At 38.7% G+C, this 144,179-nt stretch overlaps 1 protein-coding gene across 10 annotated transcripts; it reads right to left on the bottom strand.

Moving 5' to 3' along the window:
- Positions 1 to 565: 565 nt before the first annotated feature.
- On the bottom strand, positions 566 to 88,439 carry ikzf1 (IKAROS family zinc finger 1 (Ikaros)). Of its 10 annotated transcripts, none has more exons than XM_059972465.1 (9): positions 88,224 to 88,439; positions 87,492 to 87,526; positions 85,999 to 86,061; positions 74,199 to 74,318; positions 26,854 to 27,114; positions 26,090 to 26,257; positions 17,080 to 17,205; positions 9,303 to 9,434; positions 566 to 4,068 (listed from the first exon to the last, which is right to left on the bottom strand). In XM_059972465.1, exons 2-9 carry the CDS (start codon positions 87,514 to 87,516, stop codon positions 3,344 to 3,346), a joined length of 1,620 nt encoding a protein of 539 aa, XP_059828448.1. In that variant the 5' UTR covers positions 87,517 to 87,526; positions 88,224 to 88,439; the 3' UTR covers positions 566 to 3,343. The 10 variants fall into 10 exon arrangements, with proteins under 10 accessions (XP_059828448.1, XP_059828451.1, XP_059828452.1 ...); XM_059972468.1 differs by having other exon boundaries at positions 26,932 to 27,114; positions 85,999 to 86,064; XM_059972469.1 differs by having other exon boundaries at positions 566 to 3,939; positions 85,999 to 86,064.
- Positions 88,440 to 144,179: the final 55,740 nt, after the last annotated feature.

Raw genomic sequence — 144,179 nt, forward strand, 5'->3', positions numbered from 1 at the left:
TTTTCCAGCTTTTTTTTAAACTTCAGATTTCCAACATCTGCAATGGCTTGGAAACTCTAGATAAAAGAGGCAGACTTCCTTCCTTCTGTTACGCTGTTCTGGTGGGACAGTTGCCATGGTATCATTTTTCAGCTGAATAGCCAGAACATTATGTGGGCACCAATGATGTCAGTATAGATCAATCTACAAACCTAAAGGAAAATGCCACTTGTTCCCTTTCGATATACGTTTTCAATGCAGCTTAACATGGAAAGCTAAATGGGCAGTGGGACATTGGTGAATTAGTCAGCCAGAGAATTATAACTGAATTAAAATCATCTTTTAAATTTATACTTAAGATGAAATGGAATCTTCTCTTGTCAGCTACCAGTGGCTTTCTAAAATCATGGCAATAAGTTGCAATAGGGTGCTGTGAATCTACTTTGTCGAGTGAATGACATTGATAATTTCTCAACATTATGAATCTATCCACAGAAGTCAAAATATAAATATGAATACTGTATAATTAGGAATAGAATTTTTCATAGGTTGCCTTAATATTTAACAACGCATGATAGACACTTCAAAGATTTTATAATTTTTAATTATCTTCCTTTAGACAAGCAAGGTCTACTTTTTCATAGATAAAAATGACCACTATAATACAATCTCTAAACAAACTTGAAAAATGAAACATTACATTTCTGTCAACCTTATCTCTTAAAAGTGATTAACAAACTGCATAAGCATGAAGTTATCATACTGTACTTTAAAATGTAAATGCTTGATGTGTACTTTGTACCAAAGTAACCTGGGCTTTGAAAAAAAAGGTATTTGCCTTCTTTCAAAGAACACATGCACATTATGAATCAAACTATTTTTTTGTATTTTTTTGATAGCTTCATGGTAGAATTATTGAATACAATAAAAATCCAACAAATCTAGGACTCTTATAACAACATGTAAAACTTCAAATATTAGAAATTTTCTGCATTACATTTGAAAGAACAATTTTTGAAGAGGAACACAGAAACAGAAGTACCTTGATTCTAAGCTGCCATTCAATTAGAGTATGGCTGATTTGTAATGGGCAGTACAAACATTTTAGGATTGATTTAAACAGCAAACCTTGATATTTACATTTTTGATGATGTCAAAATGGTACATAATGTAAGAACTTTTATGCCATAATTATACATGTAGCATTTTTCTCATCAATCGAATGTACCTCAGAGATATACAGACTTCAGAACTCCGAGGAGTGGATTATGAGTTGTAAACACATAATATTGGGGAATAGAATCAGCTTAGTATATGTTTTCATAATTTAACAATGAATGAATTGCATTTTAATATTATGGATGTAAAATGGAAAAGACATAATGCATCTGATGGCTAGTTTTGTCCCCCTAGCAATGGATTAGAGGTAGAAAGAAGTAAATAGAGAAAATGGAAAATATTTTGTGCAGAGGATGAAACTACTACATTTCTCTGTATCGGAAAACCTTCTCATCCCAGTAATCAATCAGGTGAACCAACCATCTGCAGTAGTAAAGGAGAGGTTGTGTATTACTTAATCTTCTACAGCAACCTTTGCAATTAATGCAAAATAGTACTTGCCTCTCCAATGTGTTCTTGATTTTGTCCGTTAACCTCTGTGGCTTACGGATCCCTGAGTAGTCTCCCAATGTTTAAAAGTCATTTTTGTTTATCCTACCATAAGAAATAATGTAACATTTTCCAACATTATGCTCCATCTATTGTCTTCATGCCTGCAAACTTATTCTATCTACAGTATATCCCTTTTCAGATTATGTGTATCTTGCTCACAGGTCAATCTATCAGTGAAATTGATACCATAACCAAACTTGAGAGCATTGTACTCCGTCCTTTCTAAGTGATTAATATAGACTGCAGGTAGATTGTGGCACTCCAGTAATTACTGCAGTGATTCCATTCTGACAACTTGGAAAAAGTCCCATTTTCCCCACTGTCTGCTTCAAGTCCATTCATGTATTTCTTTCAAGCTACAAGTGATCTTTGATCACATGGATTATTATTGGTCAATAACCTTGTATAGCCTCCAGACATCTAGCTATACTATGTTTAATAGCTGCATAATTCTATCAATAATAGGAGACTTTAGAGAAAACAAATAGTTAATTTATGTTTTCTCTGAACTGAGCAAAGTAGATTCAGAAGTAATGTGATAAAAGATTCAGAACTTTTGGGAGTTTTGTGAAGACAAATTGAAACAACCATTTCCAATAGCTAGTTGATTTGGTAACAAGTAATTCAACAGCAAAATCATTACCCAAAGAACAATAAAGAGGTCAGGAGAAATTGAGACATACCGAATATTTATGTAGTTATTAAGATAAAAACATTTCCTAGAATAAAATCATGGCGGGATTTGATAAAAGAGGATAAATCTTCAAAATGGGAATGTTAAATGGGTATGGGGTCTGGACATATTTTCAGTGTACAGTGTCAACCCTACCAGATGAGTTTGAAGTTTGAGATATTCTAACTTGACTTACATTGTATTTCTAACTTTCTATTAAGAAACAACTATCCAATCAATACTCATTTAGAAATGCCAGGAGATTAATCCACACATTTGTAATAAATAAATCATACATTATTGGCATTGAAATATAGATTTACATTAATAAACACATACATTTATAACAGCAATGAAAAGTGACAATTTTTGTAGAAGAAATTATTTTTTATAATGTAGCCAATGTCATTAAGTATGTATTCTGTGTACACAATGGAACTCAAGATGCTACTTAGATATCACTGAGTTTTAACGTGTATCATGTTATTTTAAGTTTAAACTGCTAAGTATGTACATAAAGATATGTATCAAGAAACAAAGTTATTTGTGTGCCTAACTCTACAATTTACAACACTAAATTACTCACACACTATTGATCAATCCATTAAAAAATGTTAAACTGAAGAGCTTGAAATTGTTTAAAAATTCAGGGACTGTACCTTAGAAACTAATAAAAATGCAAGCTTTTAAGTATCCATGTATTTGAGGATTCCACTTAACTGTTCACATATACAATTCAATTGATGATAGACATTAAGTAATAATTTAAGTGCCATATTATGATAAATACAATTTCAAGAATTGTCTTTCAGATGTATTACTTGGGAGTAGTATGAAACTGTTCAGTGTATAAAACTCTGCACTTTACAATAAACAGTTGGGATCAGAGAAGCAAATGAAGTTCAATAAAAATAACATTTCACCAAGAATTTCTGCTCCTTTCTTTTTCCTCCTATTATTTATGCAAATTGAAATTGCACAAAATGAAATAAAGTCAAAACGGGAGTCTGAAACAGTTCACTAGTTCATGTGAAAACAATGTTCTCCTCTTGTTATATGCGATGCAAATTCATATCTATCCTGACTTCTGTACCCACACATGTTGCATTCAAAAGGGTCACGAAATCCATGGCACCCCATGTGTATGGTAAACATCACATGGTCCAGGAAAAGAACTCTGCAGTGCTCACATTTGTAAACTTTCATATGTTCTCCATCACCACTAATCACTTTGAAGATTTCTTGATTAGGTTCCATATTTGCTCTCATAATGTCATAGGATCTCTGGTCTTCTTTTATCAATGGCAAACCATTTCTTGCCTGTGGAGCTACATGATTAGTTAGGTAGATAAGGTTGTTCCTTTCTTCATTATTGCTCTCAGTATCCGTTGAGTCTGGACAACTGTTGCTCGGAGATGGCTCTCTTTCTGATGATTGCGACTTAGCTTGCGAAATAAATATTAGATTTTCAACGGCACCATTTTGGCTCGTGGCACTGTTAGCATGACTGAGAGTTTCTGAATGTGATTTTTGCATAGGGTACATGTTGCTTATTACCGGTATCACTTCAGAGCTTCCAGCAGGAGTCTGGACAAGTGGACGCAAGGATTCAGCCCCTAGATAATTGATAGCATTGTTAATTGCTTGATCCAAAACATGATTCTGCATCATCTCATTCTCCTTTTCATAATTTGAATTAGCGTCATACTGAAGCTCTGAAATACCAAGCTGCAGCGTCTTTTCACCTGTGTAATTAGCATATGAACAACCAATATGGTATTACTTTACAAAGATTAGATAAGTAAGACTTCCTGCTATACAACTAATGGATCCCACAGCTGTAAAACTTGCATAAGCCATAAAGAAACCTGCTCAGTCTGAAAAGGAAAAAAACATCAGCATGAACTCTTGATCTGAAAATTACATTAATTATGTGTTCTAGGGAACTACGATACAGATGTTTATACTAAGTAAAATACATATTTTTTAAGGTTGGTGCTAAAGGCAAACGAGTTAAAATCCACTTATGAGCATTCTTCATAGCTTAGTAAATATGAATACTGAAAAACCAAATTGCTATTGATATATCCATGGAATAAATACAGCAATGATGGAGGATAAACTGAAATACAGCGCAATAGGAGGAAGAATAGAGCTTAAGGATAGAGCGGTGTTTAAGGTAGATGCTGTGAAGGGACAAAGCAAACTAAAGTTACGTGTTAGGAGTAGAAATGGTGAGATCTGCCATAAGCAGATAAGAATGGCTAAGGAATTTAAACCACAAAAAAGGACAGAAATTTGAACAGAATGTATTTATTTTGTACGCTTAGAAACTTGACCCAACTACATTCTTTTTAAATCCATGAAATAAGCATAAAAAGTTATTTTCTACTGACTCTGAAGTTTTTCCCCACACATTTTATTTTGAGGACCCACCCACTGAGAAATTGGACAAGCCACTTCTGATTGCAATTCACTATCAGCTTGCGGGTAACATTCCCTATCAGCATGTCATCACTGCGCGTGGCTATCATTACTGAATTTCAAACTGAAAATGGATCAAAAGGCCACAATCATGACTTCTGTTTCTCACTCACAGTGATATCAGCAGGAAAACACACAGGAAGTCAGGAATAAGATGTGAATACAAGGACCCCCACAGGGATGGTCCCATTGCTTACAGTGGCCTGGGATCACTTGGAGCTCAAGGCCGAATCTATATTTAATAATATAGAAGTATCTCAATGAGGAGACCTAAATGCCACTTTTCCTCCTCCTCCTGTTCTTAAACATTTTCCAAATTCACCTCACTTATGTCTCACCCTCATAAAAAGTGCCCTTTAAATGACTTGAGTTAGTTCCTTGTTGGGAGCAGGGAAAAGCTGTACAGTAATGAATTCTGAAAGCCAGGATATCCCAATTTCTCAACATTTTCAGTAATCCCAACAACCTAATTGGACTTTACTATTAAACATAGCATTAATTTAGCACAGCAAAAAGCAAATTGTTATGCCCTGGTGTTTATTTGTCTGTATTTCTGTATAATTTTGGATGCATTTAATAATTTTTTTTTGTGTGCCATACTCTGCCATGCCTCAGCGACCACTTTTTTTTTCAAGTGGTTGATTTGAGGAAAGATTCTGGAGTGGTTCCCCCCACATCCCTCTCACTCACAGTTGTTGTTTTTTTTTACAAGGCCGAGCTGCGAGCTCGACACTCAACCCGGCACGGATGGAAAGAGGTTCTGGGCTCAAACTTGGGAACCTTCGCTCCGGAGTCTGGCGCTGCTGTCACTGTGCCACCAGCCACAATTTAATAAATAGGTAATTGATATTTCAGTCTGTTCAATGCTTTTTTTAAATAGCTAAAATAGGAATTATATGTGTATTAACTTGTTCATTTCTGCTATTGCATTGGGTAATTTTAATTTTATTTTAAATTCAGAAAACTTTGCTATTGATCAGACATATCTTCTGTTTAATGCCTCCCAATGTTGGCTCTTTATTAACAGAATCTCCAAATAACATATCCTATTCTCTTGCCTACAGTGCCCTCCCCTTCTGATATCCTTCCAGTTCAGCTGATCCTATTGGTGTTGACCCAGTGGATTTTGCTAGTGGAGCAGCTATCACCACTCTTTTCTGTACATCTCTCGAATATATTTGCTTAGTTGAGAATTTAAAAAAAAACTGATCTGCTTGCCAATTACAAGATTACTGCAAATGTGTGCATTGCTGGAAATGTGAACTGTAGGTGATGAAAACTTCCTCCTAAATGGCTATACATTCCAACCACTGCACCGCTCCGAGTACCTTGGAGGTGATTTGGCTCATGTCATCCATTTACAACATTGCACTTTATTCTGGTACTCTCTCTTTCTTCAGATTCTCGTTATTTTCCACTACCATGCCTCTCACTTTAAACCTTTGTTCTCTCTACTGCCATTCAGGACGAGTGTTTATTATCTTCCTCCCTCAGCTGGGTGATCTTAATGTGTTCACTTTTCTTGGAGCTCTGTACCCACAAATCCTCCATGTCAACTACCCAACTTGTATACTTGGACTCCTAACCTCTCCCGTGGCCTATTTTTCCCATATTGTCAAAGTCACAGAGAGAGCTGTTTATAATTACTTAGTTGTCCTCCACTCACTCCTCCAAAACCTCCACCAACCTTCCAATCCTACTTTTGTATCAACCACTGCAAAAATCTGTCATTTTGCTTGAAGCTGTTTTGTTGATTTGATCTCATCTGTACGAACCATATGCAGACAAGCTTTTCATTGTATCTCAGTACATGTGACAATAATAAAGCAATCCCAATTGTTTTGATCTCACCTGTATAATCATTCACCCCCTCTACATTACTGCAGCTACTGATCTGGTTCCTACATTAAAGTCATTACTCTTTCTTATCCTATCCACTATCCTCATACAGACATTATGTCATGGCCCAAGGAATATGAAGATATAAAGTTTAACAGACAGGGCAGTTAACTGCTTTAGATATCCACCAGCAGTCATGAATGGAGAAAGGCCATGTCTTTGCCTATTAACCAGGGTCACAGATTGCAGAATTAACACACTGCTTCTTTTGCTTATTATAAATTGTCTTCTCAACTAATATTTCCTTGTTTCATCCAATCTCACTTCCAATAAGAAGTACTCTTTTCAGCTAAGGATAGGACTATACTGACCTTTTTCCTCTTACACTTTAAACAGACTCAATAAAAAAATCTCCCAGCTTTGGTCCCAAACTCATACTTTTCTCTAGTTTCTGTTCCTGTATGCTCTCATGCCTTTTGCAAAGTCATCACAACTGGTCTAGGAGACACTTCCTACTCCCTCCACCCTATTCCTACTAAATATTGACCATCCAAGTTCCCTTCAAGATACTGGTATTGATTCTCTCACCTCTTCGATGCCACTTTCAAATCTATTGTCATTGACATTCTCCCCAAACAACTGAAAAAATGCTAGTTTCCACAATGACACTGACAGCAATCAACACCTACATTATCAACACGTACAAACAAACTGGATGAACTCAGCAGGTCTGGTAGCATCCATTGAAACGAGCAGTCAACGTTTCAAGCTGAGACCCTTCGTCAGGACAGAAGAAGGAGGGGGCAGGGGCCCCATAAAGAAGGTGGGGGGAGGGTGAAAAACCAATCAGAGGAAAGATCAAGGGGTGGGGGAGGGGAAGCAGGGGGGGGTGATAGACAGGAGAGGTGAAGAAGGAATCTAAGGGGAAAGCAGTATGGGTAGTAGAAGAAGGCAAAATCATGAGAGAGGTGATAGGAAGCTAGAAGAGGAGGCAGAGTGAAAGTGGGATGGGGGAAGGGAGAGGGAGGGAATTACCAGAAGTTGGAGAATTCGATATTCTTAGTCTCCTGCCCCTTGGTATGAACATCAAATTTTCAACTTCTGGTAATTCCCTCCCTCTCCCTTCCCCCATACCACTTTCACTCTGTCTCCTCTTCTAGCTACCTATCACCTCTCTCATGATTCTGCCTTCTTCTACTACCCATACTGCTTTCCCCTTGGATTCCTTCTTCACCTCTCCTGTCTATCCCCCCCTGCTTCCCCTCCCCCACCCCTTGATCTTTCCTCTGATTGGTTTTTCACCCTCCCCCCACCTTCTTTATGGGGCCCCTGCCCCCTCCTGCTTCAGTCCTGACGAAGGGTCTCGGCCTGAAATGTTGACTGCTCGTTTCAACGGATGCTACCCGACCTGCTGGTTTCATCCAGCTTGCTTGTACATGTTGATTTGACCACAGCATCTGCAGTGTACTTTGTGAACACCTATGTTATATCTCCATAGTCCGTCTGAACAAGACTTATAGCAACTGTGAATCACTTATCAAATCCCTATTCATCATACTTCTGGGCAAGTCAATTTACATGAAGTTCCATAAAACTAGAATAACACTAAAAAGCTTCTTTAAATTAATTTAGCATTTTTTTGTAAAATTAGCTATTGAAAATTGAATTGACCATTCTTGTTTAATTCTACAGAGAAAACTAACTAAATTCCAAAAAGTAATATAGTTTGATAAATACATTGAATTGTTATACATAAATAAATTACTATTTTTCCTTATCTGCTATAGGTGATCATTCCTTCAGTTGCAAACTACTAAGTTGACTATACCTTTGACAGTCATTCAGTATGTCATTATGACCAATCCATTCTGATTGCAAAAAGTCTTGTGGTCCCATTTCACTCAAGCAACACATGAACCAAAGTAAATAAATGTTTTAAAATTAGCAAATCATGTCATATATATTGAAGAACTGAATATTACCAGAATTAACTTGGCTCCATCAGTCCAGCTGACTAACCCTAAAATCTAGATAATTAATATTTGCAGGATTTGCATGTGTTTTGAATTAATTTTTTCTCAGCAAGGGATGTCAATTTTTGTCTCCCTTGTAAAATTATTTCAATCACATAAATTCCTTTATGGTCTCCCATTAATACTAGTGATATTTCACCTTACTCTGAATACTTCAATATTATCCAAATTTTGTTATTAAATATCAAATTCACATAGCTTTCCTACTTAAGCCACTACCCTTACAAACTTAGCACCTATAAGTAGACAGAAATTAACTTCCATATCATTACCTGAATGATTTTCTTGATTCATGTTAAAAAGATAACTTGATAGAGAAAAATATAAAAGTTTAAAGAATTTTTGAGATATGATTATTTAAAAATAAGTTGGAACTTATTAATTAAGGATTTAAAATTGTAGCTATGTGTCAATATTGAACTGCATCAAATTAAAAGTGACTTTTAGGCCTTGAATGAATGGCTAAATAAGAGAAAGCCATTTCAAATTCAGCCAGGTCAGATTATAAAATAGTACTTACATGTTCTGTCAATAACTATCAGTAAACCAGTGCACACTGGTGTACAGCTTGTATGTGAGAAATAGTATATAACAAATATTGCACTTTTTTCTCTCATGCTTACCAACAAACTTCTGTGGCATTGAACTTTTACGTTTTGCAACATTACTTGCAAGTTTGTCCAGTACCATAGCTCTTTCTGATCCAACCTTGCTTACTCCTTCAGCTAGCTCATGTGATTTGCTTTCTTCTTTCACTACAAAACAAAGAAAATGAAAATCCAATTTTAAACGGAGGCAAAAAGGCCACCATGCCACCAGACCTTTTAATGAGTTACATTTAATATTAGCTGCCTTTCTAATTGGTTATTGGCTCTTTCAGCTTTTTAAATCTCATAACTCCGAAGTGAAGTTCCTCCAGCATTTTGTGTGTTGCTGCATGATGACCAATCCAAACTACAATCATTTAGCTAGTTTACTTTCATGGTATTTTACAGAAAAATTAAAGGGAATCAGTAGATAGTTTTTTAATAGTTTAAAACAACTTAAGCACAGTAATACCAAACAAAGTGCACAAGACAATTTTATGTTTCCTGCATGTTTTTCAGTGATGTTTTTGTAAGATTTGCAGCAGAACAGCCTGCCTTTGCTTTATTATGAAGGCATTTCCTACCGAATTTGGAAAAACAAGTGAAAAAAAAATGAAGAACTCCTTTATGGAATATTGTGCAACTCAGTAAAGAACAGGATGAGTTTGCTGACAGTGCCTCAGATATTGCACAAATTTAGCTTCCTCAATATAGAGCCTGAAATACGAGGAGCAAAATAGCAGAAAGGACTTTGAAGAAATAAGGAACTGCAAGTACATTAGTATTCGAACGCTTATGGAACATTGAACATAAAGCAGTATCACAGAAGAACAGGCTCATTATCTCACATTGTCTGCACTGACCGTGATGCCAATATACTGTGCATTAATGCCAGTTGTTCGAACATGGTCTACACCCCTCCATTCATTGTTTGTTCACGTGTATGTCCAAATGTTCCTTATACTGATATTGTATATGTTTCTACCATTCTCCCAGCAGCATATTGTAAGCACCCACAAACCTCTGTGTAAGGAATACCTTTCATTGAACAGCAAAGCACTGGAACAGCCCCCTTTGGCCTACTTGCCTCATAAATCTCCTTTAAACCTTGCCCCTCTCACTTTAAAGCTCTGCCATCTTATTTTTTAAATTTCCATCCTGAAAATATTCTGACCATTTACCCTAACCATGCCTCTCAGCATTTTATACACTTCTATAAACATTGTCACCAAAGTCTCCTGTACCCTAGCAAAGTAATCCAAGTTTGTTCAGCTTGATTTTATAGCTAATACTCTCTGATCCAGGTAACATCTGCTGAATCTTTTCTACACCTCTAAAAAGACTTTGCATTGTTTCTGTAGTGTGATGACCAGAATTTCACCCCAAACCTGGTCTAACTGAAGTAGTATGCTGCTGCAGCATGTCTTCCTCATTCTTATACACAATACCCTGACTGAAGAATGGCTTTTTTACCACCCTGTTCCCTTTCGGGGAGCTATGGACATGGAACTCAAGATCTCTCTGTATCTGATGCTCTCAATGGTCCTGCCATCTACTGTATTAGCTTACGATTACATTAGTCCTAGAGTTACGCAGCTTGGAATGGCCCTTTAGCTCAATTCATCCTTGCCAATCAAGGGGCCTATCTGAGCTAGGCCCATTTGCTGTATTTGGCCCATTTCCCTTTAAAACATTCATATCCATGCATCTGTCCAAATGTCTTTTAAACATTGTAACTCCCTCACTTCTAACACCTCTTCTGGCAGATCGTTCCATATACCTACTGCCCTCCTGGTGTAATGCTTTCCCCTCAGGTCTCTTTTAAATATTCAACTTGTACTCTCGAGTTTTAGAATTACTTACCTCGGGAAAAGAGTGCGATAATCAACCTTGTCTATGCCTCTCATGTTTTTATGTACCTTTATAAAGTCTCTATAACCTTTGACCCCTTTGTCGCAGAGAAAACAATTCCAGCTGACACAATCCCTTCTGAGAACTTAAGCCTTCCATAATCAGAATCAGATTTATTATCACTGAAAACATCCTTTTGGAATTCTTCTACACCCTCGCTAACTTAATCGCAGCCTTCCTATAGCCCGGCAGCCAGAATCTCACAGAACATTCCAAATGCGGCCTCACTAATATCTTGTATAGATGTAATATGGCGTTCCAACTTGGAGTACTGGAGAACATTCAGGCAGATATTCATGACAGGTACAAAATTTCATAACACAGTATCTTTTACTTTTAAGTCGGGCTCTCAGCCAGGAAATTTAAGGTTTAATATATGTCCACTGGTGATTATTTGTCACTAAGATCTGCTGATCAATTTCAGGTGCAATCCATTGGCAGAAGGACTTTTTATTTCTTACTAAATGCAATCGTGAACAATAGCCAGTTCAGAAATGCTGATCAAGTCAACTAGTTCCCAAAGAGAAATCTGATAGGCCAATCAGATGGTGCACTGCTGCTCAGCGATAGAACATGAAAAAATCATATGTACAATTAAGAAACATGAAAAAAATAGTGGAAATACTGGAGTCACGAATATCATGATGAAGTCTTCTAGAGAGAGAAATTTATACACATGCTGTCCTCCATAATTCAGAGAGATTGAAGGATAAGGTTACAGGGTGACAAAACGTGACAGGAACATTTGGAGCTAAAAACTAATCCCTACTGGGAGAAAACAGCACCTGATCTTTCTGCACTTTTCATCTCATGTTCTCGATATTTATTGCTTATTTATTATTATTATTTTTTTCTCTTTTTGCATTCGCACAGTCTGTTGTTTTGTTTTGCACTTTGTTTTGGTTTGCCCTGTTGAAATTCCTTTCATTGATTCTATTGTGATTCTTGTTTTACTGTGATTGCCTCAAGAAAATGAGTCACACGGTTATATATGGTCACATATATGTATTTTAATTATAAATTTACTTTGTACTTTGAACCCTATTAAAATCAAAAGGGATTCTTGGTCTGTAGATTAATAGGCAAAAGGAAAGGCATGTATTTTAAGCTATTTTAGACCATAACAGGCAGGAGCAGAACCATTTCATAATGGCTGGTCTATTTTCCCTCTCAATCCCATTCTCCTGCCTCCTCCCGGTAACCTTTCACACACTGACTAATCAAGAACCTATCGACCTCCACCTTAAATACACTCAATGACATAGCCTCCATAGTCAACTGCAGCAATGCAGTTCACAGAATAACCACCCTCTGGCTAAAGAAATACCTCCTTATCTTCATTCTAAGCAGACATTTCTCATTTCTGAGGCTGTGCCCTCTGATCCTAGACTACCCCAGTACAGGAAACATCCTCGTCACATCCACTTTATCTATGCCTTTCAAAGTGCAATATGTTTCAATGCGATCCCCATCAGTTTTCCAAATTTTAGCGAATACAGGCCAGGAGCCATCAAACACTCCTCATACAATAACCGTTTCATTCCTGGAATCATTCTCGTGAAGCTCCTCTGAACCCTCTCCAACGCCAGCACATCCTTTCTTAGAAAGAGAGCCCAAAACTGCTCACAATAGTCCAAATGAGGCGTCACCAGTGCCTCAAAAAGCCTCAGCATTACATCCGTAGTTTCACATTCTAGTCCTTTTGAAGTGAACGCTAACATTGTATTTGCCTTCCTCACTGCAAATTAACCTTTAGGAAATACTGCACAAGGATTCCTAAGTCCCTTTGCACTCAGATTTTTGAATTTTCTGCCTGTTTAGAAAATAGTCTGCACTTTTTACCTTCTACCAAAGTGCATGACCATACATATCCCAACACTGTATTCCATCTGCCACTTCTTTGCCAATTCTCCTAATCTGCCCAAGTCCTTCTGCAGACTCTCTGCTTCTCAACACTACCAGTTCCTCCACCTATCTTTGTATCAACTGAAAATTTGGCTACAAAGCCATCAATTCTATCAATCAAATCATTAATATATAACATAAAATGAAGTGGTTCCAACACCGACAACTGTCAATCACTGGCAGCCAACCAAAAAAGGCTGCCTTTATTCCCTCTCTTTGCCTCCTGCCAATCAGCCACTGCTTTATCCATGTTAGAATCTATCCTGTAATATCATGGTGTCCAATCTTGTTAAGCAGCCTCATTTGCAGCACCTTGTCAAAGGCCCTCAAAAATCCAAATACAACATCCACCAATTCTCATTGTTCTACCCTGCTTCTTGTTATTTGCTCAAAGCATTCCTACAAGTTCGTCAGGCAAGGTTTTCTCTTAAGAAAACTTCAGCCTATTTTATCATGCGTCCCTACGTATTTAGGCCTCAGCCTTAACAATCAACTTCAACATCTTCCCAGCACTGAGGACAGGCTAACTGGCCTATAATTTCCTTTTTACTGCCTCCCTCCCTTCTTGCAATTTGCAATTTTCCAGTCCTCTGGAACCATGCCAGTATCCATTGACTCTTGAAAGATCATTACCAATGCCTCTACAATCTCCCCAACCATTTCTTTCAGAACCCTGGGCTGCAGCCCAGGTGTCCAGATGACTTATTCCCCCTTTAGACCTTTCAGCTTCCCAAACACCTTTTCCCCGGTAATAACAATTGCACTCACTTCTGCCCCCTGACACTGTCAAACATCCAGCATAATGCTACTCTCTTCCACAGTGAAGGCGGATGTAAAATACTTATTTAGGTAATCCATCATTTCCTTGTCCCCATTGATAACTCTCCAACATTGTTTTCTAGCAGTCTGATATCTACTCTTGCCTCTCTTTTATGCTTTATATATATATATGAAAAATATATAAAGAAAGTATATATATTTTGGTATCTGGTATCGTCTTTGATGCTGAAAAAGGATCTAATGCTTTCCCAGCATATATGATGAATAAACTCTTCTCGGGCTTCCAGATGAGTACAGGTATTGATTATGATTAATGTAATGATGACAAACTCTGCCACCTTCTTAAGGATGATGCCTGGCATGTCTAGTCTGATGGTATTTATACCCCTGTATTCTATCCCTCCTGATTGGTTAGTCCTCATCCAGTCAGGTTTCCATTCTCCCACCTTGCTTAGAATCCAGTTCTTACTTACAGTGAGACCTTTGTCTTTGTTAAAATTCTTTAAACCCTAGCTTTATTTCAATGGTTCCTTTACCAGGTGGTCCCAAAAGCCATTGGGGCGGCACAGTAGTTTCGTGCCATTGAAATCAATAGCTACAGAAGGTCTCGCTCTAAGTAAGAACTGAAATTCGATTGTAAACAAGGTGGGAGAATAGAAACCTGATTGGATGAGGATTAACCAATGAGGGAAATGGAATACAGGTGTATAGATACCTTCGGACTCGACATGCCCAGGCATCATCCCTAAGGAGATGGCAGAGTATGTCATCGAAACATTGGTTATTATCAATACCTGTACCTGGCTTGAAGCCTGAGAAGAGTTTATTCCTCTTTGATATTACTGGCTAGCTTACCTTCATATTTCATCTTTTCCTCCCATGACATTTTTGTTGCTTTCTGTTGGTTTTTAAAAGCTTTCCATTAAATTTTGCACTGTCATATGCTCTTTCTTTTGCTTTTAGGTTGTTTTTGCCATCCCTTATCAACCGTAGTTGTGTCATCCTGCTTTATAAATATATCTTCTTCTTTGGGATGTATCTGTTCTACACTTTCTGATTTTCACCCAGAAACCCCAGACTTTGCTGTTCTTCCCTCAACTCAGCTGGTATTCCCTTCCAGTCAACTTTGTCCAGCTCCTCTCTCATGCCTCCATAATTCCCTTTACTCCACCGTAAAGTTGATACATCTGATGTTAGCTTCTCCCTCTCAAATTGCAGGGTGAAGTTTATCATAATAATGGTTACTATGTCCTAAGGTCTCCCTTACCCTGAGCTCACTAATCAAATCCAGTTCAGTACAAACCTGAACAGCTTTTTCCCTAGTGGGCTCAAAGAAAAACTGTTCTAAAAAGCCTTCTTGTGGAGTTCTACAAATTCTCTCTCATGGGATCCAGCTCCAACCAGATTTTTCCCAATCTATCTGCATATCGAAATCCCCCATGACTATTGTAACATTACCCTTTTGACATGTTTTTTTTTTAATCTTCCATTGTAATTTGTAGCCCACATCCTGACTACTGTTTAGGGGCCTATATATAACTCCCATCAGGGTCTTTTTACCCCTGCAGTGTCTTAAGTCTACCCACAAGGATACTACATCTTCCTACATTTTACTTTAGTTTAATATCGCTAATTAAAGGTAATTGTAAAATACGGTTTATTCATTTATTTATTAATTAAAAAAAAAATTAAATACTTCAGGAAGGCAACAAGATTGAAAATCTTTGTGCGGATTTTGGAGGTATTCTGGGGCAGGATCTCTGTACTACACTGCCTGAGGCCTACTTGCCACTGCCACCTCTGAGCCCAATTCGCGGGTGCACAGTGCTTGTAAGATTGGCTTTCCACATCTGATTTGGATGTGTTTTGTCAAGCAGGCTGCTCATTCTGGTCTAGTCATCATATTTTCCTTTGCACCGATACGGTTTGACTGAGTGTATCCTACATTCTGTTTTGGAATAATGATATGTAATGGTACAAGTTCTGATACTGATCTCAGATACAGAGTCTTGGGAAAATGATTGTTTGTGGAACACATGTCAACCCACACTTCAGCATTAATGAATAGGGAAATGAAAGCACTAAGATATCTCTTTTATTTGTAACAGGTAAGTACAATTCTACGAATCACGAACAGTAATAGCAATCCTGATCCAGGTTTCTTGTGGAGTACACAGGAAGTGAACAAAACCCATCTACTCCAGCTTCCCTCTCTCATTATCTATGTTGCAATGTTCATTATTGCCTTTGAGTCTCATTTTATCTGAATGCCACACACCTGACTTTATATGCAGTAAAATGACCCAGCACTACGCCAACATCTTAACCTGGAAAATGGATTACACACTAACTGGTGCAGTAATTTGTATTTAGTACTAGTGCCCAATCAGCAGACACCAGAAAAATCTTAAGAGTTAATGAAAATTATTTTTAAAAACAAACGATCAAGCTTTTCTTTCAATCTGATGGATTGAAATGAGCCTTGTCTGATTCTAAAGACAATTGCTTTCAGCTTTCCCATTGTAATCATCATGAGAAGAATATCAGGTCATTGATGTGCACACTACATAGCAGCCATACAAAAGCTGCAATGGAGATAATGGAAAACACAAGGAAGGGATGACATATCTTATGCGTCCTCCCCTCACGGGGGACCAGTTTGGCGAACAGGCTCAGGCCACGAGGAAGAAGGAGAGAAAGAGGAGTTTGGTTGGAGCACAGGTTGCAACCAGATAAGGCACGTGTAGAGATGTGTTGATTGGGTGATTGGTGAACACAATTAGGTTTGTTGCAACTAAGGGTTGAGATTAAGGTCTTCACCGTGTTAATTGGTAGGCTTGGGGTCTCTGCTGATCGGAGGTTAGGAAGGAGGATGGTGGTTGGAAGAGGGGCATTATAGAATTTTATTCAGTCCAATGTTTTTTTCTTAAATCAGTGAGAACAGAACGCTGGAATAATTCACTGGGTCAATTTGAATCTGGAGACAGAATGTAAAACTCAAGGTTTTGGGTCAAGACCTTGCACCAGGCTGATGAATGAATCACCTGCAGTCTCTTGTCTTACTTATTAGAAAGCTATGCTGAAGAACAAGCTACACAATTTAGTTTCTGCACTTAGTACTTTTCTTATTTATTATTCATCTTTTAGGGATAATTATTGTGTTACATGACATGTTAGCTAAAGCATTAGATTTCATGAAAAGGACTTTTTGTTTTACCTGAATAGATACCACTGTGCAGTCCCATGGTCTGCAAGTAATTATGACAACGTTCTTTATGTTCCTCAAGTGAGCTGCGTTGCTTGTAGCTTCGCCCACAATAGCTACATTTGTGAGGTTTTCCAACTAAACACAAAGAGAAAGAGCCTTGAAAGGATTATGCAGAAAAGACTTCACTTTTTCTTCAAATCAGTTGTCTGTAAGCTAATTACTAAGTTATCAGGTATTAACCTGGGCTCAAACTATATCTTATATAACAATAATTGCAAAGTATTAATGTAAAACATGTTTATTAAATCTCAAGGTCTTCCTGATTAAATTATTCATTTGATTAAGCCTAGCCTCCTGAGCTATTAAACAGTTTTCATATTCAGAAAGTATTTATGAAATTGACCAGGTTGCTTAATTGATCCATGTGGATTAAGGTTAACGTCACAGTGTCATAGAGTCAGCTACAATGGAAACCAATTCAACCAACACACAAAAAATCCTTGTGATTATATTACTACACTGCAAAGTCTCTTCCAGGTCTGCTTACCCTGAGGAAGTTTAAATCTTCCCTTTGACAGAAATTCAGTGAAACCCCCTCTCACTGCTCCCCCTCTGTGATCTCTGCTGCCCCCCAACTCTTCGACCATATGCTCACCCAGACTCGCTACCACAGCCATGTACCCTTCCTGTTCTTTATTTCCCCCCCCCCCCCCCAGGTTCACAAATCACCTTGTGTTTCTTCCTCCCCACCATTCAATCTCTCATTCCCAGTCCTGATGAAGGGTCTTGGCCCGAAATGTCAACTGTACTCTTTTCCATAGATGCTGCCTGTCCTGCTGAGTTCCTCTAGCATTTTGTGTGTGTTGCTTAGATTTCCAGCATCTGCAGAATTTCTCTTGCTTGTGAATTTGTTGGCCCATCATATCTACAGTTACTATCAAGCACCCATTTACACTCATCTCACTTATCAGAACTGGCTCTATTGATTTATATGCCTTTCATGAGATTCTAGTTCTTGGAGATGGCTTACAAACCACTCAGAACAAACTTTATCCTGTTAAACTTTTCTCCTAAGGAGGATGGTGGTTGGAAGAGGGGCATTATGGAATTTCAAAGAAGCAAGCAGACAAATAAAAACAGATATTCTAAAGTTATTGCCAAAATAATGAAAACATTGTAGTGAGGTTTTGGAATCAGTTGTTTCGAAAATCAATTTAGATTTTGTTGTATCATTTATGTATGTTGGATAAATGATAACATCCTGCAAAATGTGAATAGTGAAGGGAATCTGAGTTCCGTTAGTTCTGGAAGGGTCAGTGATTAAAAAAAGCAAAACAGCTTTTCTTACGGAGTGTGGAGAAAGACTCTGATCATTAGAGAGCTTTGCTACATTGAATGTGCTAAATAGCCTGTCACATAAGTGGCTAGACCATGTCAACAGCTATCCAGGGTTTCTATAGGGAACCACTAGCTTGCTACAGAGCACTTGTCAGTATGTCCAGCTTTTCTTACAGAATCTGAATTCTACTGAGATTTAAGTTTGCTTTGGCTGCAGCCTTCAGAATTAGAATCAGGTTTATTATCACTGGCATGTGTTATGAAATTTGTTAACTTAGCAGCAGCAGTTCAATGCAATACATGATAACATAGAAAGAAAAAAGAAGCAAGTAAATCAATTATAATAAGTATATATAAGTATATTGAATACATTAAAAAGTGCAAAAACAGATATATGAGGGTAGTGTTCATGAGTTCAATGTTCATTTAGAAGTCAGATGGAAGAGAGGAAGAAGCTGTTCCCGAATCGCTGAGTGTGTGCCTTCAGGCTTCTGTACCTCCTTCCTTATGGTAACAATGAGAAGAGGGCATGCCCCAGGTGATGGGAGTCCTTAATAATGACTCTATTGGAATTGGATTGTCGAACCTTATTATGACGCAATTGCAGTCAGTTTTTAAAATCATTTTTGTGTTAATTAATATAAATACAATGTAAATAGAACATTTCTTAAAATAGATTTATTAATAAAACCTCACTTCCAATAGCTTTAATATTTTTACTGATTTAAATACATGTTTGCTGTTTCTAAATGTCTGGTTATCCAGGTGTTCAGAAACGCTTTAAATGGCCTTTTGACAGCTCAGTGTGACGGTGGCCTACTTTCTGCTCACAGTCCTCTGGTTGCAATTGCACAGCTTCGAGGTTGTTGGGAACTGCATGGCTGTAAAAGGTGTGACTTCAGGGAACACATGACAAACTTGTTTATAGCAATCCACCTGATAAACTTGCCAAATGACAATTCTTCCACATTTTTACAGAAAATAAGCAGAGCAATGTAGTATCTAGCGATGCTTCGAAAGGGCCAAATTCTGAACAATATGACAAGATCTGTGAAATCTTTGAAAAAATGTCACTTTATATACAAATAAAAATCTAGCCTTCATCTTCAATTGATATCCATAATGTTGGTTAGTAAATTACTTTAATGATACCCAGTATCATCACTGCAACATTATCAGATGTTACCTATAGCACTGGCTGGTCTACTACAAGTGATACTGATCATTTGTAGTACTTTCACTACAGAATGCTAAATAGTGATCACAAGATTGCAAGATTATTTTCAGTAAAATGAAGAGTTAAATGGATTGTGACACACATTGCAAGGCAGAGGAAAATGATTAATTTGTGCAAGATGACACACTGTTTTCAGTAAAGAAACAGTATTCTGCATCCTCAGAGTCAATGGACACTTCTCAGAGGAAAGTTTTTGTTAAAAAGGCAAATGTGGCATCAGATGTGCACAAGGACAACTGTAAATGAGATGAATGAAGACACAAGAAGGTGGAATCTGGTGCAACATCCAATCTTCTGGAGGAACTCAGTGGACTGAGCAGCATCATGTTAGTGACATGTCACTACAAGCAAGAGTAGGAGCAGACCAACTGTCTCCTCAAGTCTGTTCCATGCTACAATAAAGGCACAAGTGATTCAATCTTGGCCTTAGCATTACCTTCCTGCTATTTTACCATGGGTCTTTGCAATTCATATATCTGTCAATATCCAGCTTGAATATATTCAATGACTCTATCTCCACAGGATTTGGGGGTAGATGATCCAAAGATATGTGACCCTCAGAGATAAAATTCCTTCTCATCTGTATCCTAATTCGACAACCTCTTATGGAACTATGACCACCTGATTCTAGATACCTCCACTAGAAGAAACCTTCTCAGTATCTACACACTCAAGCCCCTTTAGTGTTTTATTTTAAATTGTCGCTATCATTCTTATAAACTACAGATAGTACATGTCAAACTCCTTTATCTTTCCTCATATAACAACACCTTCATTCCCATATTTCCTCATGATATAGAAGGGATCCATTTTGACCCTGTCAGTCATTCTGGCTCAAAGGGCACTCTCATTCTCTCATTAATTTTCCCTGCTCTCCCCACATTCCTGTTAATTTCTTCCAGATTCTACCACGTAACTGCACACACCAAGGGCAACACAGTGGCCAATGAAAGTAGTAACTTGCATCTATGTAGGATATAGGAAAAACACTGAAATACCAAAGGGATCCACACAGCCACAGAGTAAATGTGAAAACTCTACACAGACTCCACCAAAGAACAGAATTAAACCCAGGCCATTGAAACCCTGAACTGCAGATCTCCTAACTACACCACTGTACTGCATGAATGTCTGAATATCTGATAGGTGTTATTTGCTAGTCTATTGCTGTATCTGCTTTCTATGTTGTGAGGCTGAAGCATTGACTGATGTTTGAGTTGCATTGAAAGATGCATTCAGATACAATAGCTTTGTCACTGTGCCACCCAGTGAAACACCTTTCACCCCAGCAATCAAACTGCTACAGCTTGTATCCAGCAGAGTACTCAATGTGCGGTCTTGTCAGTACACTGCAAATTTGCATCACAAGTTTCTGACATTAATCTTCTAGACCTCTGGCAACATTCCAGCAGCATTCCTCATTACTTGCTATACCTGTTGATAACATGCACATGGGTGTGCCCTATCGGGATCCCTTTCGTAACAATGCATAGTTTCATTCCAATTTATATTTTCATTTACCATTCCAAAGTGGATGACCCATATCTTCCAACTTTCTTTTTAATAAGTTTCCTGTACTCTAGCCTACTACAAATTTTTGCAACATGTGTGCCTTTTTCTTTCAACTTGGTAGCATCTTTAACTTCATGATTTATCCAGAAATGGCGCATCTCCTTGTTAAGCTTTCCTTTCACATTGGTTTACACCTCTGCTTGGATTTATGAAATATCTCTTTTATTTTAATTCCCCGATCTGTTCCCATAGCATTGTAATTGCCCTTATTAAGTTCCGGCAAGTTCCTTTTTGCCCATCGCAAGGTAAGTGAAAGGCAAGCTCTGAGGTTCTACTCAGGAGCTAGGAGAAGAAAATCAGCAAATTACCAGAGCAATGAGATATTGAGTAAATGCATTTGTACAAGGTGTCTATTCTAGAACTGTACTCAGGATGGAACATAGCTCATATAACCCCACTATTAATGAAAGAAGGGCCACAGAAACAGCTTGACATCAACGTTAGGGAAAATACTAAAATCTATTAATAAGGATGCTGTTTGAATGCAAAAACAAGATTTGGCATTGAATTATGAAAGGGGAACCCTGTTTGATAGAATTTTTTGAGGTTATAACTACGTAATTAATAAAGGCCAACCAGCTGATGTGGTGCATTTGAATGTTCCGTAGGCCTTCAATAAAGTGCCACATAAGAGAAAAAAATTGCAATCTATGGCACTGGGGATTATATATGTTCAGACAGGTTAATACAGCTTTTTAAACAATCAGAGATCAATGTGTTCAGAAACACCTGTTCTTGTACACAGAATATGTTGATCTTTGTCACAAGAAGATTTGAGTATAAGAATAGAGATATTTTGCTCCAATTATATGTAGCCTGGAATACTGCATGTAGTTAGGATTCCCCTTTTTAAGGAAGCATGTACTTGTGATAGATGAATGGATTGTTGTTTGCGGGGGGGGGGGGGGGGAATTAAAACAGCCCTTAATGACTCCTTAAACAAGAGAACAGAATGGTCTCAAAATGTACAAACTTCCTATTAGATTTGATAGGCTAGATACTGAGCTTGATAAGTGACTAGAAGCATGCACCAAAAGCCAGTTAAGACAGAGTGAAGAAGAAATGCCTTCTCTCTTTGGAGATTACTTCCCCAGAGCAGTGTCCAGGCTGACTCACTGAGTAGGTAGAGCTCAACAGATTTGAAGGCATTAATGGAATTGGGGCAGCCCAGGAAAAAGACCCAGTTGTTTTACTGAACGGCAATCTAAGCACAGAAGGATCTTCCGATTTCAGCATCTGTTGTTTTATGTAAATAGAAGAAAAACTCCAAAGAGTTAAAGTAATGAAAAGTAATTTTCACGTTGGTAATGGGGCCACTCACTGCTCAGCACAGATTTGACAGGTGACAGAGAACAGAGGTCTTGTAAATCACTAAAGCATTTGAAGGAGTAGATGAAATAAAGTTGTTTCCATATGTCAGCTGAGCCACGAAGAAAGACAAGAGAAATACTTTATCTAAAAGAGCAGTAAGAATATAGAAATCATTGTTATACCAATAGCTGATGTAAAGAATGTAGCTAAGGGGAATCCAGATTCATGTTGGATGATGTAGGAGAAGAATATACTGAGAGGACTTCAAGAAATAGCACTTGAGGAAGCTTGTGAAGAGTACAGGCACAGTGTGTAACTAGTACGGCTGTTGCCTCCGAGCTCTGGAAGAAACAGTTCCGTCCTGACATTTGGCATCGTCTGTGCAAAGATTACACATTCTCCCTGTGACCGGGTGTGTTCTCTGGTTCCTTCCACAATGTGCAGTTTGGGAGGTCATTTGACCTCTGTAAGTATGCACCAGTCTGAAGATGACTGGTGGAAATTAGAGAAGGATTAATGAGAATGTTGGAAGAATAACATGATTGAGGATAGAATCAGTGGGAAAAACGAGTGCTAAGTGCTCAGTATGTACAGAGATTCAAATGGTCTGTATTATAATTTGAACATAAACTATTCTTGTTATTTTTCTCCATGCCTTGCTATCAGTTTAGCATTTTTGTCTTTTTTAATGAGGCTGAGTTGCTAGCTCAACACTCAACCCAGCATGGATGGAAAGCGTGCAAGGAGCTGGCTGGATCTGAACCTGGGACCACTCGCCTCAAAGTCCAGCGCTGACAGCACTGGCTGGCATAAATTATTCTGGTGGACTCAAATTATGAGTTGAGTAGAGTTGAGTTGTGTCCAGCCACAGTAGTGATGAATATCATGTCATTAAATATATCTAAGGTAAAGGAAATAGAAGAGAGTGGATAACCCAACCTGTGAAATTGTAAAGAATGCCCCTTTACCCATTTATTCATGTCTTCTTAAGCAAATAAGTTGAACTTATTTAGCAATTGTCCATTAATAATGCCAAATTGAAGATTCAAGAATGGCTGCATACTAGATACAGTTTTTGAACAATACATTAATTGAAGTTAAAACTGAAATTGGAATTTAAATTCATTCTACCATGGTCAGAGGTGAGCTTTGAGGGAGTGGGAACTGCAAAGGTTGTGAGCGAATTCTAGTGCATGAGATTAAAGCCTAGATGAAAATGTGGCTTTCAGGACAGGAAGCTTCAGAATAGAAACCTTTTGGGAACTGGCTGAGGGCTTGCAGTACTGTAGGACTGTAGTGATTACAGAGATATCACAGGGAAAAAAAAGCACTGGAACATAATGGGAGAATTTCTAAGTTGAGTCCAGGATCTAATGTACAACATTTATCTTCTGATCTCAAACTCCAGTATCACACAAAATCAAAAATTGCTTTGTTTTTCAAAATCTTCTGCTAGATTTGATCTGTGGATTGGGAGACCACTTGGAGGAATTCTAATCTACAATATAAATGGAGCCTGCTACTCCTCTCTTAATAGTTGCACTACACAAGCCTATAAATCTTGCTGAGAGTCCTGTTCTTTAAAGCAATCCATTCTCAGCTCAGTCTATTTAATTGTTTTTTGAACTACCACAGAGAATCCACTGGATCACCCTGTGTGCATATGTTCTTATGGTATGTTATTTACCAGTACTCTGTTATAAACATAATGTTTGCATTTTAGGAATGCCAGATTCATTGGCATCTTAAACAAATTATAAAAGGCATCTTTAGGGTCAACATTTATGTAACGTCCTGTCCTCTATATAGTTACCTTTAATTGAACTGTCTTTTTCTTTAAGAAATCCTATCTTTTTAGATGGCACTGAGCTGCAACCTCTATTGATTAACAGCTCAGATTTAGTTGTTTTTAAATTGTTTAATTTAATTTTTAAAATTTTTTAGGTCCGTGGTTCTTTTGGGGATGAGAGAGAAGTTCGAAGGCAGGCTGGGGTTCAGGGATAAGGGAATTAGAGGTCAGCTGAAGTCTAAGTTCCTACTTTATGATTGAAGACCAGAGAATTAGATGTGGGATATCTGCGTTTAGATGCCAGTGTTTTGTCAGTGGATTCTGGAGTCAGAATTATGTGTGGGAAAGCGAAACGAGTTCTGATATTCCCCTGGGTTCACCAATCAGTGAGACCAGAGATCATTGCTTAATGTTTGGGGTCCCATCATTGGCAATTCTGGAGTTTAAGGCCTAGTGTTCAATGATTGGCATGCTCTGAGGTTGACACTGAGGATTGATGCCCGAAGTCCAGAAGTCAATGTCTGTTGGCTGGAGTCGGGTCAGCAAATCTCTGTGAGTTTGCTGGAGAGGCCGAAGCCCGCTGTCAGCAAGCCTGAGTCCATGTTGGAGGCTGGAGGCTTGAAGTCCGGCCTGGGTTTAAACGTTTGTGTGTGTGCGTGGGTGGGTGGGAGGTAAGGCACTTGTGTTTGCACTTGTTTTGTTGCCTGCTGTGGTCTGTGTTGTTCTGCTGAGCATTGTGGGTATGCTATGCTGATGCCAGAATGTGTGGTGACCCTTGTGGGCTGTCCCCAGCACACCCCCATGTGTGTTGGTTTTTAATGCAAACAACACGTTCCACTGTATGTTTTGATGTACTGTACACATGACAAATAAACCTGAATCCTTTATCTATTGTGCTCTAATGTAGATACCCTTCTCACACAATTTTTGAAGAAAAAATTGAAGAAAAATCAATAATTTTTCTTCTGTGAGCTAAACACAATTCAGAACTAGAACTTACTTCTGCATAACTCACCTCAATTATGCATTGACTTTTAAAGCTATTTCACATGAAGCCTACCCATGATCCTGACTCCCCATGTGTGTTTACACAGGAACCTGAATAATACCTTAGTTATGCCTTAATACCTTAGCATATATCCTTAGTTCAGTTCATCCAAAGCTCTGCAGCTTTTCCTGGCTTGTGTCAATTCCTACTGATCCACCAATCTCATGTTCACTGACCTCTCCTGTCTCTCAATTCAGCAACATTTCAAACGACTCAAATGTTACATAGGCACCATGCCTGATGCTTAAAGACATATAAAGTAAAATTAAGTTTATACCTCCTATTGTTAAATAGCACCTAATGTAATAGTTTTGCTAATGGCTTCATTAAAAAGTGGTGTGTGGAACAAATTTTATAGAAGTTATCTGATCTCTGTTGGGTCATCTGTACATAAATTTTAACTGGTCTCAGTACAGTGAATCAGGAAATTCAGGGGAAATAAAAGAAAATTAACTGTAGATCAGAATCAATTCAAAGGCTGCAAGAAGTTTGGAAATTACTGTCTCTCAAATTTCACATTGGCTGTTAATTTGTCCTCCGCACATCATTTTAATGAAAGGTAATGTCACATTTAAAAGAATGCAGAGGGGGTACATTATGGACATAGTAAATACTTCTCCATATTATCAGCAACACTAGATTCTAGGTTTCATTTTCTTACTGTGCCCCTTTTTGACCATTAGGCAAAGAACTTAATGCACACAATATTGACAATTATACCCACCAGAATGAGTCCGCAGATGACCCGAAAGTGCATCTCGACGACGGCAAGCATAGTTACAAAGATGGCACTTGAACGGTTTCTCACCAGAGTGCAACTTAATGTGACGAAGTAGGTTGCCTTTTTGAGTAAAAGACGCACCACACTGACTGCACTGGAAGGGGCGTTCCCCTGCAAGGCAGAGCATATTTATTAGCAAAAAAATATATCGTTAAGTGTGGAATTTCAGAAAAAAAGATGTATCTTTGCTGCTGTTCTTTAATTTCTGCCAGCTGCACATTTGATATAACATGAGGCATTCAGACTAAACTTGCCAGTTTCTCAACGCTTCAGTGGCTGGGTCAATTTGATCTGAAAAATCTATTTTTTTTTATATAAATCAAAATGGCACATCACAATGAAGATTCAAACTCATTTAAATGGAGTGTCTGCATCATTGTGTGTTAAGAGTTGCTCTTCCTGATCAGCAGTTTCCAAATAAACAGATTTGATTTCTGAATGTTGTGGCATGTTTTTTTTAATTTGTCTTTTCCAATGGTTCTTTAAAAAAAAAGAAATGCCAATGAGCAAGCAAAAAAAGGAAACTTATTAAAAATACATTTCAGGCTCTGACTTTAATTTGTGCATCACATTCTTATTTTTAATGTGAAGCATTGTACTATTTCGGTTATGATAACTTTGGAAATGACATGCAAAAATGCGGCATAGTAAAACCCAAATGAAAGTGATGAAGGTAAAAAACAGAAAAAAGCGGTGCCTGTTTTTACCAGTGTGGCTACGTTTGTGCACCATGAGGACATTTGGGCCAATGCAAATTATTCCACAGATATCACACTTCAGCTTGCCATTTGGAAGTCGAATGCCACCAACTCCAGAAAATGCTTTGTTGCCTTGGCCATTGTGTGGTCCATTCAATTTAGTCCCAGATGTATCTATCATACGCAGGTCTTCAGCACTCTCTTCACCATTTGTGTCACAGGCTCTTCCATTCTCTTCATCACTTGGAGTTTCTACTTTAATAGAATTTGCTGGAAGAAATAAAAGGCAAAATATAAATAATGTAGACTTCTTGGCCGGTGAAATAGAGACAAATGATAATTTGAACACAGGAGAGGAAGACAAGAAAATATATCACTTTTTAATGCGCTATTCTTTAGAAAAGTTTAGAAAAAGACGATTAACGATAAGTGGCTAAATCATTAAAGTTAAATTGATTTATTAATGATAAAATATAACTAATATAGAGATTAATTGTCTGCTGCATGCTACCAGTCAGTGTGGGTCTGTGCAAAGAGAATAAAAGTGGAGCTGATGGGCATGTGTGAGACAGAATAAGTCACACAAGTATGGGGAAATAAAAAGCCAGAATACAACTAACTGTATTACTCTCCTGGGAGTCAGCATGGACCTGATGGATCAAGCAGCCACTTCCCATATCATCATTAGCTTAAGCTATCAGAGATTCATCTGTGTACTACAAGTCTAGAATGACCAACTTCAAATAGACTTGAACACATTTGTAAAACTTCATCAAATAATAAAAAGAATTTCTGGCACAGGTGCAGTTTTTACACAGTATTCCCCCAAAGAACAAGCAGAAAATTTGTTGACATGTTTTATCTCTTAAAATTATTTTGTGCATCAAATAGGAAACAATACCAGAGTCAGGAGCAACTTCAGCAATCTTATTTAGCTTGGTTGCTAATTAAGAGCTCTAAGGATATGCAATCCCTTTCACTAAAAAGGCAATGTCAAATAACTCCAAATGTTTCCTGGAAGATAGGAATAGCTACAAATGATTTCTTCCATAAATTGAAACAATGGCACCTTTAAATCATAGTGATTCTAATTTTGTAGTCTTCTGTTCCGAGCATAGCTGCAGTTTCATATCCAACATGAAATGAGCTGTATTTAGCTAGCTTATCAGCAATAACTCTTAGCATACGTTTCAAAAAGAGTACTCAGGTCTCCGTCTTTCTTTAGGTTGATGCCATTGTTAATAATAAAATGAATTAATAATTAAAATGTTATTATCAAAAATAATTGAAAATACACCAATTATTATTACATTTTGAAACTGAATTACATCAAGTTCAGGGCTCTGATGAAAAAAATAATTCTTGAGAATAGGGAGAAAAAAGGGGTCTTTTCCGGGCAGCTGCATTCAGCATATTTAAAGATTTTTTTTCCATAATTCATTCATTCCAGTGTATCTCTAACCTATGATACACTATAGAACACTTCATACATCTTACAATTTGAAATTAGTTAATACACCTTTCAAATGATGGTTCTGAGAGCCACATTTGTAGCTACCAGAAAAATACATACTTTGGAAGATGGAACAACAAATATATAATGCCAGAGCTTATTAAATCCTATCATTCTTATAGTTTTGCATAGTAGCCTTTCCAGGTACTGCCATCAATATTACAATCAAACTGACAGACTTCAATTTGCATATCAAATCAAATAAATTAAAAACTCAATTGCAATATATTCCAGCTAAAATATTAACCCTTTTCTGTTACATACTGACTGATCCATTGCGCATTTAAATGGAGTTTAATTTTGGATATGGTTCAGAAAGGATGCTCTGTGTTACTATCAATCTACAGCGAAATACAGTCGATTTGAGTTTCATTGTGTTTCCAATTTCAATTGTAACTAACAATTAATTAGTTTCAATATTCAATTTAATCTATCTGAATAATTTAAAAATACTTCACTGTAAAAATAAGCTAAGTTATAATAATCATTGAAAAATAATGTAGAATGGAATCTAAATAAACTGTTTTCATCATAAAACATAATAACAATTCTCCCTTCCTGTATCAACACCTAAAATGAAACCTCTTATAACAAACTGGGAATACAAATTCTCATTTTTTCTTAATTTTTTGTTGAAGGAATGTAAAGGTAGGTTCTGAAAATCAAAACTCATGGATCATTTTAATAATCATTTACATAAAAGTCTTCATAATTATATTTCATAGCAATTCAGTTTAACTTGATTTATAATTTTAAGAATGTTATTTTCAATTAAGAGCAACTGAAGCCATAATTCAATTCCACTGATAGGTATGCTTTCACATCTTCTCATTTGTTGCTTATGAAGAAAGAGACTCAAATTGTGCAGTGATATTAAACAAGCCATTTCTGTAAAGTGGCCACAATAATAATATAATTAAAACGCCAAGACTTCTAAAAAAAAAGTCAGATACATGCTGTCAACCAACTATCTGTACTGCTCCTCAGAAATGTAAAAGATAACATACATCATGGTAGGGATTTCACTGAACACATTTAAAATCCAAAGAGATAATTCAGTATCAATAATCCCAAAAGGAAAATCCCATTGATTTTCTTGTCACTCTATTACCCCAGTGTCCACTACTTTGCTCCAGTTGTTTCCCAATAATGTATTCCCAATCAGCTGACCATATGACTGTATATTTTGAGGATTTAGCTTTAACAAAAGTCTATTTCACTTAACGTCTATTTCCAGAAATAAAATCAGAACTACTTGTTAAACTCTTCCAATTTAATGCCTTGTTGTAGAACAGAATATGAATTTCCAGTCTAAATAAAGAGTTTAAAAGTTCAATACTGTACTAGGTTGAGTGATTTGTGATGATCATTTCGTCATTTTGTAATTGATGTATAAACTGGAATATCTGAGTACAAGTAAACAAATCAGTTCAGAACTCACTTTTCCAACTACAGTAATAACTGCTTCCCTTCCTCCACCACTGCATTGTAGGAGGTGCCACACCTCCCCTTTTATTCACTCTTCTCAACTGTCCAAAGTACCAAACACTCTGGCAGATGAAGAGGTAATTTACTTGTACTTACTTTGTATATGCTCACAACATATAACAAGGCCATTCAGCCCTGCTTTAGACGTCTGTTAAAGCTTTCAAATATTCTGAATACCTCTGAATTTTTTTTTTTGCTTTCAGAAATATTCAAAACCAATTGAAATTAAATAAAATCTCCAAAAATTTAAAATGAATTGAGCACTTTTAAACTGTTCTTATCCAGGTCCCTCATTGTCAAACAGAGACTTTTCCTGCACTAGGTCTAACTGGGCACATTTTCGGTGGGCAGATCTCTCAAACTATTGTGAAATTCCAGCACGTTTGTTCTATGCTGATGGACTCTAGGAGAATTTCAACAGCAAAGTACTGTCAATAAATTGACAGCAGAGAATGGCCAGCAGTTAGTGACTTTGACGTGTGTGTAGGAATCCTGAACTTGCAGTACCTATGCTGGATAATGCCAGTAATTTAATATATAAATGTTGATGAACTCTGACTTTGGGATTTATACAATAAGGGCATGAGATGTACTTTACAGACAGCTCTTGTATTATTTCTAATATAGGCAGAAATGGGAAAAACATACCACATAAAAGTTCAGGAAATATACTCAGTGGCCATATTATTAGGTATACCTCTGCACTTGCTTGTTTATGCAAATAACTAATCACCCAATCATGTGACAGAAACTCAATGCATAAAAACATGGCAGATTGGTCAAGTGCTTCAGCTGTTGTTCAGACCAAATATCAGAATGGGGAAGAAATGTCATCCAAGTGGCTTTAATCGTGGAATCATTATTGGTGCCAGATAGGGTGGCAGTGAGCAGCAGTTCCCTAGGCAAAAACACCTTGTTAATTAGAGAGATCAAAGAAGAATGGCTAGACTGGTTCAAACTGACAGGAAGGCAACAGTGACTCAAATAACCATGTGTTACAACAGTGGTGTGCAGAAGAGCAATTCTTTAGGCACAGCAAGTTGAACACTGAGATGGTTCTGCTACAGCAGTCAAAAACCATGAACATACACTCAATGGCCACTTTAAAGTGGCCACTGTGTCTTACAGACTTAATTACTAGGGGATAAGTGTGCAGAAAATTGAAATTTAAATAATCTGAAATTTAAAATATAAGTATATTAGCCATGCGCTTAACAAGTGTTACAATTCTAATCTTTAAACTTATCTTTAAGTTAATTGATAGAGTAAGATATTCAGTCTAACAACAATTGTGTCGGATTATGCAAGTTCAGCAACCAGGACAGGTACATTGCTGGCAGAAGCAAGAAGGATTAGAAGAGGGGAATGATAGAAGCTTCCTTAATTAAAGAGCGCAATTAAAGCAAAGGGTTAAGATTATGCTAAGAGTTGCGGGAACACATGCCAATCCTCATCAAGGGATCATCTGTGGAAAGGGTAAGCAGTTTTACTCTTGGTGCAATTACAAAGTAGGCTACATTTTATTAGGAGTTTGAGAGCATGTGGTATGTCGCCAAAGACCCTGGCAAATTTCTACAGATATACTACTGAGAGAATTCTAACTAGACATCACTGTCTAGTTTGAAATGGTGACTGCAGAGGATCAGAAAAAAAGCCAATTCCATGATGGGCACTAGCCGCCGCAGCATCAAGAACATCTTCACAAGGCAATCCCTCAAAAAGGTGGCATCCATCACCCAGGTCATGACTTCTTCTCAATGCTACCACCAAGATGCCTGAAGATACACACTTAACGTATCGGGAACAGCCATCAGATTTCTGAATAGACAATAAATCCATGTACACTACCTCACTATTTTTTCTTTGTTTTGCTCTATTTTTGCACTATTTATTTAATTTTTATACATTTCATTTTCTAATTTAGTTTTTTAGTATTATGTATCACAATTAACTGCTGCTGCAAAAGTTAAGAAATTCCTGACATACTGTATGCCGGTGCTATTAAACCTGATTCTGATTCACTGATGGGTTTTTGGTAGGAAAAAGGAAAGCAATGAATTTCAGTTTTAAAGTTTGCAATCAAAATAGAGATGCCTGTGAACTTTCTAAGGGTGGGAGGTGGTGAGACCAACTATAAAGTACAGGAAGTTGTGACACCCTCCCTCGGCAGCTTCATTTAAGAGGTCAGATGCAAAGAACTGTGGTGGGATTGAATTCTACTACTTTTCCTTTTCCTATTCTATACACCCTCTTCACTTACAGCTCAGTTCAGATGAAAGATCAAAGTCTTTTGGGTAACTTTACATAGTATGAAAGGTTACAAAAATTTTGTACTTTATTTTCCATGCATGTAATGCATGCAAAATACAAGAATCAAAATGTCACAAGTGGAAGACCTTTAAGAAGGTCTTAAAGAGCATTAAGGTGGATGAGTCCTCGGGCTTGACCTAATGCATTCTTGGACCTTGTGGGAAGCTGAAGAAGAAATTGCGTAAGCCCACACAGAGATATTCAGCCACAGGTGAGGTTTTGGATTAGCATATGTGGTAGCTTTGTTGAAAAATGGTAGCAAATCATGTCTGGAATACACAGGTCAAACATGATGATGAGTAAGTTGCTGAAGGGGACTCTGAGGGACAGAATCTAACAACATTTGGAGAGATGGTCTAATCTGGGACGTTGTGAGTGGGAAGTCCTGTCTAACAAATCCCTTTGAGTATTTTGAGAAGGGAACAAGAGGGTAGATAAGGGTAGGGCAATGAGTGTTGTTCACATGGAATTTAGCAAGGCCTTTGACAAGGTCCTCCATGGCAAGCTAGTGTGGAAGGTTACATCACATGGTTTCCAGGGAAAGACAGCGGATAGCTGGGACCTCACATCCAACACATCATTCTCCACAACTTCCACCATTTCCATCTCCAAGGAATCCTACTACCAAACACATCTTTACCTCTCTCCCTCTCTCACTGCGTTCCACAGGGAACACTCCCTTCCGTGATTCCCTTGTTCATTCGTCCTTCCTCACTAATCTTCCTTCCAATACTTAACCCTGGAAGTGGCCAAGGTGCTACATTTGCCCATCTACCTCCTCCCTCACCTCCATTCAGGCCCCAAACAATCCTTCCAGGTGAGGCAACATTTCTCCAGCAAATCTATTGGGGTCATTAATTGTGCTTGGTGCTCCCAATGTGGCATCCCCTAAACTGGCGAGGCCCTTCATAAATTGGGGAACCACATCATCGAGCAACTCTGCTCCATCTGCTGAAAGTGAAACTTCCTGGTGGCCAAACATATTAGTTCCCATTCCCACACATCGGTCCATAGCCTCTTCTTGTGCCACAACGAGGCCACCCTCAGGGTAGAGGAGCAGCACAGTGTATTTCTTCTGTGTAGCCTCTAACTGGATGGTAGGAATATAAATTTCTCCTTCTGGTTAAAAAACTCTCTTACTAGCCCCTTTTCTATTCCCCACTCTGGCCTCTTGCCTCTTCTCACCTGTCTGTCACCTCCCCCGGTGCCCCTCCCTCACCTTCCCCTATGGTTCATTCTTCCCTCCTATCAGATTCCTGTTTCACCTGTCCTACCTACCTATTGTTTTATAACTAACCTCCTTCCCCTCCCCTACTTTCTTTTAAAAAATCAGATATCATCCCTCTTCCTTTTCAGTCCTGAGGAAGGGTCTCGGCCTGAAACAAGACAACATATCTCAATGCCTGTTTGCTTATTTCCATGGATGCTGCCTGACCAGCTGAGTTCTCCAGCATTTTGTTGTTTGTAATTTATATAGAATGTGAATTTGCAGATGTTACTAAAATAGGTAGTGCTGTAGATAGGTTGTAAAAGATTACAGGAGGTATAGAAGATCATGAGGGGTATAGACAGGGTGAAAGCACATAGCCTTTCCCCAGGGAGGGGGTGCTAAAAACAAAAGGGTTTATGCTCAGAGACGAGAGATTTCAAAGTGACATCGGGGGCAGCTTCTTCACACAAAGGATGGTTCCATATTGGAATGAGCTGCTGGAAATAGTGGCTGAGGCAGGCACTTTAACAACATTTAAAAGCCACCCAGGTCAGTACGTGGATGGGAAAGCTTAGAGGGCTACGGGTCAAGCACAGGAAGATGGGTCCAGCTCACCGGGCAGCAAGGTCAGCATGGATGAGATGGGCCAAAGGGCCTACTTCCACGCTGGGAGGCTGTCAGTAAACGTGCAAACTATCTGGAGGTGTTATGGACATCGTTATGAAGTATTACTGTGTTTACAAGAAATAAAAAGGAATGCATTTTAAAAATAAAGCCAGACAAGGCTGGAAAGCCCCCAGCTGAGGCAATGTCTGTGGAGTGTAAAATAAATATTCTTTCAGGCCAATGGCTGAATTCTGATGAAGGATATTCAACCTGAAATATTAACTCTGAGATGCTGCCTGACCCAGTCAGTATTTCCAGTACAGTACTCTGGTATTTGCATTTCAGATCTCAGCATCTGCACTTCTATTTATCGGTGAAAGGCTATGATCTGTGTGTCTTCAGGAGAAAAGGAATTAGCCTTTAGGTTTCTGTCAGAGTGAGGAAGCTGTGATGACCGGGTGTTTGTGGAAATTAGGGTACGTTAACAACTGTGCGCAAGTAATGATTATCAATAGAATCAATAACTTGAGCAGATTCACAAGTTGCAACATTGAGGTACAGTTCAGAATTTCAAAGTATTTACAGCCTCCTGTCAGAATGAAAAAGTAACAGCCTCCTTATAGTGGCCTATAAAATAAAAGGATGTTAAGTTCCCCATATTATTCCCAACAAGCAGGCAAATGGTTAGGTTTTGTGTATCTCCACTATGTTCTAATGAGGCCTGCAAGGGCCATATTATGTAATTAAATGTAGTCTTTAATAATTATAAAAATAGCAGACCAAAAGCCTTTTGAGGCATAATCTTTTCTGCTTTAATTCAACAAAAATCCCCTGGCAACATTCAAGTTTGAAATCAGTAGAATAAGTAGACAACCCATACAGAAAATTATTTAAAGTAAAAAGAAATGAAACATCAGTCAGCAGGGAAGTGTTCTGGAAAGGTTACTGATCTTGCTTCAATGTGTTGCATGGCACATCTCTTAACAATGTAGTTGTAGCAGGCACACCTAAATGGCAGAACTAAACTTAAAATAATGAATACTTATGTAATGAAGAGCAATTCAGAAGAATACAGGAAAATCACTGAACAATGCTTAAGTCTAATTATCTGGATGTCACTGGCAAGGCCAGCATTTATTGCCCATCTTTAATAATGCTTGGGAACATGGTGGTGAATCACAACAGTCATTCTGCTGGAAATATCCCACAAAACCATTGGTCAAGGAGTTTCAAGATTTAGAACTTGGGTGGATGGAGGACAGGCAGTATGTTCCATAGTCAGCATAGCAAGCAACTTGAATGGGAACCTGTGGGCGATGTTTCTGTGCTGCTGCTGCCATTGTCTGGGGTCGCAGAAGTTTCAGGTTTGGATCTTGCAGCCATTGTGCAACAGTGGAGAAGAGAACTAGTGTTTAGAATGTTTCGAGTTCCAACTTCAAAGTATGTCTATTATCAAAGTGAGCATACTTTATACAACCTTGAGATTTGTCTCCTTACCGGCAGCCACAAAACAAAGAAACTGAATAGAACACATTAAAAATAAGACCCTCAAACACGCAGCGTGTAGAAAGAGAGAGGGTAAAAAACAAATTGTGCAAACAATGAAAGCAAGCAAACAGCTCTCAGAACTGAATTTCACAAATCCAGGCATCAGTGCAGCCGATCCAGAAGTCCACTAGTTTCAGGCCACAGCCTCAGTCCAGCACAGTTGAGTAAACTCCGTGGTGCAGTGAGCCAAACCATTCCCTGCCTCCAACCCCAACTCCTTGACCACTTCATCTGGCCCGAAGCTTAAACTGTCCCCACCTTGGTTGTTCCTCACTCTCTGCCACTTTGATACGCCGTTGGGCTTGCACTCTACTGATTCAATTTGGCCAGTACCTGATCTTTCCAATTCGGCTTGGCTCTTAAGTTGATCAAAGCACGGATCTTTCCTCAACTTGGCCTCGCCTCAGCTCTGCTGAATCGAATTGCCTCCAAGTCCACTCCAGCAACTTTGGCCAGGACATGCGGCAACTGCCTTGTGTCTCCGAGACCCCAGCCCACACCATAAAAATGCCAGGTTGTATAGATGGTTCAGCTCAGCCCTGAAAAGGAAGCCACAGGCTACTGTCTGTAACAATTGTTTACTAGAAAATGTGCGAATAGCAAAGCACTTAGTTGCTTTCTTTGTTTCATTGGCCACCAACAAATGGTCGCTGAACTTCAGCAGCGCCATCTTAAACTGGAAGGTATGGTGCCAAGCAAAAGGGCTAATTTGTTTTGGAAGATGCTGAATTTCTTGAGAGTTGGAGCAGAAGTTGTGATTTCTCCCTTGTACGTGCTCAAAGTCAGATACGCAGTTTCTGACCTGTTCCTCTATGTATGGTACGTACCATATGTGGCTGAGGAAGTTGAGTGTTGCCCAGGATATTGATGGTGGAAGACCATAGAATATCAATAACAGGTGATCATATTTCCTCTTGTCATTGCTTGGCACCTTCATACACAAATATTGCTTGCTGTTTCTCAGCCCATGGTCTAGGTCACAATGCAGAACAGGTACAGCAAGCAGTTTGCTATCTGTTTGTTCTGACATAACGACATATTTCAAAGCTTGTGATATTCTTATAATTAAGGACTCAAGGTCAAAAATAGGTCAGTTTGCAAGCTGCAGAAGGGATAAATTACTTTGATATCAGTGTCTTTTCAGAGTTTCTTCAGCCTTTGAGAGTAACCCATCAGAAACATTGTAAATTATTTTGGGAGGTTAAGTTGCACTCAATGACTTATACAGACTTACACCACCAACTCAAAACACACAGCCATACAACTCACATACAAATCCACCCACTCATACTCGCCCACATGTTCACACCCACCCCCACATGAGCACACACCCGCTCTCACATATATAAGGTGCATGAGAATACGGTTTAGAAATGAACGTCACTGCTGTCTGCATTCCAAAATTAGCTTTTATGGCACAGACCATGGGGGTTTTCATACAGTGCACAAGGAACAGAGCACAGCTAAATGCAAGAGGATATTTTAAAATTTGCCACTTGTTAGCATAGAGTTTTGAGTAATAAGTAACAAGAAATAAAATCTAAATCAGTGCTTCCAATTTATGACCATGCAATTTCTCTTCATTAATTTTGATTAAAGCTCATGCAATGATTCCCCATGATCCATTCTCCCATTGTGAGGAGTGTAGAGTTTAAGAACTGTCTTTTTAATAATAATATCTGTGACATGCTAATGGAAAAAAAAGTTCCTTGAAATTATCAGTAACTAAAAGCTTTGTGAGATTTGCAATAACTAATTCAACACATCTGTCAAGTATTAGTGAATTAGCAATTTTTTCCCTCATATTCGTAAAGTATCAATTACAAACACCATCCCAGGCTATATCTAGATATTTGCCCCTCTTTTTCCCTGAACGGAAATAGTAATTGGTTCACTTTGGAATATCAATTCAGTGAAAGGTATAAGATCCGAAAGTCCTCCCAACTTGAATTTTTATAGTTGTTAAAAATTATGGCATAGTTTTTATATGACCTAATGTTTGAATGCCATTTTCCCAGTAAAACCATTCCTTGTCTGCAGCAAACGTGCAAAAGAAAGAAAAGTTGCAAGCAGCCACTCTTGATTCTGAAGTGTAATAGTATGCCATTTTTGTCAAATTACAAACAAACATTACTATAAATGAAGATAGAAAATAAATATAAACATGAATGTTGCCAGACTGAACAGCAGAAAACCTTCTGCTCCCTACTTACAGCATCATTTGTTTAAAAAATACCGGGTCTTTGGAGAAGTTAAGGGAGCTAAATTAAATTATGGCTGAAGCTTTTTCCACAAAGCCTGTATTTGTGAGCCACAACAGCCACATTTGCATGAATGCATGAAGTTATTTTAAAATCAATCATTCATTTAAAAAATGACTTCCTCTGGCATTGTTTTAATTCATTTTCAGGATGTGGGTTTTGCTGACAAGGCTGGTATTTATTATCCACCCGCAAGTGGTGTGATCAACTAGGTGGCCTGCTATGACACGTCTAAGGGCAAACGAGAGTCAACCTTGGTGAGCAATGGTCATTTATATGCCACGGCTAGTAAAGATACTAAACATCCTTCATGCTTCCTGAATCAGTTGGAGTATTACAATAAACTAACAATATTCTAGGAATATCTACAATAGCAAAACTTATTAAGTCTTGCCAAAGCAACATCCTTCTCAGTCAATGGCAACTTAGAACATATCAACTGGCCAGGTTGGTGGCAGCAGATCTCTTTCAGCCAGAGATCTTAAAATGATCTTGGACTAGCTCGTCATTCAGAAGCATGGAGGACACTTGGCCACTGCTCTGTATATGATCAATTAGATTAGTACAAACCTGGAATTTGTTACCTATTGTGTAAAAATGTTGATCCACTGGAACAATCATACGTAGACAATACTCATAATTTTTGCAAGTCGCTAATACGAGTGCGCATAATTTTAAGGTAATTGAAGAAATGTATAGGGATGTCAGAGGTAAGCTCTTTTACACAGAGAGTGCTGGGTGTGTGGAACACTCTGTGGTGATAGAGGTAGATACTTCAGGGACATTTCAGAAACTCTTAGCTAGGCACATGGATAATTGAAAAATGAAGGGCTATGGAGAAGGGGAAGATTAGATTGAACTTAGACTAGGTTAAACGGTTGGCACAACATCATGGGCTGAAGGGCCTGTGACGTGCTGTAATATTTTATGGCTCTACTGTGAAAGACAAATTAATTCTAAAATAGCTTTCAGGGATTACAGTTCAATTGAATGCACCACATATCCACGTGACAAAAATAATTCAAAGAGTCTATGTACTCTGGTGCTTGAAGAAGTTTAACTTGTCAAGTTTTAGGAAATATCAGAAGGTACAGTTAGCAAGGTATGTTTCCCAGAAAAAGAGGCATTCCAATTGAGACCAAGTGGTAGCATCTGAGTATGAAAAATATTAATGTATTGCCTTCATGGATATTTCAACATAATGGACAATTGCAACATTCTGCAGCAGACATTGCCTGTGCATGTTTAACTATGTATATGCCATTTGCAAGAAACCCAACTGATTTGCTCTCCAGAAGCTAGTGAGGTGAACTAATGATTGAATTGTATACACTGTATAAAGAGGCTTTGGCTACAAATTTCTGATCAACAAAGGCCACTTAGAAAATTCAGCCTGCTACATTACTAACTGTGCAATTTCACACATTTTTATCTGGTTTAATATCTGTTTAAAATAGTGAATGTAAGAATTAGTTAAATGCTGAAAAATCATAGAACATAGCACAGCCCAGCAGAGGAAGAGGTCCTTCAACTTATAATATCTATGCCAAGCATGGATGCCCAGTCAAACTAAATCTCTCCTGCCTTCATATGATTCACATCTCTCCATTCCCTGCATATTCAAGAGTCTGTCTAGCAGCCTCTTAAATGCCACTGTTGTATCAGCTTTCACCACAGCTCCTGGCAGTCCATTTCAGGCACCCATTGATCTGCGTGCAAAACATTTGCCCCACACTCTTTCCTTAAGATTTTCCCCTTCACTTTAAATGCACCTCCTCTCGTATCTGACATTCACCTACTGACTGGCCATGCTATCGATTTCTCTCATAGTCCTATAAGCTTCTATCAGGTCTCGCCTCATCCTCTAATTCTCCAGAGAAAACAACCAAAGTTTGTCCATCCTCTCCTATAGCTTATACCTTCTAATTCAGGTATTATCTTGGTAAACTGCAGTCTTTCCAAAGCTATCCTTCCTAAAATGTGGAGGCCAGAAACTACACAATACTCCAAGGGTGGCCTAACTAAAATTTTGTCTAGCTGCAACATAACATAATGTCTTTATTCTCATACTCAATGCCACAACCAATGCAGGTAAGCAGGCCGTACACCTTCTTTATCATCTTATCAGATTGTGTGGCCAAGTACAGCTTTGAGAAATGAAAGTTTTGGCTTTGTATTTAATAATTATCAAAAGGAAATTGTGTGGTATGATTTGTCCAGTGCTCACACTGATGCAGTGCTTATATGAAACTCTCACACTATTTATGGATAAGAGCATGTAATTGTGTTTTAAACTCATACAGAGGTGAAATAGTGGGAGATATGCTCCATTATTTCTTGTAATAGCACTTGCTCTGAAATATTTTGGGGCACATTTTCTTAGTGTGTTGAGTGGCTGATGGATGTGGGTCATTCATGCCTCTAAAAACTGTTGGGATATGCTGTCCAATACTGGTTATCACCTTGGAGAGATCAGACAACCTAACTATGAAGGACTTTAGATCTTAACTTACAGAAAGAAGGCTGGGAATATCTGGAAAGAATGAAATCATCATTTCATCCAGAAAAGGGTAGGACTTTAATGTTGACATAGGTTCTCAACATTACTTTAAGACACGGTGCTACTGTTGAAATTGACTTTGTATGTGAATGGCTTTAACCATTTCCAGACTATCTCCCTACACATGGGCATCACTCAGACAACATTACATTTGTTTAGTTTGCAATGCCTGTACAGGTCAGAGTTTGTTTTCAATTCATTTTCACTGATGTGTTAAAATTTTCACTGCTACATTCAAATGCAATTTATAAAAATAAGATACATATTCAATAAGTAAAACTTCACTAAAAAGTCATTATCTAAACAGAATCTATAAACTGTAGTCACAGTTTTAAAATTGTTGTGAACATTAACAACATTTGAATCCTAAAATATGTCTTCTCATTTGTCTTCATAATTTGTATCAGAAATTCATAATGTTTTTGAGAAACATTTGGTGATATATTCAAAAATCATTTTTCAGCCGCTGAAATTTTCCATGGTAGTAATTGTAACTCCCTCTGAACACATCAAACTTGTGCTAAGGTATTTCACAATTTCCTTATTTCACACAAAAGCAACTTCATTACCCTACTTTTAGGGAAGAACATTATTGGACTGGATCTGTAAGCTGTTACAGATATGTAATTAACCCATACTTCTTCCACTAAATGCAGTCAGTATATCAAAACTGCCTCCTTATCAAACTCCATTGACTAATCGCCTCCCATGTGAATCCACCTTCAAGTTTGTTAAGCACCAGTTAAATCAAGACCAATCTGTTAAAGGCCAGGCTTGCTGCAGACACATGGGTGCATAGTATCTATGGCAGGCATTGACAAGAATTCCACAAATAAGTATGTTCTGGGAAGCAGTCCATAATTGTGCCACATGGGAGAAAGCAAGCCCCACAGGTTATCAATAGTATAGAGGAGGACACAGTCAATAGACCGGGGGGGGGGGGGGGGTGGAGATGAAACCATTTTTGAAAGGGAGCAGGATTTTCTTCAGCTATACAAAGAATGCAGTGTGAGGAGATGATGGTGATTTTCAGTGCCAAGAGTCAACCTTCAAGGATCTGGATGCAATGTTACTAAAGGCTTTATAATTTAGTCCAGGTCAGAGAATGTATGTTCAAATGCAACACAGTGGTTTTTGGTTAATTGGAGCAGCCACTTATTTGGGGCAACACTTAAAGAACAAAATCTAACTATGAAAACAGCCAGGGTTCCCTTCATTTATTTGGGACCATGATCCTGCTCCAAGGTGACAACCATTGGACACCGTGTCTCAACAGCTCTTAAAGGCATGTACTACTGCTAAATTGGGACAGGAGATTGCTGCTGAACAGCTTTGAGAGATGCATGCACTTGGGTGGCTGTTAAGACATTATACCATGCTTAGAGTTAACAGTTTTTAATTAGCGTCAGTTGCATCTACTTGTGCTCAAAAAGCAGCGATTTTTGTCACTGATAAGCAGTATGACAATTCACAACTGTGTTGCTCAATGCAGTTTCAAGTATTCAGGCTTGGAGATGCAAGAAATGGTTGGAAGTGAAAATGAAATGATCTCACTTCTTTGCCCACAAAGAATTTGAAGGTGTGATGATCATCTGAATGTTACAATGAAAATTAAGATTTGGAAGGATGCAATCACTGAACGCATTGTATGATGCCAATCTATTATCTGCACCAGGTGCCTGTGCTGAATTTGTTCATTTACAGTCACAGGAATGCAATATGGGCAAATTCTTCTGTCAGTAAGTAATAGGGACTAATACACAGTTTTATAGTACTGTAGTAGTATTGGTAGTGTTGTCATTTGTTCAATACCATTACTAACTTGCCAGCAATCTCAATAAATTGTGCTTCTTTGCATCTTCACCCATGTACCACACATCTGTGCCTTATAGTTTCCTCACACTGTCAGCTATTCATGAACAAAAACTGAATGACGCAAGCATATTATCAAATATTCGGTGAACAGCCATTTTGTATTTGCAGCAGAACTGAAGGGATTAGTAATACCATAGATGATGCTGCCATAATGAGCCACTGGACAGAAGAAGACAGTAAGATACTCAAACCTCAACCTCCTTCTCACTGCTGGTCCTCATTCCAATTTATTTTCAACAATAGAAAGGTTATGTAAAGTTGCCCTCACTGACTTATGCTCTCCTTCCTCCTTTCAGACAGGCCAATACTGACTTCAGGCCAAGAAGGCCGTGCAGGGAGAAAGATGAACGTTTCCACCACCTGGTATAACATTTACCAGTTCACCTACTAGTTTCACCATATAGTTTCACTAGTTTATTTACTAGCTCACAAACCGAAACAGAACAAAATTTGAATGTTAAATTATAATTACTTTTGCTGCAGAGACTTCAGGTGAGTACTCTGGTTGGACTGCCTACAGATTCTGTAGGCAGGGGTGCCCAATCTGGGGTCCACAGACCACTTGCTTAATGCTATTGGTCCATGGTATAAAAAAGGTTGGGAACCACTGCTACAGAAGGCGGCTGAAGGATATTGACTGACAGGTGTGCCAGCAAGCCTGAACTCAATGTATGGAGCAAGGAGAACAGAGCTTTGTGTAGAGTTTGGAGTCCATGCTTTTCTCTGAGGATCTCATGGGAGACTGTGCATATCAGCAACCCCGCAAACTCATTTCCATTTCAGCACAAACAGACGGCCACCAGTGTTGGGGTGCTGCCAGGAAGTTCATACATCATTCGCACAAGCTGTATTCTCTGCCATCCTAGTTTACATCAGTGCTGCTGTGGCATTTGAAGGGTGTTGGATGGCATTGATTCTGCCCTTCATGACATTATGAGGATTTCTGGATGCTTTTCTGGGGAAAGGCAATTGTTGTGTGCTGGGATCTTGCTGTTGCCTGTCAGCCAGCTAATTAACTGTCAGGCTACTTGTTGTCCATGTTGGCCCAGAGATACCTGAGGTTATCCTCCTAAGTTACTGCAGTCTCTTCAAATGATAATCAGCGGACATGGACCGACCGTACTGCAGCCCTTGGGGTGGTCCTACAGGGGACACCAGAATAGGAGCGAAATAAACTTTCAGTGTGCTGGAGATACATTCTGAAAGAGTGCACAGAAGCATTTAGTTTACTTATCTGTACAATCTGACATCATTAATGGATAAGTTCTGTTTGAAAAACTTCCTTCTGCTTGTTTTTTATTTTGCCCGTCAGCCAAGTGAAAACTGGGATGAGCAATGTTGTAGACTGTGGAGATATTGATGAAGAGGACTTGGTACATCTGCCATAACTCATCCATGCAGAAATAGGCTACCAAGATCGCACTAACCCTTCTTCACATGCTTTTGGAACCGCTGCTGTATGGTTGGATATTAGAAGTAGAAGCAACATGAGAGAGTTGTGCAACAATATATAGCTTATGGTCTATTTACCGAGTGCAACATGGTTCCTACAGAACAGTCCAAGAAGCACTGGCATCCTTTTTGCTCAGTAACAACCTCTTGGTTTAGTGTGATGGCTCAAGTACAGTAAACGCTGCTGGATCACTGAATATTTACCTTTGTTTCATCATTTACTGGCAGGATAACGAGAGGATGGAATCCTCCAATACACTACTGAGATGAAGTGTGATTCCTGCAAAACACCACACATGCAAGTCAATAGCTCCCTACATTATGAAGAAGCTAGTTCCTCATGCTGCCTGCTTGTAGAACTATATTCAGCCTTTATTGTTAAACTGAAGTTCTGGTTTCAACAAGTAAGTAAGTTCAATTAAATTTTTTTTAACTGAAGCAGAGATACTTCCACACTCTATCCTACCTGGGTTCATGTAAGAGAACTGTTTCTTAGATCACAGTTAATATGGTCACTTGCCAAATGCTTTTACTCTTCCCATTCCTTCTTCCCCTTCTAGCAACTTCATGTCCACTTAAACTGGACATACAGTGCTGATAGCATGTGGGAGTAGACAGGAATGGTTTCCTGTTGCTGCTCTGTTCACCTCTATGACTAACTGATCAACGCACAGACACAGATATCATAATCCACCAGTTTTCCAACCTTATGTGCAGATCTTTGCATTGACCTAGCTTAACAACATTCATTATCAAAGATCCTCACCACCCAGGCCATGCTCTTTTCTCGGTGCTGCCATCATGCAGAAGGTGTAAGTGCCTCAGGACTCACACCACCAAGTTCAAGAACAATTACTATTTCTTATCATCAGGCTCTTGAACAAAAGGTGATAACGACACTCATTCTGTTGGTGTTCCCACAACCAATGGTCTCATTTTAAGCATTCTGTATTTTGTTATTTTATGCTCATTATTTATTTATATTTGCATTTGCACAGTTTGTTGTCTTCTAAGCTCTTGCTCTTTGATCCTGTTTACAGTTACTGTTCTATAGATTTGCTGAGTATGCACACGAGAAAAGAATCTCTGGGTTATATGTAGAGACATGTATGTACTCAGTAATAAATTTTACTTTGAACTTTGTTAGTCTTCTCAACAATATCAGGACTAGCACAAAGATACCAACAACTGTTTGCTGGGATTATTTGCTGCTTTGGGACCATGTTGCTATGAGTCCAAACAAAGGCAGCTACAGTGGCTGAATTTTACAGCCACAATTTCTAAGTGCGTTTTAAACTAAAATAATCAAAGTGTTATATCTGTCCTAATTGGAAGTGTACTCTAGAATTCATCTTCAATAAGTTTGCCAGAATTCATAGTCATTTTACATATTAAGCAATTTGTATTACATCCTGTGAAACTTCCAAAGTTTAAGAAATCGACTTACATCCTGTGGAATACTCAAAAATTTCACAATCGTGTTGGAAATAATATATTACTGACAGTGTGAAAGAACAGTTGCTTCTTTGCATTCTTTTTTAAAAGCAGGTCTCGAATTCAAAGTTTTGGGAAAAATATTCATTGGGATTGCTGTTGTAGCCAGCGCCAAAAGCAAAAGCATATCTTACACAGTTAATCAAAGGAAATGAAGAAAAAAAGTAGCAAATAATGCAAGGACAGGTCTTCAAAATAAATCATGAGAGTAATGTTGAACTAATTTAGATCTAATGTAGCTTAGTTCACACCAAGAATGACAAATATCTGTAAATATCTTTTTGTTTAGGTAGTTCATATAGTGACTTTGGGATCATTTAAAAATGCTTACAAATTTACTTCTGGGTGGGCCAAGATGTGCTAACAAGCAAAATCCATATCATACACAACTGAACACCAGAGTAATTCAGCGGCGCAGTACCCAGTTCTAGGAACTAATCACAAATATTTAAATTTTAGTCAGAGTAAATCCATCATTTCCAGTTGAAAGACAGCTAAGCATAAATCTGGATCATTTCCAGGCATGTTCCGAATAATGTTATGAGTCATATGCCACATGTTCCCAACTACAACAACATAAAAATGAAGTCCAAAACTCCACACTTCAACCAGTGTGGAAAGCTATCAGAAGAATGAGGAAGCATGAGTATCAATTTGTTGCTTTTAAAGGAACAGTCCTCTGAGAGTGGGGGCTCAGAGTATGCAGCATCTAAATGAATGCATTTAAATTCACTTCAGACATTCTGATGCCTTCCTAAGTCAACAGAGTATAGAAAAACTAACAGGGAACATGCTCTCTAGGGCTTAACTGCACAGAAAATGGTTTCGGGGTCTGTCAGTAGTGACACCATGGACATTTTTGGACAGGGTATGCCATGGTAGGAAGCATGGATATATCCATCTCAGAGCACCGTATACTACCTGGACAGCTGTAGACAAGTGTCATTCAGAGTCTTCTCCAACCAGAAGTCCTGGATGAACCATGACATCCACAATCTGCTGAGGGCCAGATCAGAAGCATTCAAGTCTGGTGACCAAGAAAATTACAAGAGGTCCGCGTATGATCTCTGGAAAGCCATCTCATGGGCAAAGTGGCACTTCCAGACTAAACTCGAATAAATGAAGGATGCTCAATAGCTGTGGCAGGTTTCAGAAGCTAACACTATTTACAAAATGAAATCAAGTGAAATAGGTGACAAGAAGGCTTCGCCTCCTTATAATCTCAACATCTTCTAAGCTCACTTTGAACATGGAAACATGGAGGAACCATCATTAACTCCCACAACCTCCAATGATTTCAGACTCTGAGGTTAACGTAAGACATCCTTCGGGGAGTGAACCCACAGAAAGCATCTGACTCAGGTGGGGTACCTCGCTGAGTGCTAAAGACCTGTGCTGATCAACCGGCTGGAATGTTCTCTGAGATCTGTAAACTCTTGTTTCTTCAGTCCAAGATACCCACCTATTTCAAGCAGGCTTCAATTATACCAGGGCCTAAGAAGAATGTGGTAACCTGCCTCAATGACGTTCATCGAGTAGCACTGACATCCATGGTGATGAAGTGTTCTGAGATGCTGGTGATGAAATGTCAACTCCTGCCTGAAATGCAAATTGGATCCACTCTAATTTGCCTAGTAGCAGAAGAGGTCCACAGCAGATGCCATTTCATTGACCGTTCACTCAATCCTGGAACACCTGGCTAGTGAAGATTCAAACATCAGGATGCTCTTTTTTGACTAAAGCTTGGCCTTCAATACTATCATCCCCACAAAACTAATCAATAAGCTTCAATACCTTGGCCTCAACACCTCCTTGCACAAATGGATCCCCAGTTTCCTCAAGTTCAGACCCCAGCCAGTTCGGATTGGCAACAACGTCTCCTCCACGATCTCCGTCAGCAAAGATGAACCACAGGGATGTGTACTTAAACCTCTGCTCTACTTGCTTTACACTTATGACTGTGTGGCCAAGCACAGCTCCAATACCATATTTAAGTTTGCTGGTGACACCACTGTCATAGGCTGCATTAGAGGTGGTGTCGAATCAACACATTGGAGGGAGATTAAAAAACTGGCTGAGTGATGCCACAACACCAACCTCTCACTCAATGTCAGCAAAACCAAGGAGCTGATTATTGAGTTCAGGAGGTGGAAACCAGAGGACCATGAATCAGTCAGGGGATCAAAGATAGAGAGGGTAAGCAACTTTAAATTCCTCAATGTTATCATTTCCGAGGACATGTCCTGGTCTAAGCACATAAGTGTAATTACAAATAAAGCATAGCAACACCTCTATTTCCTTATAAGTTTATGAAGTTTCGGTATGACATTTAAAAATTTGACAAACTTCTATAACTGTAGACATGTAGTGGAGAGTATATTGACTGGATGTATCACAACCTGGTATGAAAACACCAATGCCCTTGAACAGAAAACCCTATAAAAAGTGGTGGATACAGCCCACTCCACCACAGACGGGTAAAGTATACAACTGTTGTCGCATGAAAGCAGCATCCATCATCAGGGAGCCCACCACTCAAGTCATGCTCTCTTTTCAATACTGCCTTCAAGAAAGTAGTCCAGGAGCCTCAGGACTCACACCACCAGGTTCAGGAACATTTATACCCCTCAACTACCAGACTCTTGAACTAGATGGGATAACTTCACCTGCCCCATCACTGAACTGTTCCCACAAACTATGGACCCACTTTCAAGGACTCCTTACATACTTTCTCTCTTTCTTTCATTTTGTATTTGCACACGGTTATCTACCCTGCTGGTAAGGGCTTTCATTGATTCTAATACGGTTATTGGATTTATTGAGTATGCCCACAAGAAAATGAATTGCAGAGTTGTATATGGTGACATATATGTACTTTGATAATAAATACTTTGAACGTAGAACTTGTGAACTTTCACCTGTCTAATGGCAGAGGAAGAACTTGGACATCTGAGACCATGAGGTAGAGCCTGCACAGCAAGACACAGAGGATTTGGAGGAGGAAGGTGGCTACCGGGAGGGATCCTGGCACAGCATTCTCAGTCTCATTTCTCAGCTGACTGGAGTACAGAAGAATTATCAGAATGTGTTTAATGGACTTGCTGAAAGGGAAATACTCCTTGTGTGGTATTTGTGAAATCATAGTCCCCAAATCCAATGAAATAACCCCTCCATATTCCAAATATTATCAAGAACAAAATCCGCCAATAATTAGATAGAATCAAAGAGGTGTAGGGTGGGGAAGTCGAGCTGACAGATAAAAATCCTACACATCTTGCTCCGCAGGTCTAACTGCACTCATTACTACACTTGAATGTAACGTAGCTCCAGTTACATAAATACACCTTCCCAAAATGATCTCCATTCTGCAGGTATAAACAGTGACGTACAGTTTATGAAAAGGTAATTTTTCTCTCTACATTGCTCAAGTGTGTGGGGTGTCTCACTACGGGTACTAGCATATCAAGGAACACCTCCAGCCAGACGTTTCAAGGCTCTTCCTCTGGTAAGCCCAGTCAGTCTTCCAGCTCCTGTAGTTAGAGGACCTGTATCCTAGTTTACACCTTGCTGATCAAGTCACGCAAGGCCTTGTGAATGAATGAACTTGAGAATTCCTTCCCTCTTCCCTGCAGCTTCTTTCAGTCTTCACCATGGCAGCCAAAATGTTGTTGCTACTGTGTGTCAGCGATGTGGGCGTTGCTCTGAGGACTGAAGCTGACTGCTGTAGAGCTGAGTGTCAAGATTAGCGTTGAGTTGGGTGGCGCGGGTTCCATTTTGGGTCTTGTTTCAGGTCGTAATGATGTTTCACATTGCACTTTGGCTAAATTTGTGATTTTTCATGCTTCAGTTCTAAATGCAATCACATTTTGCAGAATCCAAAATTGTGCAATCCAATTTTTAAGCAAATATACATTATCACAAGCATTTATGCAGAGCTATATTTGAAGTAGTTCCATGTGAAAAGCGACTCAAAAAAAAAACCCTCAGCATCTTTATACTAAGGTGTTTTGCTTGCTTTATCAGTGAAATTACATTTTTATAAAAAACTATTTTGAGAACTGACTAGACAGGTGAAAATCTTTTTATTTCCAGATCGGTGACTTCTCTCAAAATCTGAATTTGAAGCTAAAATAATTTAAAACTGCTGTAATTTAACATAAATACACAATGCATGCATTGTTGGTTATTTTATAACCAACAAAAAAAATAAAAGTTGTCAATTACAAACAACATTTTTTGGAAACCATTTAAGCTTAGAGATAGAATGTAATATTTTATTTTCACAGTAATGTAAAATCATCTCTTGCACTTCCAAATATACTGCTGTGTTATTACAGAAGTTAAATGCATCTGATGTTGTCTCCACAATATAGGCCAGATACAGCCCGCCCAAACTGAACCATAAAAATACTGCAAAATTGTAGAATCAAACCTTGTGATAATACATTGTTCATCCCTGCACCAGACTGAATAAATACTGAAAACTAAAACATTTTCCTGTTGTTAACATATCAGAGTTTAAAGCTAAAAAACTGAGGTTAGCAACCTACTGCCACGAGCTCTTTATTGTGCACTTAAAAATTCCACTCCCTGTTCATTGCATGCCTGAGCTCTGTTGCAGTCACCGTTAGATTCTGCAAGATAATTCAGCTCTCCAGAGAGATGAGGTTGATTTGAACAGAAGATATGTTTTTCTCTGATAAAAGCAACTTCCTCTTGTTGCAGATTAGATCAGTAAGCGCACTATGTGAGCAGAAGCCACATAGCAAAGAGCTTCTTCTCTCAAGCAGACTGAGTTTATCAGTTCTTGTGGCCTTAATCATTCTGTCATAAATAACACAAGCTTGTACCTTTTCTGCTCACCACTGACATTTAACAGCTGACACCTGCACTGCCATTGGTAACGCTTCAGTAACCAATGTATACTCATTAAAACAACATTAATTCTGTAAATAGTACTGCTCAGAAAAAAACATTGTCAGACTTGGCATGTCACATAACAGCAATCAAAAAAATTAGATTTCTGCATGGTATTCATATTGAGAAAATACTGATCTCATTTAAGTGTTCAGAATCTTATCCAACGTTGAACAGAACTACAGCTTGTTTGCAGAAATACAAAAATGGTCAAGGTAGCAACGTTGTGGCCTATTTCAAGAGCTCTTTGTAAGTTCTTCCATTTTCTTCCTTTCTCTAATTCATACATACACAAATCACTATTGATATTTATATTTTTAAGAAACAAAATTGCATTTCAATAATCACCTAAATACTGATACCTTAAAATGGATCCTGGAAGGGTGAGTAATGCAGTTGTGTTCAGCAACATACAAAGCCAATGGTGCTTTATCAAATGGTTAGACCTTGAACACGGAAGGCCTTTAACAAGCATGAGCATTGCAGGGCATTAAAAAGAGATTAGGTGAGTCTGAAATGGCTGAATCTAGAGGAGTATGCCTGAGGTCGAGACTAGAGATTGGAAGATTGGAAACTCAATTGTTGGGTGGGTAGGGGGTAAAGAGGGTAGAATCGTACGTTGCTGGAAAAAAATTGTTATTATGATACAAAACTGGTAATCAAAAGAGTCGTTCATGTTATCAAGATTGAGGGAGTTGTGGGTCAGGATTGGATAGATAGTTGAATGGTGAAGTTGAGCAGGTTATTAGGGTGATACAATATTGGCGAAGGCTTGCTAATTGTGGATGTACAATTGGAGATGATAGTTTGGAAATGAGGATTGGTCAGTTGTTATGGAGGTAGGAAGGGAAGGGAGTTCAGATTGCTAGCTCTGTCTGTTCAGTGAGTTCTTATTTAAATCAAATTAATGGAAGTTGCAGAGTGGCTTTAACACTTCTGGATAGGTACTCTGTGGCATATACAGACAATGATGATGCAAAGTAGAGTTGTGGAACTGATGAACTTAAGTTCAGGTGTGCATTGTATGTCCCAGGACTCTGAATGCCTGGTTCACTTGTGTATTAGTGCATCAGATACACAGAGGATCCAGACTGAATATCACAAGCAACAGAAAACTCACATATTGTTCCCAACATTTAATTGTGCTTTATTTTTGATTAACATTGTGCACAATATATGATGTCATGCAAACCAATTTTTAGGCAATGGCATAAAACATTTTACAAAAGCTTTTCTCAGTTAATAGGTTTCCTAGATAAATTCCTTAAAGATTCCCGTATTTGTTTTTAGAAAAAACGATATTCAGAGAGTGCTGAAGCCAACGACTGTTGCTTAACTGAAACTTAAAACTTCAAGTTTTACTTACCATTGCCAAAAAATAGTATATATACTGCAGCATAAATTATGTGTCAAGCTGAATGTGTCATTTTCTTCCTGAACATTTTATTACTGAGTTCCCTTTTGTTGATCCTATTTTTATTTTTAAAATCAAATATCCATTACATCTTGAAGCATCCCATATTAGGCGAAAAATGGATAAAATATAATAAGCAGGGAAACAAAAGTGATACAGATTCAACAAATTAATTATAATTCAATTGAACTATGTTGACTTTGGTACTTGATAGGGCACGGCATATCAAAGACATTACCTGAACTCTAATCTGCGTTAATTACAATAAAAAAGATTTGAATATTTTTGCTCAAAGTAATACAGTATTCAAAATGCAATTGCAATGGTTGTTAAGAAAAGGTTCAGTATTAAACATCACTCAGCTTCAATTTGCGAATCTTACTTTTGCAAAATTTTTTACTTATTTTCGCACATATCAGTGAAGGGAATTACTTAACAATCAGATTCGTTTGCACAGATTTCCATATCACACAGTGTCAAGATGTTAAATCTCACTGGGGAAAGGAATTATAAAATTTTACTAGTTTTTCACCTGATAGATCATCTGATGCCTACCCTTGGAGACAATAGAAAAATAACCAAGTTTATTTAATATGATAAAAAGGAATATTGGCCACATTATTAAAATAGAAATAGAATTTCTATGTCAAATCCCAAGGGAAATACTATTTCATTATAATTCTGAAAAAATCTTTTGCTTTTAAGCAGGAAACAATAATACCCTGTTTAAGAACTTAAATCATGATGAACTATTGAATAAAGTAAGACTACTATCAATTCACACCAAAATAATAAAATGTATAGCTACGATTTTATTGCCTTTGACTACATTTTCTTTAAGAAGCTAATTTATCCAAGATAAATTTCTTCCATCAACGAAATTTCAAAAATACGCCTGCCTTGAATATCATTCTACATGAGTTTAATAAATATTTAACATTTTTATAAGTTCAGTGTCACTGCCTGACAATAATTTATATGAAGTTCAGTGAATTAGTATTAACAAATTCTGATGGAACATCATCCTACTTGTCAATTACTTTGAGAATGAGTATTTCCACAATGGCCAGAAACACATGATATTTAATCTATGTTGTAATTAAAATTACAATATAAAATTACATGTGTTATATTTATTTTATTCATCAATTTGAAGTCTACACTCAGGTTGCCCCTGATTTGTCTTTACACACGTATAAAAAAATTCTGTTTCTTTGGATTAATGCTAGTAATAATCCTTCTACAATTATCTGTGTCATTTATTTTGCATCCCTATCAATCTGGCTACATCCTTTTCGAGTGGCCAAAGCTGCACAAAGGTTTGCAAATGGGCGGCCACATCAATGATGTATGAGTAGTTAAAAATTATTTTTCCTGATTTGGAACAAAGTATGTCTGATATTCTTCCTGTGGCCTCACATTGACATACACTCTCAAAGAACAATTGACAATAAAATCAAATATTTTTATTTTTCCCAATATATCCACCACAAACAGATCCTTACTGTATTGGATCGTTATCCTCTTTTTACGCAAAACTCCTTTTATTGTGTCTTGGACAATCTACAAAATGTTTTCCACTTTCACTGTATTGGGCACTTTGTGAGACAACTCAATCACATCAACACCCTGTCAGCCTCACTCACTTCCATATAGCTTATGAGCAATAGAAAGAAAACACATCTAAAGAAGGCCACTGTGGAGTGAATTCCACCAGTCATAGGCCTTGTAATTGGCAAATAAGCATCTACTGAAATTCCTACTTTGACTTCCTTGGATAACTAACCAGATTCAGAAAATGAGTTTTCTATTACTCCTATTTAGGAAAATAACTAAAGCTAGTATCATAATAATAATGTAGTGCTTATGTACTTTATATTCCCAACTAAAACTCTAATCCAAAACTCTAAACAGAAAAGTACTAGACAGACTAGATACGACGACGTTATTCCAGGTGGCTGCAGAATTTAGAGCAGGAGGAATGTTATTTATCAGAAGAAGTTGTGGGTGAACCTATGTGAACTTCTACCACAGCAGGCAATTAAAGCAAATGCCGAAGGAACCCGAGTGATACGGGAAGAAAGTGAGCACAGGCTACTAAAGTAGAAAATCAACTATGATCATATTGAATTGTGAAGAAGGCCTAAGGATCTATGTTATTATGTTAGCCACACTGACTATTCTAGTGAGAATTTTTGTTTTATAAAGTAGTATTCAGTGGAGTTGAAGATGCCTTAATGATCAGGAAATTGTATTCATGAATTGCACACTCAGCTATTTTCATAATAACAAATGTAACTTCTTGAGAAATGCTTTCTGTTTGGAACACAGGCCTCAGGCCTGTAATTCAGTGTATCTGTTTTTAAATGAGTATGAATGGAGACAGTCTGTTAAGCACTACAATGTTAATAAGAACTTTTAAATGTGTTTAAAATATTGTATGACAATAACGGTTTATGACAGCTGCATTTTGTAACTTTCATTTATCTTCACACTGGAGGACACCCAAGGAGATAAGACCAAAGAAACTCAATAAGAGGGCAAATCGTTAAAAAATGTTCTGATATTTGAAAATACAATTTGAGCAAAGGGCTGAGAGAGCTAGGGCTTTCCTCATTGGAGCGAAGGAAGATGGGAGTTGGCTTGATAGATTTGTACATAATGATAAGAGGTATAGGTAGAGCCAGGGACTTTTTTCCAGGGCAGCAGTAGCTAATACAAGAGGGCATAATTTAAAAGCGATTGGAGGGAAGTAAAGGGGAAATTTCAGAGGTAGTTTTTAACACAGAGTGTAAGTGCATAGAAAATACTGCCACGGGTGCTGACAGAGGCAGACACATTTGGAGATTTAACAGACTCTTAGGGGAAAGTAAAATGGAGGGCTATGTGGGAGGGAAAGGTTAGATTAATCTTGGAGTAGGTTAAAATAGCAACACCACATTAGGGTTGAAAGGCTTGTATTGTTCTATGTTCTATTTTTTATATGATAGTTATTAGTCTATTATCAGGGTGAAAAACCTGTTAGATTTTTGATTGAACAACAGGCAATTTTATAGTTGGAGACATTACTGAAATAATCCATGAGTCTGAGAACTTTATCACTATTTTTAGAATGCATTTAAAAAGATAAACTTTGATGTTATGAATTTCCAGTGGTTTGTCAAATTACCTACTGAAATCTCTGTTTCTCTTTCCACAAATGAAGTTGCAGTAAAAATTTTGGAGAATCCACATGGAAATGAAGGCCTATTGTATTTTAAATGTTTTGTATTTCAATAACTACCACAACTCTATAGACAATACACTTCCATTATAATTTTTCAGTTTTTTCCTTCTATCAAAATCTGTTCCATAGTAATCTCAATGTTAATTGTGTCTATTGTGTAATAAACATTATAATATTCAAGACTCATTAGGTAATTAACTCTGTGATGCCACAAACTTTACTGGTAATAGCAGGTGAGCTGTCTCAATGACTATCACCTGGTAACCTCATATCTACTATGATGAAGTACTTTAGAGATTGATCATGGCTATAATGAACTCCTGCCTGAGTAAAGACCTGGAGCTGCTGTAATTCACCTACAGCAAGAACAAGTCTACAGCGGATACAATCTGACTGTGTCTCTCCTTGGCTTTGAAACATCTAACCAACTGTAAAACATACATCAGGATGTCGTTTATTAATTACAGTTTGGATGCATGCTTCCAGTGCTCAACTCTTCCTATATTCACAAACATTTGTCGATGTGGCCTCTGTTGTTGGCAGAGTCTCAGATGGCAATGAGGTGTATAGGAATGAGATAGATTGACAGATTGAATAGTGTCACAACAACACCCTTGTACTCAACAAGGAATTGGCTGTGGACTTCAGGAAGAAGAGGTCAGAAGAACATGCACCAGCCTGTGGTGTGGTGTGGTGTGCACCTTAACATTCCTGGGCTACAACTTCTCAGAGGAACTATCCTGTGCCCAACAAGTTGATGTGATCACAAACTTCAATAGGAGATTGAACATGACTTTGTATGTCACCAAAGGGTCTAGCAAATTTCACCAGATGCACGATGGAGAGGATTCTGACTGGCTGCACCACTGCCTGGTGTGGAGGCTCCAATGCTCAGGATTGAAGGCTCAGCCAGTTCCATCATGGGTATCACTCTCTCTTCCACTGAGAACATTTTAAGAGATGATCTATCAAGAAAGTGACATTCATCATCAAGGAGCCTCACCATCCAAGACTTGCCCTCTTCTCATGACTACCATCAATGAATCAGTACAGTAATATGAAGACCCACAGCTTCTTCCCCTCTAACATCACATCTCTGAACATTCATGAACCCATGAACACATCCCTCTTTTTCACTTTTTATTTAGTTTTGTAATTTACAGTAAATTTTAAGTCTCATACTGTACTGCTGCTACAAAGCAAAAAAAAACACTACATATGTCAATGATAGTAAACCTGACTCTGATTCCTTTATGCTGCCAATCATTTGTCAAGTGATTCAACTTATTTCACATGATTCAGAGTAGAATTCTGTTTATATTATTTTGAAAAATAATTACAACCATAGGTATTTTGTCTGAGGATTATATCATGTCTGGGTTTCAAGGCCTTTGTGGTGCTCTTTGTTCTGCAGTACAAATCTATTAAACACATAGAAGGCAAATCAAGTGACGATTAACAGCACTAAAATGATGGATCAGACTGAGATACGTACAGTATATATACAATGTACCCCTTCAAAGGAAAGAAGTTACTGGGCCATTTGTAAGCACCTTTTTGTCTGTAACAAAAGAGAACTATGAAAATCAGCAAGACAAGGCATGACTTTAAAAGATGCTTCCAGAGTTACTGAAACAAGTGAAAAACATCTGTTAAGTCAATGCCCACAGCCACTGTCTGAGGCAACTGCCACAGGGTGGGTGGGTGGGTGGGTGTGTGTGTGTGTGTGTGTGTGTGTGTGTGTGTGTGTGTGTGTGTGTGTGTGTGTGTGTGTGTGTGAGTGAGTGAGTGAGAGAGAGAGAGAGAGAGAGAGAGAGAGAGAGAGAGAGAGAGAGAGAGACACACACAAACACAGCTTCCCTAATAATCATAGGCATGGAGCAATCTGACCAATGAGTTCTTAATTGGAACAATGCATCGAGCTACAGAAACAGCAATGCTCAGAAAGAAGAGTGATTTGTACAGGTGTACGGCAATCAACACCTTACTCTCCAAAGTTCTCTCTCTCACTCAATAACCTTTGGTGTGGAAGGTTTGACACCACAAATATCAGACTTCCTGCTTCATGAGCTAACAGATGGGCACTGAGCACTCATTCAGTGCCTGAAGCTGGTCAGTATTGGTAAAGGTAAAAAAAAACATGCAGATCACCACCAACATAGTGAGGCAGACCTTTCAGTGTCCCTCTGTTCTTCTTTCGTGTACCATGTACTTTCTTTCGTGGCTGCAGGCAGATTCTTTGTACAACAGCCTGGTGGAGGACTGGTGGAGATGCACTGAGCGTCTGGAGCTGCAATTGGATTCATACTGGAGCATCCCCGATGCTGAGAAAGTCGTGAATAGCACATTCAGTGAGTTGGCCATACCGCAGGTAATGGCTACACAGGCAGAAAGGGAAGGGGTGGCCGCTACACAGCTAAGCAGTAGGCAGTTAGTGTAGGAGTCCCCAGAGGTCATCTCCCTCCTAAACAGATATACTGTTTTGGATACTGTTGGGGGAGATAACTGATCAGAGCAAGGCAGCAGCAGCCAAGTTCATTGCACCATGAGTGGCTCTGCGGCACAGGAGGGAAGGAAAAGGAGTGGGAGAGCTATAATGATAGGGGATTCGATTGTAAGGGGAATACACAGGCGTTTCTGCGGCTGCAAACGAGACTCCAGGATGGTATGTTGCCTCCCTGGTGCAAGGGTCAAGGATGTCTCTGAGTGGCTGCAGGACATTTTGGAATGGGAGGGTGAACAGCCAGTGGTCGTGGTGCACATAGGTACCAACGATATAGGTAAAAAATGGGATGAGGTCCTACAAGGTGAATTTAGGGAGTCAGGGGATAAACTAAAAAGTAGGACCACAAAGGTAATAATCTCTGGATTACTACCAGTGCCACGTGCTAGTCAGAGTAGAAATAGGAGGATATTTCAGATGAATATGTGGCATGAAAAATGGTGCAAGGGGGAGGGATTCAAATTTCTGGGGCATTGGAATCAGTTCTGGGGGAGGTGGGACCAGTATAAGCAGGACAGTCTGCACCTGGGCTGAACTGGAATCAATATCCTAGGGGGAGCATTTGCTACTGCTGTTCATGAGGATTTAAACTAATGTGGCAGGGGGATGGGAACAAGTGCAGAGAGACAGAGGGGTGTAAAATGAGGGGAGAAGCAAAAAATAGTAAGGTGAAAAGTAAAAGTGGCAGGCAGGCAAATCCAGGGCAAAAAGCAAAAAGGGCCACTTTTCAACATAAGGGCTAAGAGTGTTGTAAAAACAAGGCTGAAGGCTTTGTGTGTCAATCCAAGGAGCATTCGTAACAAGGTGGATGAATTGAATGTGCAGATAGTTATTAACGAATATGATATAGTCGGGATCACAGAGACATAGCTCCAGGGTGACCAAGGATGGGAGCTCAACATCCAGGGATATTCAATATTCAGGAGGGCTACACAGGAAAGAAGAGGAGGTGGGGTAGCATTGCTGGTTAGAGCGGAGATTAACGCAATAGAAAGGAAGGACATTAGCCTGGAGGATGTGGAATTGATATGGGTAGAGCTGCATAACACTAAGGGGCAGAAAACGCTGGTGTGAGTTGTGTACAGGCCACCTAACAGTAGTAGTGAGGTTGGGGATGGCATTAAACAGGAAATTAGAAATGCGTGCAATAAAGGAACAGTAGTTATAATGGGTGACTTCAATCTACATATAGATTGGGTGAACCAAATTGGTAAGGGTGCTGAGGAAGAGGATTTCTTGGAATATATGCGGGATGGTTTTACTGAACCAACATGTCGAGGAACCAACTAGAGAGCAGGCCATTCTAGGTTGGGTATTGAGCAATGAGGACGGGTTAGTTAGCAATCTTGTCATGCGAGGCCCCTTGGGTAAGAGTGACCTTAATATGGTGGAATTCTTCATTAAGATGGAGAGTGACATAGTTAATTCAGAAACAAAGGTTCTGAACTTAAAGAAGGGTAACTTTGAAGGTATGAGACATGAATTAGCTAAGATAGACTGGCAAATGATACTTAAAGGTTGATGGTGGATATGCAATGGCAAGCATTTAAAGATCGCATGGATGAACTACAACAATTGTTCATCCCAGTTTGGCAAAAGAATAAACCAGGGAAGGTAGTGCACCTGTGGCTGACAAGGGAAATTAGGGATGGTATCAAGTCATTCCAATGAGAAGGAAGGATTCAGTTCATTCCAATGAGAAGGAAGGATTCAAAGAGGGGGAAGGGGCCACAGTGGTTGACAAAGGAAGTCAGAGATTGTATAGCATTAAAGAAAAAGAAGTATGACAGGGCTAAGATGAGTGGGAATACAGATGATTGGGAAAGTTTTAAGGAACAGCAGATCTTAACTAAAAAAGCAATACGGAGAGAAAAAATCAGGTATGAGCTCAGTCTAGCCAGGAATATAAAAGGGGATAGCAAAAGCTTTTTTAGCTATGTGAAGAGAAAGAAGATAGTTAAGAACAATGTTGGCCCCTTGAAGAATGAATTGGGAGAAATTGTTATGGGAAACAGGGAAATGGCAACAGAATTTAATGCATACTTTAGATCTGTCTTCACCAGGGAGGACACAAGCAATCTCCCAGATGTATGGATGGCCAGGGTCATAAGATATCAGAGGAATTGAGACAGATTGACATTAGGAAAGAAACTGTGATGAGTAGACTGGTAGGACTGAAGGCTAATAAATCTCCGGGTCCAGATGGTCTGCATCCGAGGGTTCTAAAAGAGGTAGCTCAGGAAATTGCGGATGCATTGGTAATCATTTTCCAATGTTCCTTAGATTCAGGATCAGTTCCTGAAGATTGGAGAGTGGCTAATGTTGTCCCACTTTTCAAGAAGGGAGGGAAGGAGAAAACGGAGAACTATCGCCCTGTTAGCCTAACGTCAGTCATGGGGAAGATGCTCGAGTCCATTATTAAGGACGAAATAGTGGCACATCTAGATGGCAGAAATAGGATTAGGCCAAGCCAGCATGGATTTACCAAGGGCAAATCATGCTTGACTAATCTGTTGGAGTTTTTTGAGGGTGTAACAAGGATGTTAGACGAGGGTAAGCCAGTAGATGTTGTGTACCTAGATTTTCAGAAGGCATTCGATAAGGTGCCACATAGGAGATTGGTGAGTAAAATCAGAGATCATGGCATTGGGGGCAGGGTTTCATCATGGATAGAAAACTGGTTGGCAGATAGAAAGCAAAGGGTAGCAGTGAATGGGTGTTTCTCAGACTGGCTGGAGGTGACTAGTGGGGTACCACAGGGCTCTGTATTGGGACCACAGCTCTTTACGATTTATGTCAATGATTTAGATGAGGGCATTGAAAACTATATCAGCAAGTTTGCTGACGATACTAAACTGGGTGGCAGTGTGACATGCGAAGAGGATGTTAGGAGAATACAGGAAGACTTGGAGTGGGCAGATACTTGGCAGATGTCATTCAATGTGAATAAATGTGAAGTTATCCACTTTGGAAGCAGGAACAAGAGGGCAGAGTATTGTCTGAACGGTGTAGAATTAGGTAAGGGAGATGCAAAGAGACCTAGGAGTCCTAGTTCACCAGTCAATGAAGGTGAATGAGCAAGTGCAACAGGCAGTGAAGAGGGCAAATGGAATGTTGGCCTTTGTTACAAGGGGAATTGAATACAAGACCAAGGATGTCCTTTTGCATTTGTACAGGGCCCTGGTGAGACCACACCTGGAATATTGTGTACAGTTTTGGTCTCCAGGTTTAAGGAAGGACATTCTGGCAATTGAGGAAGTGCAGCGTAGATTCACTAGGTTGATTCCTGGGATGGCAGGGCTGTCTTATGCAGAGAGATTGGAGAGATTGTGCTTGTACACGCTGGAATTGAGGAGATTGCGAGGGGATCTGATTGAAACGTTTAAGATAATTAAAGGATTTGATAGGATTGAGGCAGGAAATATGTTCCAGATGTTGGGAGAGTCCAGTACCAGAGGGCATGGATTGAGAATAAGAGGTCAGTTATTTAAAACAGAGTTGAGGAAGAGCTTCTTCTCCCAGAGAGTTGTGGAGGTGTGGAATGCACTGCCTCGGAAGACGCTGGAGGCCAATTCTCTGGATGCTTTCAAGAAGGAGCTGGATAGATATCTGATGGATAGGGGAATCAAGGGATATGGGGACAAGGCAGGGACTGGGTATTGATAGTGAATGATCAGCCATGATCTCAGAATGGCGGTGCAGCCTCGAGGGGCCGAATGGTCTACTTCTGCACCTATTGTCTATTGTCTATTATCTATAAGTCCAAAGAAGGAACATATAAATTAGCCAGAAAAAGCAGCACACCTGAGAACTGGGAGAAATTCAGAGTCCAGCAGAGGAGGACAAAGGGCTTAATTAGGAAAGGGTAAAAATATTATGAGAGAAAGCTGGCAGGGAACATAAAAACTGACTGTAAAAGCTTTTATAGATATGTGAAAAGAAAAAGATTGGTCAAGACAAATGTTGGTCCCTTACAGTCAGAAACAGGTGAATTGATCATAGGGAAGAAGGACATGGCAGACCAATTGAATTTTGAACTTTGGTTCTGTCTTCACTAAGGAGGGCATAAATAATCTTCCAGAAATAATAGGGGACTGAGGGTCTAGTGAGATGGAGGAACTGAGGGAAATACATGTTAGTAGGGAAATGGTGTTCGATAAATTGAAGAGATTAAAGGCAGATAAAACCCCAGGGCCAGATGGCCTGCGTCCCAGAGTGCTTAAGGAAGTAGCCCAAGAAATAGTGGATGCATTAGTGATAATTTTTCAAAACTCCTTAGATTCTGGATTAGTTCCTGAGGATTGGAGGGTGGCTAATGTAACCCCACTTTTTAAAAAAGGAGGGAGAGAAAATTATAGACTGGTTAGTCTAACTTCGGTGGTGGGGAATATGCTAGAATCGGTTATCAAAGATGTGATAACAGCACATTCGGAAAACGGTGAAATCATTGGACAAAGTCAGCATGGATTTGTGAAAGGAAAATCATGTCTGACGAACCTTATAGAATTTTTTGAAGATGTACCTAGTAGAGTGGATGGGGAGAACCAATGGATGTGGTATATTTAGATTTTCAAAAGGCTTTTGACAAGGTCCCACACAGGAGATTAGTGTGCAAACTTAAAGCACACGGTATTGGGGGTATGGTATTGATGTGGATAGAGAATTGGTTAGCAGACAGGAAGCAAAGAGTGGGAGTAAACGGGATCTTTTCAGAATGGCAGGCAGTGACTAGTGGGGTACTGCACTAGTACGATATACTATTAATGATTTAGATGAGGGAATTAAATACAGCATCTCGAAGTTTGCGGATGACACAAAGCTGGGCGGCGGTGTTAGCTGTGAGGAGGATGCTAAGAGGATGCAGGGTGACTTGGATAGGTTAGGTGAGTGGGCAAATTCATGGCAGATGCAATTTAATGCGGTTAAATGTGAGGTTATCCACTTTGGTTGCAAGAACAGGAAAACAGATTATTATATAAATGGTGGCCAATTAGGAAAAGGGGAGGTGCAACGAAACCTGGGTGTCATTGTATACCAGTCATTGAAGGTGGGCATGCAGGTACAGCAGGCGGTGAAAAAGGCAAATGGTATGTTAGCATTCATAGCAAAAGGATTTGTGTACAGGAGCAGGAAGGTTCTACTGCAGTTGTACAAGGCCTTGGTGAGACCGCACCTAGAGTATTGTGTGCAGTTTTGGTCCCCTAATCTGAGGAAAGACATTCTTGCCATAGAGGGAGTACAAAGAACGTTCACCAGATTGATTCCTGGAATGGCAGGACTTTCATATGAAGAAAGACTGGATCGACTAGGCTTATACTCACTGGAATTTAGACGATTGAGGGGAAATCTTATTGAAACATATAAAATTCTAAAGGGATTGGACAGGCTAGATGCAGGAAGATTGTTTCCGATGTTGGGGAAGTCCAAAACGAGGAGTCACAGTTTAAGGATAAAGGGGAAGCCTTTTAGGACTGAGATGAGGAAAAACTTCTTCACACAGAGAGTGGTGAATCTGTGGAATTCTCTGCCACAGGAAACAGTTGAGGCCAGTTCATTGGCTATATTTAAGAGGAAGTTAGATATAGCCCTTGTGGCTAAAGGGATCGGGGGTATGGAGAGAAAGCAGGTACAGGGTTCTGAGTTGGATGATCAGCCATGATCATACTGATCGGCAGTGCAGGCTCGAAGGACCGAATGGCCTACTCCTGCACCTATTTTCTATGTTTCTATGACACTTTTGAGCCACTACAGGCCTTTTGACCCACACTGGTGTGCCAACATTTTAACCTACTCTGAGAATATTAATTGATTGGCTGCATTCACAGAATCCCAACACGGGCAGGGATAGGTGCTATGCACATGAAGAGTTGATTGATCAAATAATTTGTTTTGTGATGAAGAATTTGCTTTGTTTGCACCTCACTTGAAAATGGTTCTGTTGTAAGTGCACTACAAGAAGTGTACATGTGTACAACTTCACTTATTATTTGTTAGTATGCAGCAAGAATAAACCAATCAAAGCTTTAGGATGTTAAGGGTCAAGGTCAGCTATAATAGTCTTGATTATGCATCACAAGTGTTCATGGCTGAAGCACCATTTGAGCAATCTGGTCATAATCGTGGTTGATACCTTGGTGTTGAACTGTCTTTTGAATGGTTTGCTAAACTGAGTCTTGCTGTTCCTCTCAGGTGTGTGTACAAATAGAGAAAACAGAGAGGTAAAAATAGCACAAAATGTACTCCAGTCAAATCTTTTAAGTGTTTCATATCATTTTATATGGGAAAGAAAATCAGGCTCAGTAAAAAAATACATTAGCAAATGAATAAGTAGACCTTATGTTATTAGTGAAAACTATTTTCACCTCAGAATGATCCCACCTGCACAAAAGTAGCTAAATGCTTTGTCAAAAATTGATGACTTAACCAATACCCAAAGTAGATCATCTGACCATTCACTTAATTGCTAAAACATGTACTCATATCTATGATAGTTTACCCAAAACTTATTCACCATGAGATATTACCACTAATTCTTACCACTGAGAAAATCCACACCCTTTGAAACAATGAAATATCTGCTAGGATCAGCCATGCAAGGTGAAATACTTTAATTTTGTTCTATTGTCAATTTAATCTCAAAACTTCTAATATTCACAGGTGCTCTGGGTTTCGAAAATGAATCTATGTGATAGTCTTTAATATGAGGCTTTTAATTGTCCATATAGACATCAATTCTTACTGTTATCCAATCTGATAATTTAGTTGTAGCCTTCCTATTCTACAATGGCATCCATTTATTAGCCAATAATTTTCTGAATGGTAAGTAATATTGTTTTGGATTATTGGCTCCAAAACATGCTCCATCTCTAGTTATTTTTAACAGGCTTTACATTAATCTGATTCTGATTCCAATCCTAACTAAAGAAAAGAAATGATATTGATGTGATGTAGAATGTGTGGAGAAAGAAAGAGAATTAATGTTTCAGGTTGATAATCTTTCTTCAAAATATTCTGATTAAAGTCCTGAAACTGAATCATAAACTTTATTGTCTCTCTCCCTTTTTGAAGCCATTATGCCAAATATTCTGTATTATTGAGTGTAATTGCAGAAGTAAGTACATGGGTCTTTAAGCATTTTCTTAATATATTGGATTTAATATATTGAAGCCATTTAAAGTATCTTAATTTATCAGTGACTCTAAACTGCATCTTGCCATCTTTACTACATATCATTGATGAAGACATCAGAAGACTGCTGGGTTAGATGAGATGACTCAAACAGAACTTGCCGGATTTATCTTCTGTTTATTTCAATGGAAGTAAAACCAGGCAATATCCAGGCCAAATTTTCCTTATATTTAATGCCCAAAGAGTAAAGACAACCATACATTTTTCCATTATTAAAATATTGGTATTGTTAAAATGTAGATATAGAAGTAAAATGTCAATCAGTAAGATTTCAATTAGAATTATCAAAATTTTCTTTAGCACTTTTCAACTTTTCAAACCTATCCAATGCTTTATCATGAAATTGCATGTTTAATAACTTTCACTTTACAGTGATTCTAGGTTTTGTTTATAAGTATACTATACTACTATACTACTACAGTCAGTATTCCACAACAAACCATAGAAACATAGATACAAATAATTAAAAGGCAGTCTACTTCTCCATTAGTAACACAGATCACTGGGAGATTCAACATGCATATCAATAATCACAGCTTTCTATAGATGCGCAGTAGAGAGCATCGGAACATGCTGCATCTCTGCATGGTACAGAAACTGTACTGCAGCAGACAGGAAGACTCAACAATGGGTAGCCAAACCACTCAATGCATCACCAGAATCAGCCAACCCACCATCAAGGACATATATAGAAAGGTGCCAGAAAAAGGCAGCAATATCATGAAGGATCCCACCCACCCTGCTCCTGGACTGCTTGTCCCACTCACATCAGAACCACATAACATCCACACCAGGACAACCAGATTCAAAATTAGTTACTTTCCCCAAGCAGTAAGGCTGATTAACACCTCCACCCACTAACCAACCCAACCACACACTTGCCAGAGTTGCCTTATGTACACACACTCCTGTACCTAGCATCATGTATGTACACTTTATCTATATAAGCTATGTTATGTATCTATATTTATTTTATTATTATTATTGTGTTCTTTATCCTATTGGCTGTTTTTGTTAGTGCTGCATTAAATCTGGAATAACAATCATTCATTCCATTCCCCTATACACTTGTGTGCTGGAAGTGACATCAAACAATCTTTAATAGAAACTAACCCCTGAGTACACAAGAATTCCAGACAACAAAGGTTTTAATGTACTTTAAATACATCCATATATCAGTACGCCAGATTAATGCTTATAGGAATTTGGGTGTGGATACATATGCCCATAAGTTGATGGATGGGAAATAAAATGGCTCATTGACTTCAGTTCTTGATTTTATGATACATCTTCCTATTACGCACAAATACAAAAATGCATATTTTTACGAGAACAAAAGGGAACTAAAACAATTTCTTTTCAAATCCCAATATCAATATGATGTTGATGCAGGCTGTTGTAGGACAGGTTTAAAAATGTTTGATTTCTATTCAGGGCAGGGCTCCATTATAGAACTTGTTTGGCCTGTTTAGTTATTTGCTATTTTTATATGCTTCAGTTAACCTGGCACCTGAAAGGCTTGTAAGCCATGTTCCCAGCTACTGAATCTGGCTGTGAGACATCAAGTTGGTGACTTGATCCCAAGATTTTCTAAGCTATCATTTTAGCTTGAATTCACAAAGCCTACACTTGTTGTTGTCGTCAAAACTTAACAGTTTTGTAACAGTTCATATCTGATGAATTTTTTCAAAATGCATAAAAGGCTTTCCTTTTAGGCATGGAAATTCATTCAACTAGTTTTCTATAACATAATGGTATGAACAGTAAAAACATACTCCTGCTATGTTCCTTTCCCACTCTGAGCCATCCACCCAAGGTCTTTGTCCCATTATTCACCTTCTCCACCTCTCTCTCTTTTGTTATTAAGACTTTTTATTCCCCACCTACTTCCATCTGCCCAACAAAGTTCAGTGTTCAAAATACATTTATTATCAGAGTACATATATGTCACATATATTACCTGAGATTAATTTTCTTGTGGGCATTCACAGAAAATAGAGACACATAGAATTAAAGCCAACGTCTAATCCAATTCACTACCTCACCTTGAATGTCAAGTGACTGACCCTCTTGACCAACCTCCCAAGTGGGATCTTGTCAAAGGTCCTGCTAAAATCTGCTGCCTTGCCTTCATCAACTTTCCTGGAAACTTCTTTGAAAAAAATCTATAAAATTGGTTAGAGCTAACTTAACATGCACAAAGCCATGTTGACAATCCCAAATCAGCCCATATCTATCCAAATACTCATATATCTCATCCCTTAGAATACCTTCCAATAGGTTACTCACTACTAATGTCAGGTTTATCGGCCTATAATCTCCTGGCTTAGTTTTAGAGCCTTTCTTAAACAACATAATAATATTAGCTTCCTCTAACATCCCACCACGGCTAAGGATGTTTTAAATATCTCTGCTAGGGCCCCTACAATTTCTACCACAGGGTCCAAGGGAACAACTTGCCAGGCCCCAGGCCCAAATTCACCCTGATTAGCCTCAAGACAACAAACAACACCTCTCTTGTGATCTGTATACAGTCTGTGACCTCACTATTGCTTTGCCTCACTTCTATAAACTCTGTGTCTATCTCCTGAGTGAATACAGATGCAAAAATCCATTTAAAATATCCATGTTGTATACATGGACTTTGATAAAGCCAAAGCCAAAGACAAGGTCTCTGTTGGGAGACAGATCTGGAATACTAAGGCACAGTGAATCCATAAAGACTTGCTAGATTAGGTTCAAAATTAGCACTGTCATAGTAGGCAAATTGGGCTAGTGGTGAAGGGGTGTTATTTTGACTGGATGTCTGTGGCCAGTGGTGTTAAACGAAGATCAATGCTGGGGCCTTTGTTGTTTGTTGTGCATGTACATGATTTGGATGAAAATGTAGGTGACTTGATGAATACATTTGCAAATACTCAAAAAATTGACAGCATTGTGGATAATGAAATATGTTAACAACAGGATCTAAACTAGTTGGAAATGTTGGCAGAGGAGTTGCAGATTAAGATTTATCTGGACAAGTTTGCATTTTGGATGGTCAAATGTAAACAAAAGTATACAGTAGGTGGCAGGACCCTTTGAAGTTCTGATGTACAGTGTGATCTGAGGCAACACGTCGCTGAAAATTGCAACACAAGTAGATAGGCAAATGTGCCTTTGGCAGTCACAGTGTTGAATATAAAAGTCAGGAAATCATGTTGCAGCTGTGTAAATCATTTGTCAAGCCATATTTGGAGTATTTTGTGCAGTTTCAGTCGCCACATTACAGGAAGGATGTGGAGGCTTTGGAAAGGGTGCAGAAGAGATTTGGCAGGATGTTGCTTGATATTAGCTACAAGGAGAGGTTGGACAGAATTGGATTGTTTACTCCAGAGTACTGGTGGTGGATGGTGACTTGACAGCAGTATTTAAAATTATAAGAGACAGGGTAGACAGAGTGTTTTTCCCAGGATATAACTGTCAAATACTGGAGGCATAGGTTTATGCTGTGTGCAGGAAAATTTAAAGGAGATTTATGTGTTAATTCTTTTTACACAGAGTTGTAGGCACCAGGAACACCTGCCAGAGAGGTGGTAAAGCACATGGAAGTGCAATGTTTAAGAAGCATTTAGACGGCCATTGCAAAGGCAGGGAATTGAGGGATATGGTCCATATGTAGGCAGATAAGTGGCTTCACGTTAACATGTGGTTTCATGTTAACATAGAGATGGTGAGTCCAAGGGTCTATTCTGATGCTCTTCTAGGTTCCATTTCACACAGGCTGGAATGCAAAGAATTTGGACCAACACATTACAGTCAGATTGCTTTAGGAATCCTACTTTTGGTTTTGGATCCAGCAAGTAGCAAAGGTATGTTGGTTTTAGAAGGAATTCAGAACACAGTAAGATGGTGCCTGAGTTTAACTGGGTTACAGATACCATGAAAGCCATTTGCCTCATCATACTTGATTTGCACCGTAAGAAGAATTACTCAATTGGAGTAAATCCTATTCTTTTCTCACAGTCCTCCAAATTCTTCAAAGGATTAAAGCACTTTGCAATATAATCAGACGGCAGTGTTTAAAATGATAAAGGTATGTGATAAGGTAATTTCGAAGAGGCAGAAAGATAAAGAACCAATTCCACAGAATAATATCTTCTGGTCTTAGGATCATATGATTTTTCAGGCATTCATAATGGGCACCTAAAAATATCTCCGCTAATATGGTGTGTGTGGGAGCACTGGCCTGGGATTGGGTTGTCTTTCACCATCTTTAGAATCCATTATACAAATGTGTCTTTTCAGAATGAAGCAAACAATTGCCAGCAGGCTTTTCTACCATAGTAAACATCAAGACTAATCATGTCTCCCTTCCCCACATTCTCTGCATGAGGAATTACCACTTCTCAGAAAACCTGCCCAACTTCTCCTCTGACTGTCCTGAATGTAACCCCAGCTCAAATCAGTAGGCTCACCACAAAACAGATTCAAATCTATTTTGTCACACCTGGCCTCTATGTTTGAAATCACCACAGCCCAGTTATCACACATGAATATTCCTGGTCTATGTAGTCCTCTGTCATTATTTCAACCATCACTAGCAGGGAAAACAACAGATCAGCAATGGTTGTAGTTTCTAGGAGTAATTTAGAAGATATGGAATCAGTTCATCCCAAAGCTAAAGAAATATTCTAAAGGGAAGATGAGGCAACTGTGGCTGAAAAGGGAAGTCAATGACAATATAAAAACAAAAGAGAGGTCATACGATGTAGTAAAATTAATGGAAAGCTTTTAAAAACCAACAGAAGGCAACTAAAAACAGCAATCAGGAGAGGAAAAATGAAATATGAATGCAAGCTAGATAATATAGTGCCTTGAAAAAGTATTGAGCCCCATAACTATTTACACATTTTACTTTATTATTTTCTAAATCTAAAATATGAAGAAGTAGGATTTTTGAACTAATCTACAAAACATTGTGCATCATGTCAAATCAAAAGAAAAAATCTAAATCTGCCAACAATTTACTAAATATTAAAAAACAAAATTGTGTGGCTGAAGAAGTATTCACCCCCTTTCCAATTGCTCTGCTAACATCCCATTGGTACCTTACCTTACCAACTCACCCTATTTATTGAATTAGGAAATTGGAGGATCCCATGTGTTCAGTGAATTCATAAGAATAAATACCTTCTCTGTAAGATCCAACCATATGGTAGATATTGAGCAAACCAAAATGAAGACAAACAAGCATTCAAGACAAGTCAGAGGAATGATAACAGAGAAGCACAAATCTGGGGAAGGGTACAAGACCATCTCAAAGGCACTGAACATATCTTGGACCATAGCACATTCCATCATGAATAAGTGGTAACAGTATGAAACCACAGCCACATTGCCTAGGTCAAGCTGCCCATCTAAACTTAGTCATTGTAGAAGAATGACACTTGTAAGAGAGCCTATGTCAACAGTCACTCTGAGTGAGCTGCAGAGGTCAGTGGCATCAAATAGAGATGAAATCCATGACTTCATAATCTCTCAGGCTTCACACAAAAAGGGTACTTATGGAAGAGTGGCAAAGAAAAACATCTGACTGAAAAAAAAACATATTCTTGCGCTTAAGAACTTTGCAAGGCATCACTTAGAAGATACTGTAAAGATGTGGAAGAAGTTCGGATGAGACTGGAGTAGAACTTTCTGGCCTTAATGCTAAGTGGTAAATGTGGCGTAACTCTAAAAATGTGCATCAGCCGGATAACCCCATCCCAACTGTAAAGTACGGCATTGGTAGCATCATGCTATGGGAATACTTTTGGGGAGCAGAGACTGGTAATTTGATTAGGATTGCTGGAAAGATGAATGAGGTTAAATGCAGAGAGATCATGGATAAAACCAGCTAGCCTCCGCCACAAAACTTAAACTGGGAAGGAAGTTTGTCTTTCAGCAGGACAATGACCCAAAGCTCATACCCAGAGCAACCACACAGTGGCTCAAATGAAGAAAAGTGATGTTCTTGAGAGGCCTAGTCAGTCCTGACCTTAACCCAATCAAACATGTCTGGCAAGACAACAATATTGCTGGCCACCACTGCTCCCCAACTAACCTGGCAAACCTGGAGCAACTTTGCAAATCTTGCTTTATCATGTTGTGCAAACCTAACAGAGACTTACCCAAATGACTACTGGCTGTAATAGCTGTGGGAAGTGGTTCAGCAAGTGTACTGAGCAAAGGGGAATCTGCTGATATTTCAGTTTTTGAATTTTTAGTTTTTCATGCTTCACAAATTTCCCTGTTTTTTGGGCTTTACTGTGAAAAAAAGATGCACGTGATTCACAAATAAAATTTCTCAGTTAAATTGATCAAGGTCTCTGGTTATAATGGTCATTTATGTGAACAAATTGCTGGGGGCTGAAAACTTTTACAAGGCAATGTAAAAGAATTTTGTCAGCTATATAAAGAAGAAAAGAGAATGAGAGTGGATATTGAACCACTGGAGAGGCAGCAATGAAGGGGCAAAGAAATGGCTGACAAACTAAGTAAATATTTTGCATCAATCTTCAACTGTGGAAGACACCAGCAGTATGCAAAGAATTCTAATATAGTCAGGGGGCAGAAATTACTTTAGTTGCTATGACTAAGGAAGTGCTTGGAAGCTGAAAGGTCTGAAGGTAGATAAGTCAACTGGACCTGATGGATTACACTGCAAGGTTCTGAAAGTGACAGCTGAAGAGGTTGTGGAGGCATTAGTAATGATCTTTCAAGAATCATTAGATTCTGAAACAGTTCCAGATGACTGGAAATTTGCAAATGTCACTCCATTCTTTAAAAAGAGAGGGAGACAAAAATCAGGAAACTATAGACTAATGAGCCTGACTTCAGTGGTTGGAAATATGTTTGAGTCCATTATTGAGGATGAGGTTTTGGGTGCTTGGAGGCACATGATAAAATATGCAGAAGTCTGCATGGTTTCCTTAAGGGGAAATATTGCCTGACAAATTTGTTGAAATTCTTTGAAGAAATGACAGGCAGGACAGACAAAGGAGAGTCAGGTGATGTTTTTACTCTGACTTCCAGAAGTTCTTTGGCAAGGTGCCATACACAAGGCTGCTAAACAAAATTGGAGCCCATGGTATTACAGGAAATATAATAACATTGTCAGAAGATTGTTGACTGGCAAAAAGCAAAGAGTGGGGTCAAAGGGAGCCTTTTCTGGTTGACTGCTGGCAACTATTGGTGTTCCTCAGGGGTTGGTGTGGCGTTCGCTACTTTTCACATTATGTTTAATGAATTGGATGACAGAATTGATGGCTTTGTGGCCAAGTTTGCAGACTATACAAAGATAGGTGGAGGGGCAGTTAGTATTGAGGAAGCAGGGAGTCTGCAGTAGGACACAGACAGATGAAGAAATGGCAGAAGGAATACAGTGCAGAGAAGTACAGAATGCACTTTGGTAGAAAGAGTAAAGGCATTGACTATTTTCTAAATGGAGAGAGAATTGAGAAGTTAGAGGAACAAATGGTATTGGGAAACCTAGTGCAGGATTCCACGAAGGCTAACTTGCATGTTGACTCAGTCATAAGGAAGGCAATGTAGTCCCAGCAGTCACTTTGAGAGGAATAGAATATAAAAGCAAGGATGTAATGTTGAAGCTTTTCAAGGTATTAGTCAGACTTCATTTAGAATATTGTGAGAAGTTTTGGGCACCTCATCTAAGAAAGGCTGTGCTGGCATTGGAGAGGGTCCAGAGGAGGTTCACAAGAATGACTGCAGGAATGAAAGAAGTGTTTGATGTCTCTGGGTCTGAACTTACTGGAGTTTTGATATTGATTGGAGTGGATAGGGTGGATGTGCAGAGAAAGTTTCCAATAATGGGAGAGTCTAAGACCAGAGGGCACTGCCTCAGAAAAGAAGAATGTCCTTTTAGAACAGAGATGAGGAGGAATGTCTTTAATCAGAGGGTGGTGAACCTGGAATTCATTGCCCTGGATGGCTGTAAAGCCAAATCACTGGGCACATTTAAATTTAGACCAGGTGGAAAAATGGCAGTTGGAATTTAATGCAAACAAGTGTGAGGTGTTGCACTTTGGGAGGACAAGCCAGGGTAGGTCTTTGGTAGAGCACTGAGGAGTGCTGTAGAACAAAGGAATCTATGAATACAGATCGATACTTCCTTGAAGGTGGCATCACAGGTAGATAGGATTGTAAACAGAGCTTTTGACACATTGGCCTTCATAAATCAGAATATTGAGTACAGGAGATGTGATGTTATGTTGAAGTTGTATGAGACATACAACTTAGTTAAGGTCAAATTTGGAGTACTATATGAAGTTCTCATCATGTACCTAGAGGAAAGATATCACTAAGATTGAAAGAGTCCAGAGAAAATGTACAATATTGTTGCCAGGACTTGAGAACCTGAGTTATAGAGCAAGGTTGAATACGTTAGGATTTTATTCCCCGGAATGTAGAAGAATGAGGGGAGATTTGAAAGAAGTATACAAAATTACAAGGGGTATAGATAGGGTAAAAGCAAGCAGGTTGTTTTTCTACTGAGGTTGGGTGAGACCAGAACTAGTGGTCATAGGTTACGGATGAAAGGGTGATGCGAGTGTGGAACAAGCTGCCAGCAAAACTAGTGGATGCAGGGTTGGCTGCAATATTTAGGAGAATTTGGATGAGTACATGGATGGGAGGAATATGGAGCACTATGCAAGAAGGTGCAAATTGATGGGACTAGGCACAATAACATTTTGGCATGGACTAGATGGGCCAGAAGGCCTGTTTCTATGCTACAACACTCTATGACACTGTGATTCTACAATACCAAGACCAGGGTAGAATTGTTTGGAGCCCTTCTGCACATCAAAAAATTACATGCTATTCTGTATGGCATATTTTATTGTGCACTTATACTCATCAAAGCTCTCTTAACTTGGTAGTTTGCTTACTGAAACCAAATTCCTTTTCCAGCTGTTAACGCTGAATACAACTTATCATGATACAAAGTTTGAAGCACAAAGTTTACTGCCTCCAAAATGTGACATTTTGTTAGCAGAGTACCTTGAGCTACTACTGCTATATAATACGTTGAATGATACTGATTAGGGATGAATTTCTAGACAACACATTCTAATAGCATCTTATCTCTGTCTTTATTAGAACAGTATATTTATGAGGAAGTCAGATAAATGCATGCGAGAGAAAAGGTTAAAAGTAGTTAAAGATGGTAAAAATTGGTAAAAATTTTCCATTAACTCTGGGAGAGGGATCAGTTTGTCTGAATGACCTGCACAGTTCCAGAGTGATGAATCTTTTTGAGAGCGTGCGCCCAAATTGAAGATAATCTTCTAAAAAATTCCTCTTGTGTGCCATAGTCATTTTGAACAGAGATTATCACTGATTAATGAATTAGTAACAATAATTGTGGACCTTTTTACGGAAAAAAGGCTGAGTCATTTGCTTATTTTCATATATTCATTATTTTACTGTTAATGAAAGTATAACAGAGACAGACTGAAATCAATGAAGTCACTTAGAAATCTTTTAAAAAGAAAACTGAAGAAACATCATTTCCAAATAGTATTGTTATTGTATCTCATACATAAGAAATGTGAATAGGCAGTAAAAAAAATGCTGCCTCATTTGGTAGTAAAGATCATTATTTATCTTTATATTGTGGGCGAGATTTAAAGAATTGAGGGGTAGCACTGCTTAATGCATCATAACAAAATTTTGTGTGTGTAATTTTAGACACACGTACCACACGTTCACCATCCCTAGTAACCACACCAAAATTTTTACACTTACCAATGACTTTGTCACCCTGTGGGTTGCTTTTGCCCCCAGCACTGGTTGATAGATCTTCAGGGACAGGCATCTGCTCAAGTTGTTCAGTTTGGTCATTTATGGGAAGAGCTTCTTTATTCCCTAAACAAAAATGAATTGATTACAATAACTAAGCAATACAAAGAAAATAGAAATCTTAAATAAGTTGCACTCATCGAGTATCAGTGGAAGGGAAACAGGGATAACCCTTCAGATGAGAGATCTTCATTAGAATAATGTCAAATGATTGGGAGGAAAATTTGCTTGAGAATAATGGCAATTGTTCTTAAATTATCTTTTTCCATCCATCATAAGAATATAAAGTGAACAGAAGTATGAAAAGACAGTAGAGCTAGCAAATAATGTGCTAGCATTAATGCCTCAAGCCTTACTCCCATCCACTCTCCTATTCATTTCTTCCCATATCCAAAACTATATTCATGTTAGTCTTAAATAAATGCCAATAACAGGGCATTTGTAACCCTCTGACGAAGAAAATTCCAAAGATTCACCATGCCTGAGTAAAAGAACATTTTGCAAATCGCAGACTAAAATGGCTAATCTGTTATCCAGAGGCTCAACCTCTTAATTCTCAAATATCTAATTGGAGAAAGCCATCTGTCCTGTCAATCCTTTCAGAAGGATTCAATGGGATTGCCTCTCAAGAGAATACAAATCAATATTTCTCAGTCCTTCCCTAGATAATAATCTCCACATCCATAAATCAATCAACTGAATCTACATGTCAGTTAATTGAGTGACCCTTTAAACTAGAGCTACAAGGTGTGTCCTTTTCCATCAGGTAGTTGCAAGGGACAAAGTGATATGACAGCATGCATCAACTTATCTACTATAGGAATGGTGACTTCCGTTTCATCTGAAAATGAGCTCAAAGTGCATGTGCTGCATGATGAATAGTGGTTCTCCATGCATCCTGAGAAACATCTGACATGCTTTGGTATAAGACAGTGCTGGCAGTTTGCTGTTCCATTTCCCCAAACTGTGCAACTCAGCGATGAACACATATTCACAATATCATTCTATTTTCAAACACTTGTACACTTAAAACCAGGCATTATGTTGTCCAATTTCTACATAAAATTTCAAAAATCCATGCTTGGTCACCTAAAAGCTCCATACAGTAACATTTATATTTTTTATACATCAGACTCCCTTGTACTGAAGCCAGCATATATTTTGTTGTACTGTACCTGTAAGTTAAGTTGCTATGTTTCATGAAAGAACAGATCAAAATCCCTCTGTGAGCTGACACTTACTGGTATCATATTAACGATATTTCCTTAGAAATCCCAATGCATCCCATCTTTTTGATAACACGTTATCGGGTCAGGTTGGATATGGCAATTCAGCCTATGATGGTGATGCTGGAATATTTGTGGAACTTACCTTGACTCCAGGTAACATACCACTCAAAGTCTAAGGTATGGAGTTCAGTGGCAAAGTGGAACAGGGAAAAACTGCAGGTATCAATTAAGTCAGGAGTTGGTGGTGTGTGTGGGAGGGTGGGGTTGTTCAGAATGGAACTCAAGGTGGCGAGAGGAGAGATGCAGGATTGTACACAATGCATGTAGGGAAGGAAATCAGTACAGTGCAGTAAATGAGCAGGGAGGGCGCTCTGTGTGGCCAGGGGAGAGGTATCAGGGTACTTCTTCATGTGGACAGTGGAGAAGGAACAGGATGACTCAACATACTGGCAGGACAGTGCACTGGGCCAGTTCTTCATAGTGTAGGGGATGGGGAGTATGATGAACTGCATATGGATAGAGGATGGGATTATGAAATCACACTCCATGGGTAGTCATGAAGGTTCAGTACAGTACACTACCACAATACATGGGACTGGGATCAATTAGATGTGTAGAGAAGAGGTATTAGAGTGCTGAATGTGGAAAGAGAGGGAAAGCAAGCTGTTTCTCCTTGCGGCAGGGGAGTGGGGTTGGTTTGGCATTGTCCATGGGTGGAAAGGGAATTGGGATGGTATTGGATGTGGGTAGGGCATGACTGACTAAAACATTTGGTTATATAGGGGCTGGGAAACCAGATGCACCTCCGGTCAGTGTGAACCGTAGATGTGAGGGAGGGTGGTTAGGTTCAGGAAGGTCTGTTCAGTGAGTGGGTAGAAAGATCCAAACATGTTGTCACTATTTGACTTACATTACCTACAGTCTTTATAAGTTATTGCCTTGGGATTAAAAAGCTGTCTTCCCTCCAGAGGACTCAAAGGAGCACTGGATGAGGAGCAACACCACTGCCTACATTATGGTACTGAAACTGCATTAGTACCATAGGGTGACACAGTAGGAATACCCAAGCAAATTTCATGATTGGCACGATTCGACTGTGAAATAGTCACAATTGTAATTTAAAGAACAGGGCCAACAAGTACCTATATGTAATAATCCCATTTTCCAACATTTAGCCCATAGCCTTTGAAATGCTGTTTCAAGTGCTCATCCAAATACAAATACTGTGAGATTACCTGTCTCCCCCAACACCTGAAACTCTACAAAACATTTCAACCACCTTTTCGATGCAAATGGACGTCTTCAAATGTGCCTAGATCTCTAATTCTTCCTTAAACCTATGCCCTGAAAATCTGAGTCTCTAATGAGTTCAGTCAGTATTCTAAGTCTGTGGATTCAAAAAGGAAGGGAAGGGAAACATCTTTTTCATATCTTTAATGTTTTACAATTATTTAAAACTGCTTGAGTATCTAAATATAAGAATTGTTAACATGACAGCATTGACTAAAAGCAAAAGCCCTCAGTTACAGGGATAACTTGGATAGATTAATTCCTTGGAGCAAAGGAAATGAAGGGAGATCTTCAGAGGTATACAAAATTATGAGAGGTCATAGATAAGGTGAGTACACGCAGACTTCTGTCCTCTAGGTTTCGATCAGACTAGGACTAGAAGTCATAGGTTTAGGTTGAAAGGTGAAATGTTTAAGCAGAACCTGAGGGGAAACTACTCCACTCAAGGGTGTTCTGAGTATGGAACGTGATGCCAGAAAAAGTGGTAGATGCAGGTTTGATTGTAACATTTAAGAGAAGTTTGGATAGGTGCACGGATGAGAGGGGTGTTTGGAGGGCTGTGGTCTGAGTTCAGGCAGATGGGGTTCAGCAGAAAACCGGGACAGCACAGATTAGATGGGCCATAGGGCCTGCTTCCATGCTGTGGGTCATCTTCCCTGTAGCTAGTCGGCATGCAGACTGGAGCATCCTGAAGATCAGATCTTCATATCCAGAAAGCTAAATACAGGCACATGGGGGTCTTAAAGGGTGGGAAAGATGATCACTAGTAAGAAATAGATCTGAAGATGGATATTTAGATCACAGTGTACTTCCCTCAAGATGAGGTAAGTGGGCTGACTCAGAGAGGCAAACATACCAGAAATGCCCAGCCCGGTGTAATTAGCTAAGGGTCCACCACAAGGCCTTATGGCCACTCAGTATGTAAAAGCCTACCAGGATGCAAAAAACTTATTTATTTTTACCTGATATTTTCTTTTTTTCCCAATATTGGCATAACATAAATGTTTCAACCCCATGAGTTGCAAACACATTACATATATTACGTACAAAATTATTTTCTGAGCTCAAATGAATCCAAATGCTTTCAATGTTTGGTGTTCTACTAGGTGTAATTACTAAAGAAAACAGCGATTTATTTTTCTTATCTCACATACTTTAAGAATTAATTTAAATTACAGCCTTGAGGAAAATGTACTGGCCATCAAAGTGTTTGGAATCATTAACAGGTTACTTACTTGACAGAATGCAAAGGTTTCATGCAATCATTCAAGTCAAACCTAGAATTATTCTATTATTTAAATCATACTTGGATTTTAATTATGGTATAAAAAGGGAGGTAAATTTAGCAGTGTGTACAAAGTGTTAAAGGGTAAGAAATCCCATAAGAGTTAATGAGTCAGTATCCTGCAGCATGGAATCTGGTCCTTCAGGCCACTGAGTCTCGGCTTGTTATTACAAAGTTAGAATTCATGAAGGTCAGTACATGGAAAGCAGATGAATATTGTCAGTATTGACCTGCCCCATTACTACCTCCGCACTTCTAATCTCCCCTTATTCCAGAGGCTACAGTAACCTGCATATTTAATTGAGCATGAGGTTTAACTTTTGCAACTGTTCCATGAAACAGAATTTGCCGGGAACAGCAAGCTGATCTCAAGTGGTGGTATCTGAGACCCCACCCTTACTATATCGATATCTCATGTGTCAAAGGTCCTTTCAGTTGTTGTTATCTGTCTCTGTTAATTAGGATATACAGAACAGTGGGGGTAGATTAAACTAAATTTAAAAATTATAATTTTATTTAAAAGTATCAATAATAATAAATATATATTAATTTGACTTAATGAATGAAACCATTAATATTAATTAAAATAAAGGAAGAAGGAAGTCACTTAACCTGTCCAGGTTGGTAACCCCTCTTAAAAGAGATGGGTCACGTCAGATTGCCAACCATCATGATGGTCAGGGGCCAGATACAAATTATCCTCAGCTTAATGTGACTTAACTCTACTCCTGGCCTCAGGGCGGGAGATCAGATGGATGAGTTTAAGATCTCATTTTTGGCATGTTCCATTTGTCTGCATTGCAGTGGGCAGATGAGGAAGACAAGGATACATTGACCAATGGAGGATGGTAAAATCTGGCCCATGCAGTCATTGGCAGCAGTAGATTATAAAAAGGTCAAAACCATTCTGCATGAAGCAGATTTGAACTTACAGCATGAATATAAATCCATGACTTCCAAGAGCATCTAGTATTTTATTTACCTTCTCTCCCCCTTTACTTAAAATTTATGTTACATACAGTCCGTGACATCTTTATTAGGTACCCCATGCACCTTCCCATAAGAGGAAACATCCTCTCCAGATCAAACATCTCAGGACCCACTGGAATCATTTATGTTTCAGGGGGAAAAGAAAGCCAGTTAAGGGGAGATATAAGAGTCCAGACCAAATACACTCACAATAAAAGAATAAGGGGAACTCAGAAATTAAGATCTCAGTGGATGTTACAGAACATACAGTATAAGGTAAATAAAATAGAGCTTATTACAACACTGAGAGATTGACACTACAGAATAACTAGAGGGCAGAGGGATCAAACAGAAGAAGAGTCTGGAATACAAAGACAGCACAACAAATCATAAGCAGATAAATTCAAAAAAATGCCAAGGAAAAGAGTAAAATAAAGATTAGGTCTTTTTAGAGACCAAAGCAGTGAGTGTGGGAGGAGGAAGATAATAAATGTTCTAATTGAAAACACTGTCCCTGGCTTTAAGGTTAGTAGGGATGAGAAGGACATTGAAGTTAATAGAGGAATGTAAATAATAGAAATCACAATTATAAACACATATATATGTCCTGATGAAAGGTTTCATCCCAAAACATCAACTGTTTATTCCTCTCCTTAGATGCCACTTGACCAATTTAGTGACTGTTGAATGATAACCAGAGAGGGATAACCAGAGAGGGTTCTGGAGCTTATAAATGTTGATTAATTCCCATCCCAATATAAAATATATACACCCATGATCTCTAGTTGTAGACCCACCCAACCTCAGTGGAAAAAGCCTGCTTGCATTTACCCTATCTATACCCCTCATCATTTTGTATATCTCCTTCAAATCTCCCCTCAATTTTCTTCATTCCAAGGAATAAAGTCCTAACTTATTCAATCTTTCCTTACGACTCAGTTTCTCCAGAGCTGGTAATGTCCTTGTAAGTTTTCTCTGTATTCTTTAAAACTTATTTACATCTTTCCTATAGGTAGGTGACCAAAACTGCACACAATACTCCAAATTAGGCATCATCAACATCTAATACAACTTCATATAATTTTCCCATCTCCTGTACTCAATGCTTTGATTTATAAAGGTCAATGCACCAAAAGCTTTCTTTCCAACACTATCTCTATCTGCAATTCCACTTTCAATGAATTATGGACGTGCATTCCCAGATCCTTTTGTTCCACAGCACTCCTCAGTGCCCACTGTTCACTGTGTAAGACCTACCCTGATTGGTTCCACCAAAGTGCAATACCTCACACTTGTCTGCATTAAATTCCATCTGCCATTTTTCAGCCCATTTTTCCAGCTGGTCCAGATCGAGCTGCAAGCTCTGATAGTTTTCCTCATTGTCCACAACACCCCCAATTTTGATGTCATCTTCAAATTTGCTTATCCAGTTAACAGATCATTGACACAGATGACAAATGACAATCCATGCCTACGGCATTCCACTACTCACAGGCCTCCAGTCAGAGAGGCAACCATCTATAACTACGCTCTGGTTTCTCCCATAAGGCCAATGTCTAATCCAATTTACTACTTCATCCTGAATATCGAATGACTGAACCTTCTTGACCATCTTCCCTTAAGGAACCTTGTCAAATATCTTTCTAAAGTGCATGTAGACAACATCCACTCTCTTGCCTTCATTAATATTCCTGTTAACTTCCTTGAAACACTCAAAAAATTGGTTAGACATGACCTACCTGACAGAAAGCCATGCTGACTATCCCCAATCAGTCCACATCTATCCAATTACTCATATATATCTGGTCCCTTAGAATGCCTTCCAACAACTATACCCATTGCTGAAATCACGCTTAATGGACTATGATTTCCTGGTTTATTTTTAGAGCTTTCCTTTAACGACAGAACAACATTAGCTATCCTCCAGTCCTCCGGTACCTCACCTGTCGCTAACGATGATCTAATTATCTTTGCTAAGGCCCCAGCAATTTCTGCACTTGTCTCCCACAGGGTCCAAGGGAACAGCTTGTCAGGCCCTGGGGATTTATCAACCCTAATTTGCTTCAAGAGAGCAAACCCTCCATAATCTGTATAGGGTCCATGAAGTCGATGCTAATTTGCCTCACTTCCATACATCTGTCACCTGAGTCAATATAGATGAAAGAAATTAACTTGAAGTCTCCCCCACCTCTTTTGGCTTCATGCATAGATTACCATTCTGGTCTTCCAGGGGACCAGTTTTGTCCCTTGCAATCCTTTTGAAACTAATGGCATTATGATCCCAGGATGCAAAGCATTCCTCTACACAAACTTCTGGCACCTGCACTGTCTCATTCCCTAATAGCAGATCCAGTATCACATGCCCTCTCATTGGGACATCTACATACTGACTAAGGAAACTTTCCTGAACACATTTGACAAACTCTATCCCATCTACTCCTTTTATAGTATGAGAGTCCTAGTCAATACATGGAAGGTTAAAAATCACGTTCTATAGCAAAAGCCTGCAATCCCACAAATTCTTTGAAATCCTGTGGATTGTTGGATGGTCTGTAATATAGCCATGTTAATGTGGCTATATATAATATTAATCCCTCATTTTCACCCATAACACCTCCCTAACTGAGTTCTCCAGTTTGTCCTGATTGAGCACTGCCATGACATTTTCCCCAACTAGTAATGCCACCCCTTCTCCTTTAATTCCTCCCACTCGATCGCGTCTAAACCAACGGACCTCTGGTACATTCAGCTGCCAGTCCTGCTCCTCCTGCAACCAAGTCTCACTAATAGCTACGATATCATAATTCAATGTGGTGATCCATGCCCTGAGGTCATCTTGCTAATCAGAGAGGTTAGAGGAGAATGGCCATACTGGGTCAAGCTGACAGGAAGGTGATAGTAACTCAAATAACCACACATTACAGCCATAACATGCAGAAGAGCATCTCTGAACACACAACATGCCGAACCTTGAAGTTGTTGGGCTACAACTGCAGAAGACCAGAAACATGCACTCACTCAGGTGAGATTCCTGTACCTGAGTAGCCACTGACAGTATATAATATGTACATTATTTCACACTACATCACAGGAAAATACACTGGAAAGAGAAATGTAACTGAGTATCTTGACAAAAATCCCACATTTTGAAGCTTGTTCCATATGTTTTACTTTTCTTTAAGTTTATGAAAAAAATTACCTTTAGAGAAACATCAAATTAGCTGCTGTTGTATCCAGATTGATATTAGTGACAAATTATCCTTGGTCGTATTGGTTGCATTTATAACTTTTTTCAACAATATATCTGAAAATTGATTTTTTCATGAAATATAGACATTGCTTAAGAATAGAGACAGCTGTGTGCTGCCTCCTTAATTACCTATGAAAAACTGGTGATGCTTTGAATTCGTAAGTCCTGTAGTCTTTGTGGTGAAGTTACACCATGGTGTAAGAAGGTAAAGAGCCCCATGACTATGACCCAAGTCAATGAAGAATAGTAGAATGTTATAAATATATTACTTTGAAGTGGAGTTGCGGTTATGCGTGTATTGCCTTTATTCTCAATGGCTGAGGTTACATGCTTCAAAGGCTTTGTCAAGGATGCTTTGGGAAATGCCTGTTGGATCTTATAGAGGCAGCACAATCCATTATTGTCTGCTGGTGGTGAAATGAGTGAATGGCTAACATGGATGTTAGCATTTAAATATGCTGTTTTACTGCACTGAGTCTTGATGGAACAGACTTGTCAAGGATATTCCACCATACAATATTATAGATAGGGTAAGGCTTTGGAAAGTCTGAAGTTGCAACACTTACTGCAGAGTATCCACCTTGCATAGTCACACTGTTCAATTGGCTGATCCAATTAATTAATTGCTTAACAGTGATTCACAATTTGCTAATGCTGGCAATTTGCCAATGGTAATATTTTTGAATTATAGATCTACTGTTAGAAGACGGGATTAAGTTCAGTGACATTTTTTGACCTGCATAGGTTCAGTGAATCTAATAGTGCCACTCTATGCCATAAGTTTTGCACTTTGTAACTTATTTCTATGTTTGTAATCACTTTGAAAATATGTCTCTGAAGACATTCTAACTTTCCTTACAGCAATCTTTCAGTAAGGCAGCAGCACCTTCAAGGCAATGCAGCTAAAATAAATGATTCAGTGTGTGTGTTCTAGATTTTGCTGTGAAAATACTGATGAGTTGATCTGCACTCATTTTTATTTACATGCAATTCAGTCAGCAAGTTTTGTCTAGTACAGATGCCTAGTAGGTGCATTTACTTTAGCTGCACTACAATTGAAATGTTGCTAGTCTTACCTAAAAATGGTCACATGGTAAAATAGAATGCCCTCTGAAGCAGATTTTCAGACTGACTGCAATCATTGAATTAATTTAAAAAAATGATACAGAATAAGACTATTTGATTAATTGAGCATGTCTGGGCCAAAAAAGAATCATCTCATCTTCTAGCACTAGGTCCCAAAATTCAAAGATATTACCATTGGCAAAGTCAAATGCAGACATTTTATTGCATTGATAACTGAAGAAGTAGCAACTTGCAGTCCAATTCCAGATGTATTAGGCAGCATTAAGTTCTTTTACTAAGTTTACCACCAAATTGTGGCTTGTTCATTTCTGTAAGGCACTCTTTTAAGGATGTTATGTTCTAATTGTGTCTCAGGAATTAAAATGTAACCTTTACAAATATGAACTCCATTTTCTTCAGCTTCCAAGTTTGGTTTTGTTTAATTAAAATAGTACTCTTGCTTCACTTCTGTCCTCTTTTTCAATTTATTCTTTCTTTTCTTTATTTTACTTCCTGTACTAATTTGACACTGAATTTATGATTCTAATTAACACTTCCTAGTTCAGAACCTGCCTTTGCTTATTTTTCATCAGTTTCGTTGATTATAGAGGGTACAGGTTTTTTACAAAATGCAAAATTCAAAGAAAACCATCTTCTACAGATGAATACAAACCTAACAAAATACCATGATATTTATTTGGTGCTCAAGGTGAAACCTTGCCCAATATCTTTTCTGGTAGCTGTTTGAATTGTTTGAATTGAACTGCTGCTGCTAAGTTAACAAATTCCACGTCACACGCCGGTGGTAATAAACCTGATTCTGATTATTGTGTTACAGCACATAACATTATATAAAAGATAATTATTAACAAATAAATTGTCTTTGCACGTCCTGAGATCTTGAAAAATACTACTTAAGTGAAATCCTTTCTTTTCTTTACTATAATTTTTTTAGGCCATTAGAGAATAAAGGAGTTAGAGGTAGAAAGCAAGAATGTATTTATACTGAAAAAATATATGCTAACTCTTTTTGAAAAATACTTAAGTTATTAGTGTTTTCAGTATACAAAGTCAATGGCCCAAATTTAATGGACTGGTTTAAAAGTGGATACTGCAGGTCCTAGAAGTCAGATATAAAACAGAAAATCCTGATGTACTCAACAGGTCAAGTGGTATCTGAGAGATAAATTGAATTCACATTATAAGTTTGGTTAGTAACTCTTCTGATGCTTCTCCACAAGTGCTGCCTCCCTTCCTATCTTTCCTGTTATATTAAATATTTTGGTGCAAATGTTCTGTTTGTTAAAATATTTGACTGTAAATTCAAAGTTTGTCATTTGATTTTTATTTTGCAATTTCTTGCAGACCTCAACATCAGGATGTAAACAAATCAGAAAAGCATCACAGTTCACTCCAATGAAAAGATTGTAACATTGGAAGTATATTTAAGAATTCATCGGCAAGCTAAAGTGCTTTGAACAGATGCAAGTCCTGAAAAAGACCTTAACCAGGGAATGAGTAGTTGTTTCAAAGCACTTGGAGAGAAAGCTGACCAGCTGATATTAAGAATGGGACAAACAGATAAGCAGCTGTTGGGAGGGACCTGGACTTGGGGGAATAACTGCCACATGTGAAATAAATCCAGAATTACAATTAGTTAATACGCACATTATATATTTCTATTAAGTAACACGGTTTTTCTCTAAAGATAATCAAGTAACTCATAAAATGAGGTATTCAGCAATTTTATTTAATTTTAACAGTTTATCTTCATACAACAAATTAAATATTAACCACTCAGGAAATAGACAGTAGAGAACTGTGCAGGAGAAACACCGTCTTATCATTGTGAATATGAGAATTTGGTTCTCAAAAACCTCAGTGGCTAACGTGGAACAATATTGAAGATAGTGTGGTGTGGTTGTGGGGGTGGATGTGTGACACTAGTCATTGTACTTTATGTTTTATATGTGTACCACATGTGTGGGAAAATTATGCCAAGGGTGCTGAGAAACAAGTCTTCATCTGAAGGAATTAAACAGGTAATGCTTCAAAGCAAATGACTGAATAAAATTTATTAATTCAATATACTTAAAGTCAAGGAAGAAAAGATGTTTTAAACAACATAATAATCAAATGAAATATGAAAATTAAAGGAAATTTAAACTAAACATGAAAATTGTTCAAAATGCGTTTTTGTATTAAGAAATAAATACTAAATCTTGATTACAATATTAAAATAACATGTTCATACAAAGTAGAAATTTTGTTTTCTTTCACATTGTGCAATCGATCCTACAAGTTGTTCCTCAATCCATTGTGAACACTTCTCTGTTACCGAAACAAATCTTTTTGTTAACAGTTGACCTTATTCATGGAAAAATATTGTTAAAAGGGATTTGCTCATGTTCTGCAAGCCAAGCATCAGCCTAAAAAAGTGTTATCTAAAACGTTGCCTGCGGGTGTGTACTCTCCGCCCTTTCTGCAGCGGTTCATGAGAGTTCAACTGTCATATGTGGAATAATGCAAAACTTGAGAATTTAACTTCATATAATATCACACAAAATACTAAAAATGAAAAAAATCAGGAGCAAATATGTCTTAATCAATGAAATAAACTGTACTTGAGTTTGGAGCAAATACATAAGTGCCATTTACCTGTCTCAACAGACAGTTGGGAAACGTCCTGTGCCTCTTCAGTTTCCATATTTTGCTGGCACTCTGCTGTGAGGAAAGGAATGATGTGGCGTGTTACTGGATAGATGATAATGAAACTTTTTACTATTCAAACTCGCTAAGTAATATGGAAAAAATATGCCCTTCTTTCTGCAGTTCCAAATACTCTTAAAAAAACCTGCACATTACTTTCTGACAAGGAGATCCTGATCTTACACAGATTACAAAGATTTATAGAAATTTCATTACAGGCAGAGGTTGACAAAATTTGTTATTTATTGTTAATTTCCCACTCCATAATAACCCAAAAATGCAAACTGACTGCAACAAAATTAAGCAGAAAATTAAATGGCCCTAGGTCATTGTATGTGAAGAGAAGCACAGAATTCATTCTCTGGTTGATCTATAGTTATGTTCTCTCTAATTTACTGAGCATGCATCGATGAACCTTGAGTCAGCTTTGTGACACTTGTACAATCAGCAATCAAAAATGAAGCAATTTACAGAAGAATGTCTCATTTACCCAAGCAGGACTGCATATTTGAGCAGCACCAGCTATGCCTTGATTAATAATGAATACACCTCATACAGCAGCAGATGGGCGGAAAAGCAGCCTTAGACTCTGTCCTTTCTTCGGGAAGTCTCGGTGACCAATTTTGTTAGTTAGCTCCTACACAGGGAGAAGTGAATCTCCCTAAAATAGCGAAACAAGCCTAGGAGAGAAAGGGAACCCATGCCTTCCTGTTTTACTGACAGATGGCTCCACAGATTTGGAACAAATGGTGGGAAGCTGTAACCCTTCTGCAATAGCACTTTATGTTCTAAACACTGGTTTGAAGCAACTGCAAGCACCAGAGAATAGGTGCTTGAGGTTCAGTCGGGTAGAAATAATTTACAGATTTTTGTAGGTTTGCAATTTCTCTTGATTGATATCCAGACATGTTTGTTGGAAATGTGGTCAGCCTTCACACTCAGGAATTACAAAACTAAACCTTGCAAAACCAGTATTGCAATATATTATCAAGATTATCAAATAACAATTTTAAAGCCATCATCTACAAACTTGTCAGACATGACCAAATCCTAAAATATCCAATGTTCATTTTAATGTCCTCCACCCCGCCCACACAAATAAAGATTTATGCAAATATCTGAATACTAATTTGGCATATAGCAAGCATTCAAAATAAACGAGTTCCTCCTACTACAGATCCCAACTCTATATAATTATGAATTCACAAATTTACAGAATAATATTAATTTTCAAACTCTAGGTGGGAATGAATCTATGTGAGCATCCTCCTTGCATACGGAAACATTTGCCCAAATTATCTGAAAATCTGGATAAATTACAGGTGGCCGCAAATAGCTATAAGTCGGAATTTATTGAAATTAACGATCGATTAAAGTTCTCTATACCGCATCTGAAAAACAGAAGTTGTTTTAAACAACTTCCTCAAGATAGTTCAACTAACCTTCCTCATTCTCTAGACCGTGCATGTTAGCGATTCTAATGGGGGGAAAAAGTCTTCAATTAATCTCCAGAATTACGTTTATTCGAAACTTTCAGTAGTGTAATATCCTGGGAAGAGAGAAGTGCACCGCTGTAGTTTGCAAATTCCTCAAGCAACGCTGGAAAATGAAGTGGCCTGTGTGTCAGCTTCTGAACAGAGTTAATAAACGACAACGTCGCATAACCGTTTCTCACTGCAAAATTATTTCAATAGATTACCGAGACACATAGTTTCATATTCAAATTCCGACAATACGCTATAAAGGAAACTATTCCTTCGAAACAGTTTTTAATATTGGCTATAATGTGCTCAGGGATTCTGCAACGCTACAAAGTTATATGAATAACACCCCACCAAAACAAAACTTCTAGATACACAGATAAATAGGTAGGTAGATAAATAGATAGATGGATAGATTGATAGACGGTCAAAGATCCATATTCAAATTTTTGATGATAAGCTCCCGAAATCGTTTCGGCCATATACTAGTCGAGACAGCAATGTCAGAAAGGCGTTGCAACCAAGCTAACAGGTGTCTCCAACAAACTATGACAAAATAATGTTAGACTTTCCGCATTATGTTTTGCAAATGACAATCCCAGATCATTGTAGTCCCGAGTATGTATGTGCCATTTTTACGCCGTGCGAAGTTTCGGGTAAAGTTAGACGAGTTGTATGGCTGTTCTTTCCTACCTGGATCCCTGGTCGCTGGCGGCAGACGCAGCCCGGCAGTTCCTGCTCCATGTGCAGGCTGCACTTGGAGTCCCCGCAGCTGTACATCGCTCCCCGCTCGACTTCCTCCTTCCAATGCGCCGGCCACGCGCACACACCCTCGTGCTGGGATTGGTGGAAGAGCCCAGGGCTCGCTGGCGGCAGATGCCCTTTTTGTCAAGTGCTGGGAGAAGGCATCAGGCGCTCCTCCTTACATCGCGGTATGTGTTACACAGCTTCGGAACTGCGGCCGTGTCAGCACGGCGGGCTTGTTGCACGTTGTGAGGGGCAATGGGGAAGTGTGGACCACACACGCCCGGTTGTTATTCCCAGAAAGAGGAACACCGAAGAAGTCGAAGGTTAAACTGTCAGCCATGTCACCTTATGGTTGTACATTCAATTTCGAATTACTTGAGACATCTCCATCTTTATTCAAAGTGACCACTTTTTCTCACTCTCGTGAACTAAAACATAAAGCACGCAAGATCAGTTTTAGTAGCCATGAATTTTGCAGCAAATTCCCTTGACTTTACCTCCTCGCAAATGTACCAATGCAGGGTGCCCAGCCAGAACTTCCACCATTCCTTTGCATCCACATACGCTGTTTGATCCGCTGAGTTCCTCTAGTAGTTTTTTTTAAAAAAAGAACAGTTCGTTTTCTTATAAAATCAGCGATCCTTCATATTTCACTGTATTGAATTACACTGTCAGGATTTTCAAACGTCAGGATTTGATTAATTTTAGCAGGTGATACTGCGATTAATATTCACTGTCCTGGGCCAGGAGGTTTGATTTTTTTGTCAAGCTTAGTTTTCTAAACACAGCAGCTAATAATTCTAAAGATCAAAATGTTGTTTTTGATAAGTTAAACTTCAAACCAACATTTTTTCTTTAGCTTCTTGTTATAAACGGGAACCAATCTTCAGTTTTAATGTCAATTGCAAGCAGTGTACAGTTTGAAGTTAGACAGCTTTGTGAATAGACGCACTGCATAGAACACAGGATACTAGCTCATATCACCTGGGCTTATTGCTGAAGAGCTTTAGTATAAGTCAATGGGTTGTTTGCTTTGGTTTGCTTCAAAATACAACACTGGCTAAGTTGCTTCTTTCAAAGATGTTTGCAGACTAGATAGATATTATCATTTAGCATGCCAAATAGCTGATCTGTTAATAGTTGGAAGGTATGTGTACTCAGGAGTCAGCTTCATGGGTACCTGCAATTTCTGTCTCCAGAAGCTTTTAACCAGTTTTTGTTAAAAGATATCTGGAAAAATATCACACGTGATGGCACCCAGTAGCAAAAAATAGTATAAATGCAGACGACAGTTCAGACTTATTAGGAATGGCCATGGAACATGAAGAAGCATGATAGAAACATGTGGTGAACTGGAACCCATTCCTCTGACAGATGACTAGTTTATCTGTGGTTCATGGCTATGTCCTTTTAGCTTATAGGAAATGTATCTGTGTTTTGGAAATACTTTGCATTCTAGAAATAGTTTATAATTTGGAAGCATTTTATAAGATAAGAATCTTATGTGAGTTTTAAATGTATTTTAACAATATTTTGAACATGAATCATTGAAAATAAGTGAACTATGTTTAAACTACTTTGTTGGCTGAAAGCACCTCTTTCTTGGTTGGAAGAGGGGATGTGCCTCTCAAATAGTGGGTGTTGGCAGCTAAGCTCACCATGGTGGATAAACAGGGAAGTGAACTAGTCTTTGAAGGTTTGGTAGTTACAGTATAACCTTCCTTTAGTGGAGGTACCCATGGCTATTTATGTTGGACAGGGCTTGAGTTTAGAACTTTGTGGTTAGCAAACCCAATATCATCATAATACTTTGAAGATGAGTATGGTGCACTACACCATGATAAGCAAATAATGAGACCTACTTCACCATACAGAAGTAGATGACTAGTCATTGTTGTTGTCATTATCACTTACCCAGTGATGGTCAATATTGCAGCTCAGTTTACTGACTAATGGTATTCTTTCTAATGAAAAAGGAGTATCCTTTACAATTGATCCCAAGGGCTCTGGCAGTTGATACCGAAATTCCTGATGCCCTTTTATAAATTTCCCTTCCTGGCCTAGTTGTTGATCTTAAAGAGAAGCAGAATCCAGTATGCTTGGAGTTGGGTTGGCTTCAAGAGTTTTGATCTAAGTGCCTTTTGGTTCTCCACTTTTAGCCTGAACTGTGAACTTGTCTAAACTCCCAGCTCACCCCTAACTCCCTCCCCCCAACAGCCTTCATGGTGTTTGCCATTTGCTCACATATCCTTCTACAGAGGCAAGGCCTAGCACCACACTCCAGTTTGCTTTCTGTCCAAACCCATTGATGTTTCTCAGCCGTTTCCAGCCATTAATCACTTGGTGCAGATGTAGCATTTTATATGGTAACATTATCAGATAAGACCGTTCAGCACAGTATGACACCTGCTTGCGTGTGGCAATAATTTTCACTTAACACGATAAGACCTGCAGGTGGTGAAGGTCACTGTGATGGAGAGGGGTGGTTAGGATGGAGAGTGGGCCAAAATTTCAGTGATATTGGGTCCAAAAATATCAGCCTATTATACATAACCGTAAGGGATTTGGGGCATCTGATTGGGTTGTGAGAATTCTCAGGTTTCATTTTAATAGATAGTAGGTGGTACAGGGAGAGAGTACTGCTTTCAATAGCCAATCTGCTAATATACAATTAGATCTGAATGTACACATATTCATAACTTAACTTTTAAAGCATTTTCTTGAACAGATTATTGTGAGACATAATCTGCAACAGGACGGGAAAAATAATTGTAAATATTTTGTTGCATCGTCTATTACCGAGCAATCTTAAAAATGGAATGTCATATATGTTTTAAAGAAATGAGATAGAAAGGAATGATGAAGCATAACTGATGACAAGTATTTGCTGAGATGAAGGAATTGTATGCCCAGCGTCAGGAAATAATTGTTGGGAAATATGGATTATGAAAGTAAGCTAGATGTTTGAAGAAGTAATAGAATTATGAAATAAGTTACCCGAAAAAAATCAACAGAGCAAAAAAAAAACATAAATTGCATCAAGACTCACTAACTATGTTGCTCTGTTGCAATAAAATAATAGTAATGTATGATGGGTACATGAGATTGTTGCTTTCATAAAAACACATCTTCTTAAAATTTATGTATATTGTTGTGGGCAAACTGGGTTACTAATGATTATTTTTTACATTCAGCTTTTCTGTTTAAGATGACCTTCTAATTTATCTCTTAAGAGTTCTTGAGAGATGCCCTCTGTTCTGGTTAACAAACCATTTTTATTCCATCTGTGTGATACCTTCTTAACTTCAGGACAACAATAGTAGTTGTGTATCTGCTGAGAACTACAATTACAAATGAGTCCATTTCCAGAAACAGTAATGGCACAGATGTGGCAATTACTTGTGCCTTCACCAAATTGTTGTGCACTTGACAGAAAATAGTAACTTTGATTATAAGGAAATACTGAGCTGTCTGCAAAATTTTGGCAGAGAAACTACTCAAGAGAAAGGATTGGCCCAGAAGTGTCAACTATACCAACATTTGAAGAAGTGGCTTAAAATCAGGCAATTTAATATGTCATTATTCAAGCCAAGGTACTTTGATACAGCTACAAAACTTGTAAATGGTAAATAAAATGGTAAATGAAATGGTAAAATGAAAATGGTAAATATAGTAATTACTTGTGCAAAAATTGTGAGACAAATCCATTCTGCCACTTCAGTTGATTTTCTAGTCATCAGCAGTAGATTCTGATAGTGTAAAATAGGAGCTGGATGAGGGCCGATAAGTGGGAGTTATTTAAAAGCAATATAGTAATAGTTTAATGTGAACATGCCTCTGTAAGAGTAAGAAGCAAGGATAATAGGTTTAGCAAACATTGGTTATTGATGGGTATTAAAGGCTTAATCAGGTAATTGGGAGGCTTATGTCCCAGACAGCCATATCTACACCAGGTGTGTCGAGCTGAAGCTCTTGAGGGACTGAGTTAGGGAACTGGAGATGCAGCTTAATGACCTTCGTCTAGTCAGGGAGAGCGAGGACATGATAGAGAGGAGTTACAGGCAGGTGGTCACACCGGGGCCATGGGAGACAGACAAGTGGGTAACAGTCATTAACAGGAAGGGGAAGAGTCAGGTACTAGAGAGTACCCCTGTGACTGTACCCCTTGACAATAAGTACTCCTGTTTGAGTACTGTTGGTGGGGATGACCTACCTGGGGGAAGCAGCAGTGGTCATGTCTCTGGCACAGAGTCTGGCCCTGTGGCTCTGAAGGGTAGGGAAGGGAAGAGGAAGGTAGTAGTGGTAGGGGACTCTATAGTTAGAGGGTCAGATAGGCGATTCTGTGGATGCAGGAAAGAAACTCGGATGGTAGTCTACCTCCCAGGTGCCAGGGTCTGGGATGTTTCAGATCACGTCCAAGATATCCTGCAGCGGGAAGGAGAACAGCCAGAGGTCATGGTACTTATTGGTACCTACGACATAGGTAGGAAAAGGGAGGAGGTCTGAAAACAGACCACAGAGAGTTAGGAAGGAAGTTGAGAAGCAGGACCACAATGGTAGTAATCTCGGGATTACTGCCTGTGCCACACAACAGTGAGAATAACAATAGAATGAGGTGGAGGATAAATGCGTGGCTGAGGGATTGGAGCAGGGGGCAGGGATTCAGATTTCTGGATCATTGGGACCTCTTTTGGGGCAGGTGTGACCTGTACAAAAAGGACGAGTTGCACTTGAATCCCAGGGGAACAAATATCCTGGCGGGGAGGTTTGCTAAGGGTACTGGGGAGAGTTTGAACTAGAATTGCTGGGAGGTGGGAACTGAACTGAAAAGACTGGGGAAGAGGAGGTTGACTCACAAATAAAGAAAGCTTGTAGACTGCAAGAGGGAGGATAGACAGCTGACAGAGAAGGGACCAAAGGCTTGAGATGTGTCTATTTTAATGCAAGGAGTGTTGTGAACAAAGCGGATGAGCTTAGAACATGGATCAGTACTTGGAGATGTGATGCGGTGGCCATTACAGAAATTTGGAAGGCTCAGGGACAGGATTGGTTACTTCAAGTGCTGTATTTTAGATGTTTCATAAAGGACAGGGAGGGAGGCAGAAAGAGGTGGGGGCATGGCACTGTTGAACAGAGATAGTGTCACGGCTGCAGAAAAGGTGGACGTCATGGAGGGATTGTCTACGGAGTCTCTGTGGGTGGAGATTAGGAACAGGAAGGGTCAATAACTTCAATGGGTATTTTTTATAGGCCACCTAGTAGTAACAGGGATATCGAGAAGTAGATAGGGAAACAGATCGTGGAAAGGAGTAATGGTCGTGATGGGAGATTTTAATTTCCCAATTATCGATTGGCATCTCCCTAGAGTGATGGGTTTAGAGGGGGTGGAGTTTGTTAGGTGTGTTCAAGAAGGTTTATTGACACAGTATGTAGATAAGCCTACAAGAGGAGAGGCTGTACTTGATTTGGTATTGGAAAATGAACCTGGTCAGGTGTCAGATGTCTCAGTGGGAAAGCATCTTGGAGATAGTTAACATAATTCTATCTCCTTTACAATAGCATTGGAGAGATATAGGAACAGACAAGTTAGAAAAGTGTTTAATTGGAGTAAGGGGAATTATAAGACTATCAGGCAGGAAATTGGAGGCTTAAATTGGAAACAGATGTTCTCAGGGAAAAGTACAGAAGAAATGTGGCAAATATTCAGGGGATATTTGTTTAGAGTTTTGCATAGGTATGTTCCAATGAGACAGGGAAGTTATGGTAGGGTACAGGAACTGTGGTGTACAAAGGCTACTTGTGGTGTATAAAACTGTGGTGTATAAATCTAGTCAAGAAGAAAAGGAAAGCTTACAAAAGGTTCAGAGAGCTAGGTAATGTTAGAGATCTAGAAGATTATAAGGCTACTAGGAAGGAGCTTAAGAAGGAAATTAGGAGAGCCAGAAGGGGCCATGAGAAGGCCTTGGTGGGCAGAATTAAGGAAAACCCCAAGGCATTCTACAAGTATGTGAAGAGCAAGAGGATAAGGCGTGAAAGAATAGGACCTATCAAGTGTGACAGTGGGAAAGTGTGTATGGAACAGGAAGAAATAGCAGAGGTACTTATTGACTACTTTACTTCAGAATTCACTATGGGGAAAAGATCTTAGTGATTGTAGTGATACCTTGCACCAGACTGATAATCTTGAGCATGTAGATATTAAGAAAGGGGATGTGCTGAAGCTTTTGGAAAGCATCATGTTGGATAAGTCGCTGGGACCGGATGAGATGTACCTCAGGCTACTGTGGGAGGTGAGGGAGAAGATTGCTGAGCCTCTGGTGATGATCTTTGCATCATCAATGGGAACGGGAGAGTTCCAGAGGATTGGAGGGTTGCGGATGTTGTTCCTTTATTCAAGATAGGGAGTAGATATAGTCCAGGAAATTATAGACCAGTGAGTCTTATTTCAGTGGTTGGTAAGTTGATGGAGAAGATCCTGAGAGGCAGGATTTAGGAACATTTGGTGAGGTATAATATGATTAGGAGTAATTAGCATGGCTTTTTAAAGGGCGGGTCATGCCTTATGAGCCTGATTGAATTCTTTGAGGATGTGACTGAACACATTGATGAAGGAAGAGCAATAGATGTAGTGTATATGGATTTCAGCAAGGCATTTGATAAGGTACCCTATGCAAGGCTTACTGAGAAAGGAAGGAGGCATGGGATTCATTGGGACATTGCTTTGTGGATCCAGAACTGGCTTGGTCACAGAAAGCAAAGAATGGTTGTAGACGGGTCATAATCTGCATGGAGGAAGGTCACTAGTGGAGTGCCTCAGGGATCTGTTCTGGGACCCTTACTCTTCATAATTTTTATAAATGACCTGGATGAGGAAATGGAGGGATGGGTTTGTAAGTTTGCTGATGACACAAAGGTTAGGGGTATTGTGGATAGTGTGGAGGGCTGTCAGAGATTACAGCAGGACATTAATAGGATGCAAAACTGGGCTGAGAAGTGGAGATAAGTGTGAAATGGTTCATTTTGGTAGGTCAAGTATGATGGCGGAATATAGAATTAAAGGTAAGACTCTTGGCAGTGTGGAGGATCAGAGGGATCTTGCGGTCCGAGTCCATAGGACGCTCAAAGCAGCTGCACATGTTGACTCGGTGGTTAAGAAGGCATATGGCATATTGGCCCTCATTAATCATGGAATCGAATTTAGGAGCTGAGAGGTAATGTTGCAGCTATATAGGACCCTGGTCAGACCCCATTTGGAGTACTATGCTCAGTTCTGGTCGCCTCACTACAGGAAGGATGTGGAAGCCATAGAAAGGATGCAGAGGAGATTTACAAGGATGTTGCCTGGATTGGGGAGCATGCCTTATGAGAATAGGTTGAATGAACTCGGCCTTTTCTCCTTGGAGCAAAGGAGGATGAGAGGTGACCTGATAGAGGTGTACAAGATGATCAGAGGTATTGATCGTGTGGATAGACAGAGGCTTTTTCCCAGAGCTGAAATGGTTGCCACAAGAGGTTTAAGGTGCTGGGGAGTAGGTACAGAGGAGATGTCAGGGGTAAGGATTTTACTCAGAGAGTGGCGTGTGCGTGGAATGGGCTGCCGACAATGGCAGTGGAGATGGATACGATAGGGTCTTTTAAGAGGCTTTTGGATAGGTACATAGAGCTTAGTAAAATAGAGGTGTATAGGTAAGCCTAGTAATTTCTAATGTAGAGACCTGTTCTGCACAGCACTGTGAGCCAAAGGGCCTGTATTGTGCTGTAGGAGGTTTTCTATGTTTCTATATTTGATACCTATTTCCTATACGTCAGTTGAGGATAGAAAAGAAAACAAAAATGAAATTAGGAAGGCAAAAAGAACCCAAGCTAATAGGAGTAAGAAAAATCCTAAATGGTTTTATATGTATATTCGAAGAGAGAGAATACCTAAGTGAGAAATAGGTCCCTCAGGGTTTGAAAGGAGTAGTCTACTTGTAGAGCCACAGAATATGAGCTGGATGCTAAATTAATACTTCTTATTACTGTTCAGTAGAGAAAAGGACATAAAAGCTGGATAGTTCAGAGGAGGTTACTCTGATATTCCAGAGAAGGTCTGTATCAGGAAGGAGGAAGTGCCACATATGCTAGAGCACATTACTGTGGATTTGGTTTGTCACCTTTAACACTTGGAAACTTCTACAGATGTGATGTACTGTGGAGAAAATTCTGATTGGCTGCAACACCGTCTGGTATGGAGGAGGGTCTTCTGCACATGATCAAAGTAAGTTGCAGAAAGTTGTAAAACTAGTAGCTCCTTCAAGGGTACAAGCCTCCGTAGTATTCAAAATATCTTCAAGGAGTGGTGCCTCAGGACAGCGACATCCATCAAGGACCCCCACCACACAGGACATGCCCTCTTCTCACTGTTACCATCAAGAAGGGGGTACAGAAGCCTGAAGGCACACACTCAGTGTTTCAGGAACAGCTTCTTCCCCTCTGTTATCCAATTCCTAAATGGACAATGAGATGTTGAACCCATGAGCACTACCTTACTACTTTTTTTAATTTCTATTTTTGCACTACTTACTTAAATTTGACTATTTAACACACACACACACACACACACACACACACACACACACATCCAATAATTCAGTTTTTTCCCTATGGTTATCATGCATTGCATTGTACTGCTGCTGCAGTGCTAACAAATTTCATGACATACGCTGGTGATATTAAACCTGTTTCTGATTCTGATAAAGTGTCAGGCCTGACAGGATGATAACAGAAGCAAGGAAGGAAATTGCTGGGGCTCTGGGGGAGAAGGTAAGGTAAGGGGTGGCAGAAGAATCCCAGGTAATTAATGTAGTCCTCTTGTTCAAAGTGTCAATAGGGATAAGCCTGGAGAATAAAGGTCAGTGAGTCTTACATCAGTGATAGGAAAGTTGTTGGACAAGTTCCTGAGGAACAGGACTTACCTTCACTTCATTAATAGTTTTCAGCAGGATCTTGCATATGAGAGATCAAGTCTCACAAATCTGGTAAAGTCTTTTGAGGACATTATAAGGAAAATTAATGAGGGAAAGCAGTAGGCATGGTTTACTTGGAGTTTAGTAGAGCTTTTGGTAAGGCCCTGCAATGTAGGAAGCTCTAGAAGATCAAATCACAAAGGATCTAAGGTGTGTTGGCCAACTGGATCCACAAGTGTGTGGGTGATAGGAGGAAGAGATGAAGAGTAGGTGTTGATCTGACTGAAAATCTGCAACAAGTGTGTACGGCACTGATTGGTTCTTTACATTTGTTGTCAGTAATATGATAATTGACTTGGATGAGAATGTAGAGGGTAGGATTAGTAAATTTGCAGATGTTAAATTATGCTGTAGAATAAATGGCAGGAATCCTCAGGTGATTGGCAGACAGAGAAATCATGGGATGAAAATCTGTAGCTCCCTGACAGTGGTAACACAGGTGGATAGGATTGTGATATAGGCATATGGCATTCTTATCAACATATAGAAAGTGCTGTAGGAACTTAAAGTTCAACTTTCAAAAGATAAAATAAAAATTATTCTCAGAGTATATGCATGTCACCACATACAACCCCAAGATTCTTTTTCCTATGGGCATATGCAGTAAATCTATAGAATAGTAACTGTAAACAGGATCAGTGAAAGATCAAGTAGAGCATAAATCAAGTAGTGCAAATATAATTAAATAGCAATAAATAACAAGAAAAGAGGCCTTAAAAGGAGATCAGTGGTTGTGGGGACATCTCAATAGTTTTCTTCGTTTGCTCAAGAGCCTGTTAGTTGAGGTGTCAGTAGGTCAGGAAGCATCTTTGAAAGTAAATAAGCAGTCAACATTTTGGCCCAAGACCCTTCTTCAGGACTAGAAAAGAAGGGGGGAAAGCTCCAGCATAAAAAGATAAACAGAGGGGAAGGAGGATAGATAGAAGGTGATAGGTGAAGCCGTGTGGGTAGGAAAGGTAAAAGGCTGAAGAGGAAGGAATCTGCTAGGAGAGAAGAGTGAATCATAGGAGAAAGGGAAGGAGGAAGAGACCCAGCAGGAGGTGCTAGGCAGGTGAGAAGAGGTAAGATGTCAGAGTGGGGAATAAAAAAAAGAGGGAGGGGGAGTGAAAGTTTTTTTTATCACAAGGAGAAATCAATATTCATGCCATCAGGTCTGGGCTACACATATAGAATATAAGCTGTTGCTCCTCCACCCTGAGAACGGGAATAGGAATCAGAATTAAAATGTTTGGCTACCAGGAAGTTCCGTTTTTGGCGGATGGAGTGGAGGTGCTTGACAAAGGGTCCCCCAATTTTCAATGGGTCTCATCAATGGAGGCCATATTGGGAGCACCAGACACAATAGATGACCCAAGTGAAGTGTTACCTCAACTAGAAGGACTATTTGGGGCCCTGAATGCAGGTGAGGGAGGAGGTGAATGGGCAGGTGTAGCAGTACAGCCACTTGCAGGAAGGAGATTAGTGGGGAGAGACAAATGGATAATGATATGATATTCTTCCTTTCATAGACAGAGGAATCGAGTATAAGATGTGGATCATCATACTGCAGTTGTACAAAACATTGGTCAGACTGCATTCAGCGTATTGTGTTCATTTCTGGTCACCATACTACAGGATGTGGTAGTGTGCAGAAGAGGTTCAGTTGGATTGGAGAGCTGAAATTGTAAGGACAGATTGGATAGGCAGTGTTTATCCTCACTGAAATGTAGGAGGTTGAGGAATAACCTTATAGGGTCTTAACAAATTATGTTTGGCATAGATAGGAGACATAGTCAGAATCTTTCCCTCAAGGTATAGTAATGTGGCATTTAGCACTGCTACCTCGCAGCCACAGCAACTCAGGTTTGTTTCTGACTCTGATGCTTTCAGCGTGGAGCTTGTGCATCTGCCATGGGATGTCCCTGGATGTTCTGATATCCTACCATGTGACTGGAATTACAAGGAAAGATTGAGTAGGCTATGTTAATCTTCACTGAAATGTAGGAGGCTGAGGAAAAGCCTTATAAAGGCTTAGTAAATTATGTTTGGTATCAAGGTAGTAAGCATAAAAACGCAGATTATGGTGTTACCAGTACCAATGTCATTGGTGTTGCATTTACAACTTGGTAAATAAAGTGCAAGGCTGAAAATGAGGTAAATAGAGAGATCAAGAGTTCAGGAGTTATCTTTTGGCAAAGATCAGTTCAAGAGACTGATAACTGGGATAGAAGCTATCTTTGAGTTTCTTTCAGTCTTTTACTCACAATAGCTTCCTCACCAATGACAACTAGTTGAGTTCCTCAGGACTGTGTCTGAGATTCAGTGATCTTCATAAACTTCATTATTGAGCAATAGATAATCAGCTTATTTCATATAACCAGACCACCCTCCCTAATCACCTCCATTTCATTACATAACATTCAATCCAGTGTAGCTGATCCCCTAGTAGGCTCAATGACAAACTGCTCTAAAAAGCCATCTCTTGGGCATTGAACAAACTCTCTCTCTTGAGATCCATTACCACCCTGATTTCCCCAATTGACCTGCATGTTCAACTCTCCCATGACTACCGTAACATTGCCCTTTTGACTGGCCTTTTCTATTTCCTGTTATAATATGTGGTCCACCTCCCAGCCGCTGTTGGGTGGCCTATATATAACTGCCATCAACGTCCTTTTATCCTCGCATTTTCTTAACTCACCCTACAAGGATTCAACATCTTCCGATCCTATGTTACACCTTAATACTGATTTGATTCCATTCTTTACCAGTAGGGCCACACCAGCCCCTCTGCCTACCTTTCTTCTGATGTAACGTTTAAACTTGGACATTCAGCTCCCAATTCCAACCATCCTTCAGTCATGATTCAGTGATGGCCACATCATCATACCTGGCAATCTGTAGCAATGCAGCAAGATCATCCACCTTATTTCTTATACTATGTGCCTTTAGATAAAACCGTATTCGCTATCCTTTCTGATTCTGCATCCTTAATGTTTTGATACTCAGCCTGTTGGCTGCAACTAAGTCCCATCATATGCCTGCCCTTCCTGACAGTCTGACTGCATGTTATATTACTTCTTTACTATCTGTCCTATCCTGAGTCCCTTCACTCCAGTTCCCACCCTCATGCCAAATTAGTTAAACCCTCCTCAACAGCTCTAAAAACATGCCCACGAGAATACTGGTCCCCCTCGGGTTCAGGTGCAACCTGTCACTTTTGAACAGGTCATTCCTCCACCAGAGGAGTTCCAAATGATCCAAGAACCAGAAGACTTGCCCCCTGTACCAGCTTCTCAGCCACACATTTATATGCCAAATCATCCTGTTTCTACCCTCACTGTTGTGTGGCACAGGCAGTAATCCAGAAATTACTACCTGGGAGATCCTGCTTCTCAGCTTTCTACCAAGCTCTCTAAATTCTCTTTTCAGGACCTCATTGCTTTTCCTTCATATGTCATTGGTACCAATATATACCAAGACATCTGGCTGCTCCCTCCCACCTCCAAAATGGTCCCTTACACCTGGAAGGCAACATACCATCTGGGTGTCCCATTCACATCTGTGTACATCTAGGACCCTTGGTTCTACAACACTGTTCATTTCCCTACCCTTCATTGTGAAAAGCTTACCCTGATTTGTCTTACCAAAATGTAGCACCTTGTACTTATCTAAACTCCATTTACCATTCCTTGACAGCTTACCTAGCTGATCAAGATCCTTTGATTGCCATCTTCAATATCTACCACACAACCTATTTTTGTATCATCTGCAAACTTACCAACCATGGTACATTTTCATCCAAACAGTTGACACAAGTGACCCCTGAAGCATTCCACTAATCACTGTCCTCTACTCTGAGGAATACATTTCTACCATCATTTTTTGCTTCCTACCTTCAAGTCAATTATGTATCCAAGTAGCTAGGTATACTTGGATTCTATGCCATCTGACTTTCTATAGCAGCCTACCATATGGAACCTTATCAAAGACCTCCTATAGGCTATGTCTGCCCCCTTATCTTCATCAACTTTCTTGGTTATTGTTAAAAAAACTCAAACATTGCACAAAGGAATGGCCTTTCAGATTTCAGGGCCTGTTCAGTGTTATATAACATTTCAGTGTCGTACGAGTACCATTCAACCAGTGAAATGATAACTTCACATTCTTTTACTTTGTCTTCCATTTCCATGTACTTATTCATATCAATGGCATTTCCTTGTACCTAATCTGAGTAGTTTTGCAGGTTTTGTGGAAATCCAAATATTACTGTGCCGCAATGAAATATGAGGTAAAGAATAACAAAACATGTATAAAAAAAGAAAGGATTTTTTTTAGGGTACAGGACAGGAAGTGATAAAATGTCTGGTGATGTTGATAAAGATATGAAAAGAAGTGCATATCATTCCATCAGTAAAGTAATAGAATATCAAAAAAAGATAGGGCTTGATCTAAGTAAGGCATAGGTTTACTAATGTGTCACTAGAAATCAGTGGTTCTGTATTGATAAGGCACTATAGAAGCAGTTGTTTTTTTTGTGAGAACAAAAAAAAGGTGGAAGTAATCTGATAAAATATTTAAGATCACAAGGATTTTTGATAAGCAGATTCTGAAAAGGCGAGTTCAGGTCTGACCAGGATCCTATATAGCTGTAACATTACCTCTCAGCTCTTGAACTCAACCCCACCATATGCCTTCTTAACAACACTGTCAACCTGCGCAGTAGCTTTGAGTGTCGTATGGACTCGGACCCCAAGATCCCTCTGATCCTCCATACTGCCAAGAGTCTTACCATTAATACTATATTCTGCCATCATATTTGATCAGACCCCAGTTGGAGTACTGTGTTCAGTTTTGTTCACCCCTCTATAGGAAAGATGTGAAAACTATAGAAAGGATGCAGAGGATATTTACAAGGATGTTGCCTAGATTGACAAGTATGCCTTATGAGAATAGGATGAGTGAACTTGGTGTTTTCTCCTTGAAGCAGCAGAGGAAGAGAGGTGACCTGATATAAGTGTATAAGATGATGAGAGGCATTGATCGTGTGGATAGTCAGAGGCATTTTCCAAGGGCTAAAATGGGCTAACACAGGAGGGCACAGTTTTAAAGTGCTTGGAAGTAGGTACAGAGGAGATGTCAGGGGTAAGTTTTTTACGCAGAGAGTGGTGAGTGTGTGGAATGGGCTGCTGGCAACTGTGGTAGAGGTGGATACAATAGGGTCTTTTAAGAGTCTCTTAGATCGGTACATGGAGCTTAGAAAAATAGAGGGCTGTGGGTAACCCTAGGTAATTTCTAAAGTAAGTACATGTTCGACACAGCATTGTGGGCCGAAGGGCCTGTATTGTGCTGTAGGTTTTCTATGTTTCTAAGTGAATGGTATAAAGAGGTGTGATAATGTATCAACAGTGATTAGGTTAAAATAATTTTTGTAATGCAATAGATTACTAGGATATGAAATATTCTGTAAGAAACAATGATGCTATCCAAATCGGTGATTGTCTTTGGCCGGAAGGGCCTGTTACCGTGTTGTATCTTTAAATAAATCAATTGAAGCTCACAGTACATTGCTTAAACTGATAGAAAGACTGTGCCTCATTTTCTTCAACTAAACATGGTGTTACAAAAGTTGCACTGTGTCCTCAGAGGAGTCAACAATTATCTGCATCAATTATAAGATCTCTTCCTAAAGCATGATGATATGAAGATTGTACTCAGGTGCCTCGACATATTTTGTAGTAAAAATATTCCACTTGGGTAGCCTATAGCACAATGGTGTGAACATGAAATTTTGCAATTTGAAGTTACCTTTGGCCTGTGATGCTTTCCCACTCTTACTGATCTTTTTTCACCTTTACTATCTCTCCCACATTGTTACCCAATTTCACCAAAATCCTCTACCTTGTTATGTCTGCCTATCACACATATTTTTCATAAAGGGTCTCAGCCCAAAATGTTGACTGTTTATTTCCCTCCATTGATGCTGCCTGACCCACTGAGTTCCTTTAGCATTTTGTATATGGTGCTCAAGATTTGCAGAATATGCAGAATCTTCTTTGTCACACATATACATTTCCTTGTGTTTCTTTTTCATCTCCTCCCTCACCTGTTTAAATCTGTCCATTACCCTCCCTATCTGGTTCCACCTATCATCCACCTGCCTCTGTCTCTACCCTTCCCCCTCCTCAATCTGCTAATCATTCCCTCCAGCCCCCATCAATCGGGTTCTACCAGCCTTTGTCTCAGCTCTTCCTCTCAGCTCTTTATACTATGTCTTCCTTATAAACACTCAATCGTCATTCAGGATCTTGACCCAATACATCAACTATCACTTTACCTCCACAGATGCTGCTTAAGCTTTGGAGTTCTTCCAGCTGTTTATTTCTTTTACTACAACTTCCAGTAACTGCAGTTACAGGTTACCATCAAGTTATCCTTAAAATCCCCCATGCACTATGCATCTGCCTACTTATCTAATTTGTCGAAACCATGTTAGAGTTTCCTCAATTCTCCTCAATCTTTTCCTCACTGTGCATTGTCTGAAAACTGTATGTGTAATATTTAAAATATAGAACATTGAGCAGAATAGCACAGAAGAAAGCCCTTAGCTCAAAATGTCAGTCCCGGCCATGATGCCAAACCAAACCAATCTGAATTGCCCATCCCTTCCCTGACTGTTCATGTGCCTGTCTAAATACATCTTAAATATTACTGTTGTATTTGTTTGCATCACTTCCTCTGGCAGCATATACAAGGTACCTATTACTTACTATGTAAAGATTTGAATCTCCTTTATACCTTCTCTCTCTGACTTTAAACCTATACCCTTGTGTATTGACATTTCCACCCTGGGAGAGAAAAAAAGAGTCTGACTATCTACTCAGTCTATACCTCTAATAATATTATATCTCTCTAAGGTTGCACTTCAGCCTCTGACACTCCATGCAGAAATATCCATATCTGTCTAACCTGTCATTATAACTAATATTCTCTCATCCAGGCAGCATTCTTCTGTACATTTTCCAAAGCCTTCACATCCTTCCTGTAATGTGGTGACTAGAATGGTGCTCCAAATGTGGCCTAACCAAAATTCCCTCAACTAAGTTTTTGATATAGTTTATGAATAGCAGGAGGCCAAGTACTGTTCTCTGCAATGACCCACTAGAGAAATACATGATTCCCTCTCTCTGATCTTTGTCTTTAAACCAATTCTCAATCTAGGTAATTGAACCACAATTCCACATGTGGTTCCACATCTTGCACACACACTTCTGATATGGGAGTTTTCTAAAAACACTCCCAAAAGTTGAAGTATATATACCACATCTACTGGTTCTCCCTTATCTATTCTAGTTGCTACATCCTGAAATAACATGAGTAGATTTGGTTCCTTAAGGTTGTTATAACTGGGAGTGGTAACGGTGACAAGTTCCCACTACCTATTAAATGGTCCCAATGGCGTGCACCTCAAATAGCCTCTGACATCCAAGTCCAGGTCCTGGTCTTCATGTGTGGCTTAGCTACTAAGCCCAGCAGAACTGTTTTGTTGTCACATGGTATGAGCAAAATCATCTGCAGCTTAATGTGAAAAAGACTAAGGAGCTGGTGGTGGACCTGAAGAGGGCTAAGGCACTGGTGACCCCTGTTTCCATCCAAGGGGTCAGTGTGGACATAGTGGAGGATTACAAATACCTGGAGATACGAATGGACAATAAACTGGACTGGTCAAAGAACACTGAGGCTGTCTACAAGAAGGGTCAGAGCCGTCTCTACTTCCTGAGGAGACTGAGGTCCTTTAATATCTGCCGGACGATGCTGAGGTTGTTCTATGAAGCTGTGGTGGCCAGTGCTATCATGTTTGCTGTTGTGTGCTGGGACAGCAGGCTGAGGGTAGCAGACACCAACAGAATCAACAAACTCATTCGTAAGGCCAGTAATGTTGTGGGGATGGAACTGGACTCTCTGACGGTGGTGTCTGAAAAGAGAATGCTGTCCAAGTTGTATGCCATCTTGGACAATGACTCCCATCCACTCCATAATGTACTGGTTAGGCACAGGAGTACATTCAGCCAGAGATTCATTCCACCGAGATGTAACACTGAGCATCATAGGAAGTCATTCCTGCCTGTGGCCATCAAACTTTACAACTCCTCTCTCAGAGTGTCAGACACCCTGAGCCAATAGGCTGGTCCTGGACTTATTTCCACTTGGCATGATTAACTTATTATTATTTAATTATTTATGGTTTTATATTGCTATATTTCTTCACTATTCTTGGTTGGTGCGGCTGTAAGAAAACCCAATTTCCCTCGGGATCAATAAAGTATGTCTGTCTGTCTGTCTACTGACAGCAAAAGGGGCAGAAGTGGGTTACTGGTGCCTTGGGGCTCATCAGCTGATGTTGACAGCTCATCTAGGAGAAGGGAAACTCTGATCTCAAACCTTTACTGCCTTGTGGCTCTACCCACTCTTGGGGAAGATTTCAGGAGTAAACCCTGAGTAAAAAATCTGAAGCTCAAGTTCCCAAGGCCCTAAGGTTGAGTTCAATGCTGACTGGTAACTCCTGCAATGCTGCTGGTACCAAACTGTATTGATCTCTGCCTTTCCATTGGGTTCATCAGATTCTGGTGGGGGGAGGGTGTGTTTGCTACATGGGCAACAGCTTACTCTCCTTTTTGTACGGTTCAGGCTTGTGTATCTAGACATCTAGGATGCAACATCCATGGTCAGCTCTGACCAACGGAGGCCTCACTCACTCACTTACTCACTTAGATTTGCTAGACATGAGATCCATTTTGTAAACCTATGCTGATCTTACTCAATGCTTTTCAAGAGTTAGTTAGATTTTTTTATGATAAATTCCAGCATTTTTCCATCACTGATAATAGCTTACAAGTCTTTAATTCCCAGTTTTTAATCTTCCCACTTTAATTCATAGGGTTGATTCTTATCCAAATTACACCAGTCTAAAAAATTTAGTGTGATGATCGCCAGTGCATTATGTATTTGATTATTCTGTCATTTTGCTTCCATTTGTAATTTCCCCTGTTCCTTAATGTAGAGGGATTTTCATTTATTTCCACTAAGCTTTCTATTCACATATTTATGGAAGTTTTGAGTCAGTTTTTATGTTCCCTGGGAGCATATTCATATATTCCATCTTCTCCATCTTAATTGATCCACTGCTAAATCCCAAACATCCAATCCTCAGTCCAAGATAGAGCGGACATTAGTTGGAAAGTCTAGGATCAGAGTGCATAATCTCAGCATAGAAGGACATCTCTTTAGAACAGAGATAAGGAGGAATTTCTTTAGCTAGAGGTGATGAATCTGTGGAATTTCATTGCCAAGATGGATATAGTTGGTTATTTAAAGCAGAGGTTGATAGGTTCTTGATTAGTAAGAGTGTCAAAGGTAACGGGGAGAAGGAAGGAGAATGGGGCTGAGATGGGAAATATATCAGCCACGATTGAATGGTAAAGACTCAATGGGCCAACTGGCCTAATTCTGCTCCGATGTCTTACTGTTTCATGGCCTGCTGCTTTCTTTGACAATTTTAATGCCTCTGTCTACAATTAACCCTTATTTCATTTGTAATCCATGGCTGAGCTTTCTTTGATGACTTATTTTTATGTCAGACAAGTATGAATAATTGTGGTACCTCGGGTACTTATTATCATGCCTAGCCACCTTCATCTCATTTAATAAGAATGCCCAATCTGTCATACCTTTGTAGTTTCCTTTGTTCAGATTTAGGATCCTAATTCACTCTCCTTCTTAATGTAGAACATTATAATGTTTTGGTCACTCATTCCTAAAGGACATATATAAAGGGTTTGTTAGTTCTTTCTTTCCTATTCAGGTATCCAGTCCAGGCTGGCTTTTTATTTTCTCACTAGGCTTTCAATGTACGTAAAATCTAAAAAAAACATTGTGTATACATTCCAGGAAAGAGAGTTTATGTTAATCATGTTTGATCTATATGTATATTGCTTTGTATGCTTCTTGTATTCTCTAATTTCATTTTAATTGTATTCCTTAGATCAGTACTACCACTTGTGTGCTTCCAGGTAATCACCATTGATATCTTCTTCCCTTTGGTGTTTCCTTGTTCAGCCCACAATTTCCACTTCATGATTTTCTTCTTCACCATTGCATTGATTTCTTTCCTGACAAACAATGCCATTTCACCCTTTTTTCTTCTCATTTGTCCTTCTGAACTATTTGTCACTCAGCTTTGTTTTTTCTGCCTTCCATTTTTGCTTCTTCCTCTTGTCTTTCATTTCTTTCCTTCTTTTCTGCTTTGTAGTCTTACTGCTGAAGTGAGGATAGAGTCATTATAACATACACCTTCACTAACCACAACCCCCACCCCCCACCCTGCCCAGTAGGCACTTGTTACTAATGAATATTGATCTTGGTTCTGACCAAATATAATCTGTTTGGTTTCTGCTGGTTTCATCTTCTCCAGTAATGGTCCCAATCTATAGACATAGTCAGAATAGTGGATATGAAGCCACATCTTCTTTAAGATTCAATGGGAAAGAATACTTGTAGCTAAACAAGTACAGTAAGTATGAAGGATACTGTAGTTCTAAGTGCACACTGATGAAAATGCATAGGCACTATACTGAATGCTGTACCTCACACAAAAATAGCCCCTTGATTTTGAAACCTCGCATTTGCACATCCAAGAGGCTTCTCCTCCCTGTCTAACATAATTTTTGCCCTTAGCTATGCTCCCATTCAGCACATTAAGGGATTTCTTCCCTATGGAAGCACTTAAAAGTATGTGCATTCATGGTGATGCCACATCAAATAACCCCTGTACATCAGCCATAGGTTTGCCAGAAAACAGGCATAAGTAGCCAACCTTGGACAAATGGTCCAGCATGAAAGAAAGAATCTCGGAAACATGGCTGGCAGCTTTCTGTGACTTCTGCAGCTGGGCAGCATTTCAGACCATAGTTTCAAGTCCCAACATTATCTAGGCATTCATAGAAGTCAGCTTGTCATTAAACTCTATTTACAATAAGCCACAATTCACTAATTTATTATAGTGCATTCCATGTTTCAATGAAAAATACAATTTATAGTATATTGTAGAGTGAGTTCAAAAACTGATTTTCATGTTGACATGAACTCTCATCTAGGGTTTGAAACATAGACAGAAATGAGGAACAGAGTATGATCAATAAATGTTATGTAGATGAGTGAGTGCCTGAAAATAGATATGTAATGGAGGAAGCCTTCATGTTTGCTTAAACCCTAATAAGGACTTGGCCACTAATTCAACCCTCCATCCTTTAAAAAGTACGGCCTGGGAAGAAGATAAATGAACAAAGTAGAGGTACCCAATTACTCAATGTTAGAAATATAAAAACATTAATAATATGTTATGAATTATATGTCCTACAACAATCAATAAAATGCTTAAATTGTATGCTTATTATTTTTACAGACACTGGGAAGTGAAATTAATCTTATCTTTGATAGGTATTGGAAATTAATCAAAAACAATATTTCCCAAAAATTCCTCTGGGGTTCTGTCTATCATTGGTATGGCAAACAGGGAAGCTACTGATAGAAGTACAGATGGGGTTTCTGCAAATCTTCTGGTGACCAATCAGAAGAACCCCAAAGGAAATCCCCAGTGTTGTTATTTACATTTAATTGTCACTGTATCACTTGGAGTTTCTTCCTTACCCACTTTGCTTTCTGAGTCACTGTTTGTCTTTGACTAAAGTTAGCGTCCAAGAAATTCCTCTACTTGTTACTGATATTAATTTAGCTTGGTAAAGACATTTGTCCATATTTTCTATGAAGTAATACTGGAGGAATAAGAGCAGATCCAAAGCATTGCCATGGTTTAAGAAAATTGGCAAAATTCCAGAGTTTGTTATTTGAAGAGGGTGGTAGAACCAGATTTAATATTAACTTTTCAATAATATTAGATAAATCAGTCATTAAAGCAGTTGAAGTCAGACTCAGTATTACAAGTCACAGCAATATAGCACTCAATGAACATAACTGGTCTGAAATTAAAGTACTTTTGAAGATTTGTGAGGAACATCAAATATTTTGTTAGATGACAAATGCTTGAGCAGTGAATGAGAGGCACCACAAGGAACTGATATGCAGTTATAAAAATGGTAGGCGGATGATTCAAAATATTTTGATGTTGGGCCCCTTGAATTAAAAAGAATGTGGATTTACTGTACAAGTATTGAAGCAGTGGCCACGGAAACACTGGCTAAGCAGCTTGATGTCTCCAGCCATCATGCATTAACTACTGAGCACGGAAGTAAAAAAAGCATGCTGAAAGTTGATGCCAATGCATCAGGCTGTCCCCTCCAAAGCAGGTGGAACTCAGCAGGTCAGGCAGTATCTGTGGCAGCAAGGGATGGGCAATGTTTTGGGTTGAAGCCCAGCATTAGGACTGAGAGTGTTAAGAAAAAAGAAGTGAGGGGGATGGATGAGGCAGGAGCTGGCAGTTGATGGGTGGATCCAGCTGAGGAGGAGGTGATGGGCAATTGGAAATTGCTGGGAGAAGGAGCAATGCCAATAGTGACAGAGTCTGGAAGAGATTAGTTGTAATAACAAATGAATGTCACTTATGGAAAGTAATGCGTGGAATCAGATAAAGGAGAGATAATGGTAGGATGGGAATGGTGAGGGTTGGGAAAGTGGAGGGAACAGGGGATCAAGTTGGTTGTGTGTGAGTGAAAGGCAGATGGAACCAGGTGAGCAAGCGGAAAAAACTGGCTAATAAGGGCCCGAAGTGGCGTGTATTGGAAAAGTTGGTTTGGGGAGGTGGAGATGAAGGAAACTGTATGGATAAGAAAGAGAAAAAGAAACGCAGGGGAACAGATGATCTGTTTCTGGAGAATTCACTGTTCACATCTGGTTGTAGACTATACGGGCAGAACATAGTTTCTTCAGTTCACATTGGGCCTCACCTTGGCAGCAGAAGAGGTTAAGGACAGACAGGTCAGTTTGGGAATGGGGAGGGGAGTTGAAATTCTTTGTGACTAGGAGCTCAAGCCAGCTTAAAGAGCACAATTGCTTGGCAAGGTAGTCTCCCAGTTTGGGTTTCATCTCAACGAAATGAATAAACAAGATTGAGGGATATGCATGTGAATATCTGCCTCACCTGGAGGAACTGGCTGCGTCTCTGGATGGTGGTGAGGAAGGAGGTGTAGGGGCAGGTCTTGCACCCTGCTATGTTTGCAGGGGAAAAAATGCATGGTGACAGGTAAGGATGGGTGGGAAAGCATTAATGAAGTAGGGAGTCACGGTGAGATTGATCCCTGTGGGAAGTAGCAAAGGTTGGGAAATGGGAGCTTGGATTGGTGGTGGGATCGCGTTGCAGTCGGTGCAAATGACAAAGAATGATGCGCTGGATGCAGAGGGTGGTGGATTGAAAGGTAAGGGCCAATGGAACTCTCCCTCTGTTTAGTCTGTGGGTAGCTTGGGGTGAAACCAGAAATACAGGAAATGGAGGAGTTGTGAATGAGGGCACCAACAATTACTGTAGAGGAAAAAACATGCTTTCTGAAAAATGAAGACATTTCAATAGTTCAATAGTTCCATTTAATATCAAAGAATGTTTACAATATACAACCTGAAATTCTTACTCTTTGCAGACATCCTCAAAACAGATGAAACCCCCCCCAGAGAATGAATGACAGAAAAACCATAACAACCCCAAAGCCCCCTAACCCTCTCCAACACTCAAGCAGCAGCAAGCAGTATCAACACTTTCCCCACTTATTCTAGCATAAAGCATCAGCATTCCCACCACCCACCATGCTAGCAACAGCAAAGCCCCCAAAGAAAGACCATGTTCTACAGTCCATCAAAAACTAACTGTTCATTCCAACATTTCCAACATCCCACAGGCTCTCTCTCTGACTAACAAGGGAGAAACAGATATTGCCCCTTCCACAGTGACAGGGAGGCAACAGTCACTATTTCAATGTTACAGTCAGTTTGCTCTTTTATTTCAAGTTTCCTGACTTGAGAATTGGCAAAGTGATTACTGAGTGCAGAGCCCTCCATCAAGCCACTCTTCAATGTTCTGGCTCCCACTACGCTTCTGTACATGACACTGGCAATAATTCATGTCCACAGGACCACGAAGGGCCAGAGGGCCCCTGATGTCAGGCCAAATCTGGACATGCTGAAGCACAGCTGATTGGTGAGCCCCAGGTACAGTACCATGCTGTTGTGCAGAACCACGGTCTTACAGTGCTGCTGTAGATCAAAGATCCCAATAGCACCCAGCAATCCTGAAAGGAAAGTAGAGACATTAGAATCGGAAGAATTTAACTGTTTTGCTGCTGAGCTGGGAGAAATCACCTCCCCACCGCCCCCCCACCCCCCCAGCACCATCATTAGCTCTGCCAACATCCCATGGCTTTTCTGGGTATGTCCTGGAGTGAAAAGGCTCATTTCATGAACAGATGCAGTGGGAATGGAGAAATTAAAAGCAGAGGATGGTATCCCTACAAGAGACAGGTTGGGAGGATGTGTAGTTGTGGGACTGAGTGGGTTTATGGTAAATATCAGTGGATGTTTTGCCTTCTTTAATACAGAAAGAGAGATCCAGAAAGGTCAGAGAGGTAAAGTTATAAGTATCATTACTGAGAGCAAATGAGCTTGTTCAAAATGTTAAGCAATATACTTAAATTCTGCTTTTATATCCTATTTCTCCCAATAGTTCACTTCATCCAATCAGCATATTTTCAGGAACTCCTGACCAAGACCAAGATCCGAAATATGTAAGGATCATCATTCTATTCATCCTTCTTCCACACTACTGCTGAGCAAGGGCAGAATCTTTGAATTTGATGCCTGTGTTGCTTGATATTTGGGAAAACTCTTAGTCTAAATCTGAAACTGTTGTTTTAGGTTCAAGTTCTTCTAAAAGGTGATCTCACCAAATACAATCTGGTTTCTCCATTGCTAATAGAAAGGTTAAATGGTATTTATTTCTCTGTTTTTTTTTGATAGTTTAAATTATTTAAATATTCTTTTTTTAAAACATTCCTTTGTACTTCAAAATTTGGATAGGAGTGCTCTAGAATGTCTGAATGCTGATGCCTGATTAGATATTTGCTTAAGGGAGGAAGTAACCAGCAGAGACAAGTGTAGAAATAATGATGGAAGCCTCGTGGATGACAGAGAGAACATTTGGAGTGGGCAGAATACTGGGAATTTAGTGAGGACAAATGTAGCCACTGAAGAGGCCCTGGGTGACAATAAATTGCATGAACCAGAATCCCAAGATTCTGACAGGATGAAGAAGCAAACGACTTGCTTCCTTTCTGACGTCCTGACGAAAAGTCTCAGCCCAAAACGTTGACTGTACTTCTTCCTATAGATGCTGCCTGGCCTGCTGCGTTCCACCAGCATTTTGTGTGTGTTGCTTCCTTTCTTGTACTGTTACTGTTACATGTGAAGGGGTCCCCTAACAGATCAACTTTTGAGGTTTCTCTTTCTAGACAAAAAAGCATTAGGCTGTTTGGTTATTTCTCTTATATCAGGTGTTATCCTTGTAAATTTTTTAACATCCTCTAGAGTTTTGAATTCTATTTCTCTTCATATTGCAGCTGAATATTTTATAATTGTTTAAGTGAAGCATGTTTAGGATATATATGTAGTGGTTTGCTTTTATATGTGATGTTAGCTCCCTCTCCATGATTCTGTTGATACTCAGCAGGAAATATGTTTGGGATAAGTACTGTATATCATCATCACATCTTGTGACCCAGTCTCATTGTGATTCTTTGTTGAAGGTTTGCCTCTTAAAAAGGAGAATTTTTGAATTTGACACCTGTGTTTTTCAACACTTGTGAAAACCCTTAATCTAAGAGGTAGGCTATTATTTTAGCTTCTAACCTTCCTGAAAGAGTGATCTCTTCAACTTGATTGGAGATTTATTCAGAAAATATCAAGTTTCACTATTACTCAAAGAAAAGTTATGTAGTTTTAATTTCACTCTCCCTTTCATTAGATTAATATTATTTAAGTATTATTTTTCTAAAATATTACAGAATGTTTCATCTAATACTTATTACACTATTTTAAACACTTTTGAGGTCTTAAACGATCATTTGAAAATACATGTTTTAATTATTAAAGTTTTTTATATCTATTACATTTCAAGTTGTATTAATACAACAGTAATTTTACTATACATTGTGATTATTAATTATTTACTGAATTGTTTATGCAAAACTAAAACTTTATTGTAAAAATAATTTTCAGTAATTTCCTGTCAAAAGCATGTTATGCCCCAGTAGTTGGCATAACAAATTAAAATATTTAAAAAGGCAAATACTCAGTTACAAGTAAAGAATTAGATCTGTTCACCCACTACTTAATGAAACATTATATATGTTTTTTTTTTCTTTTTGACACATGTAAGATACTTTATAGCTAAAAATATTGATTTCTGATAATTTGTTGCAGTTTTATTTTTTAAAAAGTTGCCACTGCTCATTCCTAAGTTGTTCTCTCTCTGTAATGTACCAGCTATTGTAGTTAATATAGAAAACAGTTTTGTTACTTGGTTATTTAAAATTCCAAATATATCCCCAATTTATCTCTTTAAGGAACCACAAGTTGTTCCTAAATTAACAGCTCTTCCTTATGATGATCTTAAGGAAGGAAGATTCAGATGATCATTTATTATTAAAAGTTCTTTAACACCAATACATCATGAAAGAATGATTTTCTGAATTTCTTCATTGTAGGAGAATGATGAGGTGAGAAACTAGACCTGATTGCCTTCAACGCTCTTAGAATTCAAAGATGGCTTTTATGACACATGTGCATCCTTGAAGAAAATGTGTCTGACACCATAATAGGAGGGTTTCTTTGTGGGCACGCTGAATGTTCAGAGGAAGTTTGCAGATTCAGATCTCCCTCAGTATGCAAGCTGATACAACACCTGGCATTTGGGAACTCATTGACCCACCTAATTCTCTTTTTTCCCCTTGCCTGCAGGAAGGCCCCTATACCAGTTCTCTATAGAGATTATCAAAGGTTAGATACTTGTTGATTTTGTTTGGCTGTTATGATTCTACAAGGACTTAGTGGTTTTTATCATTGTTTTCAGTTGCAAAATTCTACAGGAAGTGGTGTGGGAGGTGCTGAAGATCTTTTTGTTGACTTCGAGTCTTCTGCACCAGTTTTTTCAGATACATTGGTAATAATAATGATTTCTCATGGCATATAATTTGCGCAAAAGAATAAGAACCACAGCATGGACCAGGACAAGGTACTAAATAAGGAAGGAGTAGAACTAATGGAAGAGGAGCTCTGAGCAGAGGCCATATCCACATGTTTGATCAGTGAGAAATTCTGCTATCAGACATTCAGCAAGCAAACATGTATACGGCATCTATATTTCAATAAAGATGCCCTCAATAAAATTTTCCAGCTACTGCAACCACAAAAATAACCATCAAATATGACTGCATTACCGGTGGGTATTGAATTGACCTTGACAACAAATTCTGATGTACCTAGATTGTTTCAGGCTGAAATTACAAATTCTCACAACATATCCAAAGTTGGCTGTCAATTGTTACAGAGAGGGCACTAAGAAAGCAGAATGTATTGTTTCACATGTCTACATGTTAACACTGTCCTTTATAGGAACTAGAAGGGGCTCTGCTCAACATCTATGATAAAGCCCAACTGCACCAGCACTTACACTTTCATTTTGTAACCATTTATTGTGCCAGTTGCATTTGAGCCACTGCAGCATACCAAAGAGTGGTTGACCTATGATTGGGCTATCTGCTAATGACTCTTGTATATTACTGCATTCACACAATAAAAATAATTTGCCACACAAATGATCAAGTAAGATTAAACAGACCATTGACACAAGAAGTTCTGCAGGTGCTGGAAATCCTGAGCGACACAGAGAGTGCCAGAGAAACTCAGAAGATCAGACAGTATCTAAGGAAGGAAATGAATAGTTGATGCTTCAGACCTAGTCCTGATGAAAGCTGAAATGTAGACTGTTCATTTCCCTCTGTAGATGTTGCCTGACCTGCTCAGCTGCTCCAGCATTTTGTACATGTTGTTGAAGAAACCACTGAAATGCTTAAACAACAAGTCTTCTGCCTGGATTCTCCTGGAGGGTTGCTCTGTAGATGTGAACTTCCCGCTATTCAGGACATTTACAGTGATGGGTGCATAAAAAGGGCCCGAAGGATCATTGGGGACCCGGGTCACCCCAACCACAGACTGTTCCAACTGTTACCATCCAGGAAATGGCTCCCCAGCATTAATACCAGGACCAACAGACTCTGGGACAGACTCCATCAACCCAACAGACTGATTAATTCACGCTGACACAATTGTATTTCTAAGCTATATTGACTGTTCTGTTGTATATCTTACTCTACATACTATTTATTACAAATTACATTCAGATGGAGACATAATGTAAAGAGTTTTGCTCCTCATTATGTGAAGGATGTAAGAAATAAAGTCAATTCAAATTCATGTCAAAATTTTTGTCCTTACTTGAGCCAAGACTACAGTAAAATATGGAACTAAATGGTCCAAAGTAGACACTGATGAGTAGACTATTGGAGGGTTAGTGCCACTTGATACTACTTTTCAATGACACCTTCAATCATGTTGTTGATAATTCAGAATACACTGATTGGATTGTAGCTATCCAGTTTGGATTTGTATGGCTTATGTGGATAGGACATCATTCTATATTGTTGAGTAACTAATATTCTAATTGTTTTGGAGTAACTTAGCTAGAAAAACTGTTAGTTCCAGAGCCTATTTCTGCAGTACTACAGCTAAGATGTTATCTAGTTCTGCATTATCCAACACTGCCTTAACTGTCACTTAGTACTATGTGAAATGAACTGAGTTAACTGAGAATTGCTTTCTGTGATCATGGGAATCTCATGAGGAATCTAAGCTGGATCATCCACTAGGCACGTCTGGCAGATCATGGTTACAAATGCTTCAGCTTTCTTATGGCCTTGGGGCCTACCACCAATGAGGATGGAGCTAATTTTGGAATTGATTTCTACTCTTATCTGTTCAATTGTCCTCCTATATCACGATGGAATGTGGCATAATTACAGGAAATTTGATCTGAACCTAGAATTGCTTTTTCATTCTTATTTTAGCATGATGCTCTCCTTGCCTTGAGTTGCATTGGGAAAAGCATAACTCATTCTCTACCTGCCTTCTAAATTCACTCCATTATTTACGTACTACAATTGAATCAACAAAACCTTGCTGCCTCTGTAGTTTGTCATTTTTCCAACTACAACAAGGTGAACAAGTGTCAACTAGGAATCTATTTTATTTTCTCACCACTCAAATGATTTTCATCTTGTTGCTAATCTTATTAATTACCATACAGACTGAACAATGTAGGTCAAAACACCACTAAGGTAGAAACTCAACTGTTAATTGACCACTCCTGAACAATTTCACACTGGCAGAGCTAGTACAACAGTGCTTCACAGTTCTGGCAACCTGGGTTCAGTCCTGACCACTAGGGCTCTCTGTGCTTTCTATGTGGAGTTTGCATTTTCCCCCATGGATTTCCTTAAGGTTTTCCAATTTCTAAATATGTATGAGGTTGATAGGTTAATTGGCCATTGTAAATTGGCCAGTGTGTTAGTGAATGGTAGATCTCAGGGAAGCTGACTTTCCTGTCTTCTTGATAATAAACTTGATTATGATTATGATTCATTTGTTGCAGGATCACGTAGCTCTGTCTATTTTATGGAGTTTTGCTCCTTAGAAAACATTTAGCTCTCTGTTGCAACTTCACCAAGTTATCATCTCAATTTAAGCATTCCTGGTGCTGTACACTGTTCGGCTTTTTGCATTACTCTTTGAACCAGGGTTAATTAACTGCATTGACTGCAACCATATAGTGAGAACTGTGCTCTGCTCTGATGTGATGGATTGTGGTGTCCATTTCTGCTGCAGCCAGTCATCCACACTACTTCTTGAATCACGCTAACTGGAGTGCTGACAGCAGTAGGATGAATTGACTGGTTTGGTGATATCTCAACATCAACCTTACACTCACTTTCAGCAAGACAAGGAACTGATTGTGGACTTAAGGAAGGGGAAGTCAGGAGAAAACTCTGCACTTCTCATTCAGGTGCCAACAGAGGAAAGGGAGAGCAGCTTCAAATCCCTGGGTGTCAATATTCTATCTAGCTAGGAGTTTGAAGAGATTAGCTATGTTACCAAAGACTCTTATAAATTGCTATACATGTCTGTATGAGAGCATTCTGTCTGCTTGCATTGCAGCCTGGAATAGAGCCTTCAATGCACAGGATCACAAAAAACTCAATTAATTTCATCAAGGGCACAACTCCCCTCACCATTGAAAACATCTTCAAGAGGTTGTGCCTCAAGAAGGACACACACCATGTGGATCATTCCCTCTTCTCATTACTATCAGAGTGGTAAACAGGAGCCTGAAGACCCACACTCAGTGATTTAAGAATACCTTCTCTGCTGTGCCATCAGATTTCTGAATGGTCCATAAGCACTAACTCATTATTCACTAATTTGCATTATTTATAAATTTATGTAATTTACAGAATTTTATGTCTTTGTATTGTACTGCTACTGCAAAGCAACAAATTTCTTATCATATGTCAGTGACAATAAATTTGATTCTGATTCTAAGATGTCACGGGCATAAAACCGGTAGAATCTACAAGTGTAGTCAGATCTCCAACATGATTTAGAAGAGAAGATGAAATTAATGAAAAGTGAGATATGGGAAGCAGGATGAAAAATGAAGATGTCTTTGATTCAGCCCAAATGCCAGAAAATTAGCCAAGGCCCATGTACTAAGGAGTAGTACTGTTTTCATCATAGAAATTAAGATGACCATGTGTACACATTCCTTCCTTATCCGTCTATTTTCTAGTTGTAGTTTTGCAAGAGGAAGGGTAAAATCAGTAAAGGATGTCATGTTTGAATAGTTGGTAATATTTGCAAGTTGTGCGACAGTGTTAGGCATGTAGGGTGCATGTTGTGAGCCATATGCATGTTAGGTATGAGCCCTGACTGCTTATAGATTGGTGATAGGAGAGTGACGCATCTGGTGAATTTAGCAACATCCAAGCCTGATGGTGTGTTGTGAGATATGGCATTTAAAGGCACATTCACTGTTCATGCAAATATTATTTCCTTTTGATTAATAGCATTTTGTTATGACACCTTCCAAAACTTAGATGAAGATAGAGAAAACACTGTAGTTTTTTTGGATTGGATTTAATCTGCTTCTTGTTTGAGCAATTTTCTACATTGCTGGATTGAAAGCTTCAAGTTCGTTGGAATGAACATCACCAATTACTCGAACTTGTCCATCCACTTGGATGCCATGCCCAATGAAGCATACCAGTAGCTCTTCTTCCTCAGAAGATTAAAGAAGACTCCTTTCACACCAATTTTTATCAATGCATCATAAAAAAATCCTTTTTGATAGAGTACCTGCTCTGCTCAAGTCCATAGGAAACTGCAGAGAGTTGTGGACACAGCTCAGCACATCATGGAAACCAGCCTCTCCTCTATTGACTCTGTCTATATTTCTCTCCGCCTCAGTAAAGCAGCCAACATAGTCACAGATCCCATTCATCCTGGACGTTCCCTCTTCTCCACATCCCATTACAAAAGCCTGGCTCAAGGATAGTTTTTATCCCACTGTTATAAGACTATTGAATGATTGACTCTTGACCTCATAATCTACCTCGTTATGGCCATGCATCTTATTGTCTGCATGTTCTCTATAATGATAACACTGGATTTTGCATTCCATTATTGTTTTCCCTTATAGCTCCTCAATGCACTGTTGTATTGAAATGATATGTATGGATGGCACACAAAACAAAATTTTTCATTGTGCATGAGACAATACTAAACCAATTTAAATACCAGTGAAATTTTCAATGTGCCACATCTAGGTTAACTTCTGGGTTTATCCATTAAGGCTCTTGTTCTCTTTGCCCTATGAATACAGAATGTCTCTCCATCTCCAGCTTCCATGCAATATTCAAAAAGCTTGGAGCTTGCTGTGCCCTCTTAATGTTAATCTTAACTCTCTATTTTAGTCCCACTTTCCAAGTCAGTCTGGTTGTCCAACTGTCTAGTTTATTTCAAATTAAAATGTAACTTCTTGTGCAATTTATTGTATCAAGTGAGACTAAGATGATTTCCTTAAAATTAGGTATATTATATTCCCTGTGCCTATGACATTTTACAGTTTTGAGTAAGTACAATTGTGACTGAAAATAATTAACTGAACTCTACTTTTAAATAGTGACTATGGTTAAATGTTTCCTTTCTTGTGTAACTTGAAACAATTACAAACATTTATATTGCTAAACCACATTGCCAATAATTAGCCAGTTGTGTGTAATATCATCATTCTGAACTTTCTATTTTATATCAATAGAAAGCAGTATTTTTTCCAACAGCAGAATCATTCAGAACCCTCCACCATTGACACTGGCCTCACCTGCATCTCTTCCAAATCCCAAAAATCCACGCTCACCCCGTCTTTTTGCCATCTCAACAGTAATAGAGTTCATCTTGTCCTTATCTACCACTCCATGTGCCTTCGCATCCAAAATATAATTCTCTGAAACTTCTGCCATCTCCAAAGGGATCCTATTATCAAACATATCTTTACCTACCCCCTCCCCCACCTTCCGCAGGGATTGCTCCCTCTATGATTCCCTTGGCCATTCATCCCAACCCCAATAATCTCCTTCCTAGCACTTATCCCTACGAGCGGCCAAAGTGCTATGTCTGCCCCCTCACCTCTGCCCTCACCTCCATTCAGGACCCCAAACAGACCTTCCAGCTGAGGCAACATGTCACCTGTGAATCTGCTGGGGTTGTCTATTGTGTCTGGTGCTCCCGATACGATCTGCTCTGCATTGCTGAGACCAGTTGTAAGTTAGAGGAGAATTTGGTTAAACACCTCCGCTCCACTGCCAAAAGTGTAACTTCCTGGTGGCCAAACATTTTAATTCTGATTCCCATTTCTGTTATGACATGTTGATCGATGAATGCCACAACGCAGCCATCCTCAAGGAGGAGGAGCAACACCTGATATATTCCATCTGGGTGGCATCCAATCTGATGGCATGAATATCAATATCTCCTTCTGGTAAAACTAATAACCCTCCTCCTCCCCTCTTGTCACTTCTCACCTTCCCACTGGGTCCCCTCATCCTTCCCTTTCACCTGTGGTCCACTCTCCTCTTGTATCACATTGCTTTGTCTCTTGCCCTTTACCTCTTCTATCCCTTTCTCCCTTAATTTACAGCCCTAAAGAAGGGTCTTAGTCCAGAATGTTGACTGTTTATTTATTTCCATAGATGCTACCTGACCTGCTAGTTCCTCCAGCATTTTGTTTGCATTGCTTTGGATTTCAAGCATCTGCAGAATTTCTTGTGTTTATACTTTTCTAATGTTTGATATGTAATCTTCTTGGAAATGTATGATGCAATGCTACACACAAGATTTTGCATACTGCGGAGTGCTGAGTCATCTTTTATGTAGCTTGGTTGGCTCAGAATATCTTATCTTTATTAGCAGTAGACTTATTATTCAGTGATGAGAATGTGTTAAATCTTGTGTCACGTGAAGGCGCATCTTGTGGTTATCATATGTTACGGCCCACATAAACCGTTTTGTGATCTTTATAACAGAAATTTAGAGAAGGCAGCAAATTCTGGTTTAAAACTATATAAAAGAAACAAAAAGGTAGATTTTGCTCCAAGTCTATGCTGCATTGCTAGTAAAATCTGTCCTGAAGTAGACAACTGAACAGAAAAATAGATTTAAGCTATAATGCCGCACACATAATGTTGCTAAGTATGGCTACTGGCATACTTGTAGCTTCCCATTCCTGTAGCATAAGGAACAGAGAACTAGGAAGCAGGGCATGATACTTTCATAGTCATTCCAGAAGCAAAAGAAAAAAAATACACAAGTTTAAAAAACAAAAAGCAAGCTTCCACATTACAGTATGTAGGGAAGACTTATTTAAACTAAAAGCAGAATATGCTGGAAGTGCTCCACATCTATAGAAGGAAAAACAGAAGCAGCAACTTAAGGTCAGAGACCAGTTGTAGGAACTGGGAAAATAAGATAAAAATTAGGTTATTTAAGTTGCAGGTTGCATTAATGGACCAATAAGAATGCATCGGAACTTGCCATTTCCATGTAAGTTATCCATTTGTGATATTGTCTCAGTTTTCTCTTTCCATCAATACAGCCTGACCTGCTGGGCGTGTCCTATGACCCTGCTATGAACAACACATGATGCAAACAAAAAAGCATAATCACTCTCAAATTACCCATTAACCCATTTGACTTGGTCTTTCACACTATCACTGACATTCCATTCGTTCTCTCCAGTCATCTCACCACTGGCTCTACAACTTAACAAAAAATACTTTAAAAAAAAAATCTCTCCTTTATAATTATTGACAGAGGGCCTCTAACCTGAATATTTAAATATGTTTCTTGTTCCACAGATACCGTCAGACTGCTGTTTTGAGAATTTTTGCTATCATTTTAGATTAAAAGAGCCTTTAAAAAAAATTCAGTATCAAACTAACTATCTAAATAGTTTATATTTCTCCCCCAATAGAGTGTCAGCAATGTCTCTAAGAGTAGTATTCTGAAATTATATGCATGCAACAGTTGCATTACATAAAATGGGCTGAAAATATCCAGCTAAATAGAACACTTAAGGATGTTTCTTTACTAATGACACAAACTATGGTAGCAAAATAGGCTGTGAGGAGGATATGAAGAGTTTCAGGGTTATGGAATGTCTGGGGGAATACTCGAGGACATGAACAATAGAGTACAATATGGGAAATTGAGATAATTCACTGAAAGGAAGTAAAATATACAGTAATTTTGAAATGAAAAGAGGCTGAACAAAATGAAGAGAGACTGAACAGAAACAGAATTGTTGGTGTCCAGTGGGGAATAGATACACTTGTACAGAATACAAGCAGGAAATCTTACAGCAGGTTTGTTTTAATTACATAAAGATTTGAATACACGAGTAAAGGTGTCTTACTGTAATTGTATAGACCTTGATGAGTACTGTGTACAGCTTTGGTCTCCTTAGTGGGATATACTTGCTAAGGGGGGAGTGCAATGAAGATTCACCAGACTGGTGCCTCGGGTCATGGTTTGCTCTATGAGTCTAAGCTGAATAGACAAGGGGTCTGTAATATCTGTCATTTAGCAGAATGAGAGGTGATCTCTTTGAAATGTACTATTTTTTTTCAGGACTCTAGCACCAGGGGTCTCATTCTTAGAATAAGGGGCAATCTTGTTTGGTACTGATATGGAATCACCAAATAATGGGAGCTACTACCTTTAAAAAAGTAACCAGTGTGGAACTCATTCTGACTACTCTGTTAAAATCCAATGCTCAGTCCTTGATGGTAGAGTTAAATGGAAACCATGGTTTTATGTCTTTGATGCTAAGAGTCATGAAAAGTGGGCCTCAACCTTAAGAAAATTCATGGGAAGTTTCAAGGATCTTTCAAGCCATTTCAAGGCTCCCACAGAGGTAAGGGAAAAAAATTGGAGATGAGAGAACATGTCTTTGATGTATGTGATAACCATTCAATTCCCACTCAAAATGCAAGCATGATCATCGCAAAAGATCAAGTTCCCTGCTGCCAGTGGCATCAAGTCACTGCAATGGCACCTGCTCATTACTAAGACAAAGATCAAAGCCAAAATTAAGATGATTGGAGTATATGAACAAGTACCTGTAGACAAAGGTGCAGTAAAAAATCTCACAGTCACTTAGCGTTCGAGACATGACATTCACAAGAAACGCATAAGTGAAACCCAAATTATACAAGGAAGAACACAATTATCTTGTCGTGCAAAGTGGTAACAGTGGTCATAGTTTTGCCATACTGAGGTAGTGATTAGGGTTGTGCAGTGTGGTTCAAGAAATAAATGGTGGAAAGAAAGTAGCTGTTCTTGAGCCTGGTGCTGTGGGACTTCAGGATTTTATAGCTCCGGGTAGTTATGAGAAGATGGCCTGGCCCAGATGGTGGGAATCTCTGATGATAGAAATTACCTCTTGAGACAGTGCTTCATGTAAATATGTTTGATGGAGGGATGAGATGTAATAGGCTGAGTCCACTATTCTCTGCAGTTTCTTATACAACTGCACTTTCAAATTTCCATAGTAGATCATAATGCAACCTGTCAGGATATTTCAGTAGTGCGTCCATAGAGGTTTGATAGAGAATTTCAGTGACATGCTAAATTCCCTTACTCTCCTAGGACAGTAAAGATACTTGTTACCTTCCTTATGATTGTATCTATGACTTGGGCCCACTTGTCATCCAACATATTAACACCCAGGAATTTAAAGCTGCTGACTTTCCATTGCCCATCATTCAATTTAAACTGATACATGTTCACTCTCCTTTGCCTTCCTGAAGTTAACAATCATTTCTTTAGCTTTACTGACATTGAACAAGAGGCTGTTGTTACTGCACTACTCAACATCCAGGTTCAGATTTACATTTATTTAGCACATGTACATTGAAGCATGTAGTGAAATGCATCATTTTGTTAACAACCAACACACCCAAGTATGGCCACAGTATTCAGTAGGACAGCACAAGCAGCAACAACAACAATGTAGAACAAAGCAACAATAGCAAAGCAAGCCCCTTTCCCACTCACTCATCTCCTTATCCCCTGTTAGAGACAGGGCTCTAACCCCTGGACAGGCTGCATCCTGGTCTACAAAAGTTGTAGATTGCGTGTTAATACTTGATGGTACTTAAAACATTAAACTCATTAAAAAGACACAGAAGTCTGAAATGCAGGTCTACCTTTGAGTTTACCTTAAGCGAGGTGTGCACGTATCATGTGGTTGCATGATGACATATACAATTAAGGTATTTTTACATATAACCCGTAATGAATTATTTAAATGAACAAGAATGCTTACTCAACCAAAATATATACAAGAATATTTAAACATCACTTAAATATTAAATACACACCATTCCTCCCTGCTTAGCTGTAAACTCCAACTCAATAGAGTGAATCTCAATGATATACATGGTATATTATGTTATAAATTACTATACAGACATCCACAACACAGTAAATTTTAAATTGTTCCATTCAGGCCTAAAGATTTAATTGCAGTGGAGGATTCTGACCCTTGTGGGATAACGTCTTTTCTGATGGGGGTGGGGTGGGGGAGGTCACTTTGCTTAGCAAGTGAGACTTGTGGCTGTGCAACGAGCTCAGATTCTGGGGCATCCTCCGTAGTGGTTGTAGGAGTTGACTCTGAGACTGCAGGAAGTGGTTCTGACAGCAGTAGCCACCTTTCTTCTTCCTCCTTTTTCTTCTTCTAGTTTGTGCATTTTGATCTTGGGAAGGCACATTTAGCTCATTCTGATATTAACACTTCTATTGGTCCCTTTATGATCTCTTGATCTCTCCTCTTGGTTTCATCACCCACAACATCATCTGACAAATCTTCTGTTTTCGTATCTCCATTGACCCCTTTCTTTTTGGCCTTCCTTTTATCCAGCTGGACTCTGGTCTTTGCATCTACCTTTACAATCAGCTTTGTGTCTCCCACTTGAAGTTCATGCAATAATCTTAATGCACACAGAATAGATTCTGGTTCTTTATACTCACAAAAGCCAAATTTTTCCAACTTTCTTGAAGTTCCTTGAACTCTCTTCGAGCTCTAAACCAAGACACATTTTGCAAGTAACTGCCTGGTTAACATATCAGAAGCTTTCTCAGATATATTGCCTGCAAAAACTGTTTAGATGGACCACTGCTTTTGGCACTTTCATGAAACCTCTGAGCAGCATGGTCCTTTCTTGGTACAATATGCTTTCCAACCAGCGGCACAGAGATTGGCATCAACACCTGTTCATTCTCATTCTGTCCCTCCCTTAATTTGTTTTCAATTGGCTTCATTGCAGGGGCTGTGCAAGCAAATGGTGGACGGATCTGCAGTCAAGTTGTAGATGTCTTAGCCAATCATCCTTCTATTATTACCACTAAGTGCAGCTTGTTGGTTGTTGTATTTCACTCCTACAAATGTCATTCCCACAGGAGTTATTTTTTCTCCAGTTTAAGTTCTTAATTGAGTTTCTACAGGCCTTGGTTCAGTATCTTTGAAATGCCACTCAAATAATTTGTGGAATGACTGAAACAGCCGAGCCAGTGTCCAATTCCATTTTAACTAATTTGCCGTTCACTTCTGGTGTAAGCCAGATTGCCTGTCTGTTGTTAATTTTTACACCATATATCTTAAGACTACACAGCCCTGTGTCATTCTCATTATTATCAGATTTTTTTCAGCAACATTATGCAGATTGTTGCTCTTTTTGAAACTGCAACTTGACTTTTTAGCTTTTTCGTTTTACTGAGCAGTCCATTTTCGATTACCCGACATGTTCTTTGTATGTGTCCCACTTCATTGCATTTTCTGAATGTATCATCACTGAATCTGCATTTGTTTGTTGAATGTGAACCCCTGCCACAATGGTAACACAATTTGTTTGGCCTGACCAATTTCTGTTTAGACTTTGCAGCATTGCTTGTGTTCACTTTCATTCTTGAATGCAACGGAATAGTGTGTTTGTCTATGATTTCCATTGAGACAGCAATTTCAACTGCTCTTTTAAACATGCGCTGTGCTTCAGTTATGAGTTGTTTTTGAATGCTTTCTTTTAAGATTGTATAAACTAAATGATCTCTTAGAGCATCATTAAGACCATTATTGAACTGACAATGGTTAGACAATCTCTTCAACTCAGCCATGTATGCTGAAATAGACTCTCCTTCCTTTCAATTCTGCTTATGAAACCTAAAACATTCTGCAATCAATAATAGCTTTGGTTCCAAATCTTCCTTGATTACTTTTACAATACCAGTTAAACTTATTACTGCTGGTCTGGTTGGTGCAGTCAAACTTCAAAGTAAATGGTATACCTTTAAAACATGAGCCAACTATCCATTGGGTAATCAAATGTGTCAATCTTTATGATATAGCCAGCCATTTTTGCTTTTATTTATGATTATTATCACCCAGTGTTCACTTGTTATGAACCTGTGAATTACTCAGTTTACTGGATTTTTAATTTGATCATGTCTTCCCTTCAAAAGAACATGTGCTGAGCTCCTTTTGTTTTAACTTGACAGACTTGACTTGCTGCGTTGTATCAGGTCAATAGCCATCTTGGGTTCAATTTCAAAATAACTTATCACCATTGTTACATTTTATAGACAATAGGCAATAGACAATAGGTGCAGAAGTAGACTGTTCGGCCCTTCGAGCCTGCACCACCATTCTGAGATCATGGCTGATCATCTATTATCAATACCCGGTTCCTGCCTTGTCCCCATATCCCTTGATTCCCCTATCCATAAGATACCTATATAGCTCCTTCTTGAAAGCATCCAGAGAATTGGCCTCCACTGCCTTCTGAGGCAGTGCTTTCCAGACCCCCACAACTCTCTGGGAGAAGAAGTTTTTCCTTAACTCTGTCCTAAATGACCTACCCCTTATTCTCAAACCATGCCCTCTGGTACTGGACTCTCCCAGCATCTGGAACATATTTCCTGCCTCTATCTTGTCCAATCCCTTAATAATCTTATATGTTGCAATCAGATCCCCTCTCAATCTCCTTAATTCCAGCGTGTACAAGCACAGTCTCTCTAACCTCTCTGCGTAAGACAGTCCGGACATCCCAGGAATTAACCTCATGAATCTACGCTGCACTTCCTCTACAACCAGGATGTCCTTCCTTAACCCTGGAGACCAAAACTGTACACAATACTCCAGGTGTGGTCTCACCAGGGCCCTGTACAAATGCAGGATTTCCTTGCTCTTGTACTCAATTCCCTTTGTAATAAAGGCCAACATTCCATTAGCCTTCTTCACTGCCTGCTGCACTTGCTCATTCACCTTCAGTGATTGATGAACAAGGACTCCTAGATCTCTTTGTATTTCTCCCTTACCTAACTCTACACCATTCAAATAATAATCTGCCTTCCTGTTCTTACTCCCAAAGTGGATAACCTCACACTTAATCACATTAAACATCATCTGCCAAGTATCTGCCCACTCACTCAGCCTATTCAAGTCACCCTGAATTCTCCTAACATCCTCATCACATGTCACACTGCCACCCAGTTTAGTATCATCAGCAAACTTGCTGATGTTATTCTCAATGCCTTCATCTAAATCGTTGACGTAAATTGTAAACAGCTGTGGTCCCAATACCGAGCCCTGTGGCACCCCACTAGTCACCACCTGCCATTCTGAGAAACACCCATTCACCATTACCCTTTGCTTTCTATCTGCCAACCAGTTTTCTATCCATGTCAATATCTTCCCCCCAATGCTATGAGCTCTGATTTTACCCACCATTCTCCTATGTGGGACCTTATTAAATGCCTTCTGAAAATCGAGGTACACTACATCCACTGGATCTCCCTTGTCTAACATCCTGGTTACATCCTCGAAAAACTCCAATAGATTAGTCAAGCATGATTTGCCCTTGGTAAATCCATGCTGGCTCGGTCCAATCCTATCACTGCTATCTAGATATGCCACTATTTCATCTTTAATAATGGACTCTAGCATCTTCCCCACTACTGATGTTAGGCTGACAGGACAATAGTTCTCTGTTTTCTCCCTCCCTCCTTTCTTAAAAAGTGGGATAACATTAGCCACTCTCCAATCCTCAGGAACTGATCCTGAATCTAAGGAACATTGGAAAATGATTACCAATGCATCTGCAATTTCCAGGGCCACCTCCTTTGGTACCCTAGGATGCAGACCATCTGGACCTGGGGATTTGTCAGCCTTCAGTCCCATCAGTCTACTCATCACCGTTTCCTTCCTAATGTCGATCTGTTTCATTTCCTCTGTTACCCTATGTCCTTGGCCCATCCATACCTCTGGGAGTTTGCTTATGTCTTCCTCAGTGAAGACAGATCTAAAGTACTTAATAAATTCTTCTGCCATTTTTCTGTTTTCCATAACAATTTCACCCAATTCATTCTTCAAGGGCCCAACATTGTTCTTAACTATCTTCTTTCTCTTCACATACATAAAAAAGCTTTTGCTATCCTCCTTTATATTCCTGGCTAGCTTGCGTTCGTACCTCATTTTTTCTCCCCGTATTGCCTTTTTAGTTAAGTTCTGTTGTTCCTTAAAAATTTCCCAGTCATCTGTCCTCCCACTCACCTTAACTTTTGTTTTGTAACTTCAAAATATTAAACTAATTCAAAAGAAGGCACACAAGTCTGAAATGCAGGTCTAACTTCAAGTTTACTTTAAGCAAGATGCACATATATATTGTGGTAGCATGATGACATATGCAACTCACACATTTATACATATAACCCATAATAATATGTAGGGTAGGGGTGACCATTGCACATATTACTGACTCAGCTTGTATATCACCAAACCATTATCATAAAAAAGGGTGCAAATTGGTTATATTTTTAGATTATAGAAGTAATCACAGTATTTTCAAAAATTTGAATGCCTTTGCTTCTGAAAATATTTTGAAATTGAACTTTGTATTGAGAAACTAAGTTATAAATTTTGTCATAAATCATTCCAATTTTATTTCCTTCATGAATTGGTGTGTAAGCCTTTGTGTTGAAATACTTTAATACTCATAAGGAAAAACAAACAATTCCTTTAGTTCCATATTTTGGGTCACGGTATATCTTTGATATGTAATTTATAGAGATTAGAATCAATGTAACTGTATTCTTCATTCAACACATGATACCATAATAGTATTTCAATTAAAGAGGAACTTGAAAACTTATTGAGGATCAGAAAATACATTACTGCTAAATAGTATCTTAAATTATCTAATCACAAACAGTGTCTCTTCTTTTTCCAGAAAAATACCCAAAACTTCTTGAAATAGCCATCAGTTCTTAAGTTCCCAAAATTTAAAAGATGCATAATTGTCCACTTAAAGGATAATTCCATGAGATGTTATCCTAAAGTAATACAGGTGCCTTATAGTGTTCCACTAATGTTATCCTTGTTCAAACTTCAAAGTAAATTTATTATCAAAGTACATATATGTCACCATATACAACCTTGAGATTCATTTTCTTGTGAGCATACTCAATAAATCCATATTAGAATAATAATAGAATCAATAAAATCAATATTATAAATCATAATAGTATTTATAAGATTTATTCAGTGACCCCCAGTAAAGAACTTTATAAAAAAAGAGTTTAACTTCAAATCGAACATAGTTTGTTATTATCCTCTTCAATTGAAAATCAGTTTAATTAAATCTAGAACCCAGTTTTACGTACATGCAGATAAATCTGGCAAATTATTGGCTAATCAATTGAAAATTACTTCGGTTAAATGACAAATCACCAAGATTCGTAGACGAGATGGCACTTTGATAATTGATCATAAAGAGATAAATAAAGCCTCTCAAGTTTTTTATAATTCTTTATATCAATCAGAATTTGTTCCATAATGGATGAATTTTTAAGAAAATTGAATATCCCAAAATTAACAACAGAAGTCAGTGTATTTCTAGATGCACCTATTATGGAAACCGAAATAAAAGAGGCTATTTTTTTAAAGAATTCAGGTAAAGCCCCTGGTCTGGATGGTTATACTGCGGAATTTTTTAAATCCTTTTTTTCTATACTCTCTCCTTGGCTTTGTAAAATTTAAAAAGATGCATTAACTGTAGGTAAATTACCACAATCTTATTATGATGCCCCCATTTCTCTAATTCTTAAAAAAGATAAAGACCCCATTGAATGTGCATTCTATCAGCCTATATCCTTGCTGAATACAGATTCTAAGATTTTTACCAAAATTTTGGCCACTAGATTAGAAAATATATTACCTCAAATTATCTCTTGAAGATCAGACCAGATTTATTAAGAACCGTTATTCATCTTTTAATATCAGAAAATTAATTAATATAATTTATACTCCATCTATAATACCAGAATGTGTTACTTCCTTAGATGCTGAAAAAGCATTCGATAGAGTTGAATGGCCATATTTATTTAATATGTTGCAGAATTTTAATTTTAGTTTAAAATTTATATCATGGATTAAGTTAATATATTATAAACCTTTGGCTTCGGTTCTTTCCAATAATCAGAGATCTCCTTTTTTTCAGTTATCCTGTGGTATGAAGCAAGGCTGTCCTTTAAGTCCTTTATTATTTGACATTGTTTTGGAACCTTTAGCCATTGCCATTCATGAATCACCAAATATTTTTGGTATTACTCGTGGGGAAGGGACTTATAAGTTATCATTATATGCTGATGATTTGTTACTATACATATCCGACCCTGAGAGATCTATTCCTGCTATTTCGTCCTTGTTTACTCAGTTTAGTAGCTTTTCTGGTTACAAACTGAATTTTAATAAGAGTGAATTATTTCCATTAAATATGCAAGTTCCAATTTATAAACACTTACCATTTAAACTTGTTACAGATTATTTTACTTATTTGGGTATTAAAATTACCAAGAAACATAAGGATTTATTTAAAGTTAAATTTTACCATTAATAAAACCAAATCAAGCAACTTGTTACCAGGTGGTCCCCATTATCTTTGTCATTGGTTGGTCGAATTAATGCTATTAAGATGATAGTATTATCCAAGCATTACCAATTTTTATTCCTAGATCTTTTTTTGAAATTATTGACTCCAAAATATCCTTGTATGTGTGGCAGAATAAAAATCCTAGATTAAGTAAAAAAATATTTACAGAAGCCTAAGAAAGAGGGTGGTTTGGCTTTGCCAAACCTGAGATTTTACTATTGAGCAGTTAATATTCGATATTTAATATTTTGGACACAAGAATCGATTATAGTATCTTGCCCACAATGGGTAAATTTGGAATGTAAATCTGTACAAGACTTCTCATTGTTTTCTATTTTAGGATCTTCACTTCCTTTTGCCTTATCTAAATTGAATAAACAAATAACCAATCCTATAGTTAACCATACATTACAAATATGGTTTCAATTTTGTAAATTCTTTGGCTTGAATAAGTTTATCTTATTAAGCCCTATTATATCTAACTTTTTTTTTTCCGGCCCTCTTTTATGGATCATGTCTTTGTATTATGGTAAACAAAAGGTATAACATGTTTTCGTGATTTTTTTTAGACAATAGTTTTATGTCCTTTGAAAAACTTTCTAATAAATATAATTTGCCTGAAACTCATGTTTTTTAGATGCTTTTTAGCAATTTCTTGAATAACATGTTATAGTTTTTTCCGAAATTATGTCCAATGGACATTACGGAAAAAATATTAACTCTGAATCCTTGCCAGAAGGGTTTAGTAGCCATCATTTATAACATGATCATGAAAATACAGCCTGAAGTATCAGGGAAAATTAAGAAGGAATGGGAAAAAGAACTTCATTGTCTTATACCCACTGAGCAGTGGGAGAAAATTTTACAATTAGTCAATTCTTCTTCTATTTGTGCTAAACATGCCCTAATACAATTTAAGGTTGTACATAGGGCTCACATGTCTAAGGATAAACTTGCTCGATTTTATTCTTACGTTAATCCAACCTGTGACAGATATCATTCTGAAGTTGCTTCATTGACCCACATGTTTTGGTCTTGCCCCTGCTTGCAAAATTATTGGAAAGATATTTTCAGTATTATTTCAAAAGTTCTGAATATTAAATTGCAACCGCATCCTATTACTGCAATTTTCAGTTTACCAATGGTGGATAATAGTTGTTTATCCCCCTCAGCTCGGTGGATGATTGCATTTGTTACGTTAATGGCTAGAAGATCTATCCTATTGAATTGGAAAGAAATTAATCCTCCAACCATATTTCAGTGGTTTTCTCAAACTATTTCTTATTTGAGTTTAGAAAAAATTAGAAGTGTTGTTTTTGACCCTTCAATTAAATTTGAAGAAACTTGGAGACCATTTATTCAACATTTTCATATGAGCTAAACTGACTTTTCCTAAACCTTACTTTTATTATCCTTAATTATTTGGATGGAGGTACGGAGTTATTGACGCTGCTGTGTATATTTGACATAATGCAATGGCCCATGTTGGTTAGATTTTTTTTTGGAGGGTTTTTTTTTCTTATTTACTCCTTTTTTCATAATCACTATGAGTTTGGGAGGTTATTATATATGGATTATCATCTATTTGTATTTATACTTTAACCTATTAATTATGTATTCTCAAACTCTCGATCTACGTTTCACTTATGTTTGTTTAAAATTAATAAAAAGATATTAAAAACATAATAGAATCAATAAAAGACTGCAGCAAGTTGGACATTCAATCAGTGTGCAAAAGAGAACAAACTATACAAATAGAAATTGAAAGAAATAATAATAAATAATTAGGCAATATATATTGAGAACATGAGATGAAGAGCCCTTGAAAGTGAGTCCATATGTTCTGGGAACACTTTAATGATGGGGAAAGTAAAAGTTAAGTGAAGTTATCCTCTTTGGTTCAAGAGCCTGATGGTTGAAGGACAATAACTGTTCCTGAACCTGGTGGTGTGGGTCCTGAGGCTCCTGTACCTTTCCTGATGTCAACAGTGAGAAGAGAACATGTCTTAAATGAGGAGTTCCCTGATGATGAATGCTGCTTTCCTGTGACAACACTCCATGTAGATGCACTCAATAATGTGGAGGGCTTTTCCAATGATGGACTGGGTGTATCCATTACTTTTTGTAGGATTTTCCATTCAAGGGTTTCCATATCAGGTTGTGATGCAGCTAGTCAATATACTCTCCACCACACATCTATAGAAGTTCGTCAAAGTTTTAAATATGCTGCCGTGCTTTCTTTGTAATTGCACTTTTGTCATTAACAAGGCAATTTTGCCCACAGAACAGCCACATACTAGATGTTTTTTTGTTTCTTGTTCCATTCTCTATAAACTCTACATGTGGTTATGTGCGAATATCTTTTAAGTTCAGAAGTTTCTGAGATCCCATCTGTCTGGCACCAACAATAATTCCATGGTTAAAGTCACTTGATCACATTTACTCCCCATTATGATGTTTGGTCTGAACAACAACTGAACCTCTTCACCATGTCTGCATGCTTTTATCTATTGAATTGCTGTCATATGATTGGCTGATTAAGTATTTGCATTAATGAGGGGGTGTGGGGATGTACCTAATAAATGTCCACTAAGTGTATGTAGAGAAAGGTGCCAGAAAAAGGCCAGCAATGTCTTGAACGATCCCACCCACCCTGCTTAGGGGCTGTTTGTTCCGCTCCCATCAGGGAAGCGGCTATGTACCATGTAATCCAGTACCACCATACTCAAAAACAGTTACTTCCTGCAGCAAACCATCAGGATGATCAACACCTCTACCATTAACTCACACCCCCACTCATCTCCACCATAAAATACACATCACCTAGTCCTAGTGTCACTCTATGTATATACAATCAGTCTATGCATATAACAGTTACTTATACATTGTGTTTTATAAGACTGCAGTTATTGTTTTGTTGTAGTTTTGTTTTTTATTGTGTTCTAATTATGTTTTTTATGTTGCATGAAAGCCAAAGTAATAATCCTTTACACTTGTGGACTGAAGAATGACAATAAGCAATCTTGAATTTTGAATTGGCTCTCAGGTGTGGAAATGGTAATGTTCAGAAGAATGAGTTTGAGAGGCAGTGCGCGTGGCATCAGGCATCTCTGAAGAGAAATCACCCTAGGCTGTCGAAGGCTTACTTTGTAGTGCCATTATAATGGATGGTGGAATAAAGTAGAGAGGGGAAGTTTTCTTGTATCATGGGAACTGTAGCAGGCTCCAACAGGAATCTAAGAACACCCTGGCATATCAGCAGGTTTTACAGGGAGAAATGACATTGATAAAGAGTGACAAAGAGGGTGATGGCATGCTTGCCTTCCATTGGGTGGAGCACTGAGTGTAAGAATTTTACCTAGACATCGGTGAGACCACACTTGGTACATTATGTGAACTTGTGGTTGCCATTCTATAGAAAGCAACTAGAGAGAATGCAGAAAAGATTCATAAAGATTATGCTTAGACTGGAAGACTGAGTTAAAAGGAGAGATTGGATAGCTGGGACTATTTTCTTTGGAGCAAAGGAGGCTGAGGCCTGATCTTTGAGAGATTTATAAAATCAAGAGTGGCAATGTTTCCCAATGGATAACATTAAATTAGAGAGCATCCATTTGAGGTGAGAGTAGAAGGATTTAAATGGGAGTTGTTGGGTAATGTTTTCACACAGATTTTGATGTGGTAGAGGTAGGCACAATTACAACATTTAAAAGGACAATAGGTCAAATTTATAGATACAAGAGGTTTAGAGGAATATGAACCAAATGAGGAAGACTCGTTGGTTGGCATGGACAGATTGGGCCAAAGGACCTGTTTCTGTTATGTTTAACTTTGTGACTTTATGATTTATTCTTATGCCCCAATTATTCTTTCCAAATGTAACTACCTAACTGCATGAATATTCCTCCAAGTAAATTTTCTTGGTTATCCAATTTAAAAAAAATCACATTGGCCAGCGTTATTTTCTTGAATTACGAAGGACATGCTTGTCCATCCCAAGTCTTTTCAGCAGTCTGTTGTTTTTCAACAAATTCCACCGTAAAAAAGAGGGAAGCTTGCAAGTAGACTTCATTCAAGTAATGTATCAGTCCTTGGACTACAAGTTGTGGTCTTCTTCATGAAGTAGTTGTAATTGTGTAAGGTTGTTAAAAAATGCAAGAATGTTAGTTTTGAATCCTTACTTGTTGATAGTTAGATACTTCATCGATTCCAAAGGGAATTACATTGTCACAGTAGCATTGGAATTGCACAGGTGTATAAATATTAGAAGAAAAGTAGAAAGAATAAAAAAAATAAGTTACCTTAAACAGTCTAATAGGAGGGGGTCATCACTTCCCTGGCTACAGATTGACTCGTTATAGAGCCTAATGACCACGGGTAAGAATAACCTCATATAGCGCACTGTGCAGCAGCACAGTTGTCTAAGGTCCTATCCATCATGCAGTTATGTGATGGAACTAGTGGACTGACACTGTTGATGCAGGTGGTAGAGTATGCTATTTGAAAAGAAGTCACTCACTTTGTCAAATAGTGGAAGGTTATTATACTTCTTCTGATATTGATTTCTATCGTTAGCAAGAGTTAATTCTTTCTAATGCCTCTTTCAGGATACTGTTTTTTTAAACTTGTTTTTTTTTTCTCTTCTTCTACCATCATTGCCTGAAATTCAAGACAGACGCTGTCTTGCATATTTAGCCATCAGTGAATGTATCACAACTCTGATTTGGATTTGGGAAAAACACACTTATCTTACTGTACTTTCCTTTTAAGGCACTTGAGTGTTTGGTTCTCCCAGTAACGTAGTGGTTGCTTCATGCAGAACTTATTTAAAATAGCAGGCAGCACAAATTTAACAACTTCCTCCAATAAGCAGTTGTTATATTAGTGTGCTAGCTGCTGTTTTCAATAATTTCTGCATAACTGAGCAGCAACATGGATTAGTCATGCATGGTATCAGCATCCATCTTCCCGGCATTGTGCTCCTAATACTGTCTCTGGAAAACAAGAGGCGTAACAGTTTATTAAAATGTCAAGCCACATTATTTGCAAAATCTGGTATCAAAACTAACTAAAAATGTCAATGTAACTAACTTTGTCCAAAGGTAGAACTCAAATGAGGTTAAGGTTGAAATGTGGAAATACTGTGAAAAAACAGAGGTTGCTCTAGGTTAGTTGATCAGCAGAATGGGATATAATAATGGTTAAGGACATGTAGTGAATCCATAGTCCATGGATTCATAATCAATTAAATCTTGACTTTATTCCAAACCACATTAACAAATGTGCAACACAGACTGCAGAAGTGTGACAGTTAAAACTGTTGGATTATGAATAATGCCAGTTTTCCTTCTGCACAAATTTGTCTGCTTTGTCAACCATTTAATTTAGTAGTACAAACTGCTTGTTGCTTTCCTACAAGAGATCAGAATCTAAATGATTTGTCAAGGAGGCAAGAAGGTGTTAATCACAAGTGTTGGTGAATATCAGCACCTGGGGTAGAAGGATGTGCATATTAGAATGGAGGGTGGAGGATATAAGGTTATAAAGTGTAGATTGTGGGGTAAGTATTTCTTGGTAGGAAAAGGGGTAATTGGAGAAAATGCAGGGAAGTGGAGATATTTGGACATTGGCCTTTTCTCATGCACTGTAATTTCATAAGAAAGGGTCTGGATATGAGAAAAGAAAACGAGAACGTAAGTGTGGGAGGGGAAATATTAAGAAATAGAATATGGGATGCGGACAAGGGGGCTTTGACTGGGGTGGTGAGAATGCCATAAGATTTTGAAGAGAAGTAATGAAGTGGAAAATATTGGATGTTGAGATGATGGAGAATGTGGTGAGATTCTATTATTGTGGCAGGTGGACTGGATTGTTTTACTGTTCTCACATATACTGAGATACAGTAAAAAAGTTACCTTTATAAGCTATTCACACAGGTAACTTCAAAAATAAACTCAAGCAGTGTGAGGGAAAACTATGGCATGGAGAAAGCATGATATTGTCTTGGATAAAGAACAGTTACCACATTTCTTTTAAAGAAATGGAAAAGGATATGCAAATATTAACAATATGATTATTATTGGACATGTTTGATGAAGAAAGGGACCTGCAACTGAGTCCATGCTGCCCACCAAGTATCCAGTTGCACCAATCCCATACTGACTTCACTTTTTCATTCTTCCACACTTCTGCCCCAGATTCTGCCACTCATCTACACCGTGGTGACAACCTACAGTGATTGTGGTTAGTAGCCCTGAGACAGCACCCCCTAATACCTTTCCAGTCATTGCAGGGGATTTTAACCAGGTCAGCTTGAAGAAGTCTCTGACCAACTACCATCAATATGTCACCTGGTGAACCAGACGAGCCAAGAAGAAGTGGTATCATTTCTCCACCTTTCCACCATTCTCTACAAATATTTCTCTCTCAAGTGAAAATTCGCTTTTCATGGACACTTCATACCATGAAACTTCAAACTTTCATTTTCTGGAATAAAGAATTTGATTGACCATCAACACTCTTCACTTGTTAAAGGAGTACTCATGGTATTAGTTGCTGACCTTAATTTGTGGTGGACAATTATTATGCAACAAGACAATTACAGGGAGACTAGAGTGAGATGCTGGTTTTAAAAAATTAAAAATCAAAATCAGAAATCATCCATCAACTTGTGGTAACTTACAACTCATGGGGCACCTTTTCCTATCACTTAAGTGGATAATATGCTCCACAGTAACTGTGTGCATCACACAAACAATTTTTTAAGCAGAATGTAGTAATGTGTGGATATGTGTTACTTTTACAAAATAGTTTCTGTTTAGTCATTTGCAAGTAGATGTTTTGCTGAAAAACTGCTAATTTCACTTGATGACAATTAGCAAATGACAATCAGGCCACCTGCAAAAACTAGAAAGAGTATTCCAAAAATTGTAAGGTATGTTTTTCTTGGGATATCTTTTATTTGGCTATGTTCTGTAGTAGACCACTTTCATTTATTTTTAGGTATCAAAGCTTTGAGAACAAAATAGAGGAGGTAATTTAGATTATTGTTGTGACTGCTAAGGCACAGTGTGGTTGATAATCTCATAGCATTGACCTCAGTCTTAAAGCAAACACCTCCACACTAAAATGCATTATAATATTTAATTAATTTTGTTCCATATTTAGCATTTTCAACTGGCCAGAAAGACGATAGATTATGTCAGAATCAGAATCAAGTTTAATATCATTAGCATATGTTGTGAAACTTGTTAACTTTGAGGCAACAATGCAATACATGATAACATAGAAAAAACTGTGAATTACAGCAAGTATATGCACTGTATAGTAAATAGTTGAAGTAAATGAGTAGTGCAAAAACAGAAATGTAAAAAACGTGAGGTAGTGTTCAAGGGTTCAATGTCCATTCAGAAATCGGATAGCAGAGGGGAAGAAGCTGTTCCTGTATTGTTGAGTCAGTATGTGCCTTCAGGCTTCTGTATCTTCCTCACTGATGATAAAATGAGAAGTGGGCATGTGCTGGGTGTTGGGGGTCCTTTAACTTTTTAGCTTTTTGAGGCACTGCTCCTTAAAGATGTCTTTGATACTATGGAGGCTAGTACTAATGATGGAGCTGACTAATTTTACAACTCTCTGCAGCTTACTTTGATCTTTTGCAACTAGCAGTATGCCAGAGGTCCATGAATGCCAGGCAGCAGGAATAAGCACCATCGCTATTATGAAAAAGAAAGTGCAAGGCAGACGGAAAGGCTTTAAGGTGGATAAGTCACCTGGGCCAGATGGACTACATCTCAGAGACCTGAAACAGGTTGCTGAAGAGATAATAGATACACTGGTCATGGTTTCCAAAAATCACTTGATTCTGGCATGGTCCTGGAGGACTGGAAAATTGCCAATGTCACTCTGCTCTTTGAGAAGGGAGGAAGACAAAAGAGAGGAAATTATAGGCCAGTTAGCCTAACCTCTGTGGTCGGGGAAGTGTCAGAGTCCATTATTAAGGGTAAGGTTTCAGGGTACTTGAAAACTAATGATAAAATAAGTCAAAGTCAACATAGTTTACATGAAAGGAAATATTGCCTGACAAATCTGTTGGAATTCTTCGAGGAAGTAACAAGCAGGATGGACAAAGGAGAGGCAGTGGATGTCATTTACTTAGATTTTCAGAAGGCATTTGATAAGGTACCTCACGAGGCTGCTTAACAAGATAAAATCCCATGGCATTACAGGGAAGGTATAGGTATGGATAGAGGAATGGCTGACAAGCAGGAGGCTGTGAGTGGAAATAAAGGGGCCCTTTCTGGTTGGCTGCCAGTGACTAGTGGTGTTCCTCAGGGGTCAGTATTGGGACCGCTACTTTTCACATTGTTTGTCAATGATTTAGATAGTGGAATTGATAGCTTTGTGGCAAAGTTTGTGGATGATATGAAGGTAGGTGGAGAGGTAGATAGTGATGAGGAGGCAATGAGATTGCCGCAGGCTTCAGACAAACTGGAAGGGTGGACAATAAAGTGACAGGTGGAATACAGTGTAGGGAAATGTATGATAATGTATTTTGGTAAAAGGAACAATAGTGCAGACTATTATCTAAATGGGGAGAAAATTCAAACATCGGAGGTACAAAGAGGACTCAGGAGTCCTTGTGCAAGAATCCCGGAAGGTTCATTCACAATAATGAAGACAAATGCAATGTTGGCCTTTATTTCAAGGGAATAGAATGTAAAAATAAGGAGGTAATTCTGGGACTTTATAAGACACTAGTCAAGCTGCACTTGGAGTATTATCAACGGTTTTAGGCCCCTTATATCAGGAAGGATGTATTGTTATTGGCAAGAGGTTCACAAGGATGATTCCGGGAATGAAGGGGTTAACATATGAGGAGCATTTGGCAGGTTTGGGCCTGCACTCACTGAAATTTAGTAGAATGCATGGGGATCTCATTGAAACCTAACGTATGTTGAAAGGACTAGATAATGTGAATGTGGACAGAATGTTTGCTCTGGTGGGGGTAACCAAAACTAGAGAGCACAGCCTCATGACTGAGGGGCAACCTTTTAGAACAGAAGTAAAGAGGAATTTTTTAGCCAAAGAGTAGTGAATCTGTGGAATGCTCTGCCCAGATTTTAGTGTAGGCCAAGTCCGTGGGATATTCAAAGCAGAAGTTGATAGATTCCTGATTGGGGCATTGAGAGATATGGTGAGAGGGCAGGTGTATTGGGTTGAAAGGGATCCAGGATCAGAAATGATGAAATGGCAGAATGGACACGATGGGTTGAATGGCCTAATTTTGCTCCTACATTTATGGTCTTATGGTCACCACCTCATACTCTCCCCAGCAGCAAATTGTGCAGATGCACAATCTAAGTTCATGTTTTCTTTCCATTCCCTTTTCACAGCAAAGGGAAATTACTGGCAGACCTGCTTAAGGGAAGAAGAACAGCACTTACACTTCTTAGTTGAATTTGTCAGAATTGCCAGATAAAATGTTACTCAAATTTTGCACAGTCTTGACAATGTTTTCCAAAAAGCTTTTGTTATATTTTTAAACACCTTCACACCTCAATCAGTCATGGTCATGAATCAGTATCTTTTTGAGTAATGCCCCTTCAGAACTTGAACTAGTCAAACTGTTTTTAACTAAAACCTTGTTGTTGACATCAGCCATCAAAACGCTGTACAACTTCTGTAATGAATACTGGCAGGCAATGCCAAGCAGGTGCTAAAACAGTCTGAAAGCGGTGGTTCAAAAAACTGGTTTCAGTCCTTTACCAAAATAACATCTTGTGCTAAATTTCAGTTTGCCAGCTTATTCACTTCTTCAGCATGTGAAAAAATTGACTAATATCTCTGCAAAGATTTGGTGAATTAAGGACAACTCCTGCACCCCCGGCCTCTGGAGATGTACCTACAGGACTAGGTCACTGTTTCAAGGGATTGGCAGTGACAACATGAGAAAAAATATAAAATGTTGAAATTTTGGGGTGAGGAAAAGAGTGAAGGACAATAAATATATTACAATAAGAAAGAAAATAAAATTAACTGGCACATAATATGCAGAGACATTTGTTGATGGCTAAGAGATGCTATGCAAGCAAAAATAGGAGATATGAATGACATTAATATATTATTGAATAAAAACAGTGCAAAGACATAAATCTTTTACTGGAACAAGAAGATACGTCAGGTAAATTATTTTAGATTTCTAATTTTCAAATGTTTTCAAATTCCCTGTCTTTAGATACTCAGTGGCTACTTTATTAGGTATGCCTATACAGCTTCTAATTATTGCAATTGTCTAATCAGCCAATCATGTGGCAGCAACTCAATGTGTAAAAGCATGCAGACATGTTCAAGAGGTTCAGTTGTTTTTCGGAATGGGGAAATATGATCTAAGAGATTTTAACCATGGAATAATTGGTGATGCAAGACGGGGAGGTTTGAGTATCTCACAAACTGCTGATCTGCTGGTGTTTTCATGCACAACAGTCTCTAGAGTTTACAGAGAATGGTCCCAAAACAAAAAATAACATCCAGTGAGATATAGTTCTGTGGGAAAAATGCCTTGTAAAGAAAGACATCATAGGAGAATAGTCAGACATAAGGAAACATCCTCTCCACATTCACTCTGCCTTTTAATATTTGGTAGATCCTCTCTCATTCTTCTAAGCTCCAGCGAGTACAGGCTCAGAGCCATCAAGCGCTGCTCATGCATTAACCCTTTCAATCCTGGAATTATTCTGGTAATCTCTTCTTGACCTTCTCCAATGCCAACGCTGCTCACAATACTTCAAATGCGATCTGATGAATCCCCAGCATTACATCCTTGCTCTTTTATTCCAGTCCTCTCAAAATGAATGCTAACATTGCATTTGCCTTCCTTATCACTGTCTGAACCTGCAAATTAATATTTAGGGAATCCTACACAAGGACTCCTAAGCCCCTTTGCTTCTCTGGTTTTCTCACCAGTTAGAAAATAGTCCACACCTTTATTCCTTATACCAAGGTGCATAACCATGTACAGTACTTCCATTAAACTAAATTCCATCTGCCTCTTTACCCATTCTCCCAATTTGTCCAAGTCCTTCTGCAGACTCCCCGCTTCTACAATGCTACCTGCCTCTTCACCTATCTTTGTATCGTCCACAAATTGGCCACAGGCACCACTAACATACACTCAGTGGCCACTTTATTAGGTACAGGTGGTATTATTTTGGAAAACACCTTTCAGCAGGTAATAGAACACAGATATAAAATGACAGGGATTTGAATTATACTGACTATTGTCAGGTCTGTCAGTTCATCTTAGTAGATCTTAAGCACAGTATCTGAAAACTAATTGGTTTCACTGAGAATTTTAAGGCAAAGATTTGGGAAGCAAAATGAAGATACATTATTTTTAGTATATTTTGCTTTATATTTTTAAATATTTATGTTCTTTTCAGCTACCATTATTTTCTTAAAAATTGGAATAACATTTAATATTTCAATTTTTAACAAATTTGATATATATATATATATATAAAATCAGAGCCATTCCAAACCTATTAATACAGAGCAGATTCACTTAAGCCCTGAGACCATCTTGCTATTTGTCAAAGACTACCAGAGTCGTGGCATTTGCTCAATACCCTGTCATCACCTATTCCATACCACTGGACTTTGGGATATAGAAGATATTGAAGTGATCTCAGTTTACAAGTAGTAATCTGGGCAATAGTGATTGAACCAACATACTCAGATTACATCTTGTAATTGGTTGAGGCACATGAATTCCATAAGCATTTCTGTCAAGCACACCTGATTGAAGTTTTCGCTTTTTTTTCATTTTGTTCATCTGTTATACTGCTACCTATTCTCCTCAAAGTGCTAAATACAGAAAAAAAACTTTATACTTTACATTTTGGCAATGTTGATATAGCCCAGGCTGTGAACATGATGAGCACCGAAAAATGCTGTCTCTCAATTTTGTATTTCAAGCATTACTAATTGGTTTATTACTATCACATTTACTGAGATACAGTGAAAAGCTTTGTTTTTGTGCCATCCAAATAGATAATTCCATACATACACAAGTACATTTAGGTAGTGAAACATGAAAACTATAAGGGAACACAAAACACAGTGTTACAGTTACAGAGGAAATGCAGTGCACATAGATCAATAAAGTGCAAGGGCTATGACGAGGTATATTGAGAGATCAAGAGATCATCCTTATCATACGCCTTTTAATATGGTGCCAAAGTGAGGCAAGACTTCAACAGATCTATTTATTTTAAGCTGCTTCTTTTTAAAAGTCTCCATAAAAAGCTGGGAGAAAGTTATAAATGAGAATTTGGATAGGTGCATAGATAGAAGGGGTATGGAGGGAAAAAGTTGTAAGTAAGAACTAAATTGCCATTCACACCCTTGCTTCATTAACAGTTAATTGTTAGACCCAATGCAAAGGGAAACATTTTGTGGTGAATTTGAAGTTGATGAGAGTTTTGTGAAATTTTTGCATCAAAACTGACATGTTTTGTATAGTATGAAAATATGCTAAAATATAAAACCACTTGTTTCATATTGTTTCATCATTTACACCTGTCTCCTTCCCATATTAACAGAGGTACGAGGTGAGTCACCAACTTAGAAAAGCAAAGGGAAGGCTGCCCTTTATGCCAAGGAGATGGAAGGTAAATACTGTGAAGTATTCTCTACAAAATATCTCTGACTATTGCATGGAGGGGCTTACAGTGATACTACAATAATACACCAGTCTTTGGACTTGTTAGTACAAGATTAATAGATTTTTTTAGATTCTTGAATGTTATTCCAAGTACATATTTATTTCTCTTTCTTTTCATATATGTTGCACAATAGCATAATATATTCTCCAGTAAACTCACTAGGTTTAAAGGAAATAGCCCGACCCTGTTTCTGACTGCAAACCTTCCCATATTCTTGACGTCTGGTATTCTGAGGCCCACAGTGCAAACTTCTATCCTGGCTGCACTCCAGATCCTCACTTTGGCCCAAGCTGCATGCTCTGCCTGCTGGCTAAACGCCCCAGCTCATGTTCTGGACCATCAAGATTACACAACAATTGAATACTGCGATATTGGAGTCTTACTGCACCTGAACTGGATGCATTTTAGAGAATCTCCACTAGGTTAGTTCCTGGAATGAAGGGGTTGTCTTAAGAGTAGGTTGGGCCTGTAATTACAAGAATATAGAAGAAT

This window comes from Hypanus sabinus, chromosome 6 (genome assembly GCF_030144855.1).
Source record: "Hypanus sabinus isolate sHypSab1 chromosome 6, sHypSab1.hap1, whole genome shotgun sequence".
NCBI classification, from domain to species: domain Eukaryota; kingdom Metazoa; phylum Chordata; class Chondrichthyes; order Myliobatiformes; family Dasyatidae; genus Hypanus; species Hypanus sabinus.

Excerpts from the sequence above, each read along its gene's own strand:
- ikzf1 (XM_059972461.1), bottom strand. The coding sequence starts at position 87,516 with ATGCACGGTCTAGAGAATGAGGAAG. Across the intron at positions 17,206-26,089 it reads TCATCTGCGGACTCATTCTG|TTGGAAAACCTCACAAATGT; the intron begins GTGGGTATAATT and ends CTTTGTGTTTAG. Across the intron at positions 4,069-9,302 it reads AATGCCACAGAAGTTTGTTG|GTGAAAAGACGCTGCAGCTT; the intron begins GTAAGCATGAGA and ends CTAATTACACAG.